At 44.1% G+C, this 144179-nt stretch overlaps 4 protein-coding genes and 4 non-coding genes across 12 annotated transcripts; 4 read left to right on the top strand and 4 right to left on the bottom strand.

Annotated features, from left to right (window-relative positions):
• Positions 1-36909: 36909 nt before the first annotated feature.
• On the bottom strand, positions 36910-36981 carry trnag-ucc (transfer RNA glycine (anticodon UCC)). The gene has a single exon. It is a non-coding gene; the product is annotated as a tRNA-Gly (tRNA).
• A 330-nt stretch (positions 36982-37311) lies between these two features.
• trnap-ugg (transfer RNA proline (anticodon UGG)) lies at positions 37312-37383 on the bottom strand. The gene has a single exon. It is a non-coding gene; the product is annotated as a tRNA-Pro (tRNA).
• A 210-nt stretch (positions 37384-37593) lies between these two features.
• Positions 37594-37667, top strand: trnai-aau (transfer RNA isoleucine (anticodon AAU)). Its single transcript has one exon. It is a non-coding gene; the product is annotated as a tRNA-Ile (tRNA).
• Positions 37668-41684: 4017 nt separating this feature from the next.
• Positions 41685-41758, top strand: trnai-aau (transfer RNA isoleucine (anticodon AAU)). Its single transcript has one exon. It is a non-coding gene; the product is annotated as a tRNA-Ile (tRNA).
• Positions 41759-43126: 1368 nt separating this feature from the next.
• On the bottom strand, positions 43127-59813 carry hdlbpa (high density lipoprotein binding protein a). Of its 2 annotated transcripts, none has more exons than XM_062556415.1 (28): positions 59735-59813; positions 57865-57936; positions 56104-56218; positions 55021-55172; positions 54544-54759; positions 54144-54350; positions 53035-53250; positions 52344-52550; positions 51567-51674; positions 51300-51404; positions 51067-51145; positions 50763-50902; positions 50326-50430; positions 50036-50149; positions 49720-49806; positions 49483-49614; positions 49081-49299; positions 48481-48702; positions 47723-47941; positions 47431-47623; positions 46961-47124; positions 46718-46822; positions 46465-46599; positions 45948-46091; positions 45620-45799; positions 45288-45404; positions 44833-45015; positions 43127-44671 (listed from the first exon to the last, which is right to left on the bottom strand). In XM_062556415.1, the coding sequence occupies exons 3-28, from the start codon at positions 56177-56179 to the stop codon at positions 44579-44581; spliced, it is 3918 nt and encodes a 1305-aa protein (XP_062412399.1). In that variant the 5' UTR covers positions 56180-56218; positions 57865-57936; positions 59735-59813; the 3' UTR covers positions 43127-44578. The 2 variants fall into 2 exon arrangements, with proteins under 2 accessions (XP_062412399.1, XP_062412400.1); XM_062556416.1 differs by having other exon boundaries at positions 52344-52547.
• LOC134102337 (ephexin-1) lies at positions 59117-83972 on the top strand. The gene is made up of 17 exons (XM_062556417.1): positions 59117-59131; positions 63185-63356; positions 64311-64443; positions 66965-67387; positions 67714-67977; positions 69221-69316; positions 69493-70088; positions 70379-70539; positions 70773-70922; positions 77477-77606; positions 77883-77957; positions 78492-78581; positions 78948-79099; positions 79566-79736; positions 82015-82088; positions 82471-82575; positions 83131-83972. Exons 4-17 carry the CDS (start codon positions 66994-66996, stop codon positions 83316-83318), a joined length of 2646 nt encoding a protein of 881 aa, XP_062412401.1. The 5' UTR covers positions 59117-59131; positions 63185-63356; positions 64311-64443; positions 66965-66993; the 3' UTR covers positions 83319-83972.
• A 1026-nt stretch (positions 83973-84998) lies between these two features.
• On the top strand, positions 84999-130950 carry farp2 (FERM, RhoGEF and pleckstrin domain protein 2). Of its 4 annotated transcripts, none has more exons than XM_062557101.1 (28): positions 84999-85086; positions 87364-87616; positions 101016-101120; positions 102779-102821; positions 102967-103045; positions 103186-103283; positions 103693-103807; positions 106368-106515; positions 106643-106738; positions 107005-107168; positions 107419-107487; positions 107839-107896; positions 108218-108506; positions 117857-117996; positions 118581-118670; positions 119153-119286; positions 119465-119546; positions 120171-120408; positions 121268-121398; positions 121653-121721; positions 121942-122031; positions 122809-122829; positions 123836-123918; positions 124338-124456; positions 124944-125107; positions 127162-127269; positions 127548-127699; positions 128139-130950. In XM_062557101.1, the coding sequence occupies exons 2-28, from the start codon at positions 87416-87418 to the stop codon at positions 128227-128229; spliced, it is 3177 nt and encodes a 1058-aa protein (XP_062413085.1). In that variant the 5' UTR covers positions 84999-85086; positions 87364-87415; the 3' UTR covers positions 128230-130950. The 4 variants fall into 4 exon arrangements, with proteins under 4 accessions (XP_062413085.1, XP_062413084.1, XP_062413082.1 ...); XM_062557100.1 differs by lacking the exon at positions 124944-125107 and adding an exon at positions 126179-126318 and having other exon boundaries at positions 117857-118041; XM_062557098.1 differs by having other exon boundaries at positions 117857-118041.
• A 116-nt stretch (positions 130951-131066) lies between these two features.
• Positions 131067-141014, bottom strand: stk25a (serine/threonine kinase 25a). The gene is made up of 11 exons (XM_062556321.1): positions 140635-141014; positions 137707-137937; positions 137502-137558; positions 137195-137303; positions 136728-136885; positions 136198-136383; positions 135785-135930; positions 135052-135160; positions 134645-134716; positions 133806-133942; positions 131067-131488 (listed from the first exon to the last, which is right to left on the bottom strand). Exons 1-11 carry the CDS (start codon positions 140659-140661, stop codon positions 131449-131451), a joined length of 1272 nt encoding a protein of 423 aa, XP_062412305.1. The 5' UTR covers positions 140662-141014; the 3' UTR covers positions 131067-131448.
• Between the last annotated feature and the right edge of the window lie 3165 nt (positions 141015-144179).

Genomic DNA, 144179 nt, shown 5'->3' with positions numbered 1-144179 from the left:
TATTGCGACATCGAAGCAAGCCAAATTTGTAGTTTCTTATGTCTCATTCCATTGAACTACAGATCCGCTAGTGCCGTTATAGCCGAAAGAGAAAGTGCCATTCAACCTATTACGAGTTGATGAACCACTGAACTGATGATGGAAACATTATTTTAAGGTACAAAAAACTCTTTAGTGTTGCTTTAAGCTTAGGATTTAGACTTTGCACTTTGCACTTTGCTCAACATTTAAATCTGGGTCCTATGTTTAATATGGCTCTGCTTTTCTCATAAATGTTGGGATCTAATTTCTAGAAGTACACTGTCACAACAAAGCTCATGGCAGCAGCTCAACCGCAAACTTACATGGGATGGCTTCCACAAACCATCTATCTTCTGGCTGAAAAGTTGGTAAAAAAAAAATAGTGAAATTAAGTTTGCCTCTAACTACTAAAGTGTCTCTAATGTCACAACAATTTAAGGACACAAAGAAAGATCCTAAGCTGATTGCTGCAGCCATCTTCCTCCTGAAATATACAAACAAGAACTCATTAAACTCAGTATGTTTTTTACATTACTTGAAATTATTGATATTTCTTGTTTGTGATGTTCTGGGAAAACTCTTAACTTGGTTCAATTTCAACATGCTTTTCTCATATTTCTCAAAACATTTACAAGCTAAAATAGGCTATTTTTTTTATTATGGCAGTATTTTTCTTACACAGTATCCACAGTTTTGAGATGTTTATGTCTTTATGTATAGAGGTACAACTTGCACAACATCCAACAGTTCTTAGCCACCATACTAATATGTTCTTGACCATTTTCAAGCAAGGACGAAAAAAAGTAATTTAATAACTAGGTACTCTCTTACTTGAGTACTGTAGGTTTCTCAAATGGACGTTTTTCTTTCGCTCAAGTCATGTTTTTGAAGGGAGTAATTCCTTATACTTAAGTATATATTTTGAGTGCTCTACCCAGCACTGTGCATGGTTGCAAACAGCCTTGTGGATCAGCTATGAGCCAATCTCTGGCCACTAGCTCTTTCACCGTTTTTTCACTGACTCAACCTCGAGCAGTAAATAGTCTATAAGAATGCTGTACACAAACCTTTCAGGGGACACTCTGGGTAGATTTATTCTCAATGCCTCTCCCATCTGCTTGTGTCGCTACACAAGCGTTAACCTTGATATTTACCAATATACGCAGTAACGCAGAATCAAAACTCCTCCTATTTATGGCACCCCCCCTACCAACCTATTCGCACACGTTGGTCTGGGCCTCAGTCCCTTCTCTTCTCTTCCTCTCCCTCTCTATCTCTCTCATTCACCCTCTCTCTCTTTCCTGGACTTCCATAAATCCGTCTCTGCTAGCTTTGCTACGCACTTGTCCATTCCTAATCATACACAACTAAGCTGCAACTGCAGCAGCTGGCCAAGTAAGCCCTTTCGGCCTAGAGGATCCGGCAGCGGGCCCTGCTCTCATTCTCCGAGCTGGCAGCGTACCGGTGGAGTGAATTACCCATGCCAGTGAGAGGCCAGGAGATAACACTGTCACTGATGGTATTTACGCTGGCTGATCCAGCCAAGGCACATACCTTCACATACAGTATGGAGGCTCCTCTCAGCCTTGCTTGGCACCACACGGGGGTCTATTCCATGGTCAGCACTAGACTAATTTCTTTGAAAACATTGTCAATTTGACACAGAGGGCTTAAGAATGGCAAAGGTATTTTTCCATACTACAGGGAGCAAATACATCCATAAATACATATTTATCAGCATCAAATGAGTATCTGTATTTGTTAACACTGGTTATGGTTAATTTGTATTATTTATTTTTTTATGTGTACGGATACTACAATATTGCAAGTAAATATATAAATAAGCTACCATATAAATAAATAAACCATTCAATCCTTATAGCCTGTATGTTTGAGCCGTTGAGGTGTCTTATGATTTCAGTGTGTCAATCTTCTCACTCACTAAACCAAGGCTTCCAGCATAAGATGCGCAAATGCGCACACACACACAGACATGCACACATGCACACACACACACACACACACATACACACACACAGACGGAGGGTGAGGGTGAGAGAGAGAGAGAAAGAGAGAGAGAGAGAGAGAGAGAGAGAGAGAGAGAGAGAGAGAGAGATGAGAAGTAAAGAAAAGGCCACTGGCAAGTCAACCAGAGATACAGACAGACAGGGAGACCAGGTGAATCGTTGCACAAGGGAGAAAAAATGGAAGCAATTTTTGAATATTACTGACCCAGCATTTGGAGAAATGGGAAGCACAACAAGGCGAAAAAATGAATGCTTTTTTAGAGCAGAAATCCTTTCAACCTCTCATATTCAGCAGATCAGATTAAGAGAGAGGTTTAAGAAGATTTTGGACAAAAAAAAAACTTCTGAGCTGAGGAAGAGGTGTGCGACAGAGAGGGTGGTGGTAAGAGGGGAACGGCTGGGTTTGTGATTCAGTGGCCTCAGGCAATTCATCATAGAAATTGAGTTTCTAATGCAGCATCTTGTGAATCCCTTTTGCCCTGTCAACGTTTTAATACATTACATTGAGAATGTAAATCACTTTAAAAAAGGTGGCTCCAACTGCATGGCCCTGCTCTCTTTCTCCCATCACCCCTCCCCCTACGCACACACACACACACACACACACACATGCACGGGCGCGCACACACACAGTACCCTATGTTTTGGGGGTAGATTTGTGGAAGAGACCGCTTCAGGCCCTGTAATTCTCCACAACAGAAAAGGAGAGCTAAATCTCATTATACCACTTAACTTGTGATTTCTGGAGTGTTGTGGGCCTTGACACAAATTCTGTGGGATAAATGAGTTTGTTTTCCTTTCTGTTATGCCCCCTCCTCTTCCTTGCTTGCTCGCTTTCACAAATAATAGGACGGGCAGACAAATTAAGGTACACAGTGACGCGGATACAGGGGAGCAGAGTCACCGCCTCCATCGGACTCACAGCTGCGGGGTTGTGTCTGACCACATCTGTGAGGTTTGATCAGCATCCCCATTCAATCTGTCCTGAAACTACAGTACATTACGTTCCTGTGTCTTAGCCGCAGGGTTTCATGCAAGTAAATAGAACAAAACCATATTAATACCATATTAACTGCCCCGTATTAACCTCATAGCTGAAGACATTTTGCCAAATCAGTGTATAAGCCACGGCTAATAGTTGGGAAATTACGGTAAAGCCACAATTCTGGGAAAGACTCAGACAGGCCTTCCCTTATAGAGATGCTGCAATGTGCCAGTGTTCTGCTTCCACTAACTAGGGAGTATACTTCAATGGGAAGGCTAACACTCACTACTAGCCTGTTCAAATTAGGGAGCAGGAGGAAAGAAGGGTCAATGGGCCTGAACTGGCCTTTAGCACTCTTTGTCATCTTTGACATCTCATTAGAGTTAAGCCTGAACTTCACTATAATTACTTTATTCACAATATTTGGAAGAATAATCCTATCAGTAGTCATTATAATAATGAACTCATATCAAACAGTGAAAGACTAAAGACATCATTAAAAAGTTCTGATTTTGGAAAGAAATGCTGTGTGTCACAGTATATGAAAGCAAATGAATACAATGACATTCTCTTCTCATTCTCCAACAAAACTGTTGTGAATACATTGTGCATGTGTGTGTGCACTGTGCATGTGTATGGTATGCGCTTTCTCTCAAGTGTGCACACACACACACACACACACACACACACACACACACACACACACACACAGACACAGACACATGCATACACAGACACACAGACACACACAGACACACACACACACACACACACACACACACACTCACACACACACACAATCCTGCTACAGTCACTCATACTCCACCCCTTCACAAGTATGAGCCTGTGGTGTCAGAATCTGCCAGTAAATCTGTTATTAATATGCATGAGTCTCATAATCTGAGCCTGAATAGGCAGCATAATGCGAGGGCAGATTTGGGGGAAATCCGACAAAAAATCTCTGAAAGAAAAGGGTCAGCCCCGTCACCACATTTGAATGGATGCGCTCTGCACCAATCAATCGACCACAGGGATGGGCCGCGTGGCACTCCGGTTGATGTAAAGAGACTGAAATAGTTCACCCTACTTTGACTGGCTGAGCACTTTGCAGCTTAAAGCTTGTAATCTGCCATAGCCCTTTATGATTTCTGTGATTTCTTTTGCATGTGTATGGTTTTGAATTTCTGCCATTGTTGCGTAGACTATTTACTGGTGCATGAATGGGTCTGGTATGTTTGTGCATTTTCATGGCACATATGGCAACAAATCTAACGTATTCTATCAGAGCAACAGTTAATGTGATTACGAGTATATATCTTTTTTATATGTGTGTGTATATACATATGAATGTACTGCGTGTAAGTCTGTATTTTTTTGAGAGTGTGGAAAGGCAGTTCTCAGCAACTGGTGCAGGCCTTCGCACTGTGATGGGAGCCTGCCTCGGCCGCCTCCCTGCACCCACGGAACCATTAGCGCCCTGCCTATTGAGGTGAGGAGAGTGTCTCCTGCGAGCTCAACTTTATTTAATGCTTCAGGAGACTGTTTCACCAGCGGGCCTCGTGTGTAATGAAAAAGTAATCTCAAGGTGAGAGAGAGAGAGAGAGAGAGAGAGAGAGAGAGAGAGAGAGAGGGGGGGGGGGGGGGGGAGCACGGCTGAACACGACTACTTTCTGCTGCCTTCCAGAAACACCCCCCACCTCAATACACACACACACACACACACACACACACACACCTCCTGTTCCTGTGCTGTCCCTTGAGCCTGCAAGGTGATACTTTGGAGGGCAACGCTGGAGAAGCGGTTTCCTGATGACTACAGGTCCATGAGGCATGCAGTGGTTGTCTCTCTCAGACCACATCGAGTTAAGCCTATCACTTATGCAGCCAGTCAGGCCACGATATTTTAGTTAGGGTGAAGCAGTGTGAATATGAAACAAATTACATTTCTGTCAGATCAACACACAACGTTTGCATGTGGTTATAATAGCATGTTTAAATGTAAAATAATTGCACAATCTCAATGATCTTGACACACAACAGACAAGACTTTTCATTTGAAAAAAAAAAAAGTTACACTGTTCCTAACAACTATTAGCAGGCTAATGTGGAAAGTGCTCTCTCCGCAATGGGGAACAGAGAGCACAAATCCCTGGTGTCACATTCCATATTTCTAAATATTGGGCTATAAATGTAGAGAGGCATCTCGGCCTGCCCGGAGGAAAAGCCGCTGAGAGAGCAGCATGGTAAAAGAGCTCTCTCTCTTTTCCAATTTGCTGCTGCTGTAACATACACAATTGCGCGAATCATACAAGGGATTTAATCTCACCTAAGTCCACTTAAACCCCTCTTTGCGGCCGCACGGCTCACTTGAACTGTCACAGGTAGGCCCATTCTAGTGTGCCATCTCATGTTGCTGTAACCCCACCACCAGCACAGCCACCTCCATCCTGTCCACCCCCACTCTGCCAGTAGGCCACAAATCTCTCCAACTGGCCCACACGCCTGCCAAACCACTCAGGTATATCTGTGCTCACCATTTCCAGCAAAGCCATTCTCCTCTACGGGATTAGGGTATTAAGGAGCCCATTCAAAGTCATTAATTCACCTCTGTTTTCTGCAGAGGAGTTAGCGGAAGGGGACGGTGGAGAATTATGGGGGAGATCAGAGCAAACACAAAGACAGCAGGACAGTTAATACCGCTGTCAGTTGTGTCATCAGTTTACGGTTAAAAAAAACTAGTTCAGCCAGGGAGACTCAGCAAACTAACGACATGGTTAAGAAATAATGATTTAATCCATAGAAGGATTTACAGACATAACAGGTGGCGATATGAATAGTCTTTGGCGTAGGCCCCGTCCTCGATCCAGGTCTCGAAGCGATCGGACCCTTGCAGATCCTGCCGGAGTGAGACGGCAAGGGCGGAGCCTATACCCCCTGGACAGCCGGACGGGGACCAAACTGGTGGTGGTTGGGGAGGGAAACGTCAAAAGTCAGCATTTAAAAGCAGCGAGACAGGTGCGTGACCCGGGTCACTATGAAGACAGGTGAAGACAACCGATAGGTCAGAGGTAATGAATGAATGAGTGATGCACTGGAGTCTTCCCGGCAGAACTCCGCTGACGCATGCACAGGGGTCAGGCTCTTAGCCGTGTTCTACCTGTGTGCCTGCCCAGCTGCCGCTTGCTGAGATCTGAAACTGGTGACATATGGTAACTAATGTCAGGCCTGACCTTATCAATGAACCCCATCTGAGGCCTGACCAGTTGCGGGGGGGAAAAATCCCTTAAGTACATTTTATGTAAGCAAGGGAATTATCACGTTGTCGAGCGCCCATCTGTTTGGGCCGAGATGTGATTTAGTTTCGCTAAAAAAGTAATTCAGTGATATGGGTCCTGTGTTTGAGGCAGAATCAATATCAATGTCATCATCCCTCATCTCCAGGGCCCCCTTAATGCAGTTTGTTCATAAGTTTGAAGAATGCTTAGCAGAAGGAGGCACTGCAATACATGAAGGCACCTTCAATGCACATCAAAGAGCAGAACTTGGCCTTCCCTGTGAATGGAGCACTGACATAACTCCATTGTGATACCACATAGTACAGTAAAATACATCCACTGTGCCCTCACATCCCCTGCCATTATTTCTCCGGAAAAGTAGAGGGGGGATCATAATATTCAAATCCGTCTTTAACCTTTCAAGGCAGGCGGATTATGCCGCAAAGTCTCCATTCTGAACCGTTTCCGCGCCCCCTACTCCCCTGCCATAATAACGATCATTATCACCATTGTGTGAAAAAAGGATTATCGTATCGCAGTGTAAACCAAGGAACACCCTTGCCATTATGGAGTCATCTCTTTCTCATCAGGACTGCAGTTTTAGAGTTGCGGGGTGCCTGCCAGGGCCTGCACGGTCGACACAGGTGACTGACCGCTGTCTCTCTCTCTCTTTCTCTCACTCTTTCTATCTCTTCGCCCTCACCGTTCTCTCTCTCTCTCTCTCTCTCTCTCTCTCTCATTGTCTGTGCGGCACTGGGCTTTTCTTTTCTTTGGGAGTTCAAGATACTTAAGCCACACATTCATTCAACTCCCTGATATGAAATATTTGATCTGTATGAAATGAAATCCGCCACTGTGGAGAGAGCTCATCTACATTAAGTGAGGCCGTGAGGGACACTGTCCTTAAAGAACACGGACATGCCCAAAATGAAGCGAGGCAATCCACTCCTGGTCAAAATTTCAATCCAGACTTTCCCCCCCAACCCACTCTTTATCAACACAGACGGATTAGGATATATAGATATAGATATTATGCAAGGCCGAGTAAGTTATTGAGCCACTATTTATCTACCATCTTGTCGCTGGCTGTGCACGGGGGCCTAAATAGATATATGCTCAGCTGGTTTGTTCGCCAATTATCCATTTGACTGTAAATATCTACCACATGTAGATGGGCTCTGTTCAATTCAAAGGCTGGGTGTTTTTGATAAGCTCCCATTTCTGTGGAGAGTCTTTGTTTTTCTAGCACATAAGCACATAATTAAAAACCCATGAGGTGTCACAACCCATATAGATACTAACACCTACACGTTTATGTTCATTCACTGCGCGCACACTGTTATCTGAAATAAATTACATACTGTAAGTGGCTGAGTGCTCCAAATGCTATCTGAGTAAAGACAAGGTTCAAATAGCACGGGTTTAAGGGAACTAGGGTTACTGTTATGACTGCATGAGTGCAGCCATAGGTGGGAATGGGAAAATATTTTTACACGATTGCTTTACTAGTGCACACACACACACACACATACACAGATAAAGAGACATACTCACAAGCATGCGCACAGTATAAAATTGTTTGTCAGCAATATTTCCGCAATTATAAATACATAATCATTATTAAATACCTTAGAAACAATTGCATTTTAAACCAATATCAATGTGTACTTACATTCTAAGAATCAGGACAAACAGAAGTTTAATGTTTGAATAATATACTAAATAATCAAACACTGTGTACATTACCTGCAACTACTGAAGTCCATATTTTGGATTCTGGAAAAAAATAAGAGACATATTTTAGCTTAACCATGTATGAGGAAAATGGCCAATAGCTTTTCATCACTGAAAAGGGACACTAGCACCATATGGTGGAGAAAACCAGCACTACCCACACACAATGTGTTCCTCAGACTGAAGGAGAAATCTCTGCACTGAGCAATAATTCACTCAAGACACACACACACACACACACACATCAACACCAATCCCCCTCCCCACATAAACACACTGAGCACACACCTCTTAGTCCTGTCTGAATTACTTACTCTTTCTCTTTCTCTTCACTCTTTCATTTTTCTTATTAAGGGTCGAGGTCATCCATTCCAGCTTTGCACATGCCCTCCCCCCTCCTGTCCACACACCTGCGTAGTTACATATTCTTAAACATATGCGCTCTTTTAATTAAATCATTCCCGGATTCAGTCCATCTCAGACTTATTGACGGCAAGGTCATTAAACTATTAAGACAGAGTCGCTGGGAAATAGTTGTGAGCAGAGCGTGGCGGGAGAGGTTAATTAAGTGGCAATTGCCATTTCTTACTCTGAGCTATGGTGACGGCGTTCTCCCGTCTGCACAAGGCGAGATGGGGGCTGGATAGAGGGGTGGGAGGTGGGTTTAGAGAGTTGGGAAGGTGGTGTTTTGTTTGCCGTCTGTTTACAGCAAAAAAAAAAAAAGATTAATTGTCCTGCGTAGTAATTTCCTTATATCCCCCCCTCTTCAGTGTGAGGGCCACTAGAATACATCTTAGGGAGGGGTAAGAACTAAACTGTGCATGAAATTAAAATGCTGTGAATTCTTAAGAGACGGGACATATTTTGACCATGCAATTTCATTCATGCTTGCTATACTGTGGCATGCTGCTGTGTTCAACTGTAATCCTTCACATGAGGTGGTCCTACACCAAAATACTTGATCAGTGTGGTAGAAACAATAAACATACAGCAAAGTTCACAATCTGATTGGACAGCTGCTTGATAAAAAGAAAAACTGTGTACTAAATAATACACAAATACAATCTGGACAAATTGTTGTGTATTGGGCAAATCAGACTGAACATTCTTTTTTTCTTTTTTTCAAGCACACACAACCACCTCACTGTCAATCCTAAAGGCAGCTATCAAATTGTTGACAAACGGGCATGGAGGAGAAGAAAAAAGGCAGATGTTTGTCGGAGATAACCACATTTTTCTTTGTGAAAATTATGACACGTTTCTTCCCTCCCGCCGCCCAGACTGCCTGTTTTGATGTCTTTTCGCTGAGGCCCTCGTCAACTCTGCCACTTCAAGTCCAGGCATCTGTTTTGCGGTAGATTGGACAGGAGATGGGAATGTGTATTGTGACTACATTCAGCACCCCTGAAAGAGCTGTTCGTCAGATCAGACAATACATAGATTCCACGGAAGACGGTGCCGAGGGCGTTCAGCACAAGTGCAAAAGGAGTGGAGGTAGCAGTTTCAGTCGAGTGCCTCGAAGAACACTTCATTTTACTGATGTCATGAGTGTGGATATAATGCATTTAAATGTGTTTGACTTGTGAATACACGTGAAGACAGCATGACCTACAGCTGTTTCTAAATAGAATGAAATAGCCCTCCATCTTGATGAAACTACAATGTTGTCTGACTGGTGACATCATACTGGTTGTCAAACAGCCGTGATAATATGGTGAGTGATGTGAAAATCCACTTTAAAACTTGCCACAAGCAAATTCACTTTCTTAGCAAAACACCAGCTATGCTAAACAGAAACATTGTTTCACACTTGACATAATTACATGATTTTAGTGCAAAGATAGAATGCCAATTATACACATTTTTAGTCAGAAACTTACAGGTTATACCCAACTAGGCTAGTGGACATTGAGGAAATCTTCGAGCCCTCATTCACTCGCCGTAGAAAAAGTCAAGCTCTGTTCCTCGATGGATGGTTCTGAGTGTCATGGTAGGGTAAACGCCATGGAAAAATAGGGCAGACTGTGAGATACCTTTACAGGAGGTGGCTTTCAGCAGCAACATTTACACTTCAAAACTGCTCCCATAAAGGACAGCACTGGGGATCAATCTACAGAGCCAGCATTCCTTTGTAAGATAATGACAGTGACTCTTTATCTAAAGGTCTAGATTTCATCTCAAGAGCCTTGCAGTCAGACACAATGCCTCATGTGCAAGTCTTCTGCCAACCGCCCTCCCTTTCCTCTCCGGCTTTGATAGCACAGTAGAGGCGCTACATCCAGCGCTAACAATATGACTGCTGGCTTTTCAGGCCCGAGACCCCTTGAAAGGGCCCAGATAGGAGGAGTGGAAAGTTGAAGAGAGCAAACAAAGCCGTTGGCTGCGTGGACCGATAAACAGTAAAGAAACGTCCGGGTAATGCATTATTCGGCGAGGAAATTAATCAATTTCCGCCATTCCCCGGCCCTTGCAATTATACGCCACAAAAATGCTATCCATCACTTTCAAAGCCGAGGGGACAAACAGAGGTCCGAGCAGTAAGTGAGTCAGGGCTGAATGTGGGGAGGCAAAAAAATTGCATTTATTGCTAGCCGGGCATTACCTATGCAGATCTTTATCAAGGGGGCCAGTGAGTCTATTGTGGTCATTTTGCTGGCCCACAATGGCTTTCTGTGCACCCAAGCTACTGGGAGATTGGCTAAAATTATATTCCCTTCATGCTTGGCTAGGTTGCAGCTTAGAAACAAGCTGCTTGTGGAAGCCGGGAGAAGATTGCTGATAATAGAGGCTTCACATCCCGATGACCTTTTTTTTTCCTGCTATCCCTTTTTTTCCCCACCGCTGCAACTGCTCCACGATTGCTGTGACAGAAGAAAAGGAAACAATCTGTTTGGGGAGAGCAGAGGGCACACAACCTGAACTTTCCGAAGGCAAGGACTTGGCACAAGCAGGTGTCCCCATATACAATATCCCACCTCTGCTGAGAAAAGCAAATCACACCAACAGACTCCAAATTTGTTTGGATTGTCCTTTGTGTACATATAAATATGGCAGGAAGAGGGAGAGAAGCAAGACAGAAGGAGGGGAGAGAGGTGGAGAGAGAGGGATTGAGGAGGGAGAGAAATAGAGGTGGAGAAAAGAGAGGAGGGAGAGAAACAGTGCCCATGACAGGATATCTGAAATAAAAGATGTCTAATGTCTTCTTTAGCTCAGCCTTAGCTGAGGGTGTGTAGTTTACCCTTGGCGACAGGAAGAACGTCCACAAAAGGAATTCACAGCTTAAGGCACTGAATCAGTGTTGCTTTGGGGCTGAATCACTGAACTATCCGAGACCGTACAATGATTCAACTTGGCAGCCAAGGCCTAAAAATGAATCAAAAACTCCACTCTAGAACTAAGCCGGTTTCCGTGGCAACAAGCCAGCAGTTGACAGATTTCTGTTTGATGCCTCCGACGCTGTTTTTTTTTTTTTTACCCCCCCCCCCCCCCCGCCCCACAAGTACTCCTCTCCTCTGCATCTCTTATTGTCTACACACCAGGCCAAACACACAAGGCCCAAAAAGGTCTCACACACACACACACACACACACACACACACACACACACACACACACACACACACACACACACACACACACACACACACACACACACACACACACACACACACACACACACACACACACACACACACACACACACACACAAAAGCGTGCCTGGGGTAAGTCAAGGTCATTGCCTTGCTTGATCCCTATCTAACTAGAGCCGTGACCTTGTCTCTTGGCCTTGTCCCCTGTGGTCTTTCGCCACTGTATGCCAGGGCCACTAGGTCTCTAAGCAACAGAGCTATTAAGCACAGGGTGTGCCCCCCCCCCCCCCCCCCCTCCTACACTTTAAACCCATGCTCCCTGTGCACAGCACAGCATGAGTGGCAAAGGTGGAAGCACAGTTCATCCTTTATTGAGCCAGTTGAGGGACACCGTAATTGTGCGGTGACACCACAACATGTGCAATGAAAAGAGCTGTATGAAAAAAAGCATGACCCTTACAAGAGGTGTGGTGGAGGACCTGTTGGAGAGAGGTTAACAAACGCTGAACAGACACACCAACCAAACCAACATGTTTATTCAGTATCCTCTCACACTCGCAAGCATTTCCAATGCAGGGGGACTCCCAATGTAAACAGAAAACATTGGAAATAACCTGATGAAGGTAAAGTGATGAAGCTAGTCATCCCACCACTAAATACTATCTCACAGAAAATAACAGCAAATACAGAATCCTGAGAGATATTGTGCAAAGATAATCAAGTCTCTTGTGCCTATGTATTCGAGTACCAACCATGAATTTCAACATCTCATCATGAGTTATCATTAATCACTCATGCATCACTGATGAAAAATCAACACTGCGATACACCACTTTCCTTGAGCGTTAAACAGCAATACATACAATGCAATACATATACCAATACTTCTGTTTATAATGTGCATCACTTAAACCAAATTACAATATATTATCATCTAACAGGTCAAAATACCAAATACTACAATACTGCAAACCCAGACACATTAGTTGTATCACAAACTCCCACACAACCCCCATATCCATAGCCACAGAAGAGTTAAAAGCCCACAGCAAAAAAAAAGTCAGATGGACTTAGACATATTTCCCTTCCTCCATGCCAGAAAAAAAAAAAAAACTTGCAAAAGACTAAAAGAGATGGTGGAGATAGTGTGCCCCCTCATGTGGGGCCGCTGGTGGCTAGGGATATGTATATCTGCTGATAAAACCTTCTGTTCAGAAACTGTATTTACAGAGCCTTTCAGATTGCCATCAGCCAGGGGAGGAATGGGTCCGGCCTTCATTATGCACCGTGAATCTTCCCTCATTTGGGGGATAGCATCTGCTTTATTTTCGCCTCCACGTACCCCCATCCACACCCGCGTACAGCTGTGTTCACCCCGACAAAGAGACACAAAGTTGCCGTTGATGCTGCGAGTGCGAGCGGATGGCAACAAAATGGTCACCTTTGTTCAGAAATCCATGCAAAAGACCTCCCAAGCAGGCAAGGGCACATACATCATGGACGATGGAGCAGCCTGTGCTGCAGAGAGAATAAGGATACAGGTAAAGGTGGAGGCTCTATGGTATCAAGAATGAGTTTATCTATCAGAGTGACATCTAAAAGGCTGTCCTTTCAGCCTGCCAGAAGTGAGCTCATGGTAAATTGAACAAAGCTGTTTATCCTGTTAAAATGTGCGAGGGTCTGATTTGTTTTTGTTCCCTGACACTAGATAGCGAGTCTAAAAGATTGGGTGGTACCGAAAGTAGTGAAGCGTTTTAACATCTTCATAAATGATACATGATGAAAAGAGTAAGACTGTTGCACTGTTGCTCATCTGTCCATCATCCTACAAAGCCCAATTTGATTGGTCCAAACATCTCTGGTTCGGGCATAGTTGTTCAACAATGGAACATGTCCAGATTGAACTTCTCGACCTTGAAAGTTGTGGGTGGAACTAGTTCGGCTGGCAGACTAGTTCAATTTAACATTCCTTTTAAAATCCACACTTTTGCTTTATGTTTCTAGACAAAATAATCGTTCAGTAAAATGTTTCCCCAAATGTAGTTTTAACAAAAATAACTTCCACCTGTCTGTTATACCTTGTGTCTATGCTGCACATTCTTTTAACATGGTGGAACTGACTGATGGGGGAGAGAGGTGGGTTATCTTTTATAATGATTTTGGTTTAAAACAGATCTAGACTACGGATATGGAGAACTTACTAACCCTTAAATGGAGCAAGATTTTTTGAAAGTCTATGGCAGCAGTGTTAAAGTCTTTGGAGTCCAAGGCTCAGTTTATCTGTTTTTAACCTCAATAGCCCTTTGACATTAGGATGAGCGCCTTTGACCAGCAGACAAAGGTGTTGCAAAATTCAAAAGATAAAAGTGTTTGAAGTTCTTTTAACTTGGCTTGACTTATAACTTCTTACTACACAAGAACGACTGATTTTTACAAATCAAGGGTATGGCTACAGGCAGGACCGTGGCCTTCAGATTTGCCTATTTAAATGGTTCAGGTAAGACAAAATATGGTAGGAGTGCTAATGAAATTTAATTTTGACATTCACTCTCTTGTAGGTTCAGATGTGACCAAATCAAAAGAATACAAACGAAGGCATGCTGTTTTAAAGCAGAAAATGAAGAAAGCCATCATAGAGCGTGGCAAGTAAGTTGAATAATAAGGGAATACTTTTGGGAAACAGTCGTAACTTGGATGTTGGTTAGTTGAACGATGCATTGTACCATGTTAGTAAAAGGCTAACCTCTGTAGTTGTACAGGAAACGCACCCCTGAATACGCAACAGCCATTCAACACAACAGACCTATTAGGCTGAAAACGTGGAACAGAGCTGTACATGATTATTTTGGCACATAACTGAGAGGTTAATGGTTTTGTAGTAGAGGCAACAAGATCTGTAGCATCAGTATAGCACGCCTGTTACCACCTCTAAATACAACAAGCAGTGCATCATAGGTAGGTACCAAGACAAAGGGCACGGATGTAGCCTCAAAAGCCACCTAGAGTTTAATTCCTCCCACAACATTTGAGGTCGGGAAATTCGGTCTGGATTTGTTCTATTGAGAATTGTTTGGACCAAAGCAGTTTGAACAAACCGCACTAATAAAATTGTCTGGGTGGACCATAATACAATTATGGAAAGATGAGCAACAGTGGCTAGTTTATCACATCACCTGAGTACACTTCAATTTATTTTGTTTACAACAAAAAATCTGTCACTAGAGAAGCTAGACATTTAGATCTCACCTTCGCATTTGTTGTACAAGACATTAACAAGCGCAATAAATTAAATGATCAGAAAAAACAGCGTTAAGGTTTTTTGTTCGAAAAGGATGTTTAGCTTGCTCTCCCTACAGGATTCATGGTAGGCTATTTTGTTGCTCTGATTGGTTAGGTCTATCCAGTTGAGTGTAGAGCATTTTCCCCCAAGTATCGGTTGAAACACATCACATAATCACACCTCAACCATGAAGTGTACTAGTACTCGTGTACTGTTAATTATCTCAACCATGGTATTACACGGTGCTGTATCTGGATGTGCAGAAAGTTACAATTCACCAAATATATTTTAAAAATCTTAATCTCGGATAGTTTTGCTGTAAAAAATACTGCAATTTGACAATTTGCAATTTGCAATTCAACAAGATGGATTAACAAAACAGATATTGTTCGCAAGGAATTATGTGAAGTTGGGGTTTGATTTATGAATGCACATCGATTCCCCTGACAGAAGCACACATGCACTTCAAACAAACACATTTGTAGTACACATATATGTCGTACTGTTTAGCCCTGTGGAGGCAGTATGGAAAGTTTAGTGTCAGGTTCTTGGTCCTCCGTCTTACAAAACTTGGAACCTAACAGGGGAGCTACACCAGACGCGTAACTGAAGCGTTCCGTTAGCGACGCGTATGTTGCAGCCGGTCGCAGCAGTTAATTATCACTGTAGTCAATGGAAGCTGTTTGTGTATGGATAGCTACACCAGACGCAACAGTGGCGCGTACATTCGAAAAAAATAGACCCATCTTCTAAAATGGATTTTACACGTCGCGAACGGAACGCTTCAGTTACGCGTCTGGTGTAGCTCCCTTGTAAGATGGAACCTAAGATGGAATGGCCAGGCGCAATAAAAACTTTTACATTTGAATAGTTGCTTTGGAATTTTTTTTTTTTCTGGCTCCAGTAGCTGTAAATGAGGGACTGTAAGGTTGATGAAGAAAGCTGAAAACATCCTCTAACAGAGCAAAACCAAATTGCCCACATGCATTTCATAATGAAGAATGGTCCATGTTTACTTTAGAGGGCCTGTGAACATTGGCCCAATAGAGCTCAAAGGCTCAGCAAAGGCTTGCCTCTGTGAGGCACATTTCAATTGGACGCACTATTTGTTTCTTACCCCCATCAGCTTAGCGTCTCGGGCAAAGGAAGTAAAAGCACCTCACTTCAAAGGGCAATTACAGCAAGGAACAAATGTGTGGCCTTAAACCAAAGACGGTTTGAAATGTTCTACTATAGCTTTTAAATGATGCAGTTATTTCCTTCATGCCTCAAGCATCACACGAGGGGGAAAAGGTGTCAAATATTAGCTTAAATGTGCTGAACATGACCTATTTTGTTTATAATATCATGAATGAAGTTTTAGGGATGTATAAATTTGAATTTTCAGTGCACATTATATAGTTGACATAAGCTAATTCTTGAGAAGCATTACGCCTTATTGCATTTCAAATAAGTCCCATATTTTCTTTTCCCAGGGCTCTTCAAAATTCTTTGATCCCTGGTAATAACTTAATTACTAATACACTGGTGTATAATATCTACAAAAATTCATTTCTGCTCACTATAGAATGGCATTCACTTCAGTATTACTGTTTTGTGTGTTCTCTTGTGGAGCTTTAGTACATTTAGGAAACAAAAGTTCAGAAAGAAAAATAGGTGTATCTCTATTGAGTATTGTGCAAGGTCTATCTCTGGGCTTTCTCAACCACTTGTGAGGTACATGATATTGTGCAATCAGCCCATTGTGAAAACATACTATACAACACTTAATGGAGAGGTCATGGGTGTTGTGCATTGACCAAAAAGTAGAGCCATTCTCGTTTGACAATGTTGACCTCAGAGTCCATTCATATGGAAATCTCCACTTTGTATCCAAAGACGCACCTCAAGGCCAGCTATCTCAAACCACTACGGTGGCTTCATCGCCAAGTGACCTTCATCTTCCTTTCCCTTTCTCTCCTCTCTCTAGCACACACACACACACACACACACACACAGACACACTCTCTCTCTCTATCTCTCTCTCTATCTGAAGTATGAGAAAACAACAAAAAAAATCTTTAGTTCTCTCATTCTCTCCCATACAAGAACATAATAAAGGCAACATTTCGACACAACCCACCCACAAAACCATGAGAACTGTTTCTTTTGCGTTGTTCTGTGATGGTACCACAGAGCAAAAAACAAGATAAAGAAAAGGTAGGTACAACCTTATCATTTTATTGGATATTTGGTCCTATCAATATCTGGCCTGAATATCACCAAGGACAATTCAAAAGATCAATGTCAAAACTTTTAAGCTTGTTTTTTGAAGCAACTAGTACTAGTATGTCACGTGATTGACAGATTTATGACATGTCATTCTATCTAACTGCCGAGGCTAAACACAATGCTGGTGTGCAATTTGGATTGGACCTTTGTGCAAACATTTACAAAAAGGCTTTTTCCAGAGACAATGCCATAATACACAAGTTAACATGCTAGCAACCAAAATCATGAGAGGACGGGAAAGAATAAGCGGCGGTCATAAAACAATACAACACCAGATGTTTATACACTACCATATCATAGAGGCATCTGGTGCATCATGGGAAGGCATCTGATGGTTAATATGAACAATATAGAAAGCCACCAGAAATTCAATTTGATGATGAGGGAATGTCAGTTACAGTGCTGACCCTGTTGTGGACAGACATATATTACGGTACAAAAATGCAAAAGCTGCAAATGTCCTGATCGCCTGTACTACTGTGCAGTGCTGACCACTTCTAGCACTATGCATTCAGACAATGAGGCCTAAATAAAGGATATTGAGGAGGGGGGGCTCCAGTTACGACCAGTGTTAACTTGGACAGGGACCAGAGCTGAGCTATTGACATATTTCTCCCTCTAGAACAGAGAGGTTGGGGCAAGGCAAACCCCAAGCGTGTGCTCGCGTTGATGTTGAGATGGAGGCCGATTGGGGAGAGCCTATCTGATGCACCGGCATATTTCTGTGGCTGACTAGACTAAGCAGAGGCCAGCGGTATGAGCTGATAGCGGGTGTCTTTCACACAGCAACAACACGTACGGCGGTGCTTATCTCCCTACTCACCTCCTCACATGCCACCGCCACCAGGACAGGGAGGGGAAGTGGGAGGGGGGTGCAGGGAAGACTGTTACATTTGGTGAACTGGGTTTTTTTTCTTGGCTGGGCAGATGAAAAAAAAATGATGGAGCAAAAGATAAGAACAGAATAGAGATAATTTGCCAGAGAAAAACATGAAACTAGATGCCTTGTCAAGCACTGTTCCCTGACACAACACACAAACATGTAAATAAAAGCCCTTTTCTCTTTCTCTCTCTTTCCCTGTGACGATGTCCCTGTGATTACACACACAATTGTTTAACAAACAAACCTAATGTGATGTGATCTGCGGATGAGTCAGGGTGTTACACACCAGCACAAAGCAATGTTTTCATTCCAGCCATTCTGCTCATTTTACAGGTGCATGAAACTATTCCAGATATCCTTTTTCTGTGTGAGAAAATGCATGTTCTATTTTTGCATTATAATTTCGGTTCAAATTATGTGACACCCCCCACACACACACACACACACACACACACACACACACACACACACACACACACACACACACACACACACACACACACACACACACACACACACACACACACACACACACACACACACACACACACACACACACACTCACACACACACACACACACACACACACACACACACACACACACACACCAAGTGAAATTCACCACCACAGCAGGTTTTTATGGGTACAATCAAGTTCCGCTGGGGCAGAATTATGGGATAAGTGTAATCATACAGGTTTACATCTATTACCTTTAGTGCACACGTAGTCAGTTGTAAAACTACCCAACCGAAGGGTTTTGATCTGTTCAAATGCTGCTTTGCCCTGCAAGTCTAACACACTGTCACCCACCACCCCTTCCAAACATCCACCCCTTAGCATTGCGCCTTTATTCCCTGAGCCACACAATCAGCAATTAAAATATAAGGTAAACTTTTTAACAGCCTCCTTTTCATCCTGCTGAAAAGCATTGTGTTGCAAATTGGTAATAATGTATTCATCCCAAGGTAAACAGGCCTTGCCATGTCCCTTCTGCAGAACAGAGGCGAACAAAATGAAAGTGATAATTTCTCCCCCTCTGAGAATTCGCCTCTTTAATTCTGACAGTAAACTCATGGCTGTTACGGGGTGTTAAGTAGGATTTAAAACTTGTCAGACAAGACATGTTTGAAATTGCTTTAAATAAGAGCACTGTGTTGCTGTCAACCAGAGGCTTAGAGGAACATATCCTCACAATTGAGGCACTCATCCTGGCTCAGGGAGCCATGGCCCTACAGTGGCTCCCAGCTCTCCCTGCACTTTGCCTTGCTCCTAGCTCTGTGACCCAGCACCCCCTGCTGGTACACAGAGGAAAGACACCTTGCGAAGATGATCTAAGCACCTTGAGGCCAGGTCCAAAGGTCCAAAGAGCAAAGATGAGCACCAGTGAAGGGCTACTGGTAATATATGAATGTAGAGAGCGAAAGATGACTGACTCCCTTAAGAACTCAACAGTTTTGGTCTTGAAACGGGACAATGATGTGAACTCTAAGTAGTAGGAGTATGATGATGTTAATGTTGAGATGATAATGTTGAGATCCAGAGACCTTGAGAGTGATTGGTTGATATGGTTCATGAACTCATGCTCTTTCCAGTCCTTGTGACGCCACCCGTGGTGCTCCTTTTCAGGCCACACAAACAAATAAAGACCAAACACATGACAGCTGGTGTAAATGAGAGCTTGGTTTAGGCTTCTGTAATCATTTCATGGTTTACTGAAAGAAGATAGTCAGAAAAAAATACAAGCCATTTCATCATGTAAGCAAATGTCATCAACATTAGAGGAACAGTCAGGCTCCTGTACAGGGCTATTGAAAAGGAACAAAAGCCTCACTACAGATCTCTAATCAGACTCCGACCCGTTCTACTTTAATTAAAGAGAGTGCAATGCTTGAGTAATTAGGCTATCATCAGAAACGAAGAGGACACAATCCTCGCATCCTCTTCCCCTCTCGCTTTGTGCTGGGGATGGGTTAACGATATCTGCCGTTTTTGGATAATTGAGTCGAGTAAATAATCTCTTGAAGGGGGGAAGTCAGTGAAAGCGACGGCAGCGTAATCCTTTCTCTAATGGTCATGGTGGCAGATTACTTTTTGCCTGTGTAAGTTTGGCCACATTGCAAACCCTGCTGTTTTGCTCCAGACACCCCACATTCACCCAGCTGACAGCCCTCACTGAAATGTAAATACACAAGCAAATGCAAATCACATGATGAAATTTACCAGCAATGGGTTCTGGGTAGACTGAGGTGATTGAACCACGCATGGGTAACATTTTTAGAAGTGCAATTTTGCTATGGACCAGAATATGTCGTCTGGAAAGAAGTGCATCAAGAGTGACATACAAAATTGTAAAGAGGTCACACAGTAATTTTCTTTGCGCGACAGACACGTTTACATGTTGCCTATGCAGTCACCCATTCATCTTTTGGGAGCAACCTGAAGCTGAATCTCACTTTATCGTTCCACAGTTTAAGAAAGTCAAACCAGCAGTTGGTGGTCAAGTGCTTCCCATCCATTTGTTGAGATTAGCTGTGGTCTAATCACACAACACCTCTTGGGTTTTTAACTGGCTGCCAGGTCTTCTCCAGGGATAAAGATACAACTGGAGGGAGAGAGGGAAGGGGAAGCCGTGGAGTCGGGTTTGTGATATGCAGGACTAAACCTCGGGAGCACCTTGTCCTGTGATCTGGCACACACTCATGCCTAGGCGAGTCTTTATCGTACAAAGGGATTAGATCGCCCGGTCTAAGTGCCTCAAAGTTATTAGCACCTTCTTATACAAAGTATAACAGCAATCCTAAAGACATTGATTGCAGGGAACAGTTCAAATATGATTTCCTTATAGCTATTAATATGTATGCCTTAAATAGCTGCACACCGCTAAGCAGCTTAAGATATTATGAAAAGAATGTTCCCTCAGGGACATTATATGCCAGCAGTGACAGTAAGGAGAGATTCGTATTTACCCAGATTGGCTGTACTTACGTCAAGCATTCTCCAAGCTTGTGGGTGGGTATGTGGGGCAGTGGCAACAGCTCGGTTTCGATAAGCACTAACCGTGAATAAAAGACAAGCATGAAAGTAAGGGTTTAGCCTCTTGTAAGATTCTCCACCAAATGTAGAGGCAGATAGGGCAGGTGCCTTTGGTTCCGGGCGTGATTAGCCGACTCAGGCTCACTGTTCCTGTAGAAACGAGACATTGCAGAGACATTGTCCAAGCTTGTCCAGGTGGGGGACCTGTCATCCCAAACCAGAGCTTAGCAATGCGCCGCTCGGAGCGAGAGATTAAGACCCGGGAATTTAGATTCCTCTTCGTCTTCTTCTTCTCCCTCTCTCTCTTCCTCTCTCTCTCGCTCTTTCTCCAGTGCATGTTTAATCCAAAAATATTTTTCTCTTTTTTCTCCCTCCCTTTTTCTCTCTCTACTCAGACATATACACTCTTTTTCATCTCTCCTTGCTCACTTCATCTCTCATTCTTTTCTCATTTCATTTATTTTTTATTCGTCTTTTGCCTTCACAAGCTGTTCACAATTTCCTCTTTTTTTGTTGTTGATGTTACGAGCAAACATGGTTTGATTTGCCACTCTGTTATGCAGACAGTTTTTTCAAGGATAAAGGAGGCTAGGGTTTTCATACGGGCTTTCGGGATGGGCTACCGTGTTCATGTTCCTGACAGATAAATAAACAACCTTGGATTCTGCATTGTTGGAGTGACTGAGATAATATTGCTGAGCCAGGGAAAAATTTCCCCATCCAGACACATTCTGATCTCTCTCTTCCTACACTACAAAAACATCCACCAGTTTCCTGCAGCGTATATGCACATTTATTCAAAGCTGTGGGGATGCCTCCACTGAGTTCTCAGTGTTGGCAGATAGCTTGCCATATGTGAACATCATCAGGCCCTACAAGATGAGTCTTAGCCAGTTCAGACGTCTTGTCTGACGCCAGTTATAAAAGAGACATTATGTAATTATTATCCTGATGTTGTGTTGTTTTGCGACTGAGGCAGATGGGTGCTGTAGAGGGTGCAGCAAAAGGTGAAAGTGTTTTTGGGGAAAATGTTACACTGATAGAAACCAGTGAAAAATGTTGACCTTACTAAATAATCTGCCATTATCATTTGCATTTTTCCATCGACCTCAACTGATGAGTTTGGTTTTGCCTCTAAAGCTTGATTCACAAAGATGAGTAGGAAAGTTAAATATTTCTTCCCACTCCTTTCTGTCCTTTCGGTCAGTCATTGATGGCCACTCCATACTGGGTAAACCTCACCTTCGGAGCACCATATGTATCTCAGGTGTTTTTAAATACCAGAGCCTAGGCACGGACAATTTCACTAACGTAGGGACAGGATTGCTACAAAATGTGTCTTTGTTGCTGTATCTCAAAGAGTCTACATTAGGAGTCCCGATGGTTGGGAGGGGAGGGGAACTCATTTAAAGCTGTGTACGCAGAGTGTCCTGGCCCAGGACTCAGGGCTGTTCCCATCGTACACCCCCACCCCCCTTTAATTCAAATGGCTCCCATTGTGGGTTTATCAAGTCTATGCAGCTGGTCACCCTCTCGGACAAATAGACACTGGTGCAAGGAATGGAAAACGAAAAAAGAACAGAGCGGTTTCCATCAGGATATTCAAAATACAGTTGCATGCTATCCCCCTGCCCCCACCGCAACATAAGGGGATATATAAATGGGACCCATTCTGTCTCCCCTACCTCCTGGTAATCAGGGCCAGTGAAGTTGCAGGCATAGGGAAAACACAAGGCAACTGTTCTTGAGCCATACTCATCTTTGAATACAGAAAGAAAACAAGAGAAAAAGAGAGAGAGTAAGAGCATGACTCGTATACATGAAAAAGGAGTTTCGGTAGAGCTGGGAAATTGTGGTGAATGAATGCCATGCTATATTATTCACCTGGCGTGTTGCTTCATTCAAATATGAACAATCTTAGTATAGAGGCTTTTCTATGTAAAATACAGTGGGATGACTTCTTTATCATTCAAACTGAAAAAGTGATCAAGGTCACCATAATGTCTTGGTGTCTGCTCAAACACATGTCAAACGGAGTAAACTGTTGAGAAAAACGTTCCTTAGGACCAACAACACACAATCATAACGACAAGACGTACAACAAAAAAAACTTTCAGGGAAACATCCTCATAGGCGGGCATTGGCACGGTAAATGAGAGCAGTTTCTATGTAGAAACCCTGCACTTTTCTACTTGCCCCATGCTCTACATGCTCATTTCCTTTCTATGGATTACATTACAGGCAGGGAAGGGAATGGCCCACTTTAAAGAGCCTGGAACACCCTCTTGTCACATGAGCATATGTTAAGCCAAATATTTCAAATCATGATTTATTTTGACTCACCATACTTGGTCGTGTGACTACTCGTGTTACTGTATTTTAATAGGGAAAACATGGAGATGTTTGGACGTTTCTAAATTCATCTCTGTTTGGATCATAGTGAATGAACTGGGCTAGCTAAGTGCTATCAAAGTAGCGCTGTGCACCAGAGCCAGTGAGTGCACGCATTGAAACGTGAGAGGTATGTATCAATTCGTCTTCGTTAAGGGAATAACGTAGTTTAATATGAAAAAACGGTGAAGTGTTCCTTTAAGCCAAATATCTCAAGGCCAACAAGAAAAAGGGCATCCTGTGCCATGACTCCTTTTACACTTCAAGGTGTTTCTCAAAATGTTCCCTACGTATGCTTTTGTGACGTTGGTCTGAACCAATCTGGACCAGCTAGGCTACCTAAAAGATCTCAAATAAACATTTTGACATAAATGAAATAAATAAATAAATAATGATTACAAAATAATAATGAATACTAATGAAAATATATACATATATAGTAATTCATACTTAACCTCCTGCCAATGAATATACAGTATGAATAAAGTCCTTACAATATCAAATTTGACTTGTTGAATTCTTCTTGATGTTTGATCACATCAGTTTTTCAATGTCTACAAATCAGACAGTATTCTCTTGTGACTGCCTTATAATTGCTTTTCATCATTTGAGTATCTTTGGAAAGTTGGAGTATTCCTCAACTGTTTCGTGTTTACTTCTTTCAACAATTTCCTAGTTGCTAGAAGTGAAGAGGCTATGCTACACCATCAGCAACCCATTGTTAACTTTTTAACAGGCTGTAGCCTTTCATCTTACTCCAACACAGTATTTCCCTTGTATTTCCCTTCCTTTTACTGGCTACTGAACAGTACTTCTACCTGTGTAGATTCAACACTTTAACTGTGCATTCTTGAGAGTTTTTAATTTAATCTAAATCTAGACAGAAATAAATGGGGAAGACAGTCCTCAAGGTTTGAAATTTGAATAACATTTGACAAGTCTACAACAGAGCAGCTATTCAAGGCTTACTATGAGCAGGCTCCAGATTTGTACATACTCCTACTAACTCCAGTCCCTGTAGGAAATGAAATGTTTCCAGGCAAACAGTAGTCTCTACAGCCCCAGTGGACCTCTGTATATTTTATGCCCACCGAAACAGATTATGGGGTTGATACCCATGACAGCCAAGAAGAGACAAAGCTGTTATTGGTTCACCTCTCACTTAACTGGGCTCGACCCTGCTGTTTACCAGCTCTATTATCCTTTTATCTGCAAGTGGAATAAACATGGCCTGCCACACTCACTTGCCCATCCCAGCATAAAAATAAGATGAAAGTGGGAGGTGAAAGGGTGTAGCGGATAGTGGGATGACAAATGGAGAAGGGGGTGGTTACACGGTTTCATTTATTACCATGGCAAGTCATTCTGGGCATCATCTATCAATAATGGAGAAATAATGAAGAAAGATTAAAGCCTCTCAGGGCTTTTTGGGGCATTTTTTTTGTCTAAATGATCTCAACATCTCCACGGTGGACAACAATGACTACAGAGAGAGCTCCATGTGCTATTATGTACCAAGAATAGAGGTAAGAGCCATTCTGTGGGCACTGTAACCTTGCATGGGTCGACCAGCTAAATGGGGTGCATCATGTTTTTATCTCCTTCATGCACCATGATGAGCCACATGAAAATGAGACCTATTTCCTGAATGAGCCAATGGTGGCGAAGAGGTATAATTGAGTCCTCCATGGCCTGAGTGATTGGCTTAATGTCTGTATTTAGCCTTTCTTCCTGCCACTGAGCTCTCCTGTCACTTAACCCCTTTACAGTTTAACCCCTGCCCTAACATGTCCGCTGTCATCAGTGCATGTTCAACCTATGTGCCTCTGATTTATATCTACAGCTGCGATCATGGAAACATAATCATACTCAGGACCCCAAGTCAGGAGAATTACAAATAATAGGCTACAACATCAAAAACAAAGGTACATATTAGGAGATGTAGCCTACATGTCATGAGGCAAGATAATAATAGTGCCTACCAGCTTAAATGAAACAAATGTCAAGAACCCTGTTGAATTGCTGTATTTAAGTTAATTTTGCAAAAACAATTGTCATCTTGTTAAAAACTATACTGATCATCTAGCTAAAAAATATCTAAAATTGCAACATGCTCTACATCAACATACAGAACAAATTACATTTTACATTCAGGTACATAAATTCTGTTAAATTTCACTCCAGAATAATCAAGAGGCATCTTGAAAAAGCCCACAATTCTTCTTGTGCCAATTGATAACATTTTCTTTAATATTGAAGTCCTGCACTGAGTCTTGCTTCATTATAGCATTCTAATTCTAGAGTCATCGGTGAAAATTGCACATGCTTACCCTCATGTCAGACACTACCTTGATGAACAGCACTACAGACCTTCATCTAGCCATATCACTACCATCTCTTGCTCCTTCACATATCTGATTAGCAACTCGTCACACAAGGTTACCTCAGTAGACAGTGAAAAACCATCACAAACCATGCCGAGCTGTGAGCCAAAGAGTACCCATGGACAGCTGAATAAAGGGAGTAGTGGAGGTGGGGTGGGGAGGGGCACAGAGTGTCAAGAAAGGGAGTAAAGAGACCGAATTTTCTGGGGTTTATCGGCACGAGTTATTGGGCACCTAAGAGTGTGGGAAATCCAACAGAGAAATATTATTCCTGGTAAATCTCAAAACTGTGAATAACACAAGCCAAGCAATTTACGCCAGAAGGTCATAGCAAAGTAAAGCGCAGGAAATTGGCAGGAAAAATGGGCTTTCTGGGAGAGTGAAATAGATGAGAGATGAAGGGTGATGAAAAGTTGACGGGCTACCCAGGCGGGTCTACAAAAAGTAATGAATATCCCTTGGTGTGCAGCGATTTTGAAAAACTGTCATTCTGAATGAAGTGAGATAAAAATTATATTTCACCCCGATAAAAACCCCACGAATACAGGAGCAGAAAGGACACATGTCTGCCAGATGCAGTCCTTAATCCCAGACAAGGCCTGACAATTTCCACCGACACTCAAAGCATACAAACAACGCTATCGCAGCATTTGCCAGCCTACGCACTGGTTAAATAACATAACTCACAGTAGCAGCCAATGCTCAATAACTCCCGTATTATCAAAAGAAGATTGGGCAGTTGCTTTAGTTCATCCACCGTATGAAAAATATTCTCCTCTTCAAAACTTTCCATTTTGATTTCCAATATCTATGTAATTTCTTCTCAACATAAAAACAGCAGTAGAAGAATAAAACAGGAAATGACTGAACATATTCAAATACAACAAAGAGAATCTGCTCCTGTTATGAAACAAAAAAAAAATATACAAGATTGTGTCCTTCAGAACAGAGTGGCACAGTGCTTCTCATACCAAAGTCTGATGCTCCTAAGTAAATCGTCCACATCTATTGAATCCCTTTCATTTGATGACACAGGCCTTCCATTCAAGATTGAGAAAAGAGTCTGAATTACTTTGAGTTGGAGACTTTCTGTAAACAGAAAAGAATTACGGACCAGTAGCCAACACTGTGGATCAACTATATACCTGGAATAAAAGCGGCATTCTTGTGTTACCTGGCAAGGGAATAAAGACCACAATGGACTTCAAACAAGAAGCGATGCACAATTTACGGATTGATTTTTACTTCAGGGAGTCTCGACATTTTCAGAAGAGACAATATCCCAAGAAAACAGACATAAAGCCCTGAATGCTGTGAATAGGCATTGTGAATACCCTTGTGCCCTTTGTCAAGGTAATATAGGTGCTGTGGAGCCCACCTCAATGAGTGACCTCAATCTCATGCGTCTGCTATTGTTGCATGTGAAAGCAAAAATCTTCTTTTCAGCTCTGTTGTTGCAGATTGTTAGGCTTGTTTCTTCATGTAGATGGCTACTTTTAAAACTTTTCTGTCAATATTTCTGTAGTTTTAAAATTAACCCTTTTCTTGACCAACACTACTGAATCATAAAGATTCGATGGTCAACATAATTTTGGATGAAAAGATATCTACAGGCAAAGTCTGTACAGGAATCATACCAATATAGTTAATGGCATGTTGCATTTCTTCCCTAAAACTGTGTTTGCTCCTTTGCACCCTGCCAAATTCTCCTTCTGGTGGATCTGCAGAGATCCATCTTAACCCAATCCCAGCGATAGCATTTCTATGTATCATGTAGACTAAATAGATGCAAACTGTATTGGCATACATTTACAATACCTTAAAGGGCTATTCCGTCATTTTTGGAAATAAGCTAATTTTCCACCTCCCCTCGAGCAAAACAATTGATCCGTTTCAATGATCTATGCTAGGCTGAAGCTAAAAGTTGTATCGCCAGACTCACAGAATGGCTAGATGAACGGGAAAAAGGTAAATATCAATTGTTTTGCTCGAGGGGAGGTGGAAAATGAGCTCGTTTGAGGCTAGCGGGAGGGGATGGGATTTGCTTTTAGAAAAAATATATCTCGGCCCATGATGGGAACTTAGCTAAATGCCTTCAATATGCTATGCATTTAGGTCAGCTCTATTGCTTCTAGTGGTCATACTTTATTTTTTAGGATCAGTTTAATTGTTTTGAGTTTGTTTGTAACATGGTGATAACGAACTACAGTACTAGCTACAGTAGCATTTGACGTCACCAGTTTGGGCGCTTCATCTCCAACTGATCAAAACGGCAATTTGCTTAACTGGCTTTACAATTTTTTGTAATAACAGAGAGCGATGTAAACCGCGTGGTAATTACCTTTATGTTGGGATAACTTGTGTTGTGCTCCTACTCACACAAGAGCTGGCAGTAAGTGTGATTGTCTACTAACTAACCAACTAGCTAACAGGCTAATAAACAAACCATGCTAGGTGAGTAACGTCGTCGAAGGGTGTCACGTCACTTGTAGTTGTAGTCCATTTATGAAATGAAACGAGCAATTACGTTTTTTTAAAATAAGGCGAAATAGGGTCTGATATTTTCACAGTTAGTAGATTATTACAGTATGCAGACTGAAAAATATTTTTGGTGGATAAGATCGCTGGTATAGCTGCGTAGTATTTATTTTAAAAGTCGGTCTATGGGACTTAACATTGGAGCGGCTCTTCGATAGGAACGCAACCGCTTGGGGTGCTGGTTTTCACTTTCACTTTGTGAATTTGATTTGTTTAGAACAGAAATTCGGTTGCTACGGAAACTTGACATCACACTGACAATCACTTTGACAAACGTTTTCGCTAAGAATCAACCCAAAAAACTACACAATGTTCCTTTAAAGCAATCCAAGACAGTTTGTTGTTGTTGTTGTTGTTGTTGTTGTTGTTGTTGTTGTTGTTGTTCTACTGGGTCCCCCCCTACAGTTGTTGAGTATTTAGTGTTCTATTTTACTCAACCGTCTCATGGCTTGCAACCTGGCCCTGCACATGGTAGGCCACATGTGGATTTGTTTGACAAAGATCATCTCTGAAGAGTTATGTTGACTGACAAGGCAATATAACATGATTTCATACAAATAGTAGGCTATTGATTATCTTCCTCCTCTCAACACCATGCCAGTTCATCCCTTGTCCTTGTCTTGATTGATAAATGCCTAGCTTACTCTTCTTGTTACCAGCTGGTTACCATTTATCTCTTCTCCTGTGCTGTTGATTTACCCCGTGCTTTCCAACTGTTACAAAGACCAAATCCTGCTTGTCCCCTCTGCACCTGCCCAACCCTATGCTATGCTGCAGTGTGCCTTTAGCATGCTTAACTGCTTCCTATGGATTCCACTTCTCCCCTTTTTCACTGTTGGGGATCTTGATGATGGGATTCTTGGACTGTGACTGAGACATCTCTGGACTGGTCTTACCACATTTGAACTCCTCCACCAAACTGGACCCCAACATTCCCTTTCCATACAATGCTGAAGTACTTAGACAACATGACACTCCAAACCATTTCTGCACTACACTCTGAAATTCTCTGAAAAACACCTCTAAAACAGCAATTTCACACATAAGCCGTTTTCAGACAGGTTTTCTGCACATTCTGCGATAATTGCTTGCCGCATTTCTGACGGTAACGGACATTCAGAGATGAAGCATATTTGTGGAATGTATACGGCCACCTGTTGTTCACATCCAATATAGAATTTCCATCAATTCGACTAATACATTTTCACCATATAAGCAACTAGAAAAGCACTCAGAGAGCAGATCACTCCCAAAATGTAATCGTTTCTTCCTTGGGTCATTTCTGACCTTCCCTGAAAATTTCATCGAAATCGATCTTTTTGAGTTATCTTGCTAACAGACCGACAGACAGACAGACAGACAGACAGACAGACAGAAAACAAACAAACCCCGGTGAAAACATAACCTCCTTGGCGGAGGTAACAATGGAGTTCCACCATTATTCCATGGTGAGAGGACCAGGTTTTACACTCAAACAATTCTATAGAGTAAATGTGGCCTAATATGCACTGAGGTAACCATGGTAAGTGGACAAAATATCTCCATACCCATAATTCTCTCTCACTCTTCTATGCACACTACACCTATTAGGCCCAAGTCTTAGAGCTACTCCACACTGGGGGAGGGGGCATGTACACAGACACTAGGCCCACCTGAGTGACACTTGCTGGGGCTCTGCACTTCCTGGCTCTCCCCTCCGACGCTCAGATAAGACCAGGGTCTTATCACCTCTAGGAGAAGGGGGAAGATTTGGCCTCTGTCCAAGGAAGCCAACGAAGCAAGAAAACCACTGTCTAGACACTTAAGGTGAAGTAAAGGGAAAAAATGCTCCGTTTGACAGGAAATACTAAGAGGGCTTTCACCGGAGCCAAGGAGAGTTGAGGAGCTGTAGCGCAGACAATGTCATTGTGCAAGGCTGGCTCACCAAATCCCTCTTTCTCCTGCCATTTCTGAACCTTTTACCATGGATCTTAGAGCAGCGCAACAGAACAGCACACCTCACAGTGCGCTATCAGGGAGAAAGAGCACAATCATTGGACAACATTGCAACACCCAACCACAGCCTCTCACTGGAACATGAAGGACATGACATTGGGACAAAAATTGAGTATTGATTTCCCCCCTCCCTCCTCTTTTTTTGTTACTTGAAGGTCTTGAGTTAACTGGCCGTCACTGCAGTGGCACTTCAGAAGCCATCAGATGTGTTAATATATAGCAGAAATACTGCACGATGTGAAAACAATCATATCACAAAAGTTGAATCATAACGAATATTAAAAAAAAACGTCTTTGTGTGGTTGTTTCCTCATTCCTCACACATACTTCAATGCATTTCATAAGTCTGTGCAATGTTGTTTAAAGCTTTTTCTTCAGACTATGACTTTTCCTCGCAAAAGGAAGGTCTGTGTTTACATTCCCATACAATGTTTTGGAGCATGCTTTGGATGTTAAAGCTCACTGTAACCCAAACATGAAGCGGAAAACAAGTGGGCCAAAAAAAATGCCACAGCTCTACAAAAGCCACATTTAAACTTCAAACAAATAAAGACACATAAAAGCCATCAAGATGTACAGACACGTGTCTGGTATGGGAGTAGCCACTCCTCTTAATCCAATCATTTCCTATGATTCATCTTATAGACAAAAGATTTTTTGTATGACATCCAAAAGCATAGCGTGCACTCAACACCGTGGTTGACAACAAAGTCACCATTTCAGATACCACGTCAACCATGTCAGTTCCCATTCCATAAACATTGACTTAGCCAGTTTAATTATCATCAAATTACCAATTCTACCTAGTCATAGTTCTACACCCACTCAAAAAGTATTTGGGCAGCTATGGCAAACAAAATCAATGTGGTCACTTTTAGCTTTACATAGGGAAGTGGAAGGCAAAGAGATGTCAAAAATAAAATGATGAGCAAAAGTCCATGGTACAACTGAGTGATCCTTACATATTATTTATGGACGTTCCCGCCATGGGCACATCACGCATGCATGCTGATTACACCTGCTTTTTATGCTTTTATGTTCTATGACATTGTGTGTTTTGTATCTTCTTTTTTTCATTCTTTAATTTTTAAACTATCCTTTGACTATTGCCCTTCTATGCATTTATGAGGTATTCCTGTTTGCTTGCATTTATGTAAAGCACATTGAATGACCTCTGTGTATGAAATGCACTATATAAATGAAGTTTGCTTGACTTGACTTGACTTGCTTTTAAAATGTGAAAAGACATGCACTGCCCGGGGCCTTTTCACACAGAATACATAATTAAATAAAGTAGTTTTAGTCATGTGTGGTCCATTTGTAATGACCACGCTTTATTTTTAGCAATTATTAAATAAAATGTTAGTGAATCCACCCCTGAGTATCACAAACCACCATAGACTGATCTTACCCTGGCATGCCTAATTTGCCTCATGCACTACTGAAAAAAGCTTTAGTCAGCAGAGTTGCTGGCCAAGTCTGGCATATCAGTCACCCCATGTGAGGTCTCTTACCACATTAGTCATTAATCCTTTTCATAGAGACTCAAGCTGATTCCGTTCAGATCTCAGATCTCCCTGTTGTGGCCCCCTGTCTCTTCATCTTGTCTCCTAGGACAAAGAACATATTTCCATTAAGTAAACAAACATTTTTTTTTCACGGCTAACATGCACTAACATACATCCAATGATGCATTGCAAAAAAACACATAGCAAATGATATATTTGCCCACCATAGCATACATAAACACATACAAATAAACTACATACAACCTAATAAATAAATAAATACATCTATTTGGGTACCATGACTAATAGAGTTTAGAATATAGAATGGAATTAAGTATATCACATGCCAAGCTGTCCTGTCAATCAAGGTTAGTTGGAGATGTGTGGTATTAATTTCCTGTGCATGTCTGTTCCTTGTTTTTGTGTTTGACTAAAACTTAATATTCCACAGAGCCCATCACAAGGCCTAAATGCTCTGGGCATCACTGTAAAGGAATCTCAGGTTGGATTGGCAGAGTGAGGGCACACATCAAAAGTCTGTTCCCCTCTCAAAAGGTAAGATATAAATAATTAAATAGGACTAGCCCCGGAGGCTTCAGGTTGAGACATGCCAAAACATGTTGGTCTACCTCTCTCGCACCTCTGTAGATATCAAAGGGAACCAGGCCGATTACAGCTAAAGAGATAGAGGCCAATGGCCAATTACCATACACCTGACACGTGACTTGTTTCTTCAGACTAGAGGCCAACAATGGGAAAACTGAGGGAGAAAAATTACAGGTTAACAGCCAGTGCCTTCAATTGAAATGTCACTGTCAAGTTTTGCTTTTAGAAAGGTTACACCCACAGGGCCTCTCTAAAAGGTAGTCAGAATATCAATTAAAGAAATGAGTTGAAACATGGATATGAGAGAGAGGGATAGGGAAAAACACACACACACACACACACACACACACACACACACACACACACACACACACACACACACACACACACACACACACACACACACACACACACACACACACACGTGCACAGACACACAGACACACAGACAGACACACACACACACACACACACACACACACGTCCTATCAAACTTGAGGTGAAGTCACAGATTGAGTAGCTGAACCACAGAAACCAGAGTAATTATTGTTAGGGGCCTTTTAATTTCAGTGGCATTTGAAATAATTATTTTTTTTCAATGTTGTCAACCCAAAGTATTCTGTATTCTGCACCCAACTTAACCTATCGCTCTCTAGCTCCTTGAGTTCTGCCAATTCAATTATTGGCGATAAGCAATTTTTAACATCTTCTTAATGTATATTATTTTTACTGTATATATGTGTACACTGCTGGGCCAAAAAAAAGGTCACACACTCAGCGTTGCATTTATTTCTCCCCAAGACCTTGCATTGATGACGGGAGATTGGGACCACTGTGTAGTCTTCTCCAGCACATCCCAAAGATTCTGAGTGGGGTTAAGGTCTGGACTCTGTGGTGGCCAATCCATGTGTGAAAATGATGTCTCATGCTCCCTGAACCACTCTTTCACATTTTGAGCCCGGTGAATCCTTGCATTGTCAGGCTAGAGGCAGGCCCTTACCAATTTGCTTAGTTAAAAGGGGGTGACCTTTTTCTTTGGTCAGGCAGTGTATAACTTAATGCTGACTAAAAATGCTTGACTGAAACATGCATATGCCATGTATTGCTCATTTAAGTTTAAAACGGCACTTCTATATGCTAGGTAAATAAATAAATGAACTCCAGATATTGCCATCTATAGTGCTGTATTTATAAGACATATACTTGAGTTCAGTGTCTAATGACAAAAGTACCAACAGCATTTTCCTCCTAATGGTGATGATACATAGGGAGTGTTGCTGCCTGGGTATTCACATGTCTGGTTCTAGGTGCTCTGGATGGCCATGCAATTTGCCTACTGATGATAAAAATGTTCCAAAAAGAGACACTGTCCAAAATCAATGGGAATGTGCCTGTACAACAATGACTGAAACATTGCCCTACAAAACTGCTCAAAAAGCTGCCAATCATCAGCTTGGGGCTAAATTGGTTACAAAGACTGGAGACTATGATGCCAGCATGATCTGTTAAGTATTGTTTTAAATGGAAACATTTACAAAAGGTTAAGTTGTGATAGGGATGTATTCGTCATGAAATCAAACTTCAGCTATCAAACGTAGGAATAATTTCATGAGGGAAAAAAATAAAATCAACAACAGCAAACCTGCCTTTTAGTGGAAGAAAATTGGAAGGTAAAGCTGTCTGACAAACAAATCATGTAAACAAATATGTGAGACAGAAATAAGATGATAACCCATCTAGTAGGCCTACCATGGTACACCTCAAATGCTAGTGTTTGGGCGCCCTCCTGTGGTCACGTAAGATTTTGCTCATCACTACATTTGTGTTCGGTGTGTACATCTGTTCAAAAGGTTAATTTCTTGCTCAAATTTTAACTTGCAATGTAGGCTAATTATACTCATTACTTGCTTACTTGCAATATCAAAATATCCAGAGAAGAGACCTTTAGATATAGTTTAACATATAAATGTTTAATCTAAGTTCCTACTTCATTTTAGTGTACGAATATTTTGGTTATGAAACGTTCTTCACAAACAGTAACAGTGCAACAGCCCCTTCAGATGAGTAAAATCGAGAAAGAGGAGAAATCAAACTCTCAACACTGGTCAGGAGCAACAGTGGCATAAGCAAAAGAAACCTGTTCACCATAAATTGATTAAAAAATCCTGACCCACACACACACATGCACACACACGCACACACACACAAGTTCATACTGCTGATGTCTGAGCTCTCCAGTCATCTCTATGGTGTGGCAAATCAGAACCAAATTTCCCCCTGGGTTGCGGCACACACACGGGCAAAGGAGATACCTGGGGCCACCTGGGACTCACTCCAAAGAGTAGGCCAAGACAATTTCCACTCAAATCACCTCTCTATCTTAATCTGACAGCCTGGCTCGATTAGGAAGCATGGAAATTACTTCTCTCCCCACCAGCTGTCATCCTGGAATTATCTTAATTGTAGCGTGATTATGCCTCTGAGCTGCCGAGCGAGGCCTTAACTGCTTCTCGCCTTTTATTAGAAGGAAGTAAATAAATAATAGAAATTATATGATGCTTGGGGTACAGCGGTTGGCTTAGGATTTGTTTGAACACTGTAAACACGAACAGACATACATGGTCTCTTCCACTCACTTACCCATTCATTCACTCAATCTCTCTCATTCTCACTCACTCACACTCACTCACTCACTCACTCACTCACACACTCACACACTCACACACTCACACACTCACACACTCACACACTCACACACACACACACACACACACACACACACACACACACACACACAAACTCTACACACACACACACACACCTACAAACACAGCTCACTCAAACCTCCTCCACATACCCAGAACCAAACTCAGGACCATGGGAGACAGGGCTTTCTGTGCTGCTGCCCCGCGTCTATGGAATGCCCTCCCTGACACCTTGAGGGCACCACAATCCATTGACTGTTTTACGTAAAAAAGACCTAAAGACATTTTATTATTATTATTTGTTGCTAAGCATGAATCATCAAGACATGCCTATTCTGACAAATGGGCTGGCGTAACCTAAACCAACATATCTGATCATCACTGGATAGGCAGTCGGAGGATTGGATTTACAAGGTATGGGTGTGATGTGCTAGTGCAGGGGTCGGCAACCTGCGGCTCCAGAGCCGCATGTGGCTCTTTAGCGCCACCCTGGTGGCTCCCTGGAGCGTCTTCAAAAATGTATGAAAATGAATGGGGGGATTTTTGTTTGTTTTAATATGGTTTCTGTATGAGGACAAACATTCTTAACGTTTTCCAATGTTGTAAAAATGTGCATAATAAATATTAAAGTTCAACATTTTAGTCAACGAAGATTTGATAGCCTGCGACACATGTTTCAGGGCGGCGCCGTGCCAGGCAGGTGGCTGTAAACCTATGGTTGTAAACAAACCGGCGGGTGTGTCAGCATGGGCCATGCCATGGATCCCAAAGGGGAAAGAGAGAGAGATAGCCGATGAGATCAGAGAATTTAAGGCAGAATGGACCGAATCATTTGCTTTCATTGCCATTGCGGAAGGATTGCCTGCATGATTGCTTTGTAATGAGAAGTTGGCGAACAACAAAAAGAGAAAGACATGTAGAAAGACACTTTCAGGGAAGGCATGCTATTTGCAGCCGACTACCCAGTTGGGACTGAGAGAAAAAGTGCGATTGCAGTAGCCTACTTCTGGAGAAATGTTGTTGCAACCTGAGAGATATTAAAACGTGGAAAACTACGGTTCACGGATGGTGATTACACGAAGTTGAACTTAAAGCACCATATATGTAGCGGAGTGGTCACGTGGTGTGTCATTCTCTCCGAGATGCGCTGCAGGGAAAAACATTTAATCATGAAAGCTCATTATGTAGCCTCGTTGTAGCCTACTTAGTCAGTTTGATAATACAGATAATATACACTTACAGCCTGTGTTGCCTTCATATAAGGCTTATAAGGCTTTTAATTTTTTTGCGGCTCCAGACAGATTTGTTTTTTGTTTTTTTGGTCCAAAATGGCTCTTTGAACATTTTGGGTTGCCGACCCCTGTGCTAGTGGAAGAGAGAGGAAACAGGAAAACTGGAGATACAATCCCATGATCAAGTTCACATCAAATGAGAATAATATAAATGAGAAAACACATAGCAGAGAAACAGACGAAAAAACGACGAACTTTCAATTGATGCCACTCTTGAGAGAAGTTTGGTGCCTCATCTCTGCAGTCCTTATCTGCATAAAGAAATGAGCTACAGTATGTGCCCACTCTAACAGTTGCAGAGGCTACATCAAGGGAGAACTTCGCTAGTAGTTCATTCTTAATTAAATCTATAAGAAGTAATTAGTAGGGTGTAACTACGGAAAAGGATATCTGCGTTGGCCGGGAATCGAACCCGGGTCAACTGCTTGGAAGGCAGCTATGCTAACCACTATACCACCAACGCATGCTCAATACAGGAAAATGTGTCCTTTAAGAACGTGAAGATCAGTGTATGTGAAATCTTGTCGCTCCTATTTTTCTCTTGGTAGTTCATGTCAGAACCACAAGGAAGGTAAGATGCGTTATCAGAAACGCAATCAAACTCATTAGAACGGATTTGCAGGCTTTGCAGCTTTATAGCCGCTGCTTGTTGATTCAAATATCTTTATCGGCACAAACCGATTCAACAGTGAGTATGTTTACATAGACAACAGTTGGGACGCCTTCCAAAATGCTCTTTAGCTTGCATTCTATGAGCATGAGACGCAATACTATGGGCTCGTTGCAAAAACCTGGGCTCGTCCGGGATTTGAACCCGGGACCTCTCGCACCCAAAGCGAGAATCATACCCCTAGACCAACGAGCCACACTTCCTTACCAAATTCTTTAAGTTTATAAACGAGTGTATAGGGATATTACATGTATGTGCTAAACGCGTTAGCCTGTGTAGTCTAGCTGCTACATCCGTAGCAAATTAGCAATGCAACAAACTGCAACGTCATCATCCTCCTACACATCGCCACGCTGCTGAATTGTTTTTACGATTTTCCAAATAACGTACAATGCCGACGTTCGTGGCCGGTTAGCTCAGTTGGTTAGAGCGTGGTGCTAATAACGCCAAGGTCGCGGGTTCGATCCCCGTACTGGCCAACCATTCCTTATGACAATCGTCAACGCGATAGCATCACAGTCCCATATTAGAAGTGCAATGAAAGTCAGCATTTAAAACTGTGGGAGATATCAGCAAGTGTATTTCTAAACGCATATTCCTCCTCCCTTTAACATTACTACTATAAACAACATTTTACGCATGTTAACATAAGCCCTTGAAGAACAAAATATCATTGGTCAGAATATCAATATGGACATCTCACCACTAGCCTGCTCTTTTTCGATGTTTCCACAAGGTGGCGCGCAAAACCCCCATCTCAGAGCCATAATACATGAATGCATAGCTAGCAGTCATTTCCAACACCAAGTTAAATTAAGTTTAAACATATACATACTATGCTACATGTTATGTATTACTGCCATAAAACACATTAACATTTTACCGTTAGTATAGTTATGAATAAATGTAACAAGATTTACATAAAGCAGGTTCCTGAAGGCTAGCAAGGGGATGTAAAGTTAGCAGCTAGCGATCTCGCTGGTATCCAACATTTTTGCTAACTTCGGATACGAACAAAACATTGTGGACAACCCTTTCAATAGATACCATAATGATGCCGTTTACAGATGAACTTGAACTTGAACTTGAAGCTTGTCCTGAACTTGAAGCTTGTCCTGTCTACCCGTCTACCATGCTCCAGATAATTTCCCACTCAGGTTTGGACATGCGCATACTGCCAGAGTAACCGAAGAGCAGGACAGATATGCTACAAAGTAGCACATTTAAGCAAACCCATTGAATCCCAATACACAAAGGTTAAAATATTCAGCTAAAGTCAGCAACCAGCCTATTTAATGGAATAATGCGAAGCAGCTAACAACTGTATTTTAGGCTACAGTGCAGCATATCAGCATAATAACCAACAAATGACATTAGCCTACCTTTATTCATTTGGCAGACACGTTTACAAAGTGACTCACAGCAACAGGTATTAACAGTTAAGTCATTAGCATTTAAACATTTTAACAAGCTCTACAGCAGTAGGCTACAAGAAAAAAAATAGGCCTACAGTGCAGATGGGACTATAGCTATGGATTATAACTACATCTGTCAATAGGCTACTGGTACTGGACATGGAGGCACGAGAATCGCTAGGCGCAACAGGCCTATAGTCTTGAGAGAAAACGCTCTTGTACAGCAGGTTAAATAAACAACATTGGCAAGGTGTAGATATTTCAGTAGGCTATGTCTATCTTCGTACACATTGGGCTACTGACATTGCATGTTGCACTTTAGCATAATAATTTGGTGAATTTGTTCTTGTCCTTTTATCTTTAAAATACTCATTTAAAGTGTGAGGTTCAACTAAATTTGAGTTGAGCTAATTAAGTCAAGCAAGACATCAACTTATTTCAATCATTATAGGAATATAATGACTAAACAGAAAACAATCCGTCTAACTATGAAACATAGGCCTACAATATTTACTACAACTTAAATACAGACACAATATCTAAAATAAATACATATTTATTCATTTAAAATTAATCAGAGTTATTTGGGCTATGTTTGGTTAAGCCTACTCAATTAGACCTAATGGATTCACTGAGCGTGTGTAGGAGGGTGGGTATTGGCACCTATCTCCTCTGTCTCCAGGCCCACTGCCACAGAGCAGTGGAGCAGCCACAAGTCCTTCATAAATTAAATACATTGATTAAAAATACATGTCAATATGGTAGTACAGAACATATCAAACAAAACAAATAATGCCAAAGAATGTAACTGTAGCCTACTCACTGTTCCCCTGTATGGTCAGCCACCTGCCTTGTGTCTACTTCATCCTTCTGTTCGTTCAGCTTGTCTTCCTCCCTTCCTATAGATTCCTCCTCCAAGATGACATCGCTTATCCTGTGATTTCTGTTCCTCTCCTTTTGTATTGCCTCATCTCCCTCCTTTCTCTGCTTCAGTGTGCAGTGATGGCTTTCTAGAGAGACCTGAAACTGGTTGGGGATAATGAGATTCAGGATACTGAAACTTATGATCCTCTGGACCAAAGAAACATCTTGATATAAGAACTCCTTGTACTGGAACATAACCCCCTAGACCATCTTGTGTCACTTTCTCTCAAAACCATCAACCAAATTACCTGCATCAGCTCAGGAGCAATTGTACGTTGTTCCTTCAGTTCGTCAGTCTCAGAAATGACCTGTCAGAAATACTGTATGTATTTATCAGTGAACTACAGTCATTCATGCCTATGTGTGATTGTACAAGTTAAATAATCACATTGGTTGACAGGCAAGTAGTTTCACGCAGTTCTTTCTCCTTCAGAAGAATAATATTCTAGTAAGAGGACAATACAAATGATATGCCATTGCCAATTCTAAACACGCAATGGCAGTGTAATATCTGTCTGAGTTAATGATGGCATACTTCCAGTTGGGTAAGCTGAGCTTCATTCTCAGCTACCCAGAGTTGAGCTGCTCTGACTGCTCTCTCCTCCAGAAACAACTAACACACACACACACACACACACACACAAGGGGGGGTAATCAACAGATGCACAGTTCAGATTTCTGAAACAGATTTGAAAAATCCTAAATTCTAATAATTTACAGTCAATTATAGTCATTTCCACCTCTTTATCCAGTTGGGAACTGGTTTCATCCAACTTGGCATTCTCTTCCTCCTTGATGGACACAAAACATACATTGGAAAAATAATTAACCATGCACACAATTACAGTATGGCTCTTAGTTTTTAGTAAATAAATGTTCAAAAAAAAAAAGAAATACGAACATATACTAGACTGAATAAAGAACAGACATAATATCTCACAGACAACAACAAATGGTCCCTACATTTAAAGAAAATAACAAAGAGTTAAAATAACAGGGGGGAAAAATGGGAGGAGATGTGAAGGGGCGTCAAGGAGCACTAAAAGCTATGCGAGAAGAGATAGGTCTTTAGGTTGGATTTAAAGCTAGGCCTACTGTAGTTGGGCAGAGTTTGACATCATCAGGAAGGCAATAAGCTGAGGAGCAGGAAAAAAGTGTCACCTTTAGATTGAAGGAAGGCAGAAGGAATACAAAGACACTGGAAAGATGATCGAAGAGGTCTAAGAGGACAGTAAGGAATCAAAATTTGAATCAGAATCAGCTTTTATTGGTCAGGTTTGTGTAAACAAACAAGTAATTTGACTCCGGTTAGTCTCTCAAAGTACACTCAATACATAAAAGAATAAAAAAAAAATACGTTATTGTATGACCGAAACAGAATAGAGAGATACAGAGTCAGACAGAAAGAATCCGAGAAAATGGTCTTGCACCATATCTGACGTGACACGGAAAGTGACCCTCTTACCAGAGCACAGATCTCCATGTGCAGGTTGTGAATCGTCTGGAAAAAGGCCAGGGCTGTGCTCTGATTTAGCTGTCTTGAGTGGAGTGGCATTACAGCAGGTAGGAAAATTAGACTTAATGATTAGTAAAATGCAGTCTTGCCGCCCGGGAACACAAACTTCACTTGGATAGCCTACGGAGTTCAGTGAACATGCACTGTGCGCATTGTTGCCTAGTTGAAAATTGCAAGATGCAACTTAAGAATGTTTGTTTTGAAATACTCAGTCCTGACAAAGTAGAAATAGCCTACAAAGAATTCTAGTTCTATTTTGACTGTCACATTTAAACAATTTCCCATGCCACCACGTAGCCTACTTTATACCAGCCTACAGAGTTCACGCGCCTTTGAGAATATCATTACAAAGTAGGCCTAGGTCTAACCGGAGGGAGACGAGATGGATGCATGGGGCCTTATGGCTATGACTTTTTGCACAGGTTGGGTAGGCTAAACTATGTAGACTAGCCGACAAGGCAAATGCTCCAGGAAAGTGTGCCCAATGTCTGAGTGGAAGCAGTAGCCTAGTTTGGTGTTAGCACGGAGAGATCACGGAGTGCAGTCAGCGAACTGTTAATTTCTCTTCGTAGGCTGCAAGTTAGAAGTCAGACTTTAAAGTACTTAGAATATGAAATGTTAAGTTATCAACAATTTTCCGTGGCCGGTTAGCTCAGTTGGTTAGAGCGTGGTGCTAATAACGCCAAGGTCGCGGGTTCGATCCCCGTACGGGCCATCTGTTTTGTACCGCCAAGCATGGTCGATTGGGCTAGACTTACGTCGGAACGTGGAAATAAAATCCTTCAATTTAGGTGCACAGATCTGGCAGAAGACGCCAACACATTGCACGTGGCATGCGCTCGCCGCTAGGTTGAGAACGGATGCATCCTGGAATTCTGCGTGCATGGTTTCTGGGAATAATGGGAACGTTCTCAGTGATGCGATGATGTCGTTCTTCCTACTCCATGTGCTTTCTTATTAAGTGGGTAATACAGGTAAACTGAAAGGAAGTTAGGCTAACTGGTCTAACCCATTTACAGTGAATTAAGCTAAGCTGGACTAACTCTGAGTCAGACAGGGCATTTGCGCGCAGAGAAGAGATAAGACGGAAAGGCCTATAATATCTAAACCTGGGCAAGGCGGCAAGTAGGCTACGACTATTTTCCCAAATGTGAGCGAATTCCTTTACACAATTGTCCCATTCTCTGCTCTGCTCGTGACGACGTTTAAATGGCACACATTTACAGTGTGCCTAGTAATTTAATTAATACATTCACATTAAACAAGGAACAGCGGGCCGTTTTGTCAGATCTCAGAGACCTGGGGGCTGAATAGGAGCATACATGTATGAGGTCAGATCGTATTTGCATTGTAGTTTAGCAATACATTTAAAATAAGATTAGGCATTTTATTTTAAATTATATTTGGTGTGTTTTTGCTCATCCCTGCTGCTGACCCATAACAACAATTTTCTCCCACCGCAAGATTATTGTTGTCTGTGCAGAATACTTGTCTGTGATGAAAAGAAGAAACTATAACTTAGATCAAGTAGCAAGGCTAAAGGTTAAACAGCAAGGTAAGTGATTGAGTGAATCACTGTGACAAGTAACAAAAATCTCCATCCTAGATATCTTAGATATCTAAATAAATATAGAAAATAATCAATCACCCCAGCTATGTGGTCAGTCATGACGGTGTCAGAATTCCAAGAAAGGACCACAGGTTGGCACACAGAGCGCAGGCTACCAAAAAGGTCCGGATGTCTGACAACCACCTAGATTGAGTTTGGTTTTAACCAAGCTATGTCTCACCAGTCAGTTGTGTCCCATCTTGCTTATATTCCCCATCTGTAGACCTCTGAAGTTCACCTACCAAAAGGACCCAAAGTTGCCTTCTGTCTACTCATGTGGAGATCTGGATTTCCTTTTATGGCCAAAGATTGTACCCGGATCTCCTTATATTAGGAATCACGTTATGCATCAGTGGGTGTGCAAACCAATGGAACATCTTGAAAGTCAAAACACTACTCTTCAATGAAGGCTGGTGTTTATGTGTGCTGAAACATTTTCAAAACCAATGAAAGAAAAACAGCATGACATTGAAAGGCTTTTCAGTTTTCCTTTTTTATTGACTTTTTTTTGGACAATTTCATTTCCAGTGTTATCCATGATAGTCTCACTTTTCTGGTATGGTTTTTGCATAATTCTTATTATAAGGCTATTAAAGAGGGCCGTTGCTATGGTTCCAGAACGATCTGCATAGCAACTGGAAGACAAAAAGGGACTGGACACTGACCCAGTAGCGAGGATGAGAACACGACAATACTTAACAATTCATTGGCACTAAATGGTTTACTTCTCTTCATCTTCTTCACCAGAAGTTTTCATTTTCTTTCCATCAACATGATTCAGCAATGTAAATATAAAAGTAAATGGATATAGGAAAACTTCCAACAGTTTAGTGTGGGACAGGGAAAACTTTGGGGTCACAGGGTCTAGTGTCTAGCGGCAGGGTCTACAGATCCCAATGGCCTTCCAAAGTATGTGGCAGTTTCAACATGTAGCACTCTGTAGTGAACGACCGTTCTTGTAAAAAGTTTGTTAGATTCTCCCCCACCCCTCCCCCCTAAGGCTGCATGAATACGGCCAACGATCATATTGACAAAAGCACCGGGACATGTAAAATTGGAGCACAAGAGGGGAAGGAAGACCACAGAAACGTGTGTACATCAGAGCACGATCACACACACACACACACACACACACACACACACACAAACTACAACTGGGAAGGGGTGGAGGGAAGAGGTGCGCAGGGGTAAGAGTCGATCAAAGGAAGGATAGCCATTCTACCGAAGGCTACCCAACTTGTGATCAGAGGTGTCTTCCACTAGAGGTAATTGAGTTTGTCTCCTCCCCAAACACCCACTACAAAGGCAACTAAGAACAGAGCAGCTTAGTCAGCCCAACAACCCTTTCATAATCTTTTCACAGGCTAACTGGCCAACAGTTTTATATATATAAAAGGCCCAAAATAGTATGCAAGTCATCAATGTCTTGTTTAGGGTCTTTTTCAGTTTGTTTGCGTTTTGTCCATTTCCCACCAATTTATGATTCCTTCCCTAAAACGTGCTCAGCCGAGGTAAAGAAAGAAATGTTCAGAGCAGCTTCAAGCAATGTGGGGAGTTAACTGCAGACCAAGTAGAGTGGACCAAATGAAAAGTATGAACCATTTATCAAGTTTCAAAGAGACATTCTGTTCACACTAGTTTTGGGCCATTCCCATCCAATTCCTCACGCTACTGCATCACACAATGTTAAAACCACTGAAAGTTTGTTGGGTTGTAAAGGCGATGATGGACAAAAGAGCCCATCAAACTGTAGTTTGTTTACAGCATAAACCAAAGGGAGGATGAGGGGTATTGGGAGGGGGCTGGGTGGGTGGGTTGGGGGTGGGGAGTCAGTGTCAGGGATCAGTCTTCATCAGAGCAAGGGGTAGGGAGGAAAGGGGGGGGCATCAAGAGGAGTTTGAAAAGCCAGTCCACCGGTCACCGTGTTCAGAATCGTTTGGGTCCCCATGGGGAGGGCTTGGGGGGTCCTGTAGGAGCTCCGAAACTGGGGAAGTCCTCAGAGCTGCTCATGTCTGGGGCCTGAAACGAGATATGGAGGGGAGGGGGGTGTAAGTGTTTACATCTATATCAGGATACAAAGTTAGCTGAGGATCCAAGAACAGTGAGTAACTACGATGTCATTTTGAAAATAAGGATCAGCTTGAAGAAGCCCCTCATGGAAGATAATGGAAAAGCTTTACCTTATCACTGGAGCTGGTCCAAGGAGCCTCCCTCACCACAAAGCCCTTAGAAGCGGCACCTCCTCCTCCTCCTCCTCTTTCTCCCCCTCCTCCTCCTCCTCCTCTGGGTTCATCTGAAGAGGAGGCTGCGCCAGGAGGCTTCATATATGCCATCCTGGACTCGTTCTCCACTACATCAGCCAACTGTAAGGAGAGAAATACACGGTCAGACCAGGGTTTATGTTAGCTGGCTGACGCCAGGCATGACTTTCATTCTGAAGTCGCAAAATCCGACCGAAAAAAGGTCAAGCATAACCTCTGGGTCATTCCCGCAAGAAACGTCCATTCTGCACTTTGACGGCACCAAAATTAAATTTGCCCAATGGCTACATGTGCTGGTGACAACAAAGTGTCAATACAGATTCTGCCACTGGTGTGGGTTTCAGAAGATAGTCACAACGAGAAGATGAGCTTACGTATTCTTCTTCCAGGTTCAGGAGGTGGTCAATGGCTTCATCCACCATCTCAGGACGACCGGTTACTGTCACAAGGTTCGGGTCTGCAGCTCCACTCTGGGGGAATCTCAGATCAACCTGAAACAGGGGCAAGTCAAGGGTTAAAATCTCAGGTTATTTCAAAGCATGCACATGTTAAGTTACTCTGGGTACATCATGTTTTTAACAACAGGACATGGCAGCAATCAAACTGATGCACTTAAATCAAGTATGGCAACCCAAACAATTCAGGGAGGAGACCCGGGGAAGCCTTGTTTTTTAACCATCCTATGGCTTCTTTGCTTTGTCTGTACCTTAAATTCATCCATGATCTTGCGAATGCCCTTGCCACGGGCCCCGATGATACGGGCATGGACTCTGCTGTCGAGAGTGATGTCCTCGGAGATCATCTCCTCCAGCTCATCCACAATGCCTTGGATGGCATCCCGTGCTGCAATGGCATTCTGCTCATACCCAGTAATGGTGATTTGATCCTGAAGACAAAACAGAACATGAAGGATCACCGTTTGCCACCAAGTGGTGCACAGAAATGAAAAGCACCATCCAATGTCAAAATGAAAAGTGATATTCAAATCTGAGTAGTATCCTTTGTCCTTTGGAAGAGAGCAGGTCACATCATACCTGGTTCTCATCATTCTTCTCAGGGAATTGGATGTTGACATCATGCTCGGTGCGGATCTGGGTAATGATGGCACCCTTGCGTCCGATAATCTTGGGGTGATACTTGGGTTCCACAGTGATGGTCAACTTAAAGCTCCTTAGAGCCTGTACAGAAAAATATTCTTGATTAACTGGAGAATAGTGTTAAAATACATGCAATTTATCAGCCACAGACACAGTGATGTCCCTTTCTGTCATTTCGTAAGAGACTTGGGTTTGACGAGAGCTGTGCTGCTCAACAGACTGTGCAAGACATGAGTCTTGCGTTTAATTATCCAGTGGGCATGAAGCCTTTTGTGCTTTAATCTGCTTTTTGCACTGGAAACGTGTAAAAAATAAACATACACTGAAAATAGATATAGAAACCCTGTTTATTGGAAGGTTCAGGCCAAACCTTCTAACAAACAGTATTCTTAATTTACCTGAATTGAAAGCCATGTTAAATATTTAAAACAGGTTCAACATGCCAGACACTCACCCGGTCCTCCTGCTCGGCCTGCAATTCCTTGACACGCTCCAGCAGGCCTTCTTTGGCGCGGTCAAGGTGATTGGCCAGACCAGTGATGGAAATAATGTCAGACTGCAGGTCAGGAGCAGGCACTTGGATATTGACCTTCGGAAAGGGAAGTGCAAATTATTTATTTGTTTTTGTACATTATGTACGTGTACTTCACATGAATGGACTGTTTTTGAATGATTTTGAAAGAAAAATTGTACAAAGAGGTTCCAACCTCAAATTCATCCATCATCTTGCGAATTCCGCTTCCTTTCTGCCCAATGATGTAACGGTGAAGCTCAAAAGGCACTTCCACCTCAATGGTCACAGGAACCAAAGCCTGAGAGAAAAATAGAAGAAATTACATCGCAAGTTTATTAACAAAGCCAACAAAAAAATCGCAACCTTTCACACATCTTCCATCTGAAGAAAATGGATCTTTTTGCAGAACTGGTCAAACACGATTTGTGGTCATTACCTTCAGGGCCTCCACCGCAGCTTCACACCTCTCCTTACGGCCAGAGAGGACAATGACATCACACTTCTTAGGGGCCGCGGGGTCGACGGGTTCTTTCACCTCTCCATTGGCCTCTCCATTCTCCTGCACAGGAGCCTCAGCAGGAGCCTCAGCAGGAGGGGCAGCTGAGAAGAGCAGAAGATATCGGAGTATATTAACCAACGCTCTGTTGGATATGCTACCTATGCATAGACCGATATGCTAACTATGCTTAGTTTGAGAAAAGACAGCTTTGTAACATCTCAAAAGGATTTGTGACTAAACCGATTAAAGAAAAGTATTACAGCTAAACTATATTTAGAAGCCATTTCTTCACAATTTCTAACACAATAAGAATCATTATATTTTTACATCCATCTATCTACTATATTCAGTAGTCATTTCACTATAGCAGGACACTACAGTGATGACCATGGCAGCAAGGTTTTTACCTTGTTGCTGCTGCTGTTGCTGTTGTTGTTGTTGTTGTTGCTGTTGTTGTTGTTGTTGTTGGTCCTCTCTCTCAGGGAACTTGATCTGCACATTGTGCTCTCTGGTGATTGCCTGGATCCGAGAGCCCTTTGGACCCATGATGGAGCGGTGGAACCTCTGGGCAATCACACACTCCATTGTCACCTGAGCATCCTGGAGAGGAGAACCAAGAGACGGGCCTTTAGTTCCTTCATACAAGACCACATCACGCCCAGACAACCAAAAAAGCAGTCACAGCCCTTGATATCTTACCAGGTCCTCAACGATCTCCAGCATGCGTTTCTTGGCAGCCTCCACGCAGTCTTTGGCTCCCTTCAAGGTGACCTTGTCGCTCTGCGTAGCGGTGCGAGGGAAGCTCACCATCACACCGCCGTACTCCTCAGCGATGTCCCGCAGGACCTGACCGCGCCGGGTCACGAAGTAGCGGTGGTGCTTGGGGTCAACCAGCATGTGGTCCTCCACCACGTTATCCTAAGAGAGAAAACCAGCATACACTTGTGTCAGTAAACAATCAGGTGCAAAAAATAACTAGTAACATCTAAAACAAGCAATCGAAATTTTACTTTGAGGGCTGGACCTGAATGAGAACAAGTAATGAAAAACAGCCCAAATGGTGACTTATGTTTACTGGCGTATCCTGTTTACTTCATGGAGTGACTACTTCTAAAGCCTCTCATTTTCTGTGACTCATCTTGAACTGATAAAAGCCTGGAACAACAGGATTCCAGAGAGATTGAGATCACCCACAAGAAAGCCCATTTTGGATTTGGCTTTTTACGGTTTCTATCTGTATTTACTATCTTTACTTTGGCGCTTTACACTCAGCCCCCAAACACATTAAAAATGAAATCCTACATAAATGAGACCGTGTTGTTAAAACCCTATAACCTATAATAAGAGCTGACCGAGAATGCATTAGATACATTTTAGTCAATCTTCGAGTATGACCTTCAAACCTGGCACCACCAAGTCATGCTGCATTAAGATTATTAGGCCGGTCAGCAGCTCACCAGGCTCTTGATGAGGGCCTCCAACTCCTTCTGGGCCTCGCGCACGGCCTCCTCGGTGCCCACCACGGTGATCAGCTCCTGGTCTTTATCGTCGGCGGTGGGGAAGATGATCCTGGCCCCGGTGCTGTCACGCACCTTCCTGATGTTGGCGCCGCCCTTTCCAATGAGGAACTTGTGGTACTCAGGCTTGGCCCGCAGCTCAGCGGTGTGGCTTTTTATTTGCTGGGAAGTTGAGAAAGAATTAGAAATGCATGTTACTCTCAAAAACCTCATACATCGCTCTGAAGAAGTCAAGATATTGGAGTTGGCTAAGAAACGGACTAATTTACCAAGCCTATTACACTCAATAGATATAATTACACTATTACATAATTACACTATTACACTCTTATAGATATAACTTCATCTTTCTCTTGGACTCACATACACATCCTAGCTGTGTGGACAAACAGTCAGCAAAATACTGCATGTTAAAACATTTCACCTTCCAGTGCTTTCTGGAGTGTTGTTACAAGCACCCGGGACAGGCTTTGCGCCATCAATATCCTACAGACTTTTGGAATCAACTTTTAGACATACAAGAGAAGCTGTGGTACCAACCTTTTCCTCAGCCAGGGAGAGCAGCTGACGTTTGGCCTTGTCAACTTCCTCTGCGGGGCCCCTGATTGTCACTGCGTCGATGCCAGAGCCCTCGGTGGGGAAGTGGATGTGCACGCCACCGCACTCCTCCATGATGGAACGCACAAAGCGTCCCTTGGAGCCAATCAGGGAGTTGTGCAGCTTGGATGGGATGGACACCTCCACCTCTGTGATGTTTGCCTGAGTGGAACAAGGTTGAGATTCAGAACTCAAGGCTGAGATGATCATGTCCTTTGTACGCCAACAAGGCTAAGTGTTGCCCTCAAGTTAAACTTGATCACTCAATTTAATTTCTACCGTTTGTTTTTAAGCCATATGTATGTTGTGCCTCAGCCCATCAAGACTAAAGAAAACACATCTCACCAATTCTTTCTGAATAGCCAAAATTCTGGTCCTTGCTGCCTCACAGTTCGCCTTCTTGCCTGTAATGATGATCATTTCAGAGTTGCTGTTCTCTGCAGGCAGGTCGATTTTCGTGTTAGTTTCCTCACGAATCTGTGGATTAAGTAAATACAAATAAGTAGCCACTCCAGACGATTGCTTTGGCAGTGTGTACACAAGGATCATTCAGTTTGTTCAAACACTCCACCCCAAACTCACCTTCTTGATATTTGCTCCTCCTTTCCCAATAATGTTCTTGTGGAATTGCTTAAAGATTGGGACTGAGACAGAGAAGCTGTTCTCCACCTGATGAACAGAGAAAGTCCCAGAGAAATGCATTTTAAAAAAATATTTTCAGTATATTTTACAGTGTATTGCATGATGGATACAGCATACCAGTCATCAAACTGACTGTCCAATGCTATACGCGTGAAAAGGTTTCTGAATGCTCATTAACAATTCATCAAAGTACAGAATGTACCAGCAGAGATTTACCATTAACAGTGCCCGAAAATGCTTCCCTGAGATCACTCACCATTTCAGCCACCATCTTCTGCATGAATTTGGTGCATTTCTCCACTTCAGTACGAGGGCCACGCAGCTGAACGATGTCACTCTTCTGCGCAGGGTCAGGGAAGTTAATGATGACCTGGAGAGGGACCAAGGAACAAAGTACAGTCAGAAGGTTACCAACTTCTCATTTTGTAAGCATCAGGAAGTCGTATCCATTACGTTCTGAAGATGACCGCACTTTTCCATTGGCTCATTCCCTATTAACTCAACTTGTTTTGTGCCAAAGTTCTCGTGTCACACATCAGTTCTCACCTCAGGGAACTTGTCCCTCACTTCCTTGATATTCTCCCCTTTCTGCCCAATGATGGCTCGGTGAAAACGCTGTTCGATGATCATGTCCTTTGTACGCTCGTTCTCCTGTGAAAATTAAGCGCACCAAGACTGCAGATGAAGCAATGTGTCTAGCACACACAAACCTAAGCAAAGATGGCTGCAGTTTGTGAATGCTGCCATTAGGACTAGTTGGAAGACATGACCAATGATCAGCTCATGGCCAGGTTCTTTTACAGCTGAGCCTGACCGTGTGGAGTGCACATAGCATTTGCTCAAGAGAAAACAACCCTGAGTTGATTCATTAAATAAAAATGTTAAAAAGACAAGACCGAGGCAACTGATGGCCTTTGTTTATTCTTTATGACATTTGCTAGAACGACATACTGTGGGGCATTCTGGGACGCCTGGCTGCTTACCATGCGCGACGCAAGCTCAAGCAACTCCTTCTTGGCCTCCTGCACACCCTGGGGATCGCCTTCAATGCGGATCAGGTTGCTCTTCTCGTTGTCCGGGGGAATGCGAACAGACACCTTGTGCAGTTCCTTAATGCGGTTGACTGGGTGGGGAAGGCCAAACACAAAAAGGGAACAGATAGGGAGAGGAGAAAGGGGGGGCAGAGGATTAGCAGGCGCTAGCAATATTTTAGCAGGGTATCAACTTACAATGACCATGCAAAAAAATAGGAGACCTTTGCTTCAGAGACTGGGCACGACTACTTACTGTTTGCACCTCCCTTCCCAATCAGGTGTCTGTGGAACTTGGGGTCCACACTGATCTCGGTGTAATCCATTCTGCTAACCTGATGGAGGAAACGGGCAAGTTCTCAGGCAAGGTCATAATTCATCACAGTGACTAGAGACAACACAACACAATGGAGGCCTCGGGTAAAATGAATTCTTTGAACATGTGTTCATTAATCTGGCCGCGGTCGTGACAGCCGCCTCCCTCCTCACCAGATCTAAAACAATGGCCTCGATCTGGCTCTGCACCATCTGCATGTCTTTGGTGGGGCCCTCCAGGGTGATCTTGTCCTCCCCCTCGGTGAACTCGATGTGCACCTACACCCAAAAACAAAACCAACACAGGAGTCAGCGGGGCGAGGGAATCCAGACCAGCTTGTTTAACCGACTTTAAAAAACATAAAAAAAAAAAAACAATCATACCAAAAGTTAAGTGTGCAAGTTAAACAGGATTTGGATTGGGTTTTCTGAACAACCAACCTTGGGCCATTGCTGAGTGATCTTGGCCAGATTCTGCCCCTTCTTGCCAATGATGAAGCGATGAAGCCAAGAGGGAGCTGAGACTGAGGACACAGTGTAGCTGTTGGCCTGAGAAGAGAGGTGCCACACAAATCACCGTTACATCCGGCTCAACATTACTGTATTTTCAACGCTCATCATTTCCTTTCATTTCAATCCAGCTTGACATAAGCCATGGAATACACAATTTATTTGATTGTTATGCACCACAGATAGGTAGCCTATTCAATGAGAAACCAAATGCAGACTGAAGACATTTTTTGCCCCCAGTTAGTCCTGTGCTTCAAGTCCAAATATGGCTATTCTTAATAACCTCGGCCTGGGCTCTTGCCCAAAAGCAGTATTCAAACTCCAGGACTCGAATCCTGTTTCTATTCCACACTCTAGTGAAAGACTCCAAGAGCTAAGCATATCAACCTTTAATCTCGTCAACCTCAATGCAAAGCCAAGACTTAAAACTTAGCCATTAGACATGGTGTTTGTTCTGGGAGACGCTTACCCCATTAACTCGGATACAATGCTGAACGTATATTTACAGATAAACAAACTCTGTTGAGTTGTAAAGCTGCTAAATCAACACAAATTTGGTACCGAGACTAAGCACGCAATTCTCAACAGCACTAAGACCCCAAACAACGGTTGTTGGGCGTCTCTGCACCATGGAACAATGGAAGTCTGTTGAGGCAGACATGGATTTAATGAGCATAAGCTTCAGGTGTGTGTGAGTGTGTGTGTTACCTTGGCGTAAACCTCAGTGAGGGCCTGGCCCAGGCGGTCCGGCTCCCCGCGCAGGATCACAGTCTCTGAGCTGCTGTCGGTGGGTGGGATCTCGACCGAGACGCCAGTCTTCTCCAGGATCTCCTGCAGGGTGTTGCCTTTGGGCCCGATCACATACTTATGCTGAGATTTCTTCACCTCCACCGCAATAGTGGTGGCATTCTTCTTCTGGGGACACATTCAGAGAAAACAAGGAAAACCTACTTATTTCACATTCAGCTGTGAGGCAAGCATGCCACTCAATGCAATTGATAAGTGTGTGTGTGTGTGTGTGTGTGTGTGTGTGTGTGTGTGTGTGTGTGTGTGTGTGTGTGTGTGTGTGTGTGTGTGTGTGTGTGTGCACGCTTGCCAATGTGGTAAAAATAGCAGTTAAGAGAACATGAGAAATGTTCCAAGACCTCACCGAAGATGAAAACAATCCGTTTGAAATCAATGTCACCCAGAATAGCTTGTTACATCATTTCAAATGTACAAGAAATCAAATGAACAGAACCGAGATGCTCTCACAGCAAACTCTGCTAAATATAGCGCTTACAAAATATTGCACATTTCAGATTGGCATCATGTGAACCCTCAATCAGCTAGTCTATGACAGGAGGCATGGAACACACCCACACCCACACACCCTCTTTCACTCTCTCTCTAAACGTACCTTCTCCTCATAAACCTTCTTGATCAAAGTCACAGCAAGGGCCACCTGCTCTTTCTCCCCGGTGATGACGATCTCAGTTTTGTTGACACTGGGAGGGGGGACATTGATGCGGGCTCCTGTCTCCTGCATCATGTCGCCCACCAACTTGTTGTAGGCCCCTGTGATGAAGGGGTGGTACACCTTGTCGATGTTCACCCTCTCAACAGCACGCTTATCCTACACACACACACACACACATTTGGACAGAAATCAACGGTTAATCAGAGGCTGGGAAACTGAGGAATGCATTGAACGACTCAATGAATCGCATTGATGAGGCAATTCATTATGCGTGTTCAATGTCAATGTGGCCATAACAATGATTGCTGCCATTGCCACACACTGGCAGCAATTGCATCTGCTCAAATAAATATACTGACATACAGGGAAAGGCAGTAGAGTGGCAACTTTATACACGTATACCACTAATTGGATATAGGGCTGCACCACGCAAACAGCAGCGCTGCTCAACGAAACCCATTATTTTCAAAGGCGCGCGCAAGAACTGGTCTGCCGCTGCTCCAAGCAAAGAGCAGTGCAAGCAGCAATTTGCCGATTTGCCGTTGCTGCGCGTGCCACGCTGGATGTTCATCCTGGTTGAACTTTGAATGCAGGCGGCTGTAAATCATAGGAATTTTGCGCTGAGCCCGGCAGCAAGCAGAACAGCGCAGTGCATGCCGTGTGCAGTGCAGGCCTTTTACATCAGCCCCCTTCATTGCAACAGATTTGCAACATGATTTTTGATGGTCAATGAATTGATTCAGGCCATTCTAAAAATATTTTTGTTTAAAGCAACAGCCAAAAAGAAAAAAAAAGTCTACATATTTTTTTGAATTCAAACTGAGAACGACTATTTTAGAAATAGACTATTTGAGAAATTAACTAGGCACGACTATTTCTAGCTTTTGCGATTAAATAATTGCACTGCTCTAATATTGCAATTGGCAATGCGATAATTGAGCAGCCCTAATTGGAACTTTTTTTTTAACTGACAACCATTTTAGATGTACTTCACTGTGTACATCACAACAGGCACAGCTGCAATCAGAACACTTGTATGAGTGGCTAACCTGCTCAGCAGAGATGAGCAGGATCTCATGCTTGGCCTTTTCCAGGCCTTCCTTGGTTCCGGAGATCTTGATGTGGTTGCTGGGGTCGTCGGGTCTTGGGATCTGGATCTTGGTGGCAGTCTTCAGCTCAAGCTCCTGCAGCTTCTCCCCGTTCTTGCCGATGACAAAGCGGTGATGTTCCTTGGGGATGGCCACAGTAGCTGAAGCCTTTGAGAAACAAAATGGAAGACACCGACAGTAAGGCAACTGAGGATGTGTACATTTTTCCTTGGTCTTGAAAGGTTTCGCATCTTATCGAAACCGTTTCTTTTACAATACACTTCTCCACACCACAACATGAACACTAATCTACGACTGTAGCAGCAACTGAAACAGTAACACATGAAAACAGGGAACTCACCTGAGTCTGCAGTCGGGACACAATCTCCTTGCGGGCCTTCATGACGGCGTCTGGTTTCCCAGACACCATGATGGAGAGACCCTGGTCCTTAGCCATGGAGAGTTCCAGGTGGGCTCCGGTTTTGTGCATGATGTCAACGCACACCTTGGCCTGGTCCCCTTCACCAAACTGATTGATGTCCTTGTACTTTCGCTCTTCCAAAGGCACATGGAAAACCTTCCCAACCAAAAGATAACAAAAGAATGAATCAACTGAAAAAATAGTTGAATGAGTCAACTATCACACACACACTTACCAATAAACTATCCTATCGTACAAAAGTGGGATTTGACTCCCAAATATTTCCATTACCTCCCAAATACATCTCAGCAAATCAGACAGAAGCTGTCTGTGCTTCTGCTGCCCCAAAAATGGTCTTTGTTGCTATGGCTTGGCCAAATTTGCAGAAGTACTAAACATGCAACTTTGTTTCCGTACCTGGGTGATGACAGAGGACTTGAGAGGCCGGATCTTGGATGTCCAGGCATTCCCAGCCTCCTGGGTCCCCTCGGGAGATGAGGCCTTCTCAGGCAGAGGGGGAAAGGCATCCTTGTAGGTGGGGAGGTCCTCATCTCCAGCACCGCTTGGCCCTGCGAGAACAGCTATTAAAATGGGGGCGACGGGACGCTCAAGAGAAGAACAGCAACCTATGACGTGAATATTGGAACTGCGCCAACAGTTATCAGGATTTCCATTTTCAGCCAACAGCCAGCGGGTGAACCATGTGAGGTTTCATCACCGATCCCTTGAGCGCACTCGTACTAAGCTAGCTTGCCGTTTGTGTGGTCACTATACACAGGGTCGCTAGCAGTTTTCCCCAACTAAGCATGATTGTATTTTCCATTCTACAATATTTTTAGGACCAGATATAATCTTTTGTTTTAAGTTAAAACTTATTTTAATTTGCCTGTACTCTAGGATCAATTTGTATGAGCTATGTTGGAATAAATTCAAGTTACTTGCTGGTATATAACCAAATGATTAGTTTCGGTTTCCTTTCAAAGTCTTAATATTATAATGCCTTTTACGTCTGACAATTCTACTTCAAACTGAGTGGTTTGAGAACGAACATCCAGCTCAGTTTACTGGCCCAAAGACTGCGAGTGAGACAGCTTGGAAGTGTGGATCCCATTAAAAAGTTCAGAAATTGCCCTTGGGTGCTAGCACTCACTGCACTCCCCTGAATGCTTTGAATTATCCAAACATTTTGCTAACGTCTATTATTCTGAACAGGGCACAAGAATGTGTCCATTTTAGGTGGACAGCAAAAGAGAATGAGTAAATACTCCCTCAGGTCCAAATGGCAGACTACAGTTCTCCTGTTCCATAACCATAGCAACTGCTGGCTGAAGGCCCAACCCATGCCTTTCTTATTAAAATGATTCGGCGTCCATTTTGTTTAAACTTCTAGTCTGGTACTGGTGAACTACTGTGGGGGGGTTAAGGCTAGGCATGAGCGGGGAGCACCTCTGGCAATAAAGTGTACCTTGTGCCCAGAGCTAGTCGTGGGTTGGTGCTTACCTGCAACCTGCTCTGGCAGGAGACCACTGCGGTGCTCATTAAAGCTTTCCTGCGTAAGTACAGCGACTGAGCTCATGGTCGAAATCCCACGTTTACACGGAGTCCGAGTGTGCCACTGCGAAAGGGAAGGGAGGAAAAACGAAGGAAGCAGAAGAGGGAAGGAAAAACAGAGGGGTGGGGTTGAAAGAAAAAGAGCAAAAGTTCCATTGAATCATAAAGCTCAAGGACCAACGTACACATTGTCTGTCCCTTCCAAACAAAAACAAACACGAGTGAAGTGACCGATTATTGTGAAATGGCTATTATCAGTCATTTCAGACTTTGACTTTTCACCAGCAATTATCTAATCTGGGTTTATCACACATGCTACACCTATTCATGAAAAGTTGCTTCATCAGCGGAGCCAGCTAGTCAACAACGATATTTCTTGCAGCATTTAAGTTGACTAGATTGGGTTACACCCCAGCTCTACTACTACAGTGCAAGAAGATTTCTGAAGCCTTTTAATCAAGAACACCCCTTGAAGTTTACAGTCCCAGCCCTGGTCTAATTATAAACCTGGAAGCTCCACGGATGAGATTCTAGGTTAAGAGGATTTCCCCCACTAACCCCTATTCGGTGAAACCACAGTGTGGGTGGAATGGTAGTGTACATGGGAATTTTTTCCAGGACTCCAATGAGTCGTACTGAAATCTCAAAACTTGAAATCAAACTAAAACTCTGATGTCGTATCATTTTCACTACCTTGCGTTCTCTTTAGTCTCGTATTATAGTAGACAACCATTAAAATATAAAAACATGATCCAAAATATAGCAAAGCATTCACATATCATCAGAGTAAAGACAATCTTTGTACAGCCCACGTGCTGACAAACCAAAAACCACAATGTCAACAAATGATTGTGGAGTAACAGCGCCATAAAAAGAATCCCCACACAGTTAATGACACCCTTAACTTTCTATCATGATTGCCATCTACCATCTCAACAGCACATGCAGGAGGTGTTCAGCACGTGACTTTCCCCATTGGTTAGTTGCAGTGTGTATGTGTATGTGTGTGAATGTTCACAGCCGAGTAGTCAGTGAGATCCTGTAACAGGGAGAAAGGAGCCAGTCTGCATTAGCATGCTTGTTCTACGCTCCCTTACTGGGGCCTCTTCCTCTGTAGGTCTCCTGAAGTCTCCAGGCACAGCAGCAGAGCACACCCACACCCTCACACATACAGCACTCTCTACCTCACACACACCAGCACTACCCCCCTCTCTCTCACTCACACACACACACACACACACACACACACACACACTCTCTCTCTCTCTCTCTCTCTAGAAAGGCCTTCTGAGCCAGATTGAGCACTCAACAGGCTTTTCATAAAAATGTAACATGGGGGGAGGAGGTGGGCTGGGCTTGAGACACAAAATGGCCAGGTCTGCACTCCCTACATGCCATTTGCAAGAAAAGGTATATTTAACTGATTATTAGTTTTACGTCATATAACATTTTTCATTCATTTGGAAATTGATTTGATTTTTTTTGCTGCAATCACTTGGTCAGTAATAAAACAGAAACACTTTTAGGGATTGCCAAACATCCAAATCCAAAGGAAACAAGTGTTCTGCGTACACAAACTACGAAACAGTACAGCTATGGGATATATGACTCCTTACAGCCCTGCAACTTCCAAATGGAGCAGATTAAGAGACTGGCTGTGGAAAGGGTGGGGAGATTAAAATGTTGCTGGGTTAGGGCGTCGGACCTTACCAGCTAAATGGTCAGTTACCAGATAATCCGTCCTGTAAAGCTGTCCGATCGTGTCAGCCTGCCAGCTTTTGCCTGAAAAGCAAAAATGAGATAATTACCACCACACATTCCTCAAGGGAAACCAATGCTTTTGAAATGTGCAATGATCTACTGATAGAATGTGATGGATGATTTGTTTGTTTTAGAGCACTAAAGCTGTATAAAAAGCTGATTACACCGTCACTGTGCCAACAGCAAAATGTCACGCACTACACACCACCCGAGCGGAATTAATACTACAGAGGGCCAGAAAATCCAATAGTCACTCGAACTGCCGTCAGACTGATGCATTTTGGCAACTCTCATATTGTACGTTTGTTACGAAATGTAGGCTTAGGAAAACACTCCAGTCATGATCCCTCTGATTGTGGTTGCAAGCTATGGAATTTCATCTGATCAACTCCTTACTCAAAATGACCACCAAACTGCAATGTTTTGATTGAACATCTTGATTCAAATCCATATAAGTACAACTGATCATCTTGATTCAAATACATATCAGTACAACAGATTGGTTTTGGCTAAACAAACATCTTCTTCTTTCAAGGACCAGAATAACAATGAATAACACCGCGTAGAAGGTTAAATCGTTGCATCATTGTGATGCATTGTATTGTTCCACCACATATTTCGACTTAAATGTGCATTAATGATCGAGTAACTTAGTCAGTACACTGACCAATACATTACATAATGTTCCAAATGAAACCTTGACTTATTAATCATTAGGGAATATGCGCCTAAATATGTAGAATACGAGCTCAATGGCTGTCAATCATGCTCGGAAAATAGATCTTTTTTGTTTCTACGATGAGGGAACTGATACAATTGAAGGAGTAGCGACTTAGCTGACTTGGCTAAGTCGAGACCAACTGGCCTAGCACCTCTCCCCTTTTAACGTGGCCATATGAAATACTGCGTAGAATTGTGGGAATGAACAGGGACAGTCAATGACATCTGTCGATGTTTTACTGGTTTGCATAAAAGGGGTTTCGGTGTTGGGCAGGTTAGGCCATCAACCAGTGTTAAAACACAGTCGGATGATCATGCTAATAAGCCAATACACTTCACTCCAACCACTGGAAGTATGCTACGTCAACTATTTGGCTAGAAGGTTAGCCAAGTTTGCTAACCAGCTAACAGGCTAGGGCGAAATGTGACGATGGCCATTTCGCAATAGAGATTCGACAAAAACGTGGCAAAAGTAGTCTCGCTGTCTGAAGTTAACGTGAGTTAAACAGCACAACATTATCAAAGCGACACACGACGCCTCGATCCACAGTATCTGCAAAACTTTGGATAATTCTGACATATTAGCTAGTAAGCTAATAAACTCGTATAAACTTTAACTTGCGCGTGCGCGGTGGTGACACGTCGCTGGTTGCTAGCTGGCTAGTTAGGCGGCTAGCAATGTACTCAGATTGACTCCATTTGTAAACTTATGCTAGCTAGATTAGCTATCCATACTGAAAGAAAGAAAAGATCTGTCGAATAAAATCAGAACAGAGCCATGTCAATGTCCACACTTGTGATCTCTATACAACGCAGCCACGTAATGTATATGACAGCGGTGCCTTATTTTACAGTGGTAATGTACCCAACTGTCTTACTTAAAAGTCCACGTAGGCATTAAGACAGGGCGAACAGTCCACTGTGAAGCGATTAACATGGAGTCAAAACCGGAGTAATTCAGTGGAGAAAGTGTAACCGTACTTGGTTTCCTTAAAACAGAACATAATGTTCCTCTCTTGTGAATAAGACGCTAAGTGGGTCTTCTCATATACAACCTACGTGGCTAGATTGCGAAATATTGAGACTAGTAGCTACTTACTTGTGTTTGTATTCCCGTCTGCCCTGTGTGGTGCAGAAGCTGGTAATGAAACTCAACTGGCGAAAGGGTGGAACTGAAGTCTGTCAGCTATATAGGAGAACCAACCTCCAATCGTATACAGTCACGTCAGTCTCTGATTACTAACATAGTGTTCTACCAAAATGAAGAGCTGGTGATCAGTTAAAACTGAGCCAATTTGATAACAAATTGGTAATAAAATCTAGTCTATAAAATTAGATCAGATAAACCGATGAATTGAAACGCTTCAAGCAAGATTTCTCAGCGCCTGCATTCGGGGAAAATAATCCCGATGCAATGGTCAAGTCAGCTGTTTTTGATTTTTGTTCAAAATAAATGATCCCCTGCGTCAAGAACAGACTTTCTTTCGGAAAGTGACATTTAAATTAAGCTTCACTGAAACTACTTTAGGCACTGTTACAATTTTACTTAGGACTAGGCCTAGGCTAGGCTACATCACACAGTGTCAACATGTCTATCAAGGGCTCATCTACATGGATAGTCGGCTTGCAAGGCCTCTTGAGGCACCTTTTTAGAGTCAGGCTCTAGCCTACACCACGTTGACCTTGCCAAGGAGGCCATTTACAAATTTGGTAACACCTCTAGGCCTACAGGTTCGGGCTATCAATTCAACTTACCGTTTTTATCAGATGCCTCTGTAAACATTTGTTTTGCCTTAAATGTGAAATTAAAATGTTCTGCATCTGAAAGTTTGATGGCACATCAGTCTATCAGAGAGCAATAGTGGCCCTTGCACCTTTTTTCTGTAGGCTAGGGCCTACTCGTAAGCATGAAAGGTTTGACAAGGTGGGCAATGTCCTTGAAATGTGCACACTTGTGTCAAAGACCAAAACGCAGCACAGATAGGCCGATGCTTATTCAGTCCAAAGACAAGGGAGTGAATCTTATTCAGCTAGGCTACCCTACTTGATGTAGGCTAGGCTTACTTCAATTGTGTCATTCAATGATGACACATTGATTAGGTCCCAGATTGTTTTGTTGGACAGATTTTTTTACATATCTATTTAAAATAGTTTTGAAAACAGCTTTGAGCTAATGTGAAGCGTGCGTGAATGCCACTGGCTTCAATACATTTGTGTTGCTTAGTGGTTAATGGAGGTTTTCCACACTATCTCTTCTCAGAGCCTTAAAAGAATCAGTCACAGAGAAGTGAGTAGTTGAGGTGTCACCATGACTGCCAACAGTTTATTTAATCTTCTATCTTTCCAGAGTTGAAGGTAGGCCTACATTGGTTTTGGCCCACGGTTTATGTTTAATCGTAGGGTTGGTGAAACAGCCTGACCTTTGCGGCAGATTTTCAAAGAGGAGGGGTGTTTGGTGATTAAAAGATAGGTCTATTAGTCACTGATGTGATTGACTCCAGCAACATAATATATTGTGATCGGTAAAGACATCAGTGGCTAAATGACTGAATGTATTTGATTAGAGGAGATTAGGCCTACTGTTCCTCACACATATTATTCCTTTTAATGTGATTTGTTTTATAGGATATTTCACTTCATAGCAATCATAAAGATGTGATGGCACTGAAGCAGTGTTTAAATATTTTACAATACCTACTAAGCCAGACTATTCTGGCTTTTGATGGATGAATGGATGTTAATATGTTAAATAATGTTAGATATGAAGATATTATTGCATATTTTTATCTATGTCATTGCAAACACTTTTATGTGCATTTGTAGTTGATCGTTTATTCCCCGCAGAGCAGCTATGTCAGCCTCAGAAGCTAGATGGCTATATGAGAGCTTTTTTTACCCCACTACTGAAACCACCAGTGCATGACTCAGTGCTTTTCAGTTTTACATATATAGCTGTGGTCACACATGCATGCCCACACGCATGCACAGAAAGGGGATCAAGACCCTCCAACATCCTTCGGCTCATTATCTGACCACAGAAGCCTCTCTCAGATGCACATTACTAATAATAATACAGCTGTCACAGAATTCCATAAACTTAAGGGTGATTTTGCCCGAAGCCAACAGACGTGATGAAAATGGTCGTTTTGTGCAATGTAGTTTGGTTATTAAATTCACATTACAGTAGCCTATGCGTTAGTGATCACACAGTATGAATATGGAGACACCAGGATTATTGATGCAAATCATGAAAAATGCATTAACTGCTATTTGTATTATTATGAACAATTTTTATCCAAATTAGAATGTGTCTTTTTCCTTCCTCTCCTAGGCTCATATTGTGGACTTCACTGCATGATGATGTTGCAGTCTTTCCTGAAACGTGCAGAAACTGTCTGCTTACAGCTGCCCTGTCCCACCAAAACGGTCATGCTAAATTCTATCTGCACTGTGTGCAGTTCAGCCTATTTACCTATTATATAAACAAATGCCAACTGATACAGTTTTACTAGCACACTGCCAAGCAGTTCTACAACGATTATTTTGAATGTTGATTCTCCCCATTGAACGCACTATATACTTTGTATCATGGACAGTACCACCATGTCAGCCTATGCCAATTTTTTATGCTTGCATTTATCTCACATTGATGCTAACATTCATATCCTGATAAATGCATAACCTGATGTTCTTTATTCTAAGTTGATTTGACAGGTAATGACAAAATACACTTAGCCTACTACATTATTACATAGAAATAATACCAGCATTATATAACATGTAATAACATTCCTTACACGACTTTGCATATATGTCATCTAGAGACAACTGTGAAGAATGACTTAAAGAAGAATAGCGGCCTATTTTTCACATATATAGATCTCTGTTTCTTGAGGTCTACAGTATGGAAAAGTATAGTCGGTACGGAAAAATTGGGGGGAAATAGTGCCATAGAGCTTGAGTTGCAGTGGCCCAACAGTTAGAGCAGCCAGGCAGTTATCTGGGGGCATAATCATATAATCATGTGTTTTTTCTCTTTCATACAAGTGGCACTCGATGACATTGAGAAACAGAGATCTATGTCAAAGATGGGCGTAATTCTCTTTTAACTGCCAGTGTTCACTGAAGAAAGTCTCTGTGTTTGACGTTTCCATGTGAAACCACTAGATAGAGCCAAAGTGAAGGAAATAGACTAACAGAGTTGAAAGGGTTGGAAACTGGAAGGTAGCGATCACAAGTGTTTATGTGTCAGTCAGAAAAGCAGATGTTGTAGTAGAAAGGAAACTGTTTTTTATATGTAAAATATAACGTATTCCATCCATCATGGGAGAGTCTGTCGAACATGTATAGATAGATAGATAGATAGATAGATAGATAGATAGATTGATTGATTGATAGATAGATAGATAGATAGAGATCGATGGATAGATAGATTACATTTCAGTGCTCAAAAGATGTGTGAATGTGAAACACTGAAGTTATTGGGGATGTTTTAGAAGAGTGTAGAAATATGAATGATTAGGATCAGATATTTTCTGTCTTCCCACAGGCCCTCAAATACCACAAGAGGTCATGCAACAAAGAAACGTCACAACATGTTCTGAGTCTCAGCTTCACTCCCCCGCTTCTCTGTCGTAAATTTTCCGAAAAATCAGTTGCACAGCCCGGCTCCAGTAATCCAACAACATCTTTCCTGGAAATCACCTGAGGAACCTGTGAAGGTAAACCTGTGGTGCCACCATGAAACTATACTACTGAAGCTATAGCTGCTGCTTTTCCAGTGCATTATGTCCTGTTGTTTTTGTTGAGTGCATTATATACTTTGTTGTTGTTGTTTTGAATACAGCTCCAGACAATCCTAAGTGTTTTTAAATTAGCAGGAAGAATATAAGACATTTGTATATGTCATCACAATTTCCAATTAAGGAAAACGGAAGCTGCATTTGTGTGATGTTTTCAATAGGCTACACTACAAAAAATGAAATCTAACCAAGTGTAATTATCTTATATTAAGGTCAAAAATCTATTTGGTATTGTTATAAGTATGAAAATACTTACGTAGCGCTCTCTCAAAAGATAATTTCACGTAATTTAAGAAGACTTTGACTTATCAAGATAAATTCACTTACTGCATGGACAGACAATTTTGCTTGTTTTACGACAAATTTACTTACTGCATAATTTTGCTTTTTTCAGGAAGAATTGACTTAAAATAAGTCAATTAAGTCTTAAATTAAGTCAATTGATTTAAAAAGAAAGCACTAGGTAAGTGTATTTGTACTGAAAACAATACCCACTAGTTTATTTACCTTGATATAAGATTAAAACACTTGGTTAGATTTAATTAGACAAGCAGTTTTTTGCAGTGTAGTGTCTGCACAATAACATTTTAGAGAGTTAGTGATCATGATATCCCATACAGAGTCTATTCTTGAACATGAAAGTATTTTTGTTTCCTGTAAAAGGATGGGGCAAATGAGTTGCTGAGCCAACTGTCACCTTGCAGGTGGCTACCATGATAAGTTTCATTCTTCGTTGTGCCCGGATTTGGCCTCTTGCCATCAGTTCAAGTAGGGACTAGTCCCCACAAACCCTCCCTCCCGCCTCGTAACTTTCCTCACATTAAAAAAAAAAAAACAGTAAGGAAAACTCATGGTCTTCGCTCTCTGGTTTAGTGTCACAGAAAAGGACAGATGAGAGGAGAGGGCAGGAGAGGAATCTTGTGGATTTGTGAAAGCTTGGAGTTAAAGACAACAAGCACCTTTCTCATCTGGAGCAGTTGTGGTGGCGCCATAAAACTCTGATTCTGTGAGTACATAATTGCTTTGAGTTATATTATATGTTTGATAGTGGTGGGTTTGGGGAGGTGTGTAGTTAAATGGAATTTGATAGAATGAAACGAGGCATTCACTCCTTAAGTCCTAGAATAAAACATTGATGGAAGATCACAAAAAGTTTAGCGTAAACCAAAAACAGATTGGCATTTCAAACTTACAATTCATGCTTTCTACTCCCTATGGCCATTTCACTAATCTGTTCTGCACGATATTTGCTGTCATATAGCATAAATGATTTATAGGACAAGGTCAAAGTCAGTAAAGGTCTAGTTCACCTGCCATATTAAGGGTGATCTACTAACAGCTGGACATAATCTAGCACTTACCACAGTATTCTCTTTCCTGATCATCCCTCTTCTCCCGCCCTTCACTTCACTGGAACTGTTATTCTATTCTATGTGAGTAGTATTTATTGCTGCAAGTCAGTTAAATGACTAAATGTAAATGTGTATGATAGCTGTAAGATCTGCTGGATGTTTATTGCTTTCAAAATTTGAGGAAGGGTTAGAGTTTATGACCGTTTCTACTCTATACGAACTTGCAGACCTCCTGGTTGCTGCAGTTTTGTGACACAACAGTTTAGTTAGTAATTCATCTTAAAGAGCAAAGTATGCCTTTCGTAAGTTTATGTCATATGTCGTCACCAGACTTCTGAAGATATGGATACAGGTCTTGCTTCTCATGTTCAATGTTCATTTAAAATGTTGGATTATTGCATTATTATGGATTGAATTATATTTGTGTTATCAGGGAGTCCTGCTGTTATGCTGAATTTGGTTTTGATCGCACCTCCCCCCTCTGGTGAATGTTGAACAAGTGGCAGAATGTGAATGTTACTAGGATACCAGCATCTGAGCTGGTGACTCAACTGAAATGCAGACACTGTCGCATTTTTCGTCTCCCTTGATTCTTATCAAACCCACCAAAGAAAGATGTTTTCTTCACCCGGCTGATCAGGGGTAGAGAGATGCATATCCCAGGCCTGCACTGAGGCTGTTTAGTCTAGTCTCAGAGACAGGTGGTGGTTTGAAGTCTTGCAGTGGAACGCTGCTACTGTGTTTGATTTCTGGGGCAGCCATTTCACAGTTTTCTGATTGTGAGTGAGATAAGGCGATCAGATTGGTGCAAACTGTCTGAGACCCCAGGTGCACACAGTATGACATAACCCTTGTTATCTTATAGGCACAGGGTGGAAAAGACAGATTTCTATCTTGGCATTGATTGTTTTTGAAGCGTTAAATGGACTTGCACCTGTATATGTTGTGGATATGTTGTGTACACTCCCTCAAGATCTTTCACGTCTGTGTCCCTTTCACTGTTGACTGCTCCCACACGTGGTCCCACATTACACACGTCTCCTGTCTTGTTTGCAGTTGCCAAGGGACTTCCATGTGACCTCAGACATGCTATATCTGTGATTGAATTCAAATTTAAACTTGGTTGTGTAGGTGGAGAATTATAGACGTGGGGAAATGTTGTGTGTCTGTCTGTATTTTATTGTTTAGTAGTGGTACATGACATTGTTTGTTTCAGAGAATATTCTCTGTCCTCAGTTTTAGCATTAGCTCAGCTAGTAAAAATATCTTAACCTTGATGAAGTCTTTGCTTCATGGATTCAACAGAGAAACCTCAGGTAATTGTTTCCGTGGGAACCAGAAAATCCATTACTTCACTACAGACTATCCAGCTGTTCTCTCCCCCTGCCTTCCTAGGCATAGCATTCCTCATTGGGAAAGATTTCCTGTAAAGGGGAATTTAAGGCCTTGGGCAATGTTTAAAACACCTAGACCTTTCACAGAAGGAATGTCTTCATTGCTACATATTGCTTTCTTACAACACAAGCAAGTAGGGACAAGACATTGCACCCTGCAACCAAATTCACATGAAAGGGTTCACTTCACTGTGGGGGTTGGAAACCCCACAACAGCTGTGTTGACTTGGCGACCGCCACTGCTCCTGCCAGTTGTTGTGGAGAGCCAGTGGGGGCAGGGTGTTCTCAGCGTGTCCCCCAACTTTTTCCCAGTCCACCTCCACCTACCACCTCCCTTTTCAGCACTGCTGTAGACCAGCCCAACCCACCTTAAAACCACAAAGGGTCTCTCAAACTAGAAGCAGCCGGACCAAGAGCAACAGAACCCCACTTTCATGACACAAAAAACACTGTCTGACAGGGTCATGGTTGATCTGAAACACTTAAAGGGGAATTTCTCACCCTGACTCATGTCCCATTGGCAGGAAATCTAGGCTATACGAAGAATTCGGATGGTCTTTTGTATTCTATCTGACACTCATTACAGTTGCAGGGAATAAGGATATTGGCCACTCCCATTATTAATAGTAAGAAACCTGGGAGCTGCTATCAGTGTGCGGACCTTTATCATTTCCATTCCCATTATTAACCCATACAACCCTCTAAGCCATAGAGACAAATGTCTTTGTCTAATTGCTATTTTCTCTCAGTGACCAGTGATGTTTGTTATTCTCTTCTGTAGGTGCCAATAGCAAGCTGTAGGATATCTGGATGTCCACAAACTCTAACGTTAACAGGCCCACAGTACCCCCCAGACCACAGGTCCCTCCTAAACCTGATCTCAGGGGTGCGCAATGGCGGAGGTCCACCGACATCATCGTCAGGACAGAGGCGGGAGAGGAGGGAGCGCAAGACCGGAAGCGACAGCTGGCCAAGCACAAGTCCTTACCAGCTGTGGTCAATGGGAGCCTTACACTGAGCCAGTCAGCTGGTCAAAACCCTGGTCAAGCCAACACACAGGAAACACCAGCCTCTCCAGTCAGAGTTAGACCAATACCCAAACCACGTCGACGGAAGACAGCACAAAACAGTCTAGCTCTGTCTGAGGGCAGTGCTGACCGAGAGATGTCTATTCTTGAATCTCAGTCAACAAGAAGCAGCGCATGTAATGTGATATTAATATATTTTTTACTACTACTATTTGTATTTTGGTTGAGTGGTTGTGTGCACATCCCAGGCTAGGCCAGGCCAGGTGCAGGACAAAGTGAGCATATAGCAAAACATATGAACTGTCCATACACCAGAGTTTAGCTCTCAAATGTTTTAATTAAAAACAGCAACGTTTTGACCCATCTGGGTCTTTTAATTAAAACATTGGGAGCTGAACTTCAGTTTTAACATAACAGATGTGTCCACAGTTTATAACAACTCAAAATAAATATATATTTATTCTAATGATTGGATCTTCTGGCTCTGTGACTGTTTTTCTAGACAATCCCAGCGAGACTACCGCGACCCAGTCCACCTGCCACTCATACTGTCCTTGTGCCTGTCACCGCACGCCTGAATCCACACCCAAGTGCGATGCTCACAAGCTATCCTACATGCCCCCTCCACCAGAGGACAACACCATCCACCTAGAGTACTGGCACATCGTCCAGCCTGGAAAGAGGAAACCTAGCCGTACCCCTCCCTCCATCCCACTTCCATGTCTCCCGCTGCGAGAAGTGCCAGAATCATTGCTACCAACGACAGGTTAGAGTTTTAGAGTTTACTATCTATCTATCATTGTCAAAATGTAGTGGAGTAAAAAGTGAGATATTTGGCCTTGGAAATGTAGTGGAGTAAAAGTAAAAAGTTTAACAAAATGTAAATACTCAAGTAAAGTACAGATACATGAAAAAGCGACTTAAGTACAGTAATTGAGTAAATTTACTCAGTGTCCACCACTGGTGGTCATATGTTGCCATACCTAGTATAGTCTTACATGTAGAAGGCCTGTTAGGTTGGTCTTCCATCTCTTCCCTCATCTACCTCCTCCTTCTACCGCTTTTCCCTCCTGCCACACTTTAACTACGTATAATGTTAGCACTCTTATACTATATTGACAGATGCAGTGGTACTTCCTAGCTAAGGTGTCCTCTGCACTGTAGCTTAAATGTTATTGGCTGTAAATGCCTTGCAAATGAATGTAATGTAAATGTAAACATTATACTGGAGAATAGAAGAGTGTTATCTCATACAGAGTTACAAGGGTTTAAAGTTCACTGTCCTCCAAACAACCTGTAGGCCCTGAAGGAAGGTTCTCAGCTCTAAAATAGTTCCTGTGGCTTTCTCTCTTGTTTAACTCACTGGTGTTTTGATCAGGACATCAAAAAGGACCAGGTTACTTAGTATGTATAAACATATTATGCCCCATAACATACCCCACATGGCCTAAGCTATAACTTAACTTACAATAGTAAAAGATAATATCACATTATGTGAAAGGTGATAATGGAAATTGACTTGGAGAGGGGAGGGAAAACCGATCAGGGGAATGTAGGAAGCTCAGTGAGAGTGTGGAATCATGAAGTATGAGAAACATGCTGTTAATTATACACAAGCATCCATTCTCTTCCAGTTTCAACCGACATCCCAGGTTCATGTCACTGCTTGCCATCAAAATCATTCCCAGCTCTAGGCTACTCCCTAAACTGTGCACAGTACTGTTGGATTAAGGGGCTGTTTTTGTCAGTGACAGTGACACATTGAATCCTATCTTGATTCTAACAGGGGAGCTACTGAAGCATTCTGTTCGCGATGCGTTCGCTATGCTGCAGCAGTTAATAATCACTATAATCAATGGTAGTAGCTACACCAGACGCGACAGTGGCGCATACATTCGAAAAAATAGACCCGTTTTCTAAAATGGATTTGGACGCGTCTTGTGTTTGTTTAAGTCTGGTTTAGTGTTGTCTCTGGTATTCCATGAAGGTTTTTTGTTTTGACTTCATAGGTGAATCTGAGGAGCCTGATATATTGGAGCCTGTATATATGGAGGTGGCCTCCGACGACGAGGAGCACAGCAGTCAAATAACAAGTAATCCCACAGGTGACCTCAAAGAGAAGCACGTTTCAGATGTGTTATGATGTGCATTTTATCAGTAAATATGTTATTACAAATAGGTTATTTATGCTACTTCATATTTTACTGTTTTTAGTAACGAAAATTTCAATTAACCTGATGATTTATTGAAACTTTATTTGTTGTGTTATTTATCTGTGTAGAATCATCAATTCAGTCTGTTGAGATACCAACATTTCAGAATGGAAACACCAGATCTTCTCCGTGTCCTGGGAGGAAGTCTTTGCCATCAATGATGAATATGAATTGCAAAATCACTGACAAAATTCATCCTGATCATCAAGACATGGATGGAATTCCCAAAAAGGTCTACCAACACTGTCAAGAAGAGAAACAGAACACTGAGTCAGTAAAATCCAAAGGGAAAAGAAAGAAGCTCTCCCCTTTGGAACTTCTGCTGTCCCCATTTCAGAGTAAGCATCAAGCAAAGCGGGTAGCAGACCAGAAGGACTCCACAACCACCTGTGACAGCCAAATGTCTTCAACGGAGGACAATCTACAGGAGCACTCTCCCACAGAAATATCTGTGTCAAACCCAGACAAGAAACCTGGAGTTCAGGAGGACACGTGTTTGTCTTCCTCAGAGGAGGAGACTGAGAGGCGCAAAGTGGAGGACTCAGAAATAGTGTCCAGGAGGGGGCGATGTCCTACACTGGAGGGGCTGTGGCAGGAACGCAGCATAGTGAAGAAGAAAGGGATACTCAGCCAGCTCAGCAAAGAGCAGCTCCTCCTTCAAGAGGTATATATCTGAGAATGGTGCCGTTGTCAGATTTTCTGGGTCTGATATAGACAGTTCACTATCTCCAATAAGGAGGAAGCAATTAGCAGAATCTCAAAGGCAAATAACCTTTGTTCACATATTGATTAACCATGTTTGATAAGCAAAGTATGTATACACAGCCCAGTTTCAAGGTCGGTTTTGTTTGCTTTTATTTTGATTTGGTAGTAAGTGTAGTGATAATTGCACATGACCTTGCTCTCTCTCTCTCTCTCCCTGTTTCTCTCTCTCCCTCTGTTTCTCTCTCTCAGTGCTTGTATGAAGTGGTGACCACAGAGCACACATACTTGAAGAGTTTAGATGTAGTTGTTGAGCATTTCCTGGAGTCCCCAGAGCTCAACCAAGTCCTAGAGCCCAGGGACCGCAAGTCTCTCTTCTCAGGCATCTCCAAGATCCGACAGATGAGTCAGAAGTAAGTTGATTAAGCAGCCACTGGCCACTGCTATATTCATTAGCCTATGATAATGAATCCTGCGTTTCTCTCTCTACCTGAAACACAACAAACCACACAATTGTCAAGACAAAATCCATAGTCTCCAAGTCATTTTTGCAATCTTCAATTTCATGCACATTTTAACATGTCTCAAGCATTATTCCACCAAAGGACAATATAGACATCATAACATTAATATTGTTTGTGCGCAGCTTTCTTCATGACATGAAGGAGGAGCTGAACTCCAACCTCTTTTGTGACACCTGTAAGGTCATCCAGAGGTATGCCACAGGGCCTTTCGGTGCGTATGTTGACTACATCCGCAACATGCCCTACCAAGAGCAGACTCTACACCATCTGGAGTAAGTAAGAGAGAAGGCATATTTAGTCCGTGAGCCAGAGGGGTTGGTCGTTACCGAAAAGGTGGCAAAGGCTACCATACCTTTCCTGAAAGCTTGGAATCTCAGCTTTCCAGTGATGTATGATGGCCATCTGACAAATGTAGCTGTTTTGAGTTATGACACATAATGTAAACTATAGGTTGAAGAAATAATGCGTATAAATCAAGCAGAACACTGACCAATCTGATCATGATATTGGACATATAGGAATATTTTATTTTGTTATGTTTGGTATCATTTTCAAGGGGAGACTCTGGGCTTTCATTTAAATCCTTTTGTGAACATTTTGGATTAGTACAGCCAACCCTGGAGCTCTTCAAACCTTTAATCACACACATTTTCCTGCCATTTCCGCCTAAGTAATCTTTTGTCTTTTAATCCTGTGGCACCAGGGAGCATCAGAGAAACACAATCCAAACACTGAAATACTGGCATGACCCTAAGGATTCAGGAAATGTATCATTTACCCATATTTTCTGATTTGGAGGGGGTGATTTTCAGTCTTATATCAGACATGCCGTTTTTTCAAAGACAGAAACAGTAGTGTACTATTATCCCTAGGCTAATTTGTTGATATGTCGAGTTGAAAGTCTGAGTAAATATTTTTTTAAAAAGTTGTTATTCTGCATTTTTAGATAATTCAAAAGGTCCTTAATACATATTTTATACAATTTGGAGGGGTGATTTTCAGTCTTATATCAGACATGGCGTTTGAGTCAATAATATTATAAATTAAGCAGAAAACATAACAATTAACAAATGAGACATGGATTCCTATATTTTGAGATGTGGTAAACACAATTATGACATTGCCATTACTGTAAAAGGTCAAGGTCATGACCTTTAGGCATGGTCAATGACATTTTATGACATTTTCCCACAGATTGCATCATTCAAGGCCACAACACTAATCAAACTCCTCGTCGGAATCCTCATCAGAGGAATACGATTGTTCAGCAAAGTCATCCTTCGGGTTTTTGCACGCCATAGGTCAGTGCAGGGAAAGTTGTTAGCAACACACTGACATGATGGAGTGACATAGTCCCTCTTGCATGAGCAGGACAGCAACTCAAGTACTGCTTGTGGACCAATGGAGACATTGAACCAGTCTATGGAGAGCTGCAAGTCACCATCTTGGTCCACTTTAGGCCACCCACGCTCAACTGGGGAAGGAACTTCAGGGTTGTTCTCGATGCATCTTCTCCAGATAGCACCTTGATGGTTAGCTCTGAGACCGTGCTTCCTGAGAGAATCTGAGCATGGAGGTAAATGCCTGATTCTGGACTTGGAGCTGTACATTTGACATGTGAACTCCTGTAAGGCTGCATACAACTCAGGTGTCATTGCCAGTCTGCCCCAACCTTCTGAAAGGTCTCACAGAAGTTTTCATTCTTCTGAAGAAGTTTTAGGGCTGACACTTTACCACAGCCAGCAAATGCACTTACAGTGTCGCAGCCTGTGTATACGTGTAAACCAGGCAAAGCCTCACACTGTGAACCCAGACCATAAGTGAGTTGTGAGATGTTTATGTAGCTGGTGCGATTCTTTGTCCCTGTCCTCAGGAACAGGCCACATGTGAGTGTGTCACTGGTAGCCATGCTTATCACCAAGACATCAGTGTCACAAGGATGACAGGTTTGTGATCAGTCCTTGAAGCATGGCAAGCATGGAGTAGCATACAGGTTTCAGCCTCTTTATGAGTGGACGACAGGTCTGCTACCTTGTGCACCTCCTGTTGGGTCACCTTGTAATCTTTGGTTGTAGTGTACAGAACCTTTTCACCGAAAAATCTTGTTCTAGACTGTTCTTTGCCCCAATCCTTGAGCAAGAAGGTAGCAAGGTTTGTTTTGTTGCTTTGTAGGAATTTCTTACATTGTTGAACTGTGCCATGCAGTGATCTGTTTGACCTCTGTGCCGGAGTCTGCACCTCTGGCCACTCTCTCCAAGTGTTTGATAGAAGCCTCATTATATACACTATATTGCCCAAAGTATTTGCTCACCTACCTTGACTTACATATAAACTTCAGTCACATCCCATCCTTAATCCATAGGGTTTATTATGACATCGGTCGACTCTGCAGCTATAACAGCTTCAACTCTTCTGGGAAGGTTTAGGAGTGTGTTTATGGGATTTTTTGACCATTCTTTCAGAAGTGCATTTGTGAGGTCACACACTGTGGTTGGACGAGGCGTCTGGCTCTCAGGATCCGCTCTAATTCATCCCAAAGGTGTTCTATTGGGTTGAGTTCAGGACTCTGTCCAGGCCAGTCATGTTGGAACAGGAAGTGGCCATCCCCAAACATCCCACAAAGTTGGGAGCATGGAATTGTCCAAAATCTCTTAGTTAATTCTGAAGCATTCAGGGCTCCTTTCACTGGAACTAAGGGACCAAGCCCTGCTCGGGGGTGGCCCCTTCCTGTTCCAACATGACTGTGCACCAGTGCACAAAGCAAGGTCCATAAAAGTATGGATGGCAGAGTTTGGTGTGGATGAACTTGACTGGCCTGCACAGAGTCCTGACCTCAACTCGTATGTGAGTCAAGGCAGGTGAGCGAATACTTTTGGCAATATAGTGTACATAAAAAACAATGTCAACACGGGTGCTGTGACTTGCTTCAGCTTGCACAGCGGACAAGGCATAGTCTGCAATATCAGCAAATGTCTTGCCATCACCGTTCAACTTCTGAACAAGTGCCATGCCATCTATTACATAGGTGAGCTGTCTACTCTGTGCAGTCAGTAGGCTACCATCTGAGCAAATATTCGATTATCAGCTTTGAGGATATCTTCTTTATTCCCAGTTCTGCATGTCTTTGCCTTTCCCTGCATTTAGGAGAACGTTTTCAGTTTCATCTTGGAGAGTGGTGCATGGAACTGCTTTGCAGGAGGATTATTCTCAACACGCACAGCAGAGAAGGTTCTGTAGGCATTATTGCCAATGGTGTGTGCATTCAGGAGGTCTTCAGCAACATCTGCTGGTGCCTTACTTCCAGTAGACAGAGAAATGAGGGGCTCACCACCTGCAAATGGACTTATCCAACTAGAATCCATCAGATCCACAGTGCTTGTAATGTGTTCATCTTTGGCAATTCTGCTTTGACCAAGGTCCTTGTGAGAATAGTCACTTTGTTGGAGTCCCAGGGAGCTTTTCAATATAGACAGGTAAGTGCTTTAGTACTCAGCAGAAATGTAATATCTTGAGACAGCTGCTGGGCCTTCAAGCGGAACCCTTTTGTGCCTCAAGCTGTCTGAGTGTCCCTCTAGGGCCTGGTCAATCAGAACCCTGCCAAATGTGTTTGTTGCACTCAGCTAGGCCGAAAAGCCTAGAGAAGATGTAAAGATCTGATTTCTCATGTTCAATGTGGCTCATCTCTGAGTAGTAAGCAGTGAGTGACCTTGCATAATTCAGATTATCATAGGCTAAGGTCCAGGGGATGATTGATCGAATGCTAGCCATGTGCAATGCCCAGTTTCCTTCACATGATGCCCTCACAAGGTTTAGTACAACCTCCACCATGTCAATATATGACATCCAAAAGCTGGCCAGTAGACCTTGCTGGGACCTGAGATGCTGCAGGAATTCACAGAAGTACTGATGGACCTTTCTGAAGACTGTACAGTCAAGTGATTCGTCTACAGTGGTTGATGATATAACCTCAGAAAAGACACTCAAGTCTAGGGGCAGGATATCTAGGAGACCGTGGGCATCAGGATGGTTATTTGTGAGCCACTGGTGAAACTGATTCCAGACTAGCTTAGGGAGGGATTCATACATGATTTTATGGAATCTCAGAGATCTATTGTACTAACACCACTTACAGATCCCTCGGCCACAGCTCCAGATTCAATGCATATTCCTTAGGCCTGCAGCCTGGAAGCACTTCTCAATCACTCCCAAGAACATACAGATGGTGTGGAAGACTCCAAGTCTTGGCACAATGTTGGGAAACCTGTCTCTATGTGCCCACAGAATTTCTGTGCTGAACTTTACAGTAGAGAGCCTGATAAAAGGCAACTGACATGCTAATGCGTAAGGAAGTTTTTTTTTACTTTGAAGGAGAAGCTCATGAACAGTTGCCATCAGTCTGGCCGGGGCATTGATGGTTGGCAGATAGCTGAAAACACTGGGAATAACATCCACAGAGTTTGATGCTAAGATGTTGTAACCTGTCCAGCTAGGGACGCTATGATTTGTGACAGAGTGCAGTATGCAACCATAAGGAGTTCTTCAAAGCATCAGCACAGATATCTGTCTTGACCTCAACATAGGATCTAGTTGGAGGACCACACCTAGGACTTAACATCCGAGGCTGCACTGCTATACCATTGACCCTATGGGATGTTCCACGGCCTGTAAGTGGCTCTTCCAGCCTGTCAATATTGTCCCAGGCTAGAGCTGTGGGCACATATGGCTTCACTTGGTCTGGAGTAACCCCACCATCCTGTCCTAGCTTGTGCACGCATAATGAGATGTCAATTTCCTCTAGCATACTGTAGGGTACACAATTACTAAATCTATTAGTATTAGTAATATTCTGATGAGATTGACATTACCAGTAAGTGACTTCACAGCATAAGTCAAAAGGATATGCTTGGAAGTCTTCACTTTGCCATGAGATATGGCATACACTACAGTAGATCCATGCCAAATGAGTCTCTTAGTCGTTGTTCCTTCTCATCAGTGCTTGGTAAAAGACGAAATAGCAATGACTTCACAGAAGAAGGCACAGAGGAATCGGAGTCCAACTCTGTTGGTAGAGGTCACCATGGCTGGTCGTAATTGAGATGCTTCACATCTCGATGGATTTGTTTTGCAACAACCTGTCATGAAGCTCCAACGCCAACGGTTGGTTTTTCAAGATTGATTATCCTCTTCCTAAGGGCCATATTCTCTCTCAATATATACATGTCAAGTTTGAACATTTCTCCAAATTAGCGCCTATTTTTAGCCTGGCTAGCACCTACCACTTCTCAAATGAGACTTGGTCTGGCAACCAGACGTTCATTTTTTTGTATTTGAAAAAATGCCCAGATCCGTTCATTGGGCACCACGGATGTCTATCAAATGCGTCTGTGCATAGCTCATCATCGTCTTGCTCTCCCCCCTGTTCTGTGATTGGTCCCCTATCTCAGGCAAAAATTAGGGCGGTAGTTTCCAGACTGCCTTAGCAGCATGAATGAAATCACAGCGCAAGGCAGGACGGGAACACCCAGGCTAGCCTATTTCAGAAATTAATCCTCATTTGCATATTTAGTCATTACTTTTAAGAAAACCTGCAATACAAGCAATACTTGTCTTAATCTTTGTGATACACTGGGAAAGTTTTGTGGTGATATATTAAAAAAAAAAAAAAAAAAGTACCCTATTTACCAGTATTTTCTTGCCTGAGAACAAGGCATTCATTTTTTAATGTAAATATGTATTAACATTGTATAAAATATGTATTAAGGACCTTTTGAACTATCTAAAAATGCAGAATAACAACTTTTAAAAAAAAATATTTACTCAGACTTTCAACTCGACATATCAACAAATTAGCCTAGGGATAATAGTACACTACTGTTTCTGTCTTTGAAAAAACGGCATGTCTGATATAAGACTGAAAATCACCCCCTCCAAATCAGAAAATATGGGTAAATGATACATTTTCTGAACCCTTAGGGTCATGCCAGTATTTCAGTGTTTGGATTTTGTTTCTCTGATGCTCCCTGGTGCCACAGGATTAAAAGACAAAAGATGACCTAGGCGGAAATGGCAGGAAAATGTGTGTGATTAAAGGTTTGAAGAGCTCCAGGGTTGGCTGTACTTATCCAAAATGTTCACTAAATGATTTAAATGAAAGCCCAGAGCCTCCCCTTTAAAATGATACCAAACATAACAAAATAAAATATTCCTATATGTCCAATATCATTATCAGATTGGTCAGTGTTCTGCTTGATTTATACGCATTATTTCTTCAACCTATAGTTTACATTATGTGTCATAACTCAAAACAGCTACTCTTGTCAGATGGCCATCATACATCACTGGAAAGCTGAGATTCCAAGCTTTCAGGAAAGGTATGGTAGCCTTTGCCACCTTTTCGGTAACGGTTTCCATAATTTGAGGCCCTGGCTCACGGTCTAATTAGAGATTTTTTTGTTTTTGTTTTTTTACACTGTCCTGACTTTTTATTATTTTTTTGAGGACTTCTTTATTGTTCTGTTTGGTTTTAAGAATAGTCAACAACAAAGTTCAACAACAACAACAAAAATATATGATAATAATAAATCAAACCGTCCTCTTCTAATACAAGAATTCCTTCGCTCTCATCTATAAAACTTCCCTCCCCTCTCTCTTCATTCTTAGGGCGTATAGCTTCCTAAAACTTTAATTTAACCTTTAGTCACCCTATTCTTCTATACACAATGCATGTATTAATATCAATCCGACTGAACCCGATGTTTGATTTTTCATGTTTGAAATGGCCACTACTAACCACGTGTTTATTGATTATAATCCTCTCTATTGTTAGACAAAGGAGTCCCCAAATAATAGGAATTCTACGAAAGCTTCAAGAGGACCCTCGCTGTAACCGCCTGTCACTCAAATCTTACCTGGTTCTCCCTTTCCAGCGGGTCACACGTCTCAAGATCCTAGTTGAGGTGAGAGACGAGGTGGCTATGTCTGAGAACAAGGTGGCTATGTCTGAGAGACTGGATAAGACGAAACAATATGGTTATGCTACTTGGCAGATGTTTCTAACCAAAGTCACTTAAACATGGAAACAGTATTGCCTATAAGGCCCTTAGGTTGCTCCACAATTCAAACTTATAGGATAGGGCCACCTACTGGCATGTTGTAGAAATAGCACCATTGCATAGATCCATGAAGTTCCGTCTCACAGGTTTTGGTTTGCTCTCTTTCTCTTGACCTTTTAGGCTATTCTGAAGAAAACTGAGCCAGGGTCTCAAGGTCAGGCGTCGGCTGAAGGAGCCCTAAAGGGTGTTTCCAAGGTAACACCATGCATAAACTAGGTTTATCACACTTGCTCCGTCACTGTCTCTCAATTCCTGTACCTAGAGTCTAGCATATCTAGACTGGGTAAGCCCAGCCTGATCTGCTGGCGATGGGATCTTACCCTGCAGCTCAGGCTGGAAACCTCCACATTTATCTATCCTGCTTCCATTACAAATCTGTGGGATCTAATCACAAATTGGCTTATCCACCTGGTCCAGGATCATTGGGCTCGCCTCTTGTACAGTAGAAAATACAGAGTAGACTTCCCAGACTAATGTTCAGTCTTTAAAGATTGAGCTTGGTCTGGTGATAGGCAGGTAATAGAATATCAAAACAATGAGCCTCAATCCTCACCATACTGGATTATCATCTTTTTTCAAAGGGGTTGTACTTTTGTTTGATTTTTTTTAATTTTCCTGACTATTTGGGTTAACTCAAATCCGGAATTCAGTTTGTTGTGTAGGCATGCAGCATTTCCATAGCTACCTCACCTTTTACTTCCTTTTCTTGTATGTGCATGTCTTCTGTAGATAGTTGAGGCATGCAATCGTGAGGTTGGCAAAATGAAGCAGATGGAGGAGCTGGTGCGCATTGCAAACAAAGCAGAATTTGAGTGCAAGGTAAGGAAGGACCTCATCCTCATACTTAACTTCTACACTCTCACCCCTCTGGCTCATCTGCACTCCCACACTCAGTCACGTGGTGCTTACAAGGACGTTTTTTTATTTGTAATGTCAGGGTCTCCTTTAGAAACGTATAGCTTGAAAGTCAGTCCTTACTTTGGATGAAAGGGTCAGTAAGATGAATGGATAGAATAGTGGCTTTTCTGGAAGTGTTTTCAAGAACAAATAAATGCTGTGCTATCTGCTTTGTAATGTGTGTAATATGCAAATTATTGCACCTGCAAATCTCAGTGGCAAAGTGAATGATTAACGCAACTGCGTAAGATTGCAGGTTTATTCCCTTTTCCCTCCTTCCTCCTTCAGGCTTTGCCGCTGGTGTCCTCCTCTCGGTGGCTGCTGAAACAGGGGGAGCTGGCTCAGCTCTCCGCAAAGGAGAACATCTTTGGCCAGAGAAAGCTCTTTCCCATTTACCTTTTCCTCTTCAATGACCTGCTGCTCCTAGCCACAAGGAAAGGGTGGGTGCTGTGACCAGATTCACTGACTGTGACTCAGTTAATACTAATGACACTTTGGTGCACTGGTTGTTGAGACATTGATTTGAATTGAGACATTGAATTATGGGGACATCCTCTGAAGCCATACAATAGGAGAAAGAGTAATAAAATTAGATACTACCGTAATTTCCCGACTATTAGCCGTGGCTTATACATTGATTTTGCCAAATTTCTTCTGCTATGAGGTTAATACAGGGGGCAGTTAATATGGTGTTATTATGGCTTTGTTTATTTTAACTTGCATAAAACACTGTCCTTCGGCTTATACACAATGCGGCTTATATGCGGGAAATTACTGTACTAAAAATACATATTTAAAGGATAGATTTAGATTCAGCTGTAGTTTTACTGGACTACATGTATTTTCGGAACAAGTGATATACATTTCATTAGTACTTCTAAGTTGTGCTGGATTTGTTGCCCACAGGCCAGACCGTTTTGTGGTGCGCGACCATGCCCATCGCTCCCTTGTAGAGATCATCAGTGTGGAGGATGAGGAGGACCTGGAAGGGTGCGAACGCGACAGAACGTTCCAGCTCGCCCTCCTGAAGAACCACAGAGGAGGCACCTCACATCTCCTGTTGCAAGCCCCCTCTCAGTGAGTACTCACTCCTGACGACTAGCAGATGAGGAAGAGGAAGATGTCCGTGACTATAACAAAAAAGATCTTCTCTTTTAAAAAGTTCTGTATCAATGAACAGAATACATTTTTTAAATGTCTCCAGTCAATAAAAGTAAGCATAAGTAACCGGATTGATGCCGTTAGCTGTACATATCAGTTACCTTAATTGGAGCTGATAGAATTAACATCTGGATAGTAGACAAGTAGACAAAGAGGATTATCAGATGATGTACTGGCACCATATAGTTTTGTCTTGTGCCGCTCTGATGAGATTAGGAGAGCATGAAGAGATGATGTTATGTAAGAGTATTTAGATGTGTCCCTAGAGAGAGCCCAGTACAGGTACTGAATGAGTCACAACAGAGCCCTACACCCACGAGCTGACCACATTGCCTATGTAGGCCTATATACAGCGCCCTCCACAATTATTGGCACCCCTGGTTAAGATGTGTTCTTTAGCTTCTGATAAATTCATTTTTTTTCCAAATAATGTAGGACCACAATGAAAAAAATCGTAAAATCCAACCTTTAATACAAGTGCATTTATTTAGAAGGAAAACAAATCCCACATTAAGAAATAATTATTTTACATCAAATCATGTGTGCCACAATTATTGGCACCCCTGATGTAAATGCTTTGTACAACCCCCTTTTGCTAATAAAACAGCATCTAATCTTGTCTTATAATGTTTCACAAGATTAGAGAAAACAGAAAGAGGGATCTTCGACCATTCCTCTTTGCACAAAATCTCCAAATCATCCAACGACCTGGGTTCTCTCCTCTGCACTCTCCTCTTCAACTCACCACACAGGTTTTCAATGGGGTTGAGGTCTGGGAACTGAGATGGCCATGGTAGGAGCTTGATACGGTGTCTGGTGAACCATTTCTGTGTAGACTTGGCCATATGTTTAGGGTCATTATCTTGCTGAAAGACCCAGTGACGATCCATCTTCAGCTTTCGGGCAGAGGCCACCAGATTTTGATTTAAAATGTCCTGGTATTTCAAAGCATTCATGATGCCATGCACCCTAACAAGGTTCCCAGGCCCTTTGGAAGATAAACAGGCCCACAGCATCACAGATCCTCCCCCATACTTCACAGTGGGCATGAGGTGCTGTTCTGCATACTCATCTTTTTGTTACGCCAGACCCACTTAGAGTGTTTGTTGCCAAAAAGCTCTAACTTTGTCTCACCTGACCAAAGCACACGGTCCCAGTTGAAGGCCCAGTACCGCTCCAGACGTTTGTGCTTATGATTTTGAGTGAGAAAGGTTGTTTTCCCTGCATGCCTCCCAAACAACTTGTTGGCATGTAGATAGTGCCTGATGGTTGTTTTGGAGACTTTGTGACCCCAAGATGCAACCATTTGATGCAATTCTGTAACAGTGAGTTTTGGAGATTTTTTTATTTCTCTTACCATCCTCCTCACTGTGCGTGGTGGCAAAATAAACATGCATCCTCTTCCAGGCTTGTTTACCACTGTTCCAGTTGTTTTAAACTTCTTAACGATTCCTCTGACCATAGATATGGGCAGGTGTGCGAGTGGCTACTTATAGCCATTGCCTTAGTTGTGAAGGTCGACACACATCTGCCTTACTTGAACAGTGTGTTCCTTTGTCTTTCCCATGTTGAAGATAAATGGCCTCTGTGTCACGTCATATTGATAGCCCAGGGAAACAGGATGTTAAGAATTACTAATTAAATGTTCCTACATACTCTGATTGACTTTGTAAACTACTGTAGAAATGACAGAAATGACAGAAATACTTTAATTACATTTATTTCCTAGGAATTGTTAGGGGTGCCAATAATTGTGGAACAGGTGATTTTATGAAGAATAATTATTTCTTAATGTGGGATTTTTTTCCTTCTAAATAAATGCACTTGTATTAAAGGTTGTATTTTACGCTTTTTTTTCATTGTGGTCCTATATTATTTGGAAAAAAAAATAATTTATTAGAAGCTAAAGAACACATCTTAACCAGGGGTGCCAATAATTGTGGAGGGCGCTGTATATATACTGTATTATAGTATAATAGTTATGTAATGCCAGGTATTGTGTTTTTATTTTTACTTGCTTTGTGTCAAGCGTTCAATAAATTATTTTTAGTACCTGTTGTACTTCAACTGGTTCAAGAACTTTGGGACTAACATGCTTTAGAAGTTAAACAGAGGGGAACAGATGTTTGATTATATTGTGTCATTCTGAAGTGAGGCTATTGACTCAATCAATTGGTAAAATACATGATTTCAGAGCAGAGAAAGCCAGCTGGATGGGAATGCTGACACAGAGAAAAGATGGTGACGAAGAGATTTATGAGGAGTGGGGTGAGTGTCAATTCAGTGTGTGTGTGTGTGTGTGTGTGTGTGTGTGTGTGTGTGGTCTGTCCACAAACTTTATTATAGCCTCCTGTAGATGAAAGTCCTTCCATTTCAGAGCTGTTCACTCAAATTCACTACAATTAGTTCTGCAGTGTCTCACACGTTGTTACCCAGGGCAGCCACTAGAGGGCAGAGTTGCCAATGACATCTGGGAAGTTTCCATTTAACAGTTTACACATACAGTACAAAGCTGGCCTCTGTAGCGTTCACAACCTCTGAGGAATTGCGTCAGAAATGAAATGACTGTTAGGGAAAATCAACACAATGAAAACAGCAATTTGTAAAAGCTCCAGTGAAAACCACTAAAACCAAACATTTACGTGTTCAGACTGTCCTCAGGTCCAATGCACCGTGGCCTACCAAGCACAGCATCAGGGTGAACTGAGTTTACAGCTGGGTGACATCATTAATGTAATCCAGAAGACCACCGAAGGTGGGTTGTGCTTTGTTTCATGTTTTGCTTCATCTATCTTTGCCATAAATCTGTTTATTCAATCTCATACAATGCCTTTGGGCTGGATTTGCATGACATGTGGAATTCTCATCCAGAAATGTCATGACCAGTCTAAAGGGTCAGTCTTTGAATGTGACACACACAGTCTATGGACACTGTTAACTGTCTTCCTCTACCTCCTGCTCATCATAATGGGAGATTAAGGTGTAAGACTTTGTCTTAAGACCAGCTGTACAGGCACCAAGTGTTTGTGTTGTTCATGTGTTTAAGCCACAGCGGGTTTCTAAAGTTCACCTCCCTGCCCCTACGGCCACAGTGTAGGTTTCACACAGTTGTAATAAGGCTACTCTCAGAGCTCAGATGCTACAAAAACTCTCACTATTTGGGCGTAAATCTGCAGTTTGCTGGAGAAAAAAAACAACAAATATTCTCCATCGTCACTCAGTCATAGAATCACGATTACCCTATCTTTCCTATACCCAAAGGAATTATGTTCTAGTGCCACATTAACAGATACCCCTTGCCCAATCGTAGGCTTTCTGGAGGGCTGGAGGGTGGATGGAGAACGTGGTTGGTTCCCAGCAGCTTGCGTTGTGGAGATCACCAATGAGCATGTGCAGAGGCGCCATCTTCGTCAGCGCTACCATGTCATGCAAGCAGCCAATCGAGTGTTGTGTCGACGTCTGGGAAATGACAAGACAGGGACCGCCTGTTTTCGATAGTCCTGTAATAAACCAATCCCTGAATATAGGGAATGTATGGCTGAGTTTACTACTGATGACTGGTTGTGGTCAACATCTGCTGTTTGTCTCTAATGCCCTTGCCATATCTTCCATTTTGAAAATAGTATCACCTGTGCTATCTGTTACTGGGTGAATGTTCAGCAGACAATTCCAGCATCAACTGTAAAATAGTTATGCTTGTCTTTGCCGTTTCTGATGAAACCTGTGTGAAACCTGTTAAAAAAAAAAGTGGTCTGCCATGCATAGTGGGAATGAGTTAATTTCCTGTTAACATGATTTTTTTTAAACTTTAGGACCAGGGCTACAAGAAAATACCCATGAAGTCTAATCTTGGGGGGGGTGCATGTGGACCCCTACTAGCCCATAGACTATGTACATCCACAAAGTATCCAACACCACTGAGAATCAGATTGTGGTGAATTCTATATGTCGACATGTCCTGAGACCAGATTATATTGAGACACCATGCACTTTGACAAACAGACATACCAACAGCCACATTTTTTTAATGTATATATTTGTTGTTGTTGTTATTGTTGTTGTTGTTGTTGTTGCATATACCTGCATATAAGGTGCTGGTAATCTTTAATGCAGTAGTCTTTCTTAAATAAACTTTTTATTATATTATATCAACTGTGACTAGTATTATACTGTGAATATGAAATTGCAATGTTTATTAACTCATAATATAATCATAAAAGCCTTTACATCACACAAATCATGGAATTGTGAATGTTCAAACTCATGTGTGTCTCACTTACATTGCATACTGGGGTAAAAGGAACTTCTCAGTTAGACCTCTGTTGAACTGTGGAATTTGGTTGCTTCCATCAAGGATGACATTTTAACATGAATGGTTCCTTTTAGTGGCCAGGCTGCAGCCAAGCCAAACTCCCTCATCTTACCCTGCAAATCCCTGCAAGTGTCTCAACCTGCTAACCTTAAGTCCTCACACTGTTGTTTTGTGTTAATTCATCCCTGTCTTGAGTGGCACCCAGAGTCTGCAGAGGGTCTATATTTGGTGCTCAGTTGTGTGGCTCTTTACCGGAACACTGCTCCTTTGTTACTGTGGCCTGGGATGTTAGACTCCCCATGGGAGAGCTGCCCAAGGCTGTAGGGGACACGCACAGACACACATGCACCCTCCCACACACACACACACACACACACACACACACACACACACACACACACACACACACACACACACACACACACACACACACACACACACGAGAGAGAGAGAGAGAGGGAGAGCTACTGCACCTAAACGTGTTTTAAATTTTACATTATTAATTTAAGATACACAGGATTTACACTTAAAATACTTGACTAATGGCATCACATGAAGCATTTTATGGTTTAACAATGATGTATGAAAAGACCTTTTTACACTCATTTGCATAGCCTATGATTGTAGGCAAGGCCACTTGATAGATTATAAACCTATAAGCGAATGAGATTTATCTATAGGCCTAACTTAAACTTAAAATATAAAATAGCCTACTAAAGGGGTCTTTGGTGTTTGTTGACCCCAAAACCTGGCAATGAATCCCAACGTAATTCTCAGGTAATTCTGTTACCCAATGGTGAGTAAATGTTTCAATGAACTATTAGCCAATAGGAGCATGAAGTCTGGCGTGTGTGTCCAATGGGATAGCAGATTTCCCTGCGGTTCGTACTTGCGACGGCCGTCGGATATACTGCCGAAGGAGTTCCAGACAGTGTACAAGACGAAAACCATAAGGTACGACCTACTTTTAATAAGTTAATTACGAATGATTGTGTTTTAATATCCTGTGTATTGCTAATTTAAGATGTCGATAATCGATGGAAATGCCAGTGAGCACAGATGGGCTCTTTGTTTTTTAGGATGTAGAGACGCATGTTTGTTGGAACTGTTGGCGGCTCTGTTGTTGGCTACAGTAACTTTTAAGTAGCGGCTGTGTTTTAAATCTCCAGTTCTCAATCGTAAATAGGCCTACATCGTGGTTGCTTTGTTCAGTTTTACTCAACCTTTCGCTCAATCTTGCGATATGTTTAGGGTAGGAATGAAAAAGGCTTGAGTGGCTAAAGAGAAGGACCTAGGCTACTTTCAGACAATACGAAGTGGTAGTTAGAGTTTTTCATATAGGCCTATTGACATTTTTAAAAATATAGTCTATTTGTAGGTCGTGGGCTACTAGCCTTCAATGCGAAATTAAATCGAGTGTAGTCTGCATTTAGTTTTTCCTCTGCTGAACTGGTTGGAGATATTGCGAATGCGAGGGGCTCGAAATGTTCAGTCCTCGTTGACAAACAACTCTTTTTTGCTATTTGGTTAATCGGTTTTCAGATCGTTTTGACGGACTACATTGGGAATTAAAAATGTGCCAACTCAGATTCTTTACGCATGAGTTTAGGAAACGGGTGCTGTTGGGTCTGAGAAGATTAGGATGGGCAAATTAATTGAGCCTGATCCTCGGGATTGTTTATAACTTGAGTGGACAAACTGAATGGTGTCATTAACCGAATCAGCAAAACAAGTCCACATAGTCCTACATAAATCAGATCTTGTTCTGGCATTCTGCATTTGAAAGCGACCGAATTAGCCTACCTGTTGCATCACTAGTCTACTGTAGCCTACTGGATTTAACCTATTGTAGCACACACGTCATATGAGTGTGGCAACTAAAACAAAAGTGGTTGCAACTGTCTATCTGAGGTGATGCGTAAAGTAGGCCTATGCTTTCTATTTACGTTCATAAATCTAGCTGTGAAATTGTGCCGTTGGCTCGTGTTATGCTATAGCCACACCATATACTTTCTTCTCTCTTGGCTCTGCTTGCAGCAGTGGCACGACCCCTTTGAGCATGGTGTGGTAGTCTTACTTGTTGACGTGTTCAGAGTGGCTTTCAGGGATGGGCTCATGTGTGCCAGCTGTGTGCCACAAAAATGCACCAACGGAAATCATTAAATCTGGAATAGAACACGACCAAGAGCCTCAAAGCAAGCGGTGCCTGTTGCATAAATTAGTGTTTTAAATGGCCATATTTGTACAGATTGTGTGGATAACTAAAAAAATAAGAAGTCCTCAAACAGTACTGTAGTTTTCACAGACCCCAAGTCTGATGTGGAGAACGAGGTTTAGGCTATTTATTTATGGTGTCCAACTGGAAAGGGAAAGTGTTCTGATGAGCTTGTACTTTTCTAATCCTAACAATGATTACAGGGAAGTCATTCTGGATGTGCACTAGTGTTAGTCTTTTGCAGTCACAAAGGACACATATATTACCAGTGCTTAGGCATGACCTGACATGTTACCTGCTTGTTAATTATTGCTGTCACAGGTTGTAGTGTTATAGGATACATCCTGAGTTCTAGCTCACAAATGTAAATGCAGACCTTGCAAGCTGTCTTCTTCATTCCTATTGTTGAGATCTCCTACAGGAATGTTGTACAGATGTACTGTTTTTTTTTTTTTTTAATGCTCTCTCAGAACCTGAAGTCCAGTCTTTGAACTGGAATGGACTCATTCAGTGTGGGAGTGCAAAGAGGAGAGAGGAAATGTCCGCTGATGTTGTGCAAGTCTTTGTGTAGCTAGCTGTGATCTCTGCATGAAAAGATAGGTGTGATAGGGTAATCAGAGTTTGTGTTGAGGGCGGACGACTGCCTTTCTCCCCTCAGTGCATCGTTACTGGCCATGCTTACACTGGCTTTTCAGTGTGTTCTCTTCAGTTCCCTGGTACTGTACTTTGATAACTCTCTTAAAATGTGGATGTGCTTGCCAAAGTAAACAGCTAAAAGATTCACAGTGGTTGTTTGTTGGGCATAGATGTCTCTGTGCACTCACTATGTTAAACTTCATTCTTTGTTTTTTGTTAAATGATCTGTCTTAGAGCTGTGTAGAAGAGGCATGAACTGAATTGGCAGTGTCTGAATTTACTGTTGTGCATACACACACTATTTGTTAAAAATCAAAACCTAAACTCCCCTTGCAATCCAAATCATTTCCGAGTGTTCTCTCTCCGTCTGTCTCTTCCAGCTCTATGTGCATGCATCTGCGCGAGGGTGCGCTGCTTCAGGCGTGAGCGGCGATGGGCGAGATCGAGGGCACTTACCGCACCCTGCAGACTCCCGGTACCAGGTTGGGGGCCCAGTTCAACGCCGGCATCAGCACCCTGGAGCCCGGCCAGAGCCTAAGCACCGCCATGGGAAGTGGGGGCAAAGTTCACAGCCGCGGGCTGCAGCTGCGCGTGCTCGGACTGGACGACGCCCAGGAGTTCTACGACCTGGAGGTGAGTCAGTGCACCTTTACCCTGTCTGGTCTGTGTGTGCTGCAGACTGCTAGGTAGGGTAGTGCCTGATGGCACATGTGTATGCACATGTCAAAGGGACCGGAATCAGGCCTGTTTAGTCATAACAAGTGTGGATAAAAGCAGTATGCAGTAGCTCACTATAAACTGAACAAAGGAACAAAGTTATTTTGAGACACTCCTTGAGCACTGAGGAGTCAGGTGTATACTGTGTGCTTTACTCCTGTTTAAATCCCTGCAAAATCTGGTATACTATCCACCCCCAGTTTCCATCTGTAGCGTAGACTGTAGATCACAAATCTTATCTCTCCAGAGGACCAGGCTCCTTCTGCTCCTCTTCCTCGTTCTCCTCCTGTGCGGCTGCTGCGGCGGCTGCCTCGTCTCCTCCTGCTGTGGTGTCCTCAGGGGCCACTGTCTGTGTGCGTGCTGCTCGGCCCGGTGACAGCTGCAGCATGGCTTTGGCCTTCAAATCCGTCCCTCTTTAAGACCGCTTACTGGCATGGCCTGGAGTTACTCTGGAAGCGTGAGGGCCCCCGCTGATGAGCAGGCAGTGTCCAGTGGGCTGCGGTGGAGAGGAGGCCGTCATCATCATGTCCATGGCGTGCCAGGGTTGAGTAGGGCTGGGAAATCACAGAGTAACTCACACATCGATGCTGTTACGTTGGCCGCGATAATGATATCACTATTCAGCAATAATCGATACATTCAATGAATCTACAATGCATCACGATATCTATATGAATGAAGAAGAAGGAAAAAGGCTAAACATTGGAATTGTGGATTTATTAACTGCATTTCACAAGTGATTTTATAGAGTGTACAAAATGTTAACCTTAGTGCGCTCTTAAGATCTGCAAATGTTTTTAATTCAAGAAGTGTTTCTGGATACATTTCAGTGTTTTAATTGAATATTTCAGTAAAAATATTGATATTTGGTCACAGTATAGCGATAACATCACAAAAAGAAGTCATACAATATGTTGCCTTCTCAATATTTAATCCCACCCGTGAAGCTGGGCTTCTCTCTGGACCCCTTGTGGTTTTGTCCAGTCTCTGAGCCGGAGTTGTTGGTAGTGATTGGGGAATTGATGACTTGCTGCTGAGAGTCAAAAAAAGAATGATTGAGGAAGTCTCAGATAAAACCCATGAGTCCAACATCTGTGGTGTGCTGGGCTTGTATTAGTGTTTGCAGAGTATTGTGAGAACTTTGCAGTGATCCGTAAGGACCAATTTACTACCCCACACTTTATCAAAGCGTCTGCTGCTGGAAATGTTCTAAGCGGTCATTTGGGTTATTGCTAGATGGTGCTGTATTTTGCTATGAGTTTTTTTTGTTTGACTTAAGTTTGCCTCACCAAAGAATACAGCAGTTTGCTTCTGACCATTCTGTCTTAGATCAGAAAGGCAAAATATTTAGAGAGCCTCTGTCCTCTATCTGCGGGTTTCGTACTCCGGTTCTTGGTATCTGGGTAACCGCAGATGAACAGCATTCTATTCTTTTGGTGGCAAACAGGAGGGTCGAGGTTGTTGACAGAGGGAAGAGAAGGGTAGGGGTGGGGTTGGGTGAGGGGGGCTAACAGTTTCCCGTGACCAGCAGCAAATCGGGCTGTAGTGGGCATGAAAGGCATCCATTCTCTCCTCTCAATGCAGGGGGAGGAACGTGAGGAGTGATCATCTTTGAGCTCATTTTTATTACAATGCAGCGGGGTAGTTTGTTTTCATTAAGGGAGCCATGCTAAATAAGTAGTGCAGAGTAGTGCTAGGAGCCCCCAAGCTCAAGAGGGTACACGCTAGTAGTGTAATCTACAGTTTATATGCCGAGGCATGCATGATCTTGTGCGTCATGTAGGAAGTTCTGTTGTAAGAGGCCAGTAAGACCATTGCTGAGAATCTTACAGTATATGGCTTTGTAAAATAACAGCACGACTTAGAAGACTGAAGGCGTGGTTGAACTGCAGCAAGGATGGCATGAGTGCACTGCCTGCATGTGTGTGTGTGTATGTCTGCATGCATGCAAGAGTGTTTGTTTGTATTCTGCTATGGTGGTGTAGTGCTGTGTTGGCAACATCTGTTTGCAAGGCACACAAGACTTCTTTACAAGCATGCACAGGTTAGGAGGGCAACAGCTGTGTGGAATATCCCCAATTGACCTAAAAAAAAAAGGACCGCAGAAAAAGAACAAAATTCACAAAAAAAAAATGATTGTATTATGGCCTTGAAGTCATGTCCTTTTTACTGTTATTTTTATGCGATCATAATAGCAATTTCTCCTTCCCATGAAATTACATTGTAATTTTCTCTTCCTAACGCCGGTCGTCATTTTCCCTCTGCAAGTGATTCGAGCATCACTGGCCCAATTGGATGAGAGCTGTTTTGTAAGCTTTGTGGTTGTGTAAAGCAGTATTAACTTACAGATAACACTATTCTCTGATCTTTTAGCTGTGGAAAAAATGTTTCCTAGAATTCTGGTCAGATTCTGGATTTCTTTGAGGCATGTGCTATCTACTCGGTCCTATCTGAGACAAAGGGAAAGAAATGAAGATGTAGGCACGCTTCATACACACTGACACATGCACCCGGACACGCACTCACTGTTGTTGTGTATTAGTCATGACCCCTTGTGTGTGTTGGGTGGGTGTAGGGGTGTGAGGGGGGTGATTGTTGGTCAGCTGTGTTGAACGGTCCAGCTCCGTCTCTCCAGGAATGTGCATACCAGTGTTGGCCACTGATATTTATAACCCATGGTAGGTCCCTTTCATTTAGTTCTGAGGGAGTGTTCTTCCTCTGTCCCTACCGTGTAATCAGTCCTTTGGAGTTCACGCTGGTTTGCTGATATCCTGAATATGGGCTACCGGTGCTGTTGGCAGCGTGTGTTTTGTGAGGGTGGTGGTTCCAGGGGTTTAAATTGGAAGTGGTAGTGTCAATGGTAGTGGCCAATATAGACAGCATCATACTCTCTCTACTTGCTCAATGACTTGCTCACACAAACGGAACTTCACTTTCTATGTGTGTTTGGATGAGCTCTCTTTGTGCTCGTTGTCTCTCCTTTGTACATGGTAGGGTCATGTTAGAGACGTTGTCACTTATTAGATCTAGTTGCTGTCAATGTCCCAGTTCTTCAATTTATGTCAAATTGAATGTGTTATGGTAAATTTGTTCTGTTATTGCAATTCCTTCTTGGTTTCCTACTGTACAGTATTGCCCCCCTCTCTCTTTACAAGATGGGCATCTATGGCACAGTCTGTCCTAGTAAAATATTTGGAGAAGCCTATTTATGGGGCAGTGTGTGTTGTAAGGTATCAGGTTGACCATGGGATGGTAAAGTGTTTTGGAGAGTGGCTGAGGCTGTTTTTGCATCCAGACTGTGGTCAGTGGGACGTGACCCACCACCTCCCGTGGGCCAGTCTTAAACTGAGGCCTGTGCAGGTATCTAATCTCCTGCATGAGTGAATGCAATCATGCGTATTATGGTGGCCCGCATGATGTCTTGAATCTCAGCTGAGTGTATCGAAGCGATTCCGTCCCTTAATGACAACCCAAGATTTCCTCCAGACCACTGTGGATGTGCCACTAATAGACACCACATCTGTGCCGGCAACAGCCGCAGTGTTGTGACCCAGTAGAAATGAGATCAAACCGCAGCGGCCCTCGCCCGCCTCCCAGCCCACCCCAGCCCATGCCATCGTCCTCTAGCAGTACACTAGATGAGTGCTAAAGACATCAGGAGGCCTGGTGGACCTGGGCTGGTTTGGCTGGGCTCCATATCAGATCTGTGAGCTCCGGTGTTGGGGAGTCTTTGGCCCTGGGTCCCCCCCTCCCTCCTTCCTCCCTCTCTTGGCTCTCGCGCTGGCTCTCCTCTCTGCTCAGCTGGCTGTGTTTCTGCTGGATCCAGCGCGCACCAGGCTAATAGGAAGCGATGAGGCAGCCACTACGACAGGCCCCCGCTTCCTCCCCGCATCCGCCGCCAGGGAGCCGGCCCAAGTGTGGCCGCTTCGGTCGCAACTAATTACGACCTCCCCCCACCTCCTCCACCCCACTCCACCCCACTACCCTCCGCGGCTCTTGGAGCTGCTAATTCACACGCCCGGGCCCCATTGTTCTCCACTGTAGTAGACGGAATTGGATTTGTTGATTACACCTCTGTTGGATTTGTGTGCTGTTGGGGAGGGTGGGAGGGCAGTGTGTATTTGGGCATGGGTGGGGGGGGGTGACTATGCTGTGACCTAAATCCTCCCTCAGCAGCCATAACAATATTGGAGAAGGCGGTTATGCTGCAGGAGAAGGAGGAGGCAGGACAGTGCTGAGGCGGACGCTTATTCATAATCTTATGGGCCCATATGTTGTCTCTGAGGGCTGACACAAAGGCCCCACTGGCTGCTGAGCTGTCTTGCATTTGCATGGAATGCCGCGAATGCAGCTTTCCAACGGCCGGATTGCGGAATCTCGGAGGAATGCTTTGGAGTGGAAGGCTTGTCAGAGTTTCCTCCGCGGAGAATAAATAACTGCCCCCAATGAAGATGAAGTACTTTGGCCTGCGAAAGGGCAAGAGATGGTAGACAAGATAAGGGAGAGGGGGAGAAGGGGTGGGGAGGAGGAGGATTCTAGAAAAAGACGAGGAGGAAAAGAGGGTGGTAAAAAAAGAGAAACTCGTACCCATGTGGGACTGCTTGTGTGTGTGTGTGAACCAGATTGTGAATGGCTGTTTGTAGTGGAAGTTATTTTGAAAGGGGATGTCCATCCTTTAATGAAGCTGAACACCTCTCAGCCAAGTTTGGGCTGAAGGCCAACACCCCCCCCCTCCTCCTCCTCCCCTGAGAGAGAGAGAGAAGAGCTGTTTACTGCCACCGATCACCAGTGTGAATTTACTCTGAAGGAAATAGAGGCCCACTGAGCGACTGAATCTCTCACTCTATCCATCTTTTCTTCCTCTTTTTTTCTCTTCCTCTTGCTCACCCTTTCTTCCCTATTCCTTTTTCTCTATCCTTCTCTCTCTCCTTCTCCCTCTCTCTTTCTCTCCCCCTCTGTCAGTGCTGTGAGAAATGGTCCTCCTTGGCCATGCACTGAAAGCCTCCTTTGTTTTGACACTTACGCTCTGTAAAGTGTGTTGGTGTGCTTTGCACTGTGTGCAGACTGGTCGTGTCAAAACAGGATGACATTTTCAAATTCCCCATTATCGGCAGGATGTCCCGGGCTCGTTGTAGCTGTATTAACAAACATTGAAAGCAGTTGAGAGGAAATGCTGATGGATGAAGTTTGGATCCAAATCCACGAGGAAGACGACGGTCCCGTACACCACGATGATAAATCTGCTCCCTCTGTCATTTACCGACTTGTAATTTAACCTCGGTCTTGTTCTCTCTTAAATATGGAAGCAGAAAATAGATAGAAATTGCAGTGCTGGTTGTTTTTCGGCTTGTTCTGGCTCGGGCACGATTGACTGACTGCCTGCCACCCTCCCTCCTCGTGCGCCGTGCACCATCCAGATCTGGGCAGTGAGTGATCACAGTCCCCGGCCCATTACCTGTATTTTGTCTGAACCGGCCAGGACTAATTGACTCGTTGCTCTGGCGACCGTCACGAGCGGACCAGACGCTGGCGTGTTCTTTTGATGAGTGACGTGAGACTCCGTGCTCACTCCGTGCTCACCCCCCCCTCCCCACCAGGCGATGGATGCTTGACACTGAGGAGAAGGTGGCTGCAGTGCCACTGAAGGAGGACCACCTAGTGCAATTTTTGGCCGTGTGTGTCCGCACGGCGCCCTTGCGCCATCCAGCTCCATGTTGCAGCGGGGGCGGAGGTTTGTTTAACATGTGTTGTGCAGAAAGCCTGAAGGCCTGCCCAGATGAGTCAGCCTGGAAGGCTTGTCACAGTTGAGCTCCTGTAGAGCACTGGGGTAAACATAGTCTCGCTCTTGCTCTCTTTCTCTTTCTCTCTCCTTCTCTCTCTCTTTGTCTTGCTTTTCACCATCTTCTTTCCCTTCTCCCCTGTTTTTCTTTTTGTTTTTCTGTCTATTCTGAATGTTTAACACTCTGTAAAGCGCCATGAAACATGTGTAATGTGTTGGCGCTCTATAAGTGAAATTAAATTGAAATTGAAATTGAAACTATTCTCTTGTTCACGCTCTCTCTCCGTGGACGTATCTGACCAGACCCTGCTGTGCTCTGCTGTGCTGTGCTGTGCTCTGCTGTGCTGTGCTGTGCTCTGCTGTGCTGTGCTGTGCTCTGCTGTGCTGTGCTGTGCTCTGCTGTGCTGTGCTGTGCTCTGCTGTGCTGTGCTGTGCTCTGCTGTGCTGTGCTGTGCTCTGCTGTGCTGTGCTGTGAGCTGCCTGGAGGGTTTGGCTGGCTCCAGGTAGGGCCTGCCCCAGTGCTGGCAGCGCTGACTGCCCCGTGGCACGGCTCCACGGGCCCCAGGCCCCTCCTACACCATGCTGCAGCAGAAAGCCAGGCCTTGTGGTGTCTGGCCAGGGTGCGGGGCAAGGAACACAGGCCCTCTTTTATCCAGCACTCCCCTGCCCCTGCATTGGCCTTCGCCACTACTCTCAGAGAAAGAGAAGGAGAGAGAGAGGGAAAGAGGGAGAGAGAGCAAGTGAGCAAGAGAGAAGAGGGTGAAGTATGGAGTGGGGGAGCGAGACTGAAGCACAGTGAGGGGGAGCACAGGGGTAAGATTAAAGATACAGTGAAGAGAAGGGGTAGAGGGGGGGACGAGGGGGAGCAGGCCTGTAAAAGTGTGGGGGCGGTATGTGGGGGAAAGGGGAGAAAGACAGAGAGAGAGAGAGAGAGAGAGAGAGAGAGAGAGAGAGAGAGAGAGAGAGGGGGAATATGCCTGAGCGGTGGACTGCGGTGGGGCGCAGAGAGAGAGAGAGAGAGAGAATGTGCAGCAGGGCCTCCGTGGGTGGGAGGCCTGTCGAAGCCCCATCCAGCCAGCATTGGCAAACAAACACATAAATAAAGTAAGGTTGACAAGTGAGGGGCGGAGGTTATAGGAAGAGCCACATCGTTGGGGTGTGAAAGGAGCGCTTGTGTCTGATGTGGACTTCAGGAGCAGGAGGGGGGAAGAAGTGTGTGTGTGTGTGTGTGTGTGTGTGTCTGTGTGTGTGTATTTAGGGTGAAACCCAGCGCACTAGTAGGTGAGCCTAGAGGCGCTAGCCGCAGGACATTTAGCAGAGGAATGTTAGCTTTTGGCCCTTTAACTTTTAACCCCTTCTGGTGGCTGGCGGCACATAGGGCCAGAGAGTGACCCGGGGGTCAGCAGGCCAGAGTGTCATGTTCAGTGGAGCCTTTCGGCCGGGGTCGTATTAATAGCACCTCACCCGTCTAGTCTGCTCCAGATCCTCACGCTGTTGACCGTGCAAGAGGATCATTTGTTGTGCAATGTGTGTTTGGGGGAGCTCCTTTGTCATTAGGGGATATGAAGGCAGAATTGTTTGAATGAACTGAACTTGTGCATGTTTGAAAGGTTCACTGGAGGTTGAGGGAGAAAATCGTAAAAGTCAAGGCGGGTTTGAAGTGAAGTGAATTGGTCTCTTGTCAACGTGGTTTTATTGCTTGTCAACACTTTCATTCATCTAGAGATTAACTCCCAATGAATTTGGACGTTCCAGAGATGGTTGGTTTTTTGGCCACGTCTTGGATGTCAGGGTGGGAATTATACCAAGGCCATGAGGCCATGGCCGCCGTTGCCCTACACTTTGGCCTTGATGCCCCTCTCCGGTGTCTTGGGAGCCTCTTGGCCGGGCCAATTGCGACCCGGAAGCCGTTTCATTGACTTCCAGCGCATGATTTGTGAAGCATTTGTTGCAGGTTGAGAAATGAAATGCTGGAAAGAGTGAGCGTTTTCCTCTTGCCGAAGGCCAGCGTGCATTCCATGGATTGCTGTGTGCTCCACTCACACATGGCTCAGAGGAGTTTCTACTGTAAATACTGCTAAAAGTTGTCCTCAAAGAAGTCAGGCAAACACAGACAGCGAGGTTGATGAGTCTTTGTGGATTTTCCACAGTGGAGAATAGTCTCACACTGGAATAGTCCCATTTTAAATAAAATTGCTATCTTGAAAAATTGTTAAAAGCTCACACCGAGCCTTTATCTTGTGGGTACAGTAATTTCCCGCATATAAGCCGCATTGTGTATAAGGACAGTGTTTTATGCAAGTTAAAAGTAACAAAACCATATTAACACCATGTTAACTGACCCCCTGTATTAACCTCATAGCTGAAATTTTGCAAAAATCAATGTATAAGCCATGGCTAACAGTAGGGAAATTACGGTAGTGGAGGCTGTAGAACCTCCAGAAGATTCTTATTTGATCACTCAACTTTCATTAACTCTTGGTGGTGTTTGGTCATGTGAGCCCGTGTTATAACTGGGGTTTAAGAGCTGTGATTAGAATGGTCTTGCCCTGGTGCCGGTGTAATCTGACATGTTAAGTACCATGTTGCATGTTGTTGGATGTTGCGTCGCATGCAGGCTAGTGGGGGAACTGGCTCGTGTTCAGTTCTGCTTACGCTAATCCTCCTGATGTGCAACAGGAAAGGGGTCAAGGGAGACTCTGTGTGTGTTTGTCTGTGTGCTGTAGAGGTGTATACAGGTGACAGGGAGCGAGAGAGAGAGAGAGAGACCGACTGTTGGACGTTAGCTGTAGCCTTTCCAGAGCTATTCCACTACCTCCCTATTCACTAACATCCTTTTCGTCTACTACCAATGCACTCAACATAGAGAGAGAGAGAGAGAGAGAGAGAGAGAGAGAGAACCTCAATTGTATGGCTTAAAAGCACTGTCCATACGTTGCAATTAGTGAAACAAATTAGTGAGTTGACACTAGAAAGAGTTGCCCTAAGCTGATGGAAAAATCTCAGAGGCTGCCCTGATTGCTTTAGGGTTTGTACTCTGTTTGTTTTTGTCCTCGCTGGATCAAGTCAGAAGCGGCTACCCTACTTTCTCTGATTGACTCTTGGCCCATCACAGGGAGAAGGCATGAGTCAGTGGCACACAAGACATGTTGATAGATGTGTGGCCATTTTATCCTTAATGGACCATGTGAGGAAGTTAAATGAAACTTAAAGTTGTAGTGAGGACGGTGTTTGTTTTTTTGCGCACGAGCGAGATTTTAGGGATTTTTTTCTTCATTTTAAAATGTCAACCAAAGGCATGCTCTAGTCACTCCACTTCTATGCATGCGGGCAGTGCACCGGTGACCTGTTTTTTGGACACTGCTGAAAAGTGTGTGTGTGTGTGTGTGTGTGTGATTGACTGTGAGTTAGCTTGCGCTGCGTTGTGTTTGTGTGCCCCCCCTCCTGTCCAGTGACGCAGCAGACTGGATCAGTTGGTCAGTAATGTCAGCCTGCATTTAAGCCGTGGCCAGGTAGTCTTCCTAAGCCCCCCCCCCCTCTGATCCCTATTAGCACCCAATTCATCTCACAGACGTGACCTCCCCCTCACCAGCTGTCCAGCCGGCAGCCAGGAGCAAGCTGCCACGTGTGGCCAGAGCCATGAGGCTAAACACACCTGTGTTTTGTGTGTGTGTATGAGAGAGAGATGTTGGCTCTGTGACAGCGACAGGTGTGTGTGTGTGTGTGTCAGGGGTAAATGTGTGTGGCATTTGCGCATATAGAAACAAGACCACGTGAACGCACCCTCGGGTTCATTCGAGCTCTCTCTCGTCCGAGTGATCTGTCTGCCTCCAGGTACTCTGTGCTCCTCAGACCCAGGCGCTAACACATGGCGCAGATCTCACCGCGTGCGTGCAAATGACGCAGGCATCGTGGGTCGGATTCTTCCGCAATACATGGGCCGTCAGAGAGAATGCGGCTCCAACCTGTTTGATGTGACTGTGATTAATAAGATTGCAAGATTGCCTAACCAGATTGCCGTTTGAGTGGTTTGTTTTCCTCTTCTTTGGTAGGGTTTTATCACGGCTGGCTGGCAGGTTAATGATTGCCAAAGCTGCAGTGCGTCTTTCGGTCTTTATCGTGAGGAGTGGCTCCTGGGCTGGGGCTCGGAGTGAACTCATTGCCTAAGGGGTGTGTGTGTGTGTGTGTCTGGCGGTGGGAAAGTGATGTTGGGAAACCCGAAAGACAAATAGCCACCTACAGCCGAGACTGAGACAAGTCTGAACACGGCAGGCGACGGAGCGTTGAGCACACTGCCAGTCCTTCCTCTCTCTCTCTTTCTCTCTTTTCTCTCTCTCTCTCTCTCTCTCTCTCTCTCTCTCTCTCTCTCTCTCTCTCTGTGCACAACTGGTTTAGTGTGCAAGTCAGGTCTGTTTGCTTGTCCGACATCAGATGTTTCTCTTTCTTCACTTTTTGTTTCTTCTTTATTTAATTTGAATGACAACATAGTGTTTCTCATTAGCAACATATTTTCTTCTTTCTTTCATTTCTTCCTTCTTGTTCTCTCTCTCTGAAGTTCTGTCACAGTGTCTTCTTGGCTGACTTCCCTCTTGTTCTCTCTTGCTGCGATTGTCCTCTTTTTTCCCTCTCTCCTTTCTCCTTTCTATCCTTTCATCACCCCCCCCCCCTTCCCGGCCATTCCTTGCTCTCCTCTGCCGTATCCCTCTCAAAGCCTATAGCCTCGTGGAGCCCTCTCTTCTGTAAACACTGGCAAGACTTTCCTGCCAGAGGAACATCTGTTCCTGTGTAATCCAGCTCCGCTGGATGGACCTTGATTGGTTGACCCACTAACCTGCACGCATGCACGGGCCGGGCATCTCCGGGTGTGACGGGCGGGTGGAAGGACCAGGGAGGGCGAGGTGTGTGTGTGTGTGTGTGTGTGTGTGTGTGTGTGTGTGTGTGTGTGTGTGTGTGTGTGTGTGTGTGTGTGTCCGGCGGGCCTCGTGGTGACCATTGTGGTGGTTGGAGGTCAGTGGAGTCGATCCTCCGGCGACACGTTTATAGAAAATGACCGGCGGACTTTATTTCCAGCTGTCTCTGTTGTGACTAGGTCTCCCAACCACCGTCTCTGCTTATGGAAATAAGAGAAATGGCAGCGCGAACTCTGAGCCAACATCCGATCTTAGTTCGAGTCTCGCCGACCCATCGGGCTGTCTCTTATGATAATACTCAGTCGGAGTGTTTTTAGAATGAAGTCATAGGATGGAAATGAAGGTTCTCAGGTAACCAGCTGTCTGTCAAAGTCTTTATCGTAATTAACTTTCAGAAGTAGGTGGAGACTTCTGAAAAGTACATGTGTTCAAGGAAAATGTATCGTGAGTCGCTGCTGGCGTGGGAATGATTCAGACTTGATGCCACACCCCGTTTGTCTGTGAAGCAAAGCGGAGCGATCGCTGCCGCCGATATCACGGCTTGGCTGAGGCCATAGCGAAGCCGCGCGGAGGGAAATTACCTGCCGACTCTTGGCAGCGGGGAGGAAATTCCTCACTGGAATAGCACGCGGCCAGTGGGTGAGGATGAAGTGGAGCGCTGGGACTCGAATCTTGCAGGAGGGAACAACGTGGGAGAGAACGGGCACAGGGGAGGGGAGGGGGTGGGGGGGGGACCTGTCTCACTTTCACCCTCACTCTCTCTGTTTCTCTTTCTATCTTTGTCTCACCCTGACCCTCTGTCCCTGTCTTACTCTCACCGAGTGCTCTACCTTTAGAGTATGGCCCATGAGGCAAAGGAAAGTGAGACTCTCAGTGCAACAACCTGTTCTGTTAATAATTTCACACACACACACACACACACACACACACACGCACACACACACATTTCCTGGCTCATCAGTCTGGCAGTAATTTGGTGGGCAGGAGTGGAGTGAAGTGTTTGCAGTGCGGGGGACATGGCTGTGGCTCCACTGAGAGGGATTCTCTGCTGGAGTTTATTTACACCCCCAGCCACTGGAGCATTCCTGCAGCTGGCTAATGATTCACACAAGTCAGGCCGGCATGGGCCTCCACTCCACCCAAAAGCACTCACCGTCCTCCTAGGTAGCTCTATCTCAGTCCTCCAACTTGACTTTTTTTTCCGTTATTGTGTCAATGTCTGCCATTGTCTGTCTTAGTGTTTCTCTCACTGCACTCTTCTCTCTTTACACAGAATCTCTCTCTCTCTCTCTCTCTCCCTCTGATTATTCACAGAGAGATTTGGCTTTTTCTGTTGTTTCCAGGGTTGTCCTCTTTCATTACCTGAAGTTACACTAAATCCTCACGGCCTCTTACAATTTCAAATGCATTCTATTGACAGTCTCTTCTGACTCGTTTTGGCCTTGGGGTTTGTGTGCAAGCTCAAATCTCAGCCAGAGGCTGTTACATTTGTAACTCTTTCAGTCATTCCTCCCATAGTTCCGTATTCCATTTTCCCTGCATAAAAGGCATCAATGTAATACAAAGTTTGCTGCTGAACAAACTCTCTCCGTTGAATAACGCATTACTTTGGGAAAAAAAAAAAAACATGGAGCCTGTCCTTGCCAATACAAGCCAGGCTGTTTTTAGTGCAGAAAAAATACATTCTACATTGCAAACAGATGGCCCACTGTGTAATTTTCTCTGAAAGTCACAGGGTAGAGTTCCAAACCCCAAGAGTAGTGTGCTCTTGCTACATAGTAATTAGTCCTTCGTTTAGTAAAACCAAACCCTGCATCCCAGTGAAGGTAGAGAGTTTTAAAGGGCAGCCCCCTTGGGCATAAAGACACACATACCGGTACTCACAATCGGACACACACTCACATACTTACCTAGACTTGAGTATGTCCCTAGAGTATGGTCACTGATACAACAGGTGGCAAAAAATGGATTTGTTGTTTACAAATAAGCAGACAAAAATCAGGGAAAGTACATGGTTGTCCCCGCCAGAAATTAGACAGGAAAGTACTTGTGGCCGCTGTGGAAGCCCTTATGGTGTGTGCGTGCGCGCGCACACATCTCTACGCACATGGAACGGTAGATGATTCACATCTCCACCGCAGATATGTTTCCCCAACACCCATTACCCCCAGCCATCTCTTTCTCTCTCCCCATAGCTCACAGCAGATGAGGCTGCCCTCTCCACAAACACTCATTACCTCCAGTAACCCCCAGTGTTTTTCCATTCATGATGACTGACTGCTTGTAAATGGCCGAGGGGCCTGAAACATGAGTAATGCAAATATCTCTCCAGCCAACATATAGATTTTAATGTATACCATGCACTGTTCACAGCCTGAGACCACCATTAAGATGGCATACATTATGGTCTGTACATTAAAGTTGGCCCATCAGCTTTGCAGATATTGTTAGCATGTGTGATCACCTGCATGGTATGATGTAATGTTAAGCTCATTGCCAAATTGTGTGCATCAGGTTAGACAGTGTTATTAACTGTACTCTGTGGTTACTGTATGGTTCAGCATTTGCAAGGTATCAAGGACTAATATCCCTCTTCTCCCTCCCCCCCTCTCTCTCTCATTTGCAGACTAAGGCTGATGGACAGGTCCTCCTGATTGAAGTCTTCCGCCGGTGCAATCTCATTGAGAGCGATTACTTTGGCCTGGAGTTTCAGAACATGCAGATGAATTGGGTAAGACAGACACACCTATATCCTCACCTCCACCGTCTGGTCCTCCTACACTTCCTCTCCTCCTCCTGTAAAATCCTCCATAACACATAATGATGTACAGTCATCCCTCTGCAGCTGTTCTGATGGAAATCCATGAGTCATGCATGCCTAGGTTTATAGAACATCAGTTCCTTCATTAACATTTCTCAACAATCTAGCTGACATTGTTTAAAGAGGAGGACACTTCTCAGAGCTCAGTAATGTAAGCCTTTTTAAAACTTCGAATGAGCACGGTGGGAAAAGGTGAAATGGTTGGATGAGGAGATGGATCACTGGCAGATGTTTGGTTCTCAGATCAAAGATGATCTCCATAGGAGACTAGAAGAAGTTCTCATTTCCCCCAAAAGGCTTATTTTTGCTGGAGAGATTCAGAAATGCCGCACTTACAGCTAGTAAACGGTGTGAGGTATATGCTGCAAGGGAGTCCAGTGGAGCTTGAAGAGCCTTTGGGCGTTTTAAAGAGACCCTTATGCTGTTGTTATGTTCTGCTAGGCACGCCAATGAGGCCCACGGATTTGGCTGGCGTGAGCGTGAGTGGGCATGGAAAACTTGGGCGTCGCTGCTCCACACTGAGCGTAACTGGCGACGTGGAGCAGTTTCACCTTCACATATTTCCCCCATGAAGCAACATCCAGTTTCTTTGGAGGGGGGTGGGGGGGGAGCAGGCCCTCCACCCACTAACTGACAGATGTGGTGCTCGGTGTGGAGTGCCTCTGTAGAGGGAAAAGCCCAGAAGAGATGAGGTGGGGGTCTCAGGTGCAGCTACTGCCCTCATAGGGTGCTGTTTAGAGAAGGCTGCTTTTTCATCAGGCCAACGTGAGAAGTGAAGGCGTCTGTCAAGCGTCTCATTGGAGAGAGTGTCTGCCGAGGGGGTCAGAGGTCGTCAGGTGTTCCGTGTGGGGTGGGGGGCGAGGGGTGAATGTTGCCTCGTGTCCCGCTTGCAGAAGAAGTGTGGGGGATGAAGGGAGGGGTGGAGGTGTGGTGATGGAAGGGGCATTCCTCCCTCGATTGGGCCCAGATGTTCTTTAGGGGGTGGGGGGTAGAGTAGAAAGCTCCTTTTTCAGCAGTGACACGGACAAATTTCATATCCCCACGCACGCACTCACGCACAGACGTACACAGGTTTATATGGCTGGCACTGGTGTGTGCCCACCATGGAGTTTGCATAAACACACAAGTATGTTTTTCATTTCAATCCGTAGATGTGTGCACTCTTTATAAACACACTCCAAATAAACTGCATGTAGTTTCTCACTCACACGCAAATACACACATGTTCAGTTACACATACACACACACACACACACACACACACACACACACACACACACACACACACACACACACACACACACACACACACATTCCATACATACTGTGCCAGCATTTTTCCATCACGCCAGCATATTTCAATCTCAAACACTCACACAAGCAGCCAAGCACGTCACTCTCACGTCTGTGGCTCTCCCTTGGTTTTATCTGCGTTTTCAGTTCAAACATTTGGCATGGACCAGAGAAACCCGAGTGGGGAGGCGTGGAGGTAGCCAACAGCGCAGGCATTTGTCTTTAATTGGCGCACGTTGTTGCAGAACTAATCTGATTATGCATCTGAATTTCAGGTATGGCTGGAGCCGACAAAGCTCGTGGTCAGGCAAGTGAGAAGTGAGTGAAGGCGTTAACATCACCATTATATTTATTTGTCTAAAATAAATGCCCAAACATGGCATGTAAAAAGGAAAGACCATGCCAGTGGTTCTCTTTGTTTGAATGTATTTTAATGTGTGTGTGTGTGTGTGTTTGTTTCCAGGGCCTGTGAACACACTCTTTAGACTCTCAGTGAAGTTCTTTCCCCCAGACCCTGGCCAGCTGCAGGAGGAGTACACCAGGCAAGTGATGGAGCTCTCTGCCCAGTTGCCCTGCACCTGAGGAGTCATGCTCTGTATGGAGCAAGCGCTCCAGCTTTACACACATGCGCTTTACCTAATGTTAACACTGTGTGTGTGTGTGTGTGTGTGTGTTCCTGCAGGTACCTGTTCTCTCTGCAGATGAAGAGGGATCTGATAGAAGGGAGGCTCACCTGCACGGAGAACACTGGTGCGCTTCTGGCCTCTCACCTGGTGCAGTGTAAGTATCCACCTTCTCCCCACACATTTGTGTGCGCGCGCGCGCACACACACACACGCACACACGGACAGACACGGACACACACAGGGCCCTCTGTTGTTAGAGAAACAATTTTTGTCCTTTTAAGCCCTCAAACGAGTACTCTATTCTTTTAAGAACACACAGTTGACCACAATGATTGAGCGATGTGGATTTTCTTAAATCTTCTTTTGGACGTTGTGTTGCTAAACTTTTGGTATGTTTTCTTAAACAATAACAAACTAAATGAAAAGGAATAGGAGCTGCCGTTGATAGCGCTTCCCATTATTTTGGACTCTGTCTGCCGGTTGCTGACTCATTCACTTGATCACGTTGCTCTGTCAAATCAATCCACTGACTCACTTCCCCGTCTCTCTCCTGGCCACCGCAGCGGAGATCGGCGACTATGACGACGTGGCGGACCGAGAGTACCTGAAGATGAACAAGCTGCTGCCCTATCAGGAGCGCGTACAGGAGAAGATCATGGAGCTGCACCGGCGACACCTGTAAGACTTGTTCAGCTTCGGCCCCATGCCCAAAACACATAGAATGACATGACATGCAATGGCGCCGTTAACCAGAGGGTAGATCCGCGACCCCTCCTCCCTCCTCTATGTATGCCTCTCTGTGCTCTCCTGAGGTGCGTTCAAGTTCACGAATGTAGGCGAATGTTTTGCGAACGTTCGCAAACAGTATTCCGTTAGCCTTGAGTTTTTGCCGAACGTTTGCTAACAATCGCAAACAGTCTGAGGAGGTGGTGCGCCGCGAACATACAGTGGAACTGGACGTGAGTTTGACGAACGCAACAATGCAATTACTGTTAGAATGGAATGTTAACACCAAATCGTTCAAATTTAACTGTTCAAAGAAAACATGTTCACCACGAACGTTCACCACTATTTGCCAAATTTGAACGCATCTCTGTTTCTGCGTGCTGGAGGTGGACTGAAGGTTGAGAACATCTCGATCTCTGAGAGTTCACTTTAGTTCCAGTGGGTTTCTTGCGCAAAAGCATGAACATGCCAGTGTTCCCCGGTAACCTTTCTCAATCCCTCACACTTAACCCCCCCCCCCTCTCTCTCTCTCTCTCTCTCTCTCTCTCTCTCTCTCTCTGTCGCGCTCTCTATCCGTCAGAGGTTTGCATTTTCACGGTGTGGGGTTTTCAAGCGTGCTGTGATTTAACGCCACCGTTTGTAGGAATTTTCCACCGCATTCTGGATGGGCCATAAACGTGGTATTTGTAAAGGCTTTGTGCAGTTGCCCTCTGCGCCGCTCCTTACCGCTGCGGCACGAGAGTGTTTGTACCGCCCGCCACTGGACAGAGATCACACGGCAAACTCCCAAGTGCTCCACTCGCTACAGGTTCACATGCGCCCTAGCCAAGGTTTGTGGTCAAGTGATGGATTGTTGTTGTGCACCTTCTAGAAAAATGTGTCCTCCTCTGGAACGGTGACCACAACAGCACACACTTTAATTGTGACTTATTACCCGTCGCAATTGTTATGCTGGCAAGCATGTATTGGTGTGTGTGTGTGTGTGTGTGTGTGTGTGTGTTAGTGTCCTCGTGAACTTGTGAGGCCAATCGCGGCTGGAAGACACACAAACACGGATTAGGCATGCATAATGGCAAGCAGCTGTTGTTCGTGGAGGGTTCGTTTCGGTGGGCGGTTTTGGTGAGCTTTGTAGTGCTCGGGTCCTGAAACCCAAGAATGATCTCCCTCAGCACCAGTAACAGGAGAGGACGCGTGGAACACGGCTAACGAAAGACATAACAATAAGAATGGACTGCATCCACATTTGCCTAATATTACTGCCCCTAGCCCGCAGTGTTACAGCATCCAATTTCTCAGAAGGCTTAAATCATGTGGTAAATGTAGTGGGTAGTGTATGTAAACTTTGAGTTAACCCAATCACAGCTCTATCAGTCTTGGACATAGCTTTACAACCAAGATTGTTTTCTCACTCTACCTCCTCTTCCAATGAGTCTCTCTTTCTTTCTCTTTCTCTTTCATTCTCTCTCTCAATTTTTCTCTCTCGCTCTCTCTTTCTCCTCCTCTTTCTCTCTCTCCGTCTCTCTCTCTCTCTTTCTCAATCTCTCTCTCCCCCTCTCTCTCCCACATTACGTGGGAGGGCAGTGGGCCGGCTGGCCCCTGGCCTCTGGCTCTAATCCCCTGGAGCTCCAGGCTGTTGATTAGCCATACGGCCAGCGCAGGCCAACAAGGGCGGGAGGGGTGGACGAGGAGGAAGGAGGAGGAGGAGGAGGAGGAGGAGGAGGGTGGCGCTGGTGGAGGGGTGGCCTAAGGAGATTTCACAGCTTATAGGATGAGCAAAATTAGAATGCGCTGATGATCTGGAACCCTGCCAGCCTGGCCTCCTAGCCAGCCCATTAGTCTTGGCCTCAGTGGCAAACATGTAGATGATTGGGTGGCTCGCCACCCTCCTCTCCCACACACACACACACACACACACACACACACACACAGAGGGTTTGGTTGTAATTGCCCCACGCTTGCAGACAGAGCCTGGACAGTTCCCATCGTGTTAGGAGGAGGTTTGGGGAATGGGAGCAGGGGGTCGCAGTAGGGAGGCAAAGATGGTTAAATTGTAACTTTAATCTGATTGGAAAAAAGATTTTTTTCTTTTCATTTCCGTTTCCAGGAACAGATGAATGGAGTTGAACTATAGTGTACAGTGGTTTTTGTGTGTGTGTGTGTGTATTAGTGTGCAGCTGCAAATTGTTCCTAGTTTTGATGGAGATTGCAAAGAAGCCATTCATTCGCACCCCCCCTCTCTGTAAAGTGATTACACAAAAGCCACACCATGTCCACATGTGTTAACGTGCTGGAGCTTTGCACCACATTCATGTCAATAAGCTCTAACAACTAACCAGAGGGAAATCACATGCCTTTTGCAATGGAAAAAAGCACAGATATCAGACTGTCCATTCTCTCTGTATCCATTTCTCACACTTTATCTCCCTCTTGCTGTCTTTTTTATATTTTATATGGTTTTTTTTTACTTTTTTGTCCACTCCCTCAAGTGTCTTGCTCCTTCTGTGTCCTGCAGTGGTCAGACTCCCGCAGAGTCGGACTTCCAGGTGCTGGAGATTGCCCGGAAGCTGGAGATGTACGGCGTGCGGTTCCACCCGGCGGCCGACCGTGAGGGCACCAAGATCAACCTGTCTGTAGCCCACATGGGCCTGCAGGTGTTCCAGGTGAGGCCTGATCTCATCTCCTGTGGTGCCCCTTTTCAACTTATGACGGAGTGCACATATAGACACAGCATCATCTAACCATGCACATCCTCTCAAATCCTTTCTAATGACTGACCATTCCTCTCAGGGCAACACGAAAATCAACACCTTCAACTGGTCAAAGATCCGTAAGCTGAGCTTCAAAAGGAAGCGGTTCCTCATTAAACTCCACCCGGAAGTACATGTGAGTCGGCCAAGTTGAACATGGAAGCTTCTAGAGATAGCTGAGCTGATGCCTATCCTGATCTTAGTCTGCTACTGATGCATGCCTGTCTTTGTGCTACAACATACAAATAGATGCAAATAGATGAGATGGATGAAAAGGAATCAGAGGTCACAGTTATTTGAACTGGCTGCATTCTGCACCATGTGCTTTCCTTGCATGGAATTGTCTGTATGCTGTGGTTCCTGCAGAGTGCTCATGTTGGCCTGTTTTCTTGGTGCTGTCAGGGCCCTCACCAGGACACACTAGAGTTCCTGATGGCCAGCAGGGACCAGTGTAAGATCTTCTGGAAGAACTGCGTGGAGCACCACTCCTTCTTCCGCCTATACGATCAGCCACAGCCCAAGGCCAAAGCCATCCTCTTCAGCCGAGGATCCTCCTTCAGATACAGGTGTGTGTGTGTGTGTGTGTGTGTGTGTGTGTGTGTGCACGCAGATGTGTGTGTTCTATGTCAAGGGTTGTGTATCTGTGCAGAATGCGTCTGGAGTTATGTGTGTGTGTCGTTCTGTCTAACATCTGTTAGTGTCATTGTCACTGGTCACTGTGTGGTTAAAAGGCCAGGCCCGGTCTGTCAGCCCTGCTCCTCCATGTTGTGGCAGGCCTATTGTCAGGGCCCTAATGCTGTCTTTGTCTCTGAGCAGTGGGCGCACGCAGAAGCAACTGGTGGAGTATGTGAGGGACAGCGGAGCGCGAAGGACTCCATACCAGAGGTGTGTGAGCTTTGGGTGGAGATGAGGATCTCTGATTTGGGTAGAACTTTGCTGAGAGGTGTGTGTGTGTGTGTGGGGGGGGGGTGTATTTTGTTTCATGGCCACAGGTAGACATTTGCATTGCATTTGTTTAGTCAGTCCGGTGATCCATCAGATAACAGGCAACACAGAACACAATGTGTGGGTGGTTGAGAAGAGTCTGGGATTGTGATGGTAGGTGGGTTTATGGGGATTGCAGGGGGGTTGTTTGGGTGGGAGTGGGGGTTGTTTTGGGGGGAACTACGGATTGTCTCCTGTGCCTCTGTGTTTGCATTAATCCCTGATCTGACGGCTTCTCTCTCTCTCTGACAGGAGGAACAGCAAGATCCGCATGTCTGCCCGATCCCTAGCAGCTGATTTCCCTAAACAGGTTAGTAGAGAAGTCTTGAGAAGTATTTATTTGTTTTGTTTAGTTCCTTTACCATCCCCCCTGTATCCTGACCAGGCATAGTTTATTCAGTGAAATAAGTTCAAGGTTTAGATTCAGGTGCACACTTAATACCTTTTTTAAACCTGTATTGTCTTTCTCCTTCCCTCCCATCTCTCATTACCACCATCTCATCCATTCCACCTGGATACCTATTCCACTGCACCTCAATATGACTCCTCCATACATTTTCACCTCCACCCATCTTGTCCTCTCTGTATCTCTCTTTCTCTTTCTCTTTCTCTTTCTCTCCTGCTCCTACAGAGCCTGTCCTTCAACGACAGCCTGCGTCTCCCCGGCTCTCCTGCGTCGGCCACCGTCTCCTTCCACTCCCTGCCCATCAGCGGTGGCTCTCCCCTGCGCCTGGAGCCCCAGACCCAGCTGCAGCAGCCGCACCACAGCCCGCCTGCCTTCCCGCACAGCCAGCAGCTCCAGCACCAGCAGCTCCACTTCCAGCAGCAGCAGCAGCAGCCTGCCCGGCCCCCCAGCCCCCCGACGGAGGACCCGGTCAAGGCCGCCGCCACCTCGCCCCCGTCCCACTACGCCTTCCAAGGTGCCACTAGTAACCGGGCCACTGCAGGAGACTGCGGCCCCTCGTTTGTGTGTGTAGAGAGTAGCCTCTCCTGTCCCGTGCAGCGCAGCTCCCAAAATGGCAATGAGGATAGCGGGGAGTGGGTTGGGGGAAGGGGGGTGTCTGGTCGTGTTGGAGGAGGAGGAGGTGGAGGAGGTGGAGGGGTCGGGGGGGTGGGGGAGAGGAAGGGCGTTTTAACCCCCGAGGCCTTCGAGGCCGAGCTGTTGCGTGGCCGGCAACCGTTGCCGGCGGCGTCCAGCCCCGGCCGCTACCCGCACCTGCAGGTGTCCGAGGAGTACATCGACGACGACCCGGCCGAGATGTCCTTCTACGCCGGCGGCGCCGAGGCCTACTCGTTCGGCTTCGACGAGAAAGCCGGCCGCTTCCCCTACCTGGAGGAGGAGGAGGAGGAGGAGGAGGAAGAGCTGGGGAGGGAGCTGAACGGCGAGGGCAGCATGGACCGGGCCCTGTCTGACCACTACGGCCTGGGCCTGGAGGAGCTGAGCGGCGGTGGTCTCCCGTACGGAGTGCTGAGCTCGCGCGGGCGCTCGGAGACCAGCTCGCTGGTCAACAACCGCTCCGAGTGCAGCTCCCTGGACCCGCTGCCGCTGGGCTCGGCCGCTGGCGACGCGCTCTCGCTCTCCTTCCCGCTGGGCCTGTCCGGCGGGCCCGACTCGGCCTCCTCCCTGCGCCTGCCCGGCTCGGAGGACCTGTCGGAGGCCAGCTCCATGGTCAACTTCCCGGCGTGCTCGGTGCGCTCGGGCGCCAGCTCGGCCGTGCAGTTCGGCGAGCTGGTGGAGCAGCTGGAGCAGCTCAGCTACCCGCCCACGGCCACCGAGGGCTCGGACAACGCCAGCTCGGCCTCCGACTCCGACTGGGGCTCGGACGCCGGCCTGCCCCCCGAGCAGAACCTCTTCTATGCCAACCCTCTGGTGGACGGGGGCACTGGGGTGGAGGGCTTCCTGCTCGAGTGCCACAACCTGCGGGCGCTAGGCATGGGCGACCCTCCGGGCCCCGGCCACCTGAAAATGTAACTCGTGTTAGCGTTCGAGAGGGAAGACCTCTCCAAACCTCCCCCTCTGTCCCCCTAAACCAGCCGAAGCACCATCCCTGGGATGAGTGGCTTTGACCCAATGCCGACTGTACCGCCAAGCGTCCCCTCTAAAATGCTGAAAATGACTTGGCACTTTATTGTGACTAGCCATAGCTGTAGTAGTTGTAGTATTAGTAATAGTGGTAGCCATAGTTGTAATAGTCCAATCCCCTCAACCTTTCTGTTTTTCTTGCTTTCTTACTTTTCTTGCCTTACGAACTTGTCTTGTGGTTTTCGGGTTCACGGAGGCTGCGCCTGGTTGTGATTCTTGCTCTTGTTGTTCTTGCTGGTGGGAGGAGGAGGTTGTCCTGTGTTTACCTTTGCAGCACTTTCTAAGTCATGACATTTGATGGTAGTTTTCGGTGGGCAGTATTCTCGAGTCGAGGGCTACATGATCAACCCCTGCTATGTTGCTAGCGGGCAGTTGCTCAAGTGTCCGTAGTGAGAAGTCTTAGCGAGACGCAATAATGGTCGTTGGTACTTTGTGCTTCTTTTAGATGTGTTTTCGCTATTATAATATGCTCTTTATAACCTCTTAGCACTCCTTTCTATGTCGGTTTCCATTCACTCCTCTCTGAATCACTTATCACTCCTTTATTCTCAACTCAAGATTCAAGCTCAAAGTCTGTTGTGGTGTAGCTTTTTAGCACTTGTAGCGTTGTGTGTATGTGTGAATGTGGTTGGTGGTGGTATATGAAGATCATTTTTTCAACCTGTGAAGGAATATTAATTTGAAAACGTTTTGTTCCTAGTATTGACATGAATGTGCCTTTTCTTGATGACAAAAGACAATGTAAGTGATTTTTAATATATGTATCATGTGCCAATCCAATTTGAATCCCAGAACAACAGCCATGGTTGTATGTTGTGTTTTTTTGAAGCACTGACTTCAGTAATTGTTCTTGGACAGTAAAGCTATGGATTTCAAAAGGAACAATTAGATGTGAAGCTTAGACTAACTGTTGCTATGGATTTTTGAGGACTAGATAAGTATGCCTATGCTTAAGAAGTGTACAGTCCCCAGACATTTAGTTTTTTTTCCACCCTTTCCATTTCATGCTGAAACCTTTCATGCTGAATTCTTTGAAGGAACACCAAATACAAAAACGGCTGGAACTCGATCCTTTCACAGGGCTCAGTTTAAGAGCGCTTTTATTGTGCTGTTCTACTCAGGGCTTAATTTAAATTGCAGGAAGCCGGTGTTCATTGTCGAGCAAGGGGTGCGAGTTTCGGCGATTTCCAATGCTGAGCAGCAAACCAGGCCAAAGTTTGGTCGAGCCTTAATCCCTCTCTTCAGTCATTGTGGCGAGGTATTCGCTCCTTACTGACCCCTGCTGGTGAGGAGCCAATCCTCATACGCCTGTGATACCCCCCACCCCCCTAACACATTTTTTTAAGTCTCCTAGCTCAAGCATATTAATGCATGCTGTGGTGCTTCACCATATGTAGTATAGGTACATATATTGAAGAAGGGTGCACACATTTCTGGCTGGAATTAGTTGTGAGCTCCCTGGGATTTGGCTGCAGAACGTCCTGTTTAAAATTCCGGGGCTGGAGCCGGTCTTGCAGCTACTTTTCGGTGGAAGAATGTAAGCAGTATAGTGAGCTGAGCCAGATCAAGTGCATATGCTGTCGGTACCTCTGCTAACCAAGCGAATGTAACATAGAGGCCATGTGTATATGAAGTCAATGGTAGTGTTCACTACCTCGTGCTTCATATACAGCAGTAGATGGTGGTCAGTAGGACCCTATTGGAAGAAAAAATAACATTGTTGGTAGGACAAGCAGATCGTATATTTTGCCTCATGCAGAGCTGTTCACAGCATGAGTGTCTGTGAATAATCTAGAATGCATAGCTCGTGGCAATGTAGTGTTTTTAGTTTATGTAAACATTTGAATGCTTTTGATTCAGGTACTGTAAATACACTTTTTAACTTTTCTAGCACATAAATGCTCATAACCACATACCCATACTCTTGACTCCTGTGCCTTTTTCTTTTTTTATATATATATAGCAATAGCTCTTTCGTGAGTACTTCAGGAGCTTTGCGAAGCCTCCAGCCTTAGATCATTGCACTTTTCGCATCAAGCAGTTCGGTGAAGATCCCCTTTCCACATGTCTCCGCTGTGGTCGTATGCATTCACAGTTCATGTGGCTCTATTTGATAATGTAAACTTTGCCATAGCACATCCTCTGGACTCCTATAAGTGGTGGAGAGTGTGTGCGTGTGCGTGTGTTTGTGTGTGTGTGTGCATTTGATATGAAATGGAGTGGTGCTTGGTTCGCCAGCCCCCACAGCACTGTTGCTTCTGTCCAGCCGCCAGCCCACAGGCATGTCGTTTGGTTGGTGAGGTTCTCGGTTCCTCGGGTCGGGAACGCTGATTCCGTGCCATGGTACATGGAGTGCTCCTGACCCCTTAAGGAGGGGATGGAGGGCTAGTGAGGGGGGGGGGGGTTGCTAGCAATGTTTTTCGTTACACAGACTGATGTCATTTCCTCCGTTGCGTCTGCCCAACAATCCCCTCTTTAATTTCCTGCCATTCTAACCTGCCTGGGACTGCCAAAGGGCGGTTTATACCCCTACTCTTGGTCTCTCTCTCTCACCCTCTCCCTCTCATTCTTTTTCTGTGATTTCAAATCATTGTGTGTGTGTGTGTGTGTGTGTGTGTGTGTGTCTGCGTGCTTGCAAGTGGCGGTGGAAGCTTTTATGTGCTCTTCTCCTCTCCTTCCCCTGCCTCCAAGTGACTCCATTTTCTCATTCGGTCAGTGTATTCTCCATTGGCCATGGCTGACTTGGGCTACTATTGGGCCCTCACAGTCAGGCTTATGATGGACTGGGCAGCTTTTTAAAGCACCAGCGCCACCAGGTTTAGGAATGGAATTTATAACTATTTAGTGTCAGGGGTACATGCGTGTTCAGTTGATGTCTCGGTGAATGTTGCCCAAAAACTTGAATAGCATGAGAATAAGTTGCTCAGTCTATCATTCGCGGCACATTTCAGTCACAAAAGAAATCCCTTCTGTGCTGCCCTGCATTATGTGAAAAAAAAGTAGCTTAAGATCAGAAGTCAAATGGACTAATTTTCTGAGATGAGAAGATGAGCAGCATGAACCAGATCAGAGTCAGTCTTTTCTCATTGTCATTTTGAGGGACTGCATACACTCACTCATGTCTGTGTGGGATGTGTCCCTACCCGTGTTGTGGGTCCATGCGGCACCTCTCTACTCTCACAAGCGAGGCCGTGGGAAGTGACACGTCTCCCCTGCAGTCTGTCCCGCTCCCTGGGGGCATGTGGGGGGTGGAGGGGGTGGACGGTGGGGTCGGGAGACGGACAGGTGTCCACCCAGCACGCTCCCTCTAGAGTGCTCTCTAAAACTCTCTGAGGGCTTCTGGTTGGCCACCTGTCGGTCTTCCTACCCGCCTCTTTCCCTCTCCCCCTCCAGTGGCCCATCACCCTAACCCCCCAGAGTCCAGCACAAACCTTGACCACGAGTCACCCCGTCCACACGCACCCTTGCTTGGACCCCCTGCTGGAGTTCACCAGAGTCCAGAGTCTGTGGACCCTTTGAACCCCCTCACCCCTCTTTGCATATATACACACACACACACACACACACACACACACACACACACACACACACACACACACACACACGACATGTACTTAAACACACACTCACACATCACCACACCTCACCTCCCCTCCCCTCCCCCAGTTTCCACTCTCCCGCTGGTTTGTCACCAAGGCATTAGCGCAGGCTTAGCGGCGAGTAATGCTGCCACACAAATGGTTTGAAGGGAAATTGAGGGAAATCCGCTTGTGGATCTGAGGCGTGTGTTTGAGCTGCACCTTCACCTCATTACTTGACACAAAAAATAGATGACCAGTCTGTTGACTATATGTTGCTGTTTGGGTTTCTGTGGCACAGCCACATACAAAAAATGATGATTTGCGTCAAATCCTCAAAGCTAGTTTTAAACAGTTTACATGTAAAGGTCACTTTTACCTGATTGTCTTTTTTTAGCTTTTTATTATAAGTCATAGGAATTGGATTCAGAGAGCACTTGCCATTCAGTGTGTGAAACTCAAGCTGTTTCCCTCAGTGTCCTGTTTGCTGCAGTCAAAGCAAGGTGACCTGTACATTTGCCCTCTCCTGCCACTCTTACTCATACGCACTCCAAAGCCACTTTTGATGCTTTATTTGTTTGCAAATTGTCATTGCTGCGTAATGCTATGGTGTTTTATGCACCGCCTACTAGAAACCCTTATTGTATCAAACTGAAAGACTTCAAATGCTAAAACAGCACCTGCCCCTCAAAAGAGGATACTAATGTGGGTTGCCTCCTTGTCCAAAAAAAAAGAAAAAGTTTTAAAGTTCAACTAAACTAGAGTGGAGACCTCTTGTCAGTGCAGACATCCAGGTGCCTTGTCCTTCACCAAGGAGAGCAGCTTTTGGGTCAGCCTTGCTTTGAGTCCAGTCTCAATTTGCACCTATATTGTCATTTGGTCATCAGCCTTGTCATTATCATTTTTATTATGCTCAGACCACTGATCATGAGGCTTTTTTATCATTAAGAATTAATTAACAAAGGTATTTTTAATTAATGTAATGATTACTAATGTGAAACAAAAAGTGTACTTATGCCTGTATGTTTATTATTTCACCCCTTATTCTTTTCCCTTTTAAAAATAAAATAATCACTTTTGGGTAAATTGTTTTGCATTTCAGACATAACTTTATTACCAGAACAGCTGGAACTAACCAAAACAAAATGTAAGGAAGCCAGGAAAGGTATAAAATCCAACTTTATGCTTCTGGGTCACGCCAGTAACTGACTAACAAAATGTACTTCCTTGCTCAGTCCTAACATGAAAATAATACAAACGAGATGCAAAATGAAAGGGCATCATAAAAGAAAAGCACAATGACAGGATTGACTATTACTGATAAGCCATCTTCTCAGGAATTATTTCCGGGTCGCGGAGTCGAAAACCGTAACAGAATGTGAGTTCTCGACCTGTGCAATCGCTCTTCCTGACTGTTCCACTCTTAACTCCGCAGAGCCCGAGTGGACGGAGTCGTTGACCTATGACTCACGCTTCCCTGCTGAAGTGTTTTTAATTGTTCCCAGATAGAGGCATTTGTTTTATGACAAAACAAGAGTCCAGGCCCAGAGAGATACCATATCCGTTATGTCACCCAGCACCACTGCAGAGCCACAGATGGAATAACCACTCTCAGCAGTCACTGTTAGCTTTGACCCACCACTGCTAAGGCATCAGGCCAGTGCTTAAGCTCCAGGTTTATGTGGGACTGCCGCCTGAGGCGAAAACAGACTGGGAACTGGCCGAGTGGCTGTCTGACGGTGCCGACTTTGTGTCTGTACCGTTTTGCCAGCACAGGAAGGTGTGATGTGAAAAGTCCCAGTACTTGTGGAGCCAGAGCCCAGCAGAAGGTGCACGTGCCTCAGCCCACTGCTTCTGCCAACAGTCCTCCGTGACTTTAGTTTTCAGCGTGTTTTGAGTACAGATGAAATCAGATGACCGCTCATGCATAACACATCTATCATATCACTCCATACAAAAGGGCATTACATCCTAAGCTCCTTCCTGTGTGTGTGCTTCATAGACCATGTCTACCTCCCAACTTCTCCCATTCTGCTTGTGCCTTTACCTGATGCAATTTGTCCCACATACCACAGCTGCAGCCAAAGAGTCGGTGAGCTAAGGACTGGAACCCCGGCCCAACCCCACCAACAGTCTCACCAACTACCCAGAGACCATTTTACGACCCTGCTTGTTTATAGTCTGCCCGCTTGCTGTGAGGAAAGTAGAACCCTTTGTGTTTGCACATGACAACCACATTGCTGAAACCGCCGAGGGAGACTAAGGAGAGCCGTGTGTGTGTGTGTGTGTGTGTGTGTGTGTGCACAAACGCTTCAGGATGACGCTTTTGGCACTAGGATTATTTGTGTGACATCACAGAGACCTGTAGGAGGAAGGAAAGAAGTTGGAAAAAACAACAAAAAAAGCTGTCTTAGAATAACACACACTTTCACCATAGCAGCGAGCCATCTGTGAAAGAGGACCCTGTGAGGACACACACACACACACACACACACACACACACACACACACACACACACACACGCACAGTCATTTCCTGTCAATTTCAGAGGAAGCGCTCGCTGACCCGAGCGTGGCAGACTCGGACTGGGGATGCACCTCTCTTGCTGAATTCCTGCGCCCCCGCTCCCATCCCCTGTGCTTTCCCTGTGTTTGGATTGGCTGTCGGCCAAGTCAATCCACAGCAGACAAGAACCCCCCCCTCCCCCTGGCCTGCCCCCCCTGGTGTTCCCCGGCCTGTGTCATCCCCCACGGGACAGACAGCCGAGTTAAACTGTAAACCAGGGCCCGCCCCACTCGCTGGCCAGACCGACCGCATTCCTGATAAGCCGCCTCTTCGGGAATTATTTCCGGGTCGTGGAGTCACCTTTTTTCTTTTTCCTCCTTGCGTATTGTGTGCTATGTGTGTGTGTGTGTGTGTGCTCTTTTTTTTTCTTGCTTTTTTCCACCGTGGTTTAGTTTTTCTTTCCCCTCATTTGCTTTTTCCTTCTTCAGTTAAAGAGCACAACAGCTGTGGCATTCCATTTGCTGTGTGTGTGTGTGTGTCTATGTCTGTGTGTGTATGAAAGAGAGAGAGACAGAGATACCAGGCAGTTCTGTGTGTGTAAGAGGGAGAGAGGGAGCAAGGAAGAAAGAATGAGACAGACAGCTAGTCAACTCTTTAGTTTGTGTGTGTGTGTGTGTGTGTGTGTGTGTGTGTGTGGGTTTGGTGTCACTGAGGCGAAAACGAAAACTCAGAGAAACAAAACCTGTTGACTCTGCTCTCTCTCTCTCTCTCTGTCTCTCTCTCTCTCTCTCTCTCTCTCTCTCTCTCTCTCTCTCTCTCTCTCTCTCTCTCCCCCTCCCCCCACCCTTTCCCCCAGACACAGCTATCCTCAGCACCCAAACCAGCCATAATGTAATCAAACCCCTATGTTTGAACGTTGTCGATAAATCACTCCGGGTGACTCTCCCTGCTCTGCAAACAATCGAGCTGAAAATGTGGGAACCATCATCCAGTTCTCGCTGCAACCCAACCCCACCCAACCCATCCCCTCCACCCTCTGCCCCACCCCCATCCCCTTTCAAGCCGGAGCTCTATGTGAGCGTGAAATATGCTGTGAGAAAGCATGTCTGTGAGCGAGCGCGTTTAGCCCCCCTGAGCTCGCTCCTGTCAAAATATTGAGGAAGTTGTCATCCGTGCCAATGCTTGGCCTTTGGGATTACCGGTCTGGTCCTGAAGGGATTCGGAGACAGGCCTCGGAGATGAGCAACGTGCCGATGTTGCATCTCTCAGACGAGGAGATGCTCAGTAATGCATCAGGGTTTTTTGGGGGAGTTTTTTGCAGTGTTATGTACCACCAGTTCTCAGTGTTTCAACAACCACTGCATCAGTAATCTATAAGTAATCTATAATGTGGACAACCAAAAAGAGGTGTTTTTACACCTTAGCAACCTATGCTGTATCTGTAACCGACTGAAGTAGAACGCGTTGACCGTTTTACTCCGGGTGTTTTAGACCTATTGTATGGGTGAAGTGAAGACTAGAAGTTCTGGTTGGTAAAATAAAAGGTGCTGTGGTGGTCTGTGGAGGTGTTCTCGGGCTTGAGTAATCGCCATGCCTTCCTCTGAGCTGATGGGGATTAGCGTGTCTGGCAGGTTTGAAGGGGCAGCCTCTCCTCTGCAGATTTCTAGACTATATATTCTGCATGGACCCCTCTGAAAGCTGTGCCCTTTTCTCGATTTACCATGGGGATAAACATTTAGCCCCTTGGAGCGGCGGAGATTACAAGCTGCGAACATAACGTGCTAAATCCTTTGAGGAATCGTTAAAGTCTGTTTTTTTTTTATTTCTAAGATGCCCCCCACACGCTGCTCTTCAGGGTTTTTTTTTTTTTTATTATGCATGACATCAGCCGTATGTTTCATTTTTAAATAGAGCCTTACTTGGAAGAGAAGTGCTCATTGTTTTGATTGATTAAAAACACCAAAACACTTTGTTTTAATTATTGCCATTTTAGGCTTTGGGATTTGGAGCATGGATTTGGTCATGACTAAGGCATGATATGCTGCCTTTTTTCTTTTTTTTCCCAAGCTAATATGTTACCTCCCCCTCTCTCTCTCCCCACAGATTCCTCCACCATGGACAGCCCCCTGCTCTCGCCCTTCAGCCCCAAGGGTCCCCTCTGCATGTCGCCCTCCTTCCAGATGTCCACGCTGAGTCTGCCCGGTCAGGCGCCCTCGCCCCTGCAGAGCCCCATCCTAAGCGAGGTGGGCAGTGCCAGGCTAGACGAGGACGATGAGGGCAGGAGGAAGGTACAGCCGCTCTCGCATGCCATCCTCGCATGCCGCTCCTCTGCCGCTCTAATACTGCTTTGTCGCTTGTGACCTTTGACCTCTCACAGGTCTTAGCCAATCAGAACATTTTGGGGATCTCAGGTGTGCGGGGTTGTGGCGTCTCTGTGGTGATTGGCTGGCTGTCGTGTTGGCTTTGGTGTGGGAGACTTCATTCATTCTTTCCACACGTCATTTTGTTTATCTTTGTTTACCTAGGGAGAGTAAAGCATATGGCATAAGCAGTGACTTTCTTCCACGTAGTAGACCTTTATGTGCTTGATTAGGGCAAATAGGTACTCCTCCCAATGAAAGGTCCTCTTGGTTTGTCCTGAGGTACAATAGTCCATAGGTAATCCAGTCACAAAGCCACACATACCATCATGTCTTGCACGTTATTGCAGCCTTATCTTTTTGGCTTCATGTTTGTCTTTGTGTGTGTGTGTGTGTGTGTGTGTGTGTGTACTGCGCATGCATGCATGGCATCAGATTATGCTGATCCTTATGTGTGTCCTCCACAGAGATTTCCCACTGATAAGGCCTACTTCATTGCCAAAGAGATTCTGACCACAGAGAGGACCTATCTAAAAGACCTGGAGGTCATCACTGTGGTGAGTTTGGCTGTCTGATAAGCATCTTCAGCTATGTGTGGAGTGCATACAAGACTGTGTCCGTGTGTGTGTGTGAGTGTGAGTGTGAGTGTGAGTGAGAGTGTGTGAGTGTGTGAGTGTGAGAGTGTGAGAGTGTGAGAGTGTGAGAGTGTGAGAGTGTGAGAGTGTGAGAGTGTGAGAGTGTGAGAGTGTGAGAGTGTGAGAGTGTGAGAGTGTGAGAGTGTGAGAGTGTGAGAGAGTGTGTGAGAGTGTGAGAGTGTGAGAGAGTGTGAGAGAGTGTGTGAGAGTGTGTGAGAGTGTGTGAGAGTGTGTGAGAGTGTGAGAGTGTGTGAGTGTGTGAGTGTGTGAGTGTGTGTGTGTGTGTTTCACAGTTGCTAGGATGTGATCTATATGCTCTGTTGTGTCTGTGTCTCCATGCGAGCGTGTTTATCTCCAGTATGTTTATGTCTGCCATATGGCCTGGTGTGCCCCTCCCCTCCCAGTGGTTCCGCAGTGCTGTGATCAAAGAGAACGCCATGCCTGAGGGCCTCATGACTCTGCTCTTCTCCAACATCGACCCCATCTACGAGTTCCACCGGGGCTTCCTCAAGGAGATCGACCAGAGGCTGGCTCTCTGGTCAGTGTCTGTTTCAACCAATACGCCTATACGCACTAAAAGCCATGCACTTCACTAGTTGCAGGAATCCCAGATGGCTTAAGTACATCTGAACTGGACACTCACTATCAAATCAAAGTGTCTGAGTAGAGTTGAGCGGCGATGTGCTTCTGGTCTTGACTGTGTTCTGTGTTCACAGGGAAGGGCGCTCGAACGCACACGTGAAGGGCGACTACCAGAGAATCGGGGATGTCATGCTGAGGAACATGAGTGCATTGAAGGTGAGGCTAAAGAAGCGTTTGTTTTGTTTTGTTGTGTGTGTGTGTGTGTGTGTGTGTGTGTGTGCGCGTGCGCACACGCATGCATGCGTGTCACATTTGTGTCCATGTAATCCATTTGTTTTATTTGCGAATCTTTGCCGATAAAACATGACTTGATTTTGCATGCCTAACATCTGTATGAAAAGCCTAGAAATGAAGTCTCACTATTTTGCAGAACCCCATAGCTCTAGACCAGTTGTTAACTGGATGTCAGTTACATTATGTCATCTTATCTTATCTTATCTTAACATATTTTTGCCACAAATGTTCCGATTTGATCAGCCACCCTCCTGCACTGTTTTCTATTCCACATGCCTCACTGTGGCACCATTACCTTTGTAAAAGCTACTAGTGTCATTTCTCAGTTATAAGGGGTAGCTTGATACAATGATTTTCTTCAGCCACAAGGTTGATACACAGGGGCAGTTAATATGGTATTAATATGGTTTTGTTTCTTTTAACTTGCATAAAACAGTGTCCTGCAGCATATACACAATGTGGCTAAAACACAGGAAATGACTGTATGTATGCCATGTTGTCAGTGACACTGACCTGTTGAGCTGATGATGATATTTGTCCTCCCAGGAGTTCACCAGCTACCTGCAGAAGCACGACGAGGTGCTTACGGAGCTGGAGAAGGCCACCAAGCGTCTGAAGAAGCTGGAGACGGTCTACAAGGAGTTTGAGCTGCAGAAGGTGTGCTACCTGCCGCTCAACACCTTCCTGCTCAAGCCCATCCAGCGCCTCATGCACTACAAGCTCATCCTGGAGCGCCTGTGCAAGCACTACACGCCCGAGCACCGCGACCACGACGACTGCAAGGGTGAGAGAGAGAGAGAGAGAGAGGGGACCGGCCGGCTGGAGGGGTCGGGCGGCGTGCACTGACATGTAGACCTCTGACGTTTCGCCTATAAAAAGGATTCTAAGCTGCCATATTTGCCCATATAAGGAGATCCGGGTGTTAATTGAAGCTAACTTCCAATGGAAAGTTCAATTGCAAGTTAGCTCTGGGGTAGCAAAAATCAAAGTGCGGTCTTAAAGCACCAAAGATCACAGTATCGACTCGAAGGCAGAGGGCAAAAATGTGTAGAGCAAAATGTCTGTATTTTCGATTCTTTTTGTCCATGTGAGTTTAACAGGTGCGATAATTCAAAATCCCCATGTTATTTTCCCATAGGAATAGGACACTGGATCTCCTTATATGGGCAAAGATGGTAGCTTTTTTATAGGCAAACTTCAGAGATCTATTTGGACCTATAAGGGTCTGGTCGGGGGTCGACCCGTCAGTCCCCTCTCCTGAGCTAAATGTCTGGATAGTTACACAGGGTTGTGGATAGTTGAATACTGTAGTTGGTGGTGTATTGGGTTGGGGTGGAATGTGAGAAGGTGTTGCATGTGTGTTAATGGGGTTCTGAGAGGTGTTGATCCTGTGGAAAGGTAACAGCTTGTCCTAATATTGGTACAGTAATTAACACCAGACATGAAGGCAGGCTCTAATTTGGCTGTGTGTGTGTGTGTGTGTCGGTCTGTAAGAGTGTATGTGCAAATGTCAGTTTGAGTGTGCATGCATTTCTGTATGAAGTCTTGAGCCTGTATTTAGGCATACGTATGCAAGTCTGAGCCTGCCTGTGTCAGCATCTGTATTTAAGTGTGTGTATGTGTGTGTTTTTTCCTGTCTGCAGAAGCGTTGAAGGACGTGGCTGAGATCGCAGCCCAGCTCCAGAGCAGTCTCATCCGGCTGGAGAACTTCCAGAAGCTCACAGAGCTGCAGAGAGACCTGATCGGCATTGAGAATCTCACAGCCCCTGGCAGGGTAAATGACACCACACGGCTAAAGAAGAATGACCCGTTAACTAATTATTGTAACTGTCATCACATATTATGTCAAACGGAAGTGTTGATTTGTGAAGGATTACCACAGACTGAGATAGGAAAGGGTGGTGATCCTCTATTGGTGTCAGTCATCTCATCACACACCAAACATTTGTTGGATTCACACACTATGTGTGTGCTTAGCTGTATGGCTACATTGACTAATCAAGGCCCGCTCATTGCTGTCTTTCACAGGAGTTCATTCGTGAGGGGTGTCTGTACAAGCTCACGAAGAAAGGCCTGCAACAGAGGATGTTCTTCCTGGTATGATCAATCAACAATATCAATTTTGTCTCCTTTTTTTACATATCGTTGATATTCTTGATAGTGATATTATGTTTACAATGCAATGCATATACTTAGTCTGTAAACATGCGTGTGTCATGTAATTGTATTTGAATATTTCCCCAGCTGTCAGCTTGATTCAAGTAGTGAGTCCTATTAGCCTGTTGTTCACTGTGGCTTCATTTCTCTCCTCCTGCAGTTCTCCGACATGCTCCTGTACACCAGTAAAGGGGTGACGGCCACCAACCAGTTCAAAGTGCACGGCCAGCTGCCTCTGCATGGCATGATTGTGAGTAAAAAAAAAAGCTGACGATCTCCAGCCCAGTATAAACCACATGCATTATGTCATGTCTGCAGTATGGCTGTGTGTGTATAGTATGTCTTCCTCGTTCCCAAATATGTCAAGGGCTAAATGTGTGCTAAGCCCTACACAGCGGGGGAGAAAGGTGTTGCTGTGCCCACACCAAACATGTCTCCCCATAACCTCCAGCCGCTTAGGAACGTTTCCCAGTTTTGCTGCTCATTTATTGTTAATGGAAGTGAAAATATCATTACGCACATGTGCTAGTTAGGGGCGCCCACAGATGTTAGGGGTGATATCAAGGCTTTGCCCTGGGAAGTAAATGGTAGAGTTGCGTGTGTGTGTGTGTGTGTGTGTGTGTGTGTGTGTGTGTGTGGGCGTGTGTTGTGTAAGCATATTGGTGTGTGGTTGTGTGTGGAGTGGTGTGTTGGCACTGGAGTGTGTGTGTGTGTGTATGTGTGTGTGTGTGTGTGTATTGTGTATTGTGTATTGTGTAAGCGTGTGTGTGTGTATGTGCGCGTGTGTGTTTGGAGTGGTGTGTTGGCACTGGAGTGTGTGTGTGTGTGTGTGTTGTGTATTGTGTGCGCGTGTGTGTGTGGAGTGGTGTGTTGGCACTGGAGTGTGTGTGTGTGTTGTGTATTGTGTGCGCGTGTGTGTGTGGAGTGGTGTGTTGGCACTGGAGTGAGTGTGTTTGTTGGAGAGGGCGCCCCCTGCTGGCCCCCTGGTCTCCTAATGGTGGTGTCTCTCCTTCAACCCCCAACGCAGCTCATTGTGTTGGATGCGCCGGTGAGTAGCTACAGTTCAACCAACCCAGACCCCTTTTGCAGACCCCCCCCCCCCCCCATGAATGAACACACCACTGTCACTGTCCCCGCCAGCCTCTCCTGCCTCCAGAACCTCAGACTCTCTCAGTCCATCTCTCTCTTCTTTTCTCTCTCTCTCTCTCTCTCTCTCTCTCTCTCTCTCTCTCAACCTTAGGCTTCCAATGTTATTTATCTGTATTTATTCCTTTTTGTTATCACTATTCCTCTCTTCCTTGCTACTTCTCTCTCTCTCTCTCTCACTCTCTCTCTCTCTCTCTCTCTCTCTCTCCTCCCTGGCTTTAGTAGACGGCTCTAAACTCAGTCGGTCGTTAGGCTGGATGAGAGGGCTGACGTGGAGGCTTCGGACAGGAGGAGGGAGGGAGTGGGGGGGGGGGGTGGACCACATGTTGGTTTAGCGCGCCAAATATAGATGCCCTATTAGAGCACACTGGCAGGCCTCCCTGTAATCTGCTCCGCCTCACTCACTCACTCACTCACTTTTTCCCCTGTGCTTCTGCTCCCCAGCCCTAGGGGCAGCGCAGCCCCAAGTGTAGTCCTGCACAGTGCACTGTAGGGGAGAGACGGGGCGCCTCCTGTCATGTCTCGGTGTCTCTCTCTCTCTCTCTCTCTCTGATGAAAATATACATTCATTCTGACATGCATACTGTATGACCACGTTTCTGTCTGTCTAGTGTGTGCACGCGCACACAGACACAGACACACACACACACACACACGTGTTTTTTTATTTCTTAATATTGGATACTGTTACATTCACATGCATACAGATGAGATGCAACAGCTCTCTAATAGTCTCTCACACACACACACACACACACACCAACTCCCTCACTCCCTGTTTTTCTCACACACAGCGTCTGGTTGAAACACACACACACACACACACACACACACACACACACACCACCTCCCTCTCTCCCTATCTTTTCCACACACAGCTGTCTGACCAGTGTGTGTGCTCTGCGCAGGTTGAGGAGAGTGAGAACGAGTGGTCCGTGCCCCACTGCTTCACCATCTACTCTGCCCAGAGGACCATCGTGGTGGCAGCCAGGTGAGACATCCTCACCCCTCACCTACATCACACACACACACACACACACACACACACGAACGCTGGCACCCATAGCAAACATATGGCACACACCTGTGAGTGTACATAGCACATGTATGCGGTAGAGCAGCTTCCATCGCACACCCATGATGGTATACACACAGCACCTCCCTACATGGACTAACTTGCGTCATAGTCACATGCACACAAGGTTGTGCATGACGTTGCTTTCAGCCTTGAAACTCCCCTCACACATAGTTAGTGAATAGAGAGTGAACACAACAGTGACCGCAAAAATACCCCTACAGGACTTAATATGAAAACACTCGGTCATCTCAGGGTGAGAAAAGTCTGTGTGTCCATTGTCGCCACTCCAGTAAACAATTTTTAAAAAATGTTTTCAATGTCCGTGACTTTAGTTCCAAAGTGGAGATGAACAAGTGGATTGAGGACCTGAACATGGCGATCGACATGGCTAAGAAATCTCAGGAGAAGTCAGACCTCTTCCTGGAGTCTGGCCTATCGGATCGCTCTAACAGTAAGTGATGATTCAGATAATTTAGCAGGATGCACATTTAAAAGGACATCACATAAAGAGGCTTATATGAAATATTCTGTAGATGTCTTAGTTGTTCTTTTTTGATTGGGTTCAATTGGGTTTTGCTTTGAAGTTGAGTTTTGCATTGATGTAACATGTAGAAGTAGCAAGGAAATGAGAAATGTGCTGTTACTGCCACAGTCCATTGTTAAAGGTGTGGGCTTACGAACCTCCTAACCCTTTGCTTTATGTATGGATGGGTGGGTGATTTATAGAAATATGGAATGAATAACACAAGTGTACCACAAAGCTCATTCTTCAGCTCAGCACTAAGTCCGGAACTTGGGAGCGCTGTACGGACTCCTCTGGTTTTTCCCCGGGAAGCAGCTGTCTCCCGTCGCAGCGTCCTGTCTCCTGATGTCCTCTCCTGACCTTACCCACCCTACCCCCCCCCCCCCCCCCCCCCCACCCCCCTCCTCCCTGACAGGGTCATCCGACGAGGTGTCTCTGGAGCAGGAGTCGGAGGATGACATGAACTCCTCCCATAGCTCTCTGGATAAGCAGACCCACCACCGTGCCAACACCACCATGCACGTGTGCTGGCATCGCAACACCAGCGTGTCCATGTCTGACCACAGCCTGGCCGTGGAGGTACCCCTCCCTGCCCTCCCCCGTCCTCTTCTGACCAGTGCACAAACAGACCGCTACATTGCAGCTCCACTGCACACATGCTGACTTTACTTGCACCAGGGCATCATCATCATACTATACTATACAGGCATACATTATACAGACATGTCCAGTAAATCTGAAATCCTTCCACTGCCTTCCATCGAAATAGGACCAAAGTCACAATCAGAGCTGGTCAGTGGTCCACGTTACCCCTCAGTTCCACAGGCTGGTGCGTGTCTGCCTCGTAAGAGTTGAACGGGTCACCCAGCAGTGTGCGGTGTGTGTGTGTGTGTGTGTGTGTGTGTGTGTGTGTGTGTGTGTGTGTGTGTGTGTGTGTGTGTGCGCGTGGGTGGGTGGGTGCGTCATGGTGCATGCCGGCGGTCAGACGTCCTTGGTGTGCCCGTCTCGTCATCCTCCTCTCCTTCCCTCCAGCTCCTCCTGGTCCTCCACTCTGCTCCTATGGCTCACCTCTGTCTCCACTCTCCACTGCAGTCCACACTAACTCACTGTCTTTCACTTTTCAGCATCGCCTCACTTCCTCCACTCGAGTCCTGTGGTTTGGTGTGGGTAGATCAGGCACCTCTGTGTCTGTGTAGTCTAGTAGTGTGGAAGGAGGTGAAGAGGGAAGGGTGGGGTGTGTTTGTTTTGGGAGATCGAGGGGGCTTCTCTCTTCATCTACCTTCACTGGGAGGGGGGGATGTCCATGTCTAACTGCCTTTTCCTCTCTTCACTTCATTGGAATCTGCATGTTGATGTGCTAACACACCTTTTCTCTTCTCTCCTTCCCTGTCTTGTCCTGGCTCAATCCACCCTCGCCACCCCACAACCTTCTCTTTCGCTCTCCCTCTCTCTCTCTCTTTCTTGGTTTCACTGTTGCTGTTTGCCTCCATGTCCACACCTGCCTGCTACTGTCTTGGTCGTCTGACTCTCTCTCACCCCCCCCCCCCCCCCACCCCCACCCCCCCACACACACACTTCACCATCTATCTCCTTCTCTCTGCTCGTCTCGCTGTGTCCCCTCTCCTCCCTGTCCTTCTCCGCCCGTCTCAGTCTTCAGCTCTCCGGCCGTCTCTCCAGAGCTCCCCCCTCGCTACCTCTTGGGGCAGGGCCAGAGACCCAACACCATCACTCACGTGTGCTGGTACCGCAACCAGAACCTCTCGCTCAACGATTACCTGCGCATGACCCAGGTACCGCTGGGGTCCGATTCAACCCGCCGCCAAACTCTGCGGCCTAGATCAGAGTTTCTCTCTCTTGCTCCCAGAGACCTTCAGCCATTCCTTGGTTTATGGGCATGCTGACACCTGCTTGAGCTCATCAGATTTGACTACTTGATTTGGTGCAGTGTTGTTTAGCTAATTGACATGCATTGAGACCTGCATTTTTGAGACATAACATCTCCTTACGATAATGAAGAGGACTGTAACATCTGGTGAGCTCAAACAGTAGAGGTGGAACAGATGGGAGAGATGCCCAAACCATTGAACTGCCAAGGAACTGAGAAGTCATGGCCTAGAGATGACCTAGTCTGACCCCAGTCTTACACCACTGACGCCAGTCATTACTAGTACTGCGCTTTCCCTGGTGATAAAACACACTGAGGATTACATTTTTACACCAGGAATTTATTTGATGACCGAATATGTGGAACATAAATTCAGAAATTCAGAAAGTGTGGATTAGACTTGATACCTAATGGAATTGGCATCTCCCTTCGTACAATTGTATTTATCATTGTGCAGTAGGGCATGAATTTAAGCCTAATTTGTCCATAAATTGCCCAAAATGTGTTTGGATTACTCAGACTAAAAGTTCCTGCACTTGAAGTCCTGGGCAGACATATTCCAATCAACAATCCACACAGTTAAATTACTGTAAATTGTCACATGTAACACAAATTACAGCTCTGATCAAATTTTCCAGCCCCCAGAATAATCCAGAATTTTTTTTTATTCAAAATACATACCAGACTTTTTCAAGAAATCTTGACATCCCTCTTCCTACTCTTTTTTTCTTCCTTCTCAAATGTTCAGAACCAGCTCTCTGGCTACCTCTTGAGGAAATTCAAGAACAGCAATGGATGGCAGAAGCTTTGGGTGGTGTTCACCAACTTTTGCCTCTTCTTTTATAAGACACACCAGGTATTGTCTCTATTTAGCCAGAAATGAATTCAAATATGACTAGATTTCATTGCGGAGTAGTTATAGAACTTCCACCAGTACATACAATTAATTTTGTCACAGACAGTAAACTGACAGGGTTGACACAATGCATAGTCTGGAATAGACTTGTCAAAGCATGTCAGTATAAGATGATTGTTTTCATGTCTGTAGTACCTTTAGAGAAAAATACACAAAAATCATTCAGTCCATTTGTATAATGCTGTCACTTATGTAAGGTTCTCTCTCTGAAAATCCAGGATGACTTCCCACTGGCCAGTCTCCCGTTGCTAGGTTACACAGTCAGCACCCCTGGGGAGACTGACAGCATCCACAAAGAGTATGTCTTCAAGCTGCAGTTCAAGTCCCACGTCTACTTTTTCCGGGCAGAGAGCGAATACACTTTTGAAAGGTAAAGGGACCTCTTCTGCACACATCTATCTGATCATTCACACTAGCTAATTGTGATTAATGAGGTCACCGTGAGCCCAGGCATTCTGTGTCTTCCCAGTTTGGGAATAGGGAAGGAGGACACCTAGGGGGGAACAGGCAAAACACTTCCAGGTGGTGTGACTGATTTTCAAATTGCATCACGAAATTCTGAAAAATACATAGCACCACCAGTTATGAAGGAAATATAATGATCCTACCTGATTCTTTAAGACTTAACGGCTGCAGGTCTTTATCTGACTTAACAGTTACAGCCAAGAGGACTTACACAGGCAGCGCAGACAAATACACCCTTGCATCACACCAGACAACACACCCTTGCATCACTTGCACAGTTTCATCTTTCTTGGGAAGGTGGACTATGCCTGACCCCTTATTTCCCCCCATTCTGTCTTGTGAAGGTGGATGGAGGTGATCAAGAGTGCGGCCAGTTCCACGGGCAGGATGAGCCTCCTGATCCCCAAGGGCCCCACAGAGATGAACGGGAACTAAGCAGAGCAGACTGGAGCTGAGCTTCTGGAGCTGGGGGCTGGGCCTCGCAGACTCCCTGGAGAACCTGTTGTTGTTGTTGTTGTTGTTGTTGTTTATGATTATTGGTTATTTTCCTGCTCCTACTTATGGCTTTTTTTTGTTAATTTACTATTGATTGATGTGAGGGGTAGGCTTAGGAGCACAGGAATTGGGAGAGGAGTGGACTACACGAAACCGGCAGAACGTTTTCCTTTCACATTCTCCATCTGTATGTCTTCCTCTTGTCTTTGATCTCGTCTTGACCTTCGTCTCGATCATAACCCGTTAACCATTCTGGTACAGTCCAGGAATCTGGCTGTGAGGTGGCAGTCACTGTCCTGGTTTCCCACTTCCATGAGAAGTACTGCCTCTGAGTTTCTGCTAAAGAGGATAAGTCAGTTGACCTTTAAAAGCTATTAGGAAGGTTTCAACATATCCAAAGACTTAACATTAAATTGAGATTAATTAATAAATAGGCAGCCAACTGATCCATGTTTTGTTGTTTGTCAGTGTTCGCTAATCTCAAGCAGAGATCCAATTGGGGTATCTCTGTGGCTGTACAAAGGGTTTTTAAGGACAGTTGTTTCTTGAACAAGGATTAGAATGTCCTTGGATGTTGAGCCTCTTTTATTGTCATGCTCATTGTTAGAGGGGGAATTAGCAGTTGCTTTAAGCAGTGGTGGCTGTATTAATTTTACCTTTTACCTTTTTATTACCATCTAGATGTGAGCAGCTTGCTCGAGCAGAGCCAGGTATAGTGTGGATACAAAGGTACTCGCTGGGGAGATGAAGGACTTGGCACAAAGGGACACTTGAAGGGGACTGTGAAGTGAAATGATGGAAGGGACACCTATGAAGGTGTTCTGTGGCTGGGTTGATACACCCAGATAGTACAGTGGGTGTCTGATTGTCGGTCAGGGAACAGAGCATAGAAGGCACTAGAAAGACGACTTGGTCCAGAACTAGATGCAAGACTGGGCAATGGAACTCAAGGCTAGTTTGGCATGTTGATAAAGATGCCTGAAAGTGTACAGTCTCTCATCTCCTTAGAGCTTGAAAAAGAAGTCTACGGTGCTCTCTGTAAGACCTCAGAAAGTGTATGAGCCAGCTCCAGACCAGAGGCAATTGTGGCAAGTCACCAATGGTGCTCTGTGTTCCTTGACACTCTGAACACCTGACACCTTTGCACACCTTCTGTTATGAACTGTTGTGATGTGTGAAATATGGTGATCTTTACAACTTGGCAATATTTCTGTCATTGCTTTCCAAAGTCAAAATGAGAAAATATTTTAGGGGAAAGGTTTTGATATGTTTAACTTGTTAACTGTTACTGTTTGGGCCCACCTCTTGATGTGGAATTAAAGGGATATTGATGGAATGTGTTTTTATATATTATTTAGATACTTAACACATTCATGTATCATCTGTCTGACATATTTTAACACAGGGGCATTGTAATACTTATGATTGGAGCTGTGTAATCCTAGTGACGATGGGTTAATTGTATTATTGGGGTACGAAGTTGAATGGTTTAAGCATTAGGAGGCTGTCTAGCAATATTCCTGAGTGCCTCCAGGGGCACTGTAATAACAGTATTCACTTGTGTTTCTTCATCCCTGATGCATTTAAGCTATTTCAGTAACTGTTTTGAAGCCAGTCTTTGTCATTTCGGTTCTCTCCATTTGTCTCTCGTAATGTCCTGCCTTGGTATATGGACTCGAGCGAAGCCACATTTCCTATTACTTTGAGGCGTTACTTTTGGTGTGGTCAGCCTGTCCACGCTGGGATACAAACAGGTTTACGTCTTAATTTTATTTAGCTTTTTCTTCCAGAAAGGAAAAACCAGACTGAACCCATTTTAGTCTTGGTCAAAAAGGTTTTATGTAGGTGATGGTCAATCAGTTTCAGTATATTTTGTATATTCAGCAGTATGGCAGTGTTTGAAAGTGAAGCTTAGCCTTCTTTATTGGCTGAAATTTATATATATATTTAACCCTGTGCATAATGGTACTGGTCACTGTAGGTCTGACTGTCCTGCATCTTCAGCGGGCATTAGAGAGAGCGCGCGAGAGAGAGTGTGAGAGTGTGTGTGTGTGTGTGTGTGTGTATGTGTGCAAACGAGGGAATGCTTTAGATCCTGGTACCACAGGGCCCCCTGTAGTCCTAAAGTGCACTGAGAGGGGCAGGGGCTCTCTTTGTTTTGTACATTTTGTATTGAGGACTGGAATCTCTTGGCTCTCCCTCACTGGCAGAGGAGGGGCAAAACCCCTGCATTTCATTTGATCCCCTTTTCCCGTTAACCCTTTCTGCTCGCTGCCTCACATCACACGAATAAGGCCCATGTGGAAAAACAGGGGGGAGGAGGCGTCTCCAAGCCCATTGTCGTCTGATTAGTTTCTCTTTGTTTGTTTGGAGAACTTACACAGTTTGTTTCCTAAAGGCGAAAGCCACAAGTCTGTCAAATGATCCGGTAAAGGTGAAGATGGGCATGCCATCTCCCCCAATTGGGCTTGGCTTGACGGATCATCTCTCCGTCAAAGTCCCATACCCCTGCCTCTCCCCACATCCTTGTTGTACACTATGTTACTTTCTATTTATTATGTAGCATGTTGCCGGAGTCCTGCTACTCCTGAACACCTTGCATGTAGTCATGACCGTGTTATTGCATTGAAAGGATAACAAAATAAAGTCCAAAACTGGTAACTGCTTTCCTTGTGCTTGTTTCATTGCAGAGTTCACCACAGGAAAAGGTTATTATATAATAAATTACTCTCACTGTTTGACATGTCTCATGAAGGAACAAACAAATTAAAAAAAGGTTTCTTGATTTAACACATCCGTGCGGTTTAATGTTTACGACATGGTATATATACATGGATCACTGTTTACGACAGCTGTTTTCTTCCCTCTTTTTGCAATACAGAGCTTTTTATTTTTACTTTTAACATTCATTATTCTATAAAGAAAATGATAAAATAAAAAAAAAATCTGTCATTGTAAGCTCTAATTAAAATCTGATGTGTGGCGTTGGTTGAATGGTTGGTTGGTTTGATGATGGATGGGCAGGGTGGGACAGAGAAAGAGGAGAATAATAGAGGGATGGGGGGGGGGGGAGGGCGTTGTCCATATGGCCTTCTCCCAGGAGAGGAAGATGAGGAGAGGGGATGGGAGAAAAAAAGAAAGGATGGCAGCTGCAGAGTCTCATCGTGAGGAGGGGGCGGTGTTCCCGTTGAGTGAAAACCTGGAAAGGAGACAGGAGGGACACACGGTGAAAAACGCATCCTCTCCATGGGAGTCCCTCAAGAAGACTGGAACAAGTACATAACTTTCATTCAAGTAGAGTGCAGGCCATTATATTGACAACAAAAACTTACATACTCAGGAGTCAAATTATCCTCCAAGTTCAAAACAAAGTTCTACAGTTTACAGTCTGCAATTTATTGCACATTTTGTCACAATGAGTGAATTGCTCTTTAAGAGTCTTACTGTAGGTGGGTCTGTGAGTGCTTTAAAAATACTGTTTCACTTACTTGAAAGCACACCAAAGTGCCTCAAACAATGCCTGGCTATTAAAGGGATATTCCGCCATTTTTGGAAATACGCTCATTTTCCACCTCCCCTCGAGCAAAACAATCGATATTTACCTTGTTCCCGTTCATCCAGCCATTCCGTGAGTCTGGCGATACAACTTTTAGCTTCAGCCTAGCATAGATCATTGAATCGGATTAGACCATTAGCTTCTCGCCTGCTAGCTTCATGTTTAAAAGTGACTAATATTTCTGGTAATTTTCCCATTTAAAACGTGTCTCCTCTCAAGTTAGAAAGTGCAATAAGACCAACTGAAAATGAAACCTGGCGTTTTTCTAGGCTGATTTGACATGGAACTACACTCTCATCTGGCGTAATAATCAAGGCAACTTGCAAACGTACCATAGGCGCAGTGATATCGTACGCAGCATCTGAAAATAGTCCCCATAGACATCAAGCAGTAGTAGTGCCAGTAGCTGCAAGTTGCCTTGATTATTACGCCAGATGAGAATGTAGTTCCATGTCAAATCAGCCTAGAAAAACGGCAGGGTTCATTTTCAGTTGGTCTTATTGCACTTTCTAACTTGAGAGGACACACGTTTTAAATGGGAAAATTACCAGAAATATTAGTCACTTTTAAACATTAAGCTAGCAGGCGAGAAGCTAATGGTCTAATCCGATTCAATGATCTATGCTAGGCTGAAGCTAAAAGTTGTATCGCCAGACTCACAGAATGGCTGGATGAACGGGAACAAGGTAAATATCGATTGTTTTGCTCGAGGGAAGGTGGGAAATTAGCGTATTTCCACAAATGGCGGAATATCCCTTTAAGTTCAAATGTCAATAAAATTCAGACCATCCTTTTAATTGGCTTGTTAAAGCTGTTTTAAACTAGTTCAGCATCCTTTACCTCCGTACAATTTACTCCTTTATGTAGTCTCCCAATAAACTGCACTGATCATTCATTCCTATACTTTGCCACCTACACTGAGGTCCTTTGACAAGACTTCACAAATCAACACAGAAAGATGACTAAGCGCACAAGTTCACTTTCCAAGATGACAAACATATGCCTTCACAGCTGTTCAAAGCCCTTTGGATGAAAGAATCTTCTAACATGCTGCATCATGTCATCTTTGTTCCAGAGAACAAATAATTGTACTAAAACACAACACAACTCTTTAAATGTGCACGTATTCCACGTATAATATGACTGCTTTTTTTTTCATTGTGTTCCTGAGTATATCTTTGTATGAAAGAAAAAGGGGTTCACCGGAGCAACTCAGATGTGAAGTTTTTACATTTTATTTAAGGTGCCAACATTGTATCATATATCTTTGTATGACTATATCAGTAGTTATCTGCTCTGGATTGCTAAATTGTATTAATCAGGGTCTGATTCAGTGCGGCCCATGTAAGATGGGATGACCAACACTATCTCTCGGCAACCTGGAAGGATACTTAAGTCATGACTATTCGCTGGGTTTAGTTTACACTGTGTTTAGTTGGAGCAGCTGGTGGATCTTTATGTGAAGGCATGCTGTCTCTCTCTTGATGTGCATCACTGTAAATAAAACTGTTTTTTTCCCTACCGTTGCTTGACTGGGTCTTAATTTATCTGTGGCTCCAAAATGTACCATCAATATCTTTTTTAATTGTCAAGATTATCAATCAGAGGCACCGTGCTCTAATCAGAAGTAGGCCATCTTAGCTATTTGCAAGTCATTTGCATATTCTCATTTTTGTCCTTAGATTAGTAGATAGAGCAGTTCATATGCTGATATTATCCTATTGGGTAATACTTCATCCTATGTTTTCAATATATTATACTGTGAATCTTGACTTAAATGCCAAATCAAATTGCAACGCCAATACTGAATATGTCTGAAAAAGCGCAATTAGATATTTCCCCCCAAATTGTTCAGAAATAATAACCCATGATGGCAGTATATTATATATCTATACTGTGAACCATGTGAACAATAAGAAAATAAATATTGTTTGGCTGTATTTATCTAAACTGCGCTCACCTGCGCATTCTGTCCATCATGTGGGTGAGCATGCGGTCCGAGATGCCCGGGCACGACTCCTCGGCCAGGTTGAAAGCGTTCTCCAGCTCCTCCAGGGCGCCCACGCTGCCACCGCCCGACCGGCGCTTCTCCTTCAGCTGCACACACACACACACGCACACGCACACGCACACACACACACACACACACACATGCCCGTCCGTCAACATTTGTCCACACTCTCACAGCCAAGACCCTTTCCCTTAATAAGCCTTCAGAGGCCCGTCAACGGCACAAACAAATCTGGACCGAGTCAACGAGGCCTCAGGGCCCTGGCAAAATGCTCCCTTACATGCCTGAACAGGCTGTTGATTGTGCAAGCAACACATCCCCAACTGCGTCCATAACATCTGAGCTGAAACATAACTCATCCATGTTCAGAATAAAAACTGACTGAAAACATCTAGAACTTCAATACTTCAAGATGCAGCCAAAGATATTCTCTACTGCCCTGTGTTAGGAACTTCAGACCAGTCGACTATTGAACTAATACACTATTTCATAGATTAAAGACAGGTAAAAATGGCATGATGACTTAAGAGCATCCTCTTCCTTAACCTGATTGGAACACGTCCATCCATTAAGAAAGTACAGTAGGCTATAGGATGGACAGGCAAAGCTGTGGGTTGTCCTTTCGAACCTAACGTCTACACACATATGAAAACAAATATTAGAGTTGTCATTTTTTCCTCTCTGTTGCATTTTCAAATACATTTCATGTTTAATCCATCTACTGTCTAATGCCATCTCTGGATTACAATGAGCTAAAGCCTGTGGGTAGATCTGCCAGGTGCTTTTACCTCTCTGAATATGGGGACGATCAGAGCAGTCAGGGAGGGGGACTTGGGCTGTCTCTTCACTGCGTCTCCCATCTGCGGCACAGGAACACCCAACACCTCAGTCACTTACAATACAATGCCTTACATTGTTATGCATTGTGTCCTCTAGCAGGGATTTGCATTATGACGACATCTATTGAAATGCATATTTACAAAGTCAATGTCAATATTTTAGCTGTGACAGCTATTTAACAATGCCATAATCCATCAGGAGCCAGGTATGCTTCCAACAATAGCTTGTCATAGCCACCTACAGTATAGTGTGGCCTGCCGGTGCACGTGTGACATTAACTTAAGTATTATTATACCAGGCTTATCCCAACCGACCAGACACTGTGTGGCATGTTCAGTATGCCTGATGGGTTTACCTTTGCATCGGGGTGATTGAGGCCTCTCTGTAACTTGTTCATCGAGCTGGGCCGTACCGTGGGGAATGTCCACATGGGACACTGTTCACCGTCATCTCCCTCGCCGTCCCTGAGTCACACACAGGGACAGGGACAAGGTGAGCTCTCAGTGATGGCACTAGTGCACTCTGGTCTTGGCCATGAGGAAATCTCCTCACTTTCTGTATGTTATGTCGCAATCTGTGCTACACCCTGCCTTTTCGTCACTCGTTAGAGGAATTTATTGTTTTATTGCTGCAGTAAAAATCGGGATCTGGATCCCTGACTACATCATTTCTTTACAGGGGACACTATGCTGTGTGCTTATCTCGCCACCGATCTCATGTGGGTCAGTGATATTGGCAACAAAGGTCAAATTCAGGTCTGTCCTATTTCAGATGTTAGCCTCTCCCCATCTCGACTAGAACATTAGCAGTAATTAGAGCTTGTTGTGTTAAAGATAAACAAAACATCAGTTTCAAAGTTCAAAGTGCCTTTTCTTACATTTTTTTTGTTTTTGAAAGCACTGTAATGTGGGCCTCCAGCGTTGGTAACCTGTCCATGTGTAGGTTCTTCTGGGTAAATTAACCTTTTTCAACGGCTCATATAATGGCCTATCAAGCAATCTTTGGATTTGAAATGTACAATTCATTTTAATACACAAACAGTCTCTGATATTCCTAGAATGTAACTAACGAGGAGGGAGGTAACGTACATGTCTGAATCATCTGAACTTGACTCGTCTCCGTGTCCCTCCGACTTCCACCGACGGTACCTATCAATGAGCTCTGCCAAGAAGGACGTCTTCTTGGTGTAGCGTGTGATGAACTTGTGCTTCAATAACTCTTTGGCTGTTGGCCTCTGCAGAACATTAACAAATGAATCACAGGTGGAGATAGGTAAGAACAAGCCGTTTGAATGTCAATTACACTTGGCTGTGCAAAGCTCATAAATGCATGTTAAGGCCAACACCTACTGGCGGCGACATTCGTGTCTATGGATTTGATGCTCAAGAGATTTCGAAACTACCTGTGGGCTTTGCTGCGTTAAAAGTAATGGAGTTTTAAACTTTGGCATCACTTGACACACATTAGACGCCGCCAGTGGGCGTTGAGACTTGAGACTTACAAATCTGGGGTCCTTGTTTAGACAGGCTTCGACAAAGTCCTTGAAGGGCTTGCTGTAGGTCCCTTCCAGGGTGGGGGGGTTATTTTTGGGGATAAGGAAGAGGACCCTCATGGGGTGCAAGTCTGAATTTGGAGGCTCCCCTTTTGCTAGCTCGATGGCTGTGATTCCAAGAGACCAAATGTCCGCCTAGAAAAGAAGCTTAATATTTATCCATCCATCTGTTTCCATAATATCAGACTAGATCATGTTTCATAATATGGAGTTATCAGAAATCATCTGATAACTTTTGTTATGGCTATGAGTTATGAGCCAATGGTAGGGTTGGGCAATTATCAAAATCTAATTTCAATTGACTTCCAACAATCATGAAAACAACATGATCAAGATACAACAATTCTTTTGCAAGTAATTGTGTTAAATAATCATGATCTCAACACTGACCAAAATAATTGTGGTTATGATTTTTGCCATGATCATGCAGCCCCAGTCAATGGCCCACAAGAGTGAAAGACAGCTGGACCAGGTGATACCTTGAAGTCATATGCCGACTGTTTGATGACCTCAGGTGCCATCCAGAAAGGCGTGCCCACAAACGTGTTCCTTTTGATCTGTGTGTCCGTCAACTGGCCCGCTACCCCAAAATCAGCAAGCTTGACCTCGCCATGTTCCGACAGTAACACGTTGGCAGCTGGTGAGGGCAGAGAGAGAAGTTGGCATCAGCACCAACAAGGACACTGCAGCTCGTAGAAGAAAAAAAACAAGAACAAACATCTTCATCCCTACTCTCATTCATCAGTGTCAGCCGAGTTCTCTTAATTTATGGAATGGTTGCATGTTGCTGAGGCTTGTTGAGAGAGAATTCAATTATGGCCATTTGAACTTAATGGATACTATTGACTTGCTCAGTAGCTTGGAAGCTAATATGAGAGGGGGAGCAGAGATTAGTATAAAATATTGATGTGTTTTTGGGGAGACTTGGGGGTTTATTGATCGAGACCTTTAATGTCACGATGGATCTTCCTCTCTGAATGTAAGTAATCCAGTCCTTTGAGGATCTCTCGTATGATGGTAGAAATGTAGGCTTCCTCTAGAGGTCCAGGCTTCAGCTATTACCAGAAAAGAAAGAGACAGGCTCAGAGCTTTCACATCCAAACAAAACAAGCAAAATCAACAATCATTCAGGTGTGCATGTAATACATGTATTATTACCCACATCTGGCCCTATAAGCTTTTGCCAAAATGTCCACTGAGAGACATCAGTGAGCTCTATTTCAGGTAAATCCTGAAATCCATAACCAACTTACCAAATCCAAAGCAGAGCCTCCACCCAGGTACTCCATGATAATCCATAACTTTGTACCCTGTACAATGGAAAACACATAATCTGAATATTATTAATTTTTTTTTAATCCTGTCAGATTCCCATCCCAATTTGAGTAGATGAGAATAGCTTGTTATTAGAAATGAAATGCCTCTGAACAGACACCACACTATTTTATCCATGACTACCTTTAGATAGGAGCCAAAGTATTTGGTCACAAAGGGGCTGTCACACTGGCTGAGGACAGTGATCTCCTGCTGGATGTCTTCAATCTCGTCCTCTGCCTCCTCCAGGTCAATGATCTTGATGGCTACCACTTCCTTGGTGCGGTTGTTGATGCCTTTGTAGACCTCGCCGAAGGAGCCCTTACCAATCCGCTCCAGCTTAGTGAAGTACTCCTCTGGATCCAGACGCGAGTTCTGGGGAAAAAAATATTAAGAATATAAGAATATGTACAAATACACAAGTCTATCTCATATAACACCTAACGTACTTCATGGACAATGAGGATTATTCACCAGAAAAGACTGCTGCAATTCACTGACAGCTGGACACAGTCCTTGCTCCTTCTACAAGTAGCACAGTGAAATGCAGCCCCAGCTATCTCTGATACCTTTAATGCTTCGTCTAATCAAGGTGTGACTGAGAACTGAATGTCCAAACAGACCTAATGCCAAAACATATTGAGCCGCAAATGTAGTTGCACGATACATTCTCCAACACGTAGGTCTACAAAACTGCTTAAAACTTGATTAAAACTCATCTATCAAAACATGTCGGATGTCAAAGTCAGACATTCAGTTCAGTGCTCTGTGACTGTCACCATTGTATTTATCCAGTCACTTCAGCAAATTTGCTGCCTTAACTTGATCTATGCCCCAAAGGGTTTGCCACAAAGGAAGCTGGGTAACATGAGAAGTAAGCACTCCAAGACAAGGAGTGGGCAGTCCTACCATACGTGATCTTCCACCTTTCAGAATGGCAACTAGCAGTTACTAGGCAACACATGTACGAGGAACAGTAACGAAAGATTCCACTTCACTTATGCTAATCCAAAGGTGGAGGTCTTCATATTATGGGAAATTGCTTATTTTATTTTCTATTGCATCTCCGGTTCATTTAATCTCACCCTTAAGTGTCCATCTCTTGTTTTCCTTACTCCTCTCATTACTCGTCTAGTCAGGGTTACACTGGGCCCTGAATTGTCTGATAAGCATAAAGAAAATACGATCACCAATGCATAGTGCTTCATAAGTTTGTATCGTTATTAACAATAATGGTTGAGCTTCAAGGGTTCATTTAACTGAATTAATGAAATATCAGTTCAAAGTCGAAACATAGAGAAAGAGAGACACGGTTAACAGGTGGATTGGGACACACTTCAAAACATCGCAATACAAAATGCAATTCTTCAGATGTGTGGTGGCCAAACTTTGCCATTTTTAGGTAGCAATAACTGCTTCATGCCAGAGAGGATCTGCTACAGTTGAGAGCTCCAAGTGCTCTCTTAAAATGGCTTTGCATCTGCCTTACCAGGCGTGAGAAGTGTCAAGAGTGTCAAGGGTGAAACAATCAGAGCAGAACGTGGGCAAACACAAGAAATCCATCCAGTCAGACTTCTCAACTTCCTCTTGGGGAGGCCCAGTTCATCTCAGAGTTTCAAAGTCCAGTAAGGCAGATAAGACACTTGTACCTGGAGGCTACCAGAGGAGCCGCATCCTCCTTCCTGAAACTAAGTCTAAATATCCTACAGTGAGTGGCCACGCACCACTCAGAGTACTGACAACATACAAATGACATAAATGAGGAGTTAAGCCGCAGGCCAGTGGATGAGGTGGTATGACGTGTCTTATGGTCATGGACCTAGTTAACAGGGAAGCTTTTCACTTACGAGTAAAAAAGTTACTGATTACTAACAGTTGAAACAAACTTTCCAATTACCACTTAAGATCTCATTTATTTCCACTAAGCTTTGTGCCTTGTCTGATTCATTCTTGCTGGTGATAAGATAACATGATACACAGCTGACAACTGCTTACAGTGCAATTACAGGGAGTATACCTTATGCAATTATGACACACACACACACACACACACACACACACACACACACAGATGACAGTGTCAATGCAGCAGGACTCCGAATTATACTAAAATTACAGTATACTGTGATTACAAGCTGTAGCCTACTTTTAGACCATCAACTTCCAAGTAACAAATTGAGATGACAACAAATCTAACGTTACTTCATAATTTCTACCTAGTGCCACACACTGAAATGTAGGCTATGCCATCCAGCATATTCTGACGACACAAAATTAAAAACAATAATTTTGAAGGTCATATGGTAGGCTATTACTCTCAAATGCATGACGATTATTTGGTTTATTGTGTGGTAGGCTATTACTGCCATATGTATGATGACATTGATGGTTTCACACATAAATAAATCACTGTCATAACCAAACCAAGATTAACCATGTGGTATTGCAAGACAGAATATCCTTCTTGACACTGATAACTTACTTGTTTGCTTTACTGTTAGTAGATGTGAGACATAAACAGAATGTCATTACAGTGCCATTGACAGAAGCACATAGGCACAGCCTGTTCTGTGACTACATCGGAGTTATAACGGAGCGTAGCATGGCTAACGCAATCCTGTCCTAAGAAGCATATCTCAGAACTGTTGGGTGACAACTCAGCCAGTTTGTCATGGCGTTAAGAAATGACTAGCTATGCATACTGAGGGCGAGTATGAAAATGACAATAATAGTATTTGCTATTCATACTATCGTTAGCTATTTACACAACAATATGATAGACTGACGTTCGGCTACTTTTGGTTGTTTGCATCACAGACAAATGACGAGACATGGTAGGCTACTGATGGAAACGCTCGCGTCCACATCAAAGACTAATGTATACAAAACGCTGCCATTTATTCAGCTAGCAATTTTCGTAATAACGTTATACAGTTTTTGCACAATTGACGTTTACATGACCGCGACTGCCCCCATAGCTAGCCACCGTTAGCTAACTGTAATGTTAAGCCTCAGTTCTCTCAGACTAACGTTATTGAACACGGAGGTTGACGGATAAGCACAGCGGATTACCTGGTTCCGAATGTCGAGATGAGCCATGTCTGTCGGTTAGTCGGAGTTCGGGCAACCGTAGCCCTTTGCCGTCTGGAAAGAGAGGCTGTCTTGTTTCCCTTGTCCAAATTTCCTCTTCTCTTCTTTTTCGCAGTCTCGGTCGAAGACCCCCCAAAAAATAAACAGCTCTCTTCTGTCACTCTCGAGACCTCTTTTCCAAATCTCCCTTACAAACACACGATAAATATTTCGCGATATGAGTTTCTAGGATAATATTCCATCCCTCATTTCTTTCGACAAATAAAATGTCAAAGGCATTTCCAACTTTGAGCCCAGATAATTAATTTTCATGTAAAGGGAGACTCCCCCATCTTAGCTTCTTTTCCATTGTGCTAGGGAAGAGGATACATGGTCTGCGCATGTGCAAACAACTCCTCAATACCAAGTCAGACTTGTGGGAGATGTATTTCGATTAAATTATCTTTATTTTGTGATGAAGTCACCTATGAATTAAGTTTAGTCTGTTCGGAGATGTTTAAGGCTATTGTGTCTTAAATCAATCTGAGATTTTCTGTGTCGTTTTGTGTCATTATCAGAGTCTTTATAGTCAGCTGATGACGGCGCTAGTGGAGCCATATACCTGGCTTCTTTAAATAGCCTGTCATCTTAAGTAGTGAATGTGCATGCATGTGTGAGGGGGAGGAACACAATGACAAGTGTCATAGTACGAGGGTTAAATGCTGCAATTGTGGAGGGAGCGGAACCGCCCCGTAGGCTGAGGCGCACGAAGAAGCGGCTGAGGTGCAGCCGCATTAATTAGGCCTATTGCCTCATGTAGCTATTTGCCCATATTCCACTGAAGCTAATGAGAACACGTTTTCTTTTAGCCTAACCTAAGTTTGGGAATGCTATGTTTCATTAGTGAAAAAGTATTTTTTCTTTCTTTTTTCAAATAGGCTATGTTTTAAAAAGTCTGAGAACAATCTGTCAGTGGTGTTATCCTACAACCACTTGATTTTGTCTGATTTGACATGGAATGACCCAAATGCGAAAATTACAGCCTGTAGGCCTATAAGTGCATGCAATTTCAGCGAAAGGTTTATTAGGCCTATATGTTCTTGTTCAGTTAGAAATATTTGAAATAGTTGAAATAATGTTTATGTGGATTTTGGATAGGCCTATAACCAGGTAGCCTATTAGAACCAGGAAATGGAATTTTATAAAACCGTTAGCCACTTTTAATATTGTTTTAGGTTGAAGTCTTGGAAGGTCTTAGAGATCATCATGCAATGTTTAATGAAAATGAATTGCAGCATATTGTGGAGAAAAGTGAGGTTGACTTTCTGGCAGTAAAACATGGTTTTATGTTTCTCTATGAAGCATAAACCTTAAGATCCATTACTCCAATTAAGAGGACTTTTGTGGAACTATCAGAAAGTTATGCAAGAAGGCAGTCAATATTAGGCTATTAGATGACAGGATGTAGTTGATTCAAGTATGATATCTCTTGGGCATACTGTATGATTGATGAGATCAACAGATAATGCATTGGTCCAGCAGCATATTCTCATTAAAGTTGATGTAATTCAAGCAAAGGTTCTTCATCTTCATTTTCTTGTGGAGCATTTGATCACCATTTCAGGTGGTTGAGGATATGACATAGTTTCAGACACCGCAGTGATAATGGCATATCCTCAACCACCAGAAATGGTGATCACATGCTCCACAAGAAAATGAAGATGAGGAACCTTTGCTTGAATTACATCAACTTTAATGAGAATATGCAGCTGGACCAATGCATTATCTGGACAACATTACAGGGTCACAATCAGGACCATCCAACTGTATTGGGGACATGGAGCATCTCAATTGGATGGTGGAAAGTCACACAGGAATGGGTTTGTCCAAAATCTCACATACTACTGGCATTACTTGATATCCTTACTTGAATATTCCCCATGCCAACAGTGGACCTTTAAAATGATCATGACACAGGAGGATGGGAGCAGCCATAGGTCTGCATTCCCACAGTTTCAGAAATCAATCAAAAAGATATCTGACCATTTAGCTGTCTGACATCTGCCGTTATATTGACAATTTTGTGAATTGAGGATGTCAAACCCAATGAAAATGTCACCTTTCAGACTCTATGGCAGTGTAAACCCCTACTGCAAACGGGTTACTTTTTTATTTTGCTAAAGCCTTCAGCATGGAAACAGTTTATGATAAAAAAAAATAAAAAAAATCAGGTTTATTTGAAAGGATATCATTCATCATTTATAGTGTTTTCAAATTGTTTTCTTATGTGTTATTATTATTATAGTTATTGAAATTTAGCAGATGCCTTTGTCCAAAGCGACATACAAAATAAATAACGATACAGATTTTTTAAGCAAAGAACAATTACATAATATGTATATTATTCTTATATTATCTTATCATTGTGTGTGTGTGTGTGTGTGTGTGTGTTGTGTGTGTGTGTGTGTGTGTGTGTGTGTGTGTGTGTGTGTGTGTGTGTGTGTGTGTGTGTGTGTGTGTGTGTGTGTGTGTGTGTGTGAGTGTGTATGTGTGTGTGTGTGTGTGTGTGTGTGTGTGTGTGTGTGTGTGTGTGTGTGTGTGTGTGTGGCATAATCCACATTGATGCCTCACACCTGTAACAGTTCAGCCTGATCTCAAAACGTATGTAGTACATATGTGAAAAGAACAGTTGGTGGCAGTAATCCACCATCTGTATATGAAGTGGCTATAGATACTTAATTCTATAGTGCCCCTTTCAAAAACATGGGAATTGTAGGCCTAGCAGCCTACCTCTGGTTCCGTTGGAACTAAATGAAGTAACACTGGGATTTTTAACTGAAGGTGATACTGAGTGTGTTTTTAGGCCTGTTTACTGGAAGGCCAGCAATGAATGTCTCTGTTTCTGAGATGCTTTCTATCTCTATTCTATTTCTGTGAGTGCAGTTTGCCCATTGGCAACTCATTGCCAAACCCTATTGCCTGTATTCTAATATGGCAACATAGAGTCTGTTCAGATGAATCGCCTGTAGATGGATGCCTCACTGCCACCTCCTTTTTGTCCTATAGGTAGCAGCATTGCACCGTAGGTGTAATCATGAATGGAGGAAACTGTAACCTGTCCAATACTGATTCCTGAATCAATGCATCTCTCTCACTTCTTCTCTTTCTTCCTCTGTGAGTACAAAGATGTAATGAAATGTCATAAAAGTCTAAATTAATTAGTCCATAGCAACAGCTAGGTCACTGATACCAATGGAGTTTTAGCCATACATCATGCCAAAGCTTTGTCATAGTATACTGAGCACAGCTGTGTTGTCATAACAAAACCAAAAGTATACATACCAAAAGTGAATACTAAAAGTTACCATTTATCAGTTACTGATAACATGTATTTTCATTGATGCTTTTATCTGACTTGCTACTCAAACTCTTGATAACATTAATCCTAGAATAATCCCTAACAACAATGGATAAAAAATGGTTAATCCAAATGCGCACAACTCCATAACTATGCAGGCAGATAGAGTGGGCTAGCTCTGTCAGGGCAA

Source organism: Sardina pilchardus, chromosome 15, assembly GCF_963854185.1.
Source record: "Sardina pilchardus chromosome 15, fSarPil1.1, whole genome shotgun sequence".
Taxonomy (NCBI): domain Eukaryota; kingdom Metazoa; phylum Chordata; class Actinopteri; order Clupeiformes; family Clupeidae; genus Sardina; species Sardina pilchardus.
This window is presented reverse-complemented; position numbering and strand designations above follow the sequence as displayed.

What these genes read in the sequence shown, in the direction of transcription:
- hdlbpa (XM_062556415.1), bottom strand. Translation starts at nt 56,179, where the DNA reads ATGAGCTCAGTCGCTGTACTTACGCAGGAAAGCTTTAATGAGCACCGC. An exon ending in TGGGAAGGGAGGTGCAAACA is followed by an intron (nt 50,903 to 51,066) that starts GTAAGTAGTCGT and finishes TTCCCCACCCAG; the next exon opens with TCAACCGCATTAAGGAACTG. An exon ending in GCAACAGCAGCAGCAACAAG is followed by an intron (nt 47,125 to 47,430) that starts GTAAAAACCTTG and finishes TGCTCTTCTCAG; the next exon opens with CTGCCCCTCCTGCTGAGGCT.
- LOC134102337 (XM_062556417.1), top strand. Translation starts at nt 66,994, where the DNA reads ATGTCCACAAACTCTAACGTTAACAGGCCCACAGTACCCCCCAGACCA. An exon ending in ATCATTGCTACCAACGACAG is followed by an intron (nt 67,978 to 69,220) that starts GTTAGAGTTTTA and finishes TTGACTTCATAG; the next exon opens with GTGAATCTGAGGAGCCTGAT. An exon ending in GTCTCAAGATCCTAGTTGAG is followed by an intron (nt 77,607 to 77,882) that starts GTGAGAGACGAG and finishes TTGACCTTTTAG; the next exon opens with GCTATTCTGAAGAAAACTGA.
- farp2 (XM_062557098.1), top strand. Translation starts at nt 87,416, where the DNA reads ATGGGCGAGATCGAGGGCACTTACCGCACCCTGCAGACTCCCGGTACC. An exon ending in GGAACATGAGTGCATTGAAG is followed by an intron (nt 119,547 to 120,170) that starts GTGAGGCTAAAG and finishes TTGTCCTCCCAG; the next exon opens with GAGTTCACCAGCTACCTGCA. An exon ending in CCTATCGGATCGCTCTAACA is followed by an intron (nt 124,457 to 124,943) that starts GTAAGTGATGAT and finishes CCTCCCTGACAG; the next exon opens with GGTCATCCGACGAGGTGTCT.
- stk25a (XM_062556321.1), bottom strand. Translation starts at nt 140,661, where the DNA reads ATGGCTCATCTCGACATTCGGAACCAG. An exon ending in ATCTCGACATTCGGAACCAG is followed by an intron (nt 137,938 to 140,634) that starts GTAATCCGCTGT and finishes TTTTTTCCCCAG; the next exon opens with AACTCGCGTCTGGATCCAGA. An exon ending in TCAATCACCCCGATGCAAAG is followed by an intron (nt 134,717 to 135,051) that starts GTAAACCCATCA and finishes CCTGTGCCGCAG; the next exon opens with ATGGGAGACGCAGTGAAGAG.